The 135,577-nt window shown below is 34.4% G+C and overlaps 19 protein-coding genes, 2 long non-coding RNA genes and 2 pseudogenes across 34 annotated transcripts; 11 read left to right on the forward strand and 12 right to left on the reverse strand.

Moving 5' to 3' along the window:
- Positions 1-797: 797 nt before the first annotated feature.
- Positions 798-3,806, forward strand: LOC147949241 (uncharacterized). The gene is made up of 4 exons (XM_087470690.1): positions 798-1,519; positions 1,857-1,910; positions 1,946-2,456; positions 3,639-3,806. The coding sequence occupies exons 1-4, from the start codon at positions 798-800 to the stop codon at positions 3,804-3,806; spliced, it is 1,455 nt and encodes a 484-aa protein (XP_087326816.1).
- Positions 3,807-11,439: 7,633 nt separating this feature from the next.
- Positions 11,440-15,043, reverse strand: LOC104734591 (calmodulin-binding protein 60 B). The gene is made up of 9 exons (XM_087490356.1): positions 14,777-15,043; positions 14,400-14,541; positions 14,208-14,283; positions 14,047-14,105; positions 13,461-13,963; positions 13,211-13,371; positions 12,915-13,118; positions 12,592-12,820; positions 11,440-12,499 (listed from the first exon to the last, which is right to left on the reverse strand). Exons 2-9 carry the CDS (start codon positions 14,492-14,494, stop codon positions 11,847-11,849), a joined length of 1,980 nt encoding a protein of 659 aa, XP_087346482.1. The 5' UTR covers positions 14,495-14,541; positions 14,777-15,043; the 3' UTR covers positions 11,440-11,846.
- Positions 15,044-15,127: 84 nt separating this feature from the next.
- Positions 15,128-19,559, reverse strand: LOC104734606 (bifunctional dethiobiotin synthetase/7,8-diamino-pelargonic acid aminotransferase, mitochondrial). 3 transcript variants are annotated; one of them, XR_015583715.1, is made up of 15 exons: positions 18,771-19,525; positions 18,515-18,685; positions 18,161-18,422; positions 17,937-18,017; positions 17,675-17,795; positions 17,464-17,600; positions 17,162-17,256; positions 16,997-17,076; positions 16,726-16,838; positions 16,494-16,640; positions 16,232-16,365; positions 15,999-16,130; positions 15,770-15,901; positions 15,545-15,657; positions 15,128-15,461 (listed from the first exon to the last, which is right to left on the reverse strand). XR_015583715.1 is itself a non-coding variant. In XM_087490353.1 (14 exons), exons 4-14 carry the CDS (start codon positions 17,981-17,983, stop codon positions 15,287-15,289), a joined length of 1,356 nt encoding a protein of 451 aa, XP_087346479.1. In that variant the 5' UTR covers positions 17,984-18,017; positions 18,161-18,422; positions 18,515-18,685; positions 18,771-19,559; the 3' UTR covers positions 15,128-15,286. The 3 variants fall into 3 exon arrangements, 2 of the variants coding, with proteins under 2 accessions (XP_087346479.1, XP_010452517.1); XM_087490353.1 differs by lacking the exon at positions 16,997-17,076 and having other exon boundaries at positions 17,675-17,805; positions 18,771-19,559; XM_010454215.3 differs by lacking the exon at positions 16,997-17,076.
- Positions 19,560-20,824: 1,265 nt separating this feature from the next.
- LOC104734615 (RAF-like serine/threonine-protein kinase 24) lies at positions 20,825-25,902 on the forward strand. The gene is made up of 9 exons (XM_010454228.2): positions 20,825-21,361; positions 21,457-23,870; positions 23,952-24,056; positions 24,143-24,295; positions 24,390-24,553; positions 24,642-24,789; positions 24,878-25,000; positions 25,098-25,185; positions 25,285-25,902. The coding sequence occupies exons 2-9, from the start codon at positions 21,675-21,677 to the stop codon at positions 25,449-25,451; spliced, it is 3,144 nt and encodes a 1,047-aa protein (XP_010452530.2). The 5' UTR covers positions 20,825-21,361; positions 21,457-21,674; the 3' UTR covers positions 25,452-25,902.
- Positions 25,903-30,242: 4,340 nt separating this feature from the next.
- On the forward strand, positions 30,243-32,176 carry LOC104734626 (transcription factor MYB36-like). 2 transcript variants are annotated; one of them, XM_010454239.3, is made up of 3 exons: positions 30,243-30,513; positions 30,712-30,841; positions 31,232-32,176. In XM_010454239.3, the coding sequence occupies exons 1-3, from the start codon at positions 30,378-30,380 to the stop codon at positions 31,977-31,979; spliced, it is 1,014 nt and encodes a 337-aa protein (XP_010452541.1). In that variant the 5' UTR covers positions 30,243-30,377; the 3' UTR covers positions 31,980-32,176. The 2 variants fall into 2 exon arrangements, with proteins under 2 accessions (XP_010452541.1, XP_087346491.1); XM_087490365.1 differs by having other exon boundaries at positions 30,288-30,513; positions 30,712-31,147.
- Positions 32,177-33,302: 1,126 nt separating this feature from the next.
- LOC104734633 (pathogenesis-related protein 1-like) lies at positions 33,303-34,362 on the forward strand. The gene is made up of 2 exons (XM_010454252.3): positions 33,303-33,589; positions 33,709-34,362. Exons 1-2 carry the CDS (start codon positions 33,337-33,339, stop codon positions 34,071-34,073), a joined length of 618 nt encoding a protein of 205 aa, XP_010452554.1. The 5' UTR covers positions 33,303-33,336; the 3' UTR covers positions 34,074-34,362.
- Positions 34,363-39,702: 5,340 nt separating this feature from the next.
- Positions 39,703-42,475, reverse strand: LOC104734644 (CBL-interacting serine/threonine-protein kinase 21). 3 transcript variants are annotated; one of them, XM_010454263.3, is made up of 10 exons: positions 41,836-42,475; positions 41,578-41,754; positions 41,396-41,467; positions 41,244-41,297; positions 40,939-41,154; positions 40,754-40,843; positions 40,553-40,663; positions 40,334-40,453; positions 40,085-40,219; positions 39,703-39,979 (listed from the first exon to the last, which is right to left on the reverse strand). In XM_010454263.3, exons 1-10 carry the CDS (start codon positions 42,064-42,066, stop codon positions 39,935-39,937), a joined length of 1,251 nt encoding a protein of 416 aa, XP_010452565.1. In that variant the 5' UTR covers positions 42,067-42,475; the 3' UTR covers positions 39,703-39,934. The 3 variants fall into 3 exon arrangements, with proteins under 3 accessions (XP_010452565.1, XP_087346500.1, XP_087346499.1); XM_087490374.1 differs by having other exon boundaries at positions 41,440-41,467; positions 41,836-42,394; XM_087490373.1 differs by lacking the exon at positions 41,396-41,467 and having other exon boundaries at positions 41,836-42,354.
- Positions 42,476-43,261: 786 nt separating this feature from the next.
- On the forward strand, positions 43,262-44,284 carry LOC104756209 (uncharacterized). Its single transcript, XM_087490377.1, has one exon. The coding sequence runs from the start codon at positions 43,451-43,453 to the stop codon at positions 44,132-44,134; it is 684 nt and encodes a 227-aa protein (XP_087346503.1). The 5' UTR covers positions 43,262-43,450; the 3' UTR covers positions 44,135-44,284.
- A 396-nt stretch (positions 44,285-44,680) lies between these two features.
- Positions 44,681-48,666, forward strand: LOC104756218 (small ribosomal subunit protein uS11x-like; annotated as a pseudogene). The gene is made up of 5 exons (XR_015569276.1): positions 44,681-44,752; positions 47,549-47,667; positions 47,774-47,819; positions 48,203-48,288; positions 48,372-48,666. The product of XR_015569276.1 is annotated as a small ribosomal subunit protein uS11x-like (transcript).
- A 2,683-nt stretch (positions 48,667-51,349) lies between these two features.
- On the forward strand, positions 51,350-54,803 carry LOC104734680 (xylose isomerase). 2 transcript variants are annotated; one of them, XM_010454310.3, is made up of 13 exons: positions 51,350-51,747; positions 51,861-51,965; positions 52,116-52,190; positions 52,296-52,425; positions 52,515-52,606; positions 52,840-52,893; positions 53,111-53,396; positions 53,475-53,708; positions 53,797-53,867; positions 53,972-54,012; positions 54,103-54,202; positions 54,295-54,444; positions 54,544-54,803. In XM_010454310.3, exons 1-13 carry the CDS (start codon positions 51,688-51,690, stop codon positions 54,577-54,579), a joined length of 1,434 nt encoding a protein of 477 aa, XP_010452612.2. In that variant the 5' UTR covers positions 51,350-51,687; the 3' UTR covers positions 54,580-54,803. The 2 variants fall into 2 exon arrangements, 1 of the variants encoding a protein (XP_010452612.2); XR_015583755.1 differs by having other exon boundaries at positions 51,479-51,747; positions 54,103-54,206; positions 54,298-54,444.
- A 73-nt stretch (positions 54,804-54,876) lies between these two features.
- Positions 54,877-56,755, forward strand: LOC104734653 (pentatricopeptide repeat-containing protein At5g62370). 4 transcript variants are annotated; one of them, XM_010454298.3, is made up of 3 exons: positions 54,877-55,579; positions 55,950-56,035; positions 56,365-56,755. In XM_010454298.3, exons 1-3 carry the CDS (start codon positions 54,877-54,879, stop codon positions 56,617-56,619), a joined length of 1,044 nt encoding a protein of 347 aa, XP_010452600.3. In that variant the 3' UTR covers positions 56,620-56,755. The 4 variants fall into 4 exon arrangements, with proteins under 4 accessions (XP_010452600.3, XP_010452578.3, XP_010452586.3 ...); XM_010454276.3 differs by having other exon boundaries at positions 54,877-56,035; XM_010454284.3 differs by having other exon boundaries at positions 54,877-56,035; positions 56,388-56,755.
- Positions 56,756-63,689: 6,934 nt separating this feature from the next.
- LOC104734704 (zinc finger protein CONSTANS-LIKE 5) lies at positions 63,690-65,388 on the forward strand. Its single transcript, XM_087490265.1, has one exon. The coding sequence runs from the start codon at positions 63,967-63,969 to the stop codon at positions 65,098-65,100; it is 1,134 nt and encodes a 377-aa protein (XP_087346391.1). The 5' UTR covers positions 63,690-63,966; the 3' UTR covers positions 65,101-65,388.
- A 1,054-nt stretch (positions 65,389-66,442) lies between these two features.
- LOC147949242 (uncharacterized) lies at positions 66,443-67,517 on the reverse strand. The gene is made up of 2 exons (XR_015574420.1): positions 67,316-67,517; positions 66,443-66,753 (listed from the first exon to the last, which is right to left on the reverse strand). It is a non-coding gene; the product is annotated as an uncharacterized LOC147949242 (long non-coding RNA).
- A 1,774-nt stretch (positions 67,518-69,291) lies between these two features.
- LOC104734713 (putative receptor-like serine/threonine-protein kinase At5g57670) lies at positions 69,292-72,504 on the reverse strand. Its single transcript, XM_010454349.3, has 10 exons — positions 72,178-72,504; positions 71,963-72,081; positions 71,571-71,689; positions 71,352-71,473; positions 70,949-71,254; positions 70,617-70,871; positions 70,361-70,518; positions 70,050-70,265; positions 69,748-69,897; positions 69,292-69,607 (listed from the first exon to the last, which is right to left on the reverse strand). The coding sequence occupies exons 1-10, from the start codon at positions 72,320-72,322 to the stop codon at positions 69,455-69,457; spliced, it is 1,743 nt and encodes a 580-aa protein (XP_010452651.1). The 5' UTR covers positions 72,323-72,504; the 3' UTR covers positions 69,292-69,454.
- Positions 72,505-73,730: 1,226 nt separating this feature from the next.
- LOC104756234 (endoglucanase 14-like) lies at positions 73,731-76,463 on the reverse strand (annotated as a pseudogene). The gene is made up of 4 exons (XR_015574421.1): positions 75,877-76,463; positions 75,126-75,766; positions 74,758-75,039; positions 73,731-74,623 (listed from the first exon to the last, which is right to left on the reverse strand). The product of XR_015574421.1 is annotated as an endoglucanase 14-like (transcript).
- Positions 76,464-78,867: 2,404 nt separating this feature from the next.
- On the reverse strand, positions 78,868-81,016 carry LOC104734723 (endoglucanase 15-like). Its single transcript, XM_010454360.2, has 4 exons — positions 80,756-81,016; positions 79,999-80,652; positions 79,636-79,917; positions 78,868-79,372 (listed from the first exon to the last, which is right to left on the reverse strand). Exons 1-4 carry the CDS (start codon positions 80,981-80,983, stop codon positions 79,055-79,057), a joined length of 1,482 nt encoding a protein of 493 aa, XP_010452662.2. The 5' UTR covers positions 80,984-81,016; the 3' UTR covers positions 78,868-79,054.
- Positions 81,017-83,969: 2,953 nt separating this feature from the next.
- LOC104734732 (protein GLUTAMINE DUMPER 3) lies at positions 83,970-86,175 on the reverse strand. Its single transcript, XM_010454372.2, has one exon. It carries the CDS (start codon positions 84,847-84,849, stop codon positions 84,403-84,405), a length of 447 nt encoding a protein of 148 aa, XP_010452674.1. The 5' UTR covers positions 84,850-86,175; the 3' UTR covers positions 83,970-84,402.
- A 9,527-nt stretch (positions 86,176-95,702) lies between these two features.
- LOC104734743 (diacylglycerol kinase 4-like) lies at positions 95,703-98,824 on the reverse strand. Its single transcript, XM_010454383.3, has 11 exons — positions 98,221-98,824; positions 98,017-98,139; positions 97,794-97,931; positions 97,606-97,691; positions 97,439-97,529; positions 97,187-97,345; positions 97,023-97,093; positions 96,865-96,942; positions 96,676-96,763; positions 96,469-96,585; positions 95,703-95,993 (listed from the first exon to the last, which is right to left on the reverse strand). Exons 1-11 carry the CDS (start codon positions 98,569-98,571, stop codon positions 95,835-95,837), a joined length of 1,461 nt encoding a protein of 486 aa, XP_010452685.1. The 5' UTR covers positions 98,572-98,824; the 3' UTR covers positions 95,703-95,834.
- A 488-nt stretch (positions 98,825-99,312) lies between these two features.
- Positions 99,313-101,813, forward strand: LOC104734751 (uncharacterized). Of its 2 annotated transcripts, none has more exons than XM_010454395.3 (9): positions 99,313-99,427; positions 99,946-100,035; positions 100,133-100,219; positions 100,299-100,426; positions 100,520-100,616; positions 100,706-100,783; positions 100,864-101,089; positions 101,171-101,394; positions 101,503-101,813. In XM_010454395.3, the coding sequence occupies exons 2-9, from the start codon at positions 99,946-99,948 to the stop codon at positions 101,563-101,565; spliced, it is 993 nt and encodes a 330-aa protein (XP_010452697.2). In that variant the 5' UTR covers positions 99,313-99,427; the 3' UTR covers positions 101,566-101,813. The 2 variants fall into 2 exon arrangements, with proteins under 2 accessions (XP_010452697.2, XP_087346535.1); XM_087490409.1 differs by lacking the exon at positions 99,313-99,427 and adding an exon at positions 99,430-99,533.
- A 7,790-nt stretch (positions 101,814-109,603) lies between these two features.
- LOC104734766 (protein SUPPRESSOR OF MAX2 1) lies at positions 109,604-113,833 on the forward strand. The gene is made up of 4 exons (XM_010454413.3): positions 109,604-111,447; positions 111,546-111,759; positions 111,859-112,158; positions 112,256-113,833. The coding sequence occupies exons 1-4, from the start codon at positions 110,270-110,272 to the stop codon at positions 113,537-113,539; spliced, it is 2,976 nt and encodes a 991-aa protein (XP_010452715.1). The 5' UTR covers positions 109,604-110,269; the 3' UTR covers positions 113,540-113,833.
- A 2,670-nt stretch (positions 113,834-116,503) lies between these two features.
- LOC104734778 (B3 domain-containing protein At5g57720-like) lies at positions 116,504-118,390 on the reverse strand. Its single transcript, XM_010454423.3, has 4 exons — positions 118,293-118,390; positions 117,277-117,790; positions 117,071-117,189; positions 116,504-116,963 (listed from the first exon to the last, which is right to left on the reverse strand). The coding sequence occupies exons 1-4, from the start codon at positions 118,368-118,370 to the stop codon at positions 116,724-116,726; spliced, it is 951 nt and encodes a 316-aa protein (XP_010452725.1). The 5' UTR covers positions 118,371-118,390; the 3' UTR covers positions 116,504-116,723.
- A 4,827-nt stretch (positions 118,391-123,217) lies between these two features.
- Positions 123,218-126,653, reverse strand: LOC104734789 (E3 ubiquitin-protein ligase XBAT32). Of its 2 annotated transcripts, none has more exons than XM_010454434.3 (10): positions 125,638-126,653; positions 125,471-125,530; positions 125,309-125,380; positions 125,014-125,180; positions 124,772-124,932; positions 124,597-124,655; positions 124,469-124,515; positions 124,222-124,371; positions 124,038-124,129; positions 123,218-123,958 (listed from the first exon to the last, which is right to left on the reverse strand). In XM_010454434.3, exons 1-10 carry the CDS (start codon positions 125,830-125,832, stop codon positions 123,435-123,437), a joined length of 1,527 nt encoding a protein of 508 aa, XP_010452736.2. In that variant the 5' UTR covers positions 125,833-126,653; the 3' UTR covers positions 123,218-123,434. The 2 variants fall into 2 exon arrangements, with proteins under 2 accessions (XP_010452736.2, XP_087346543.1); XM_087490417.1 differs by having other exon boundaries at positions 125,014-125,103; positions 125,638-126,176.
- Positions 126,654-127,046: 393 nt separating this feature from the next.
- LOC104734797 (uncharacterized) lies at positions 127,047-128,626 on the reverse strand. The gene is made up of 2 exons (XR_759387.3): positions 127,970-128,626; positions 127,047-127,814 (listed from the first exon to the last, which is right to left on the reverse strand). It is a non-coding gene; the product is annotated as an uncharacterized LOC104734797 (long non-coding RNA).
- Positions 128,627-135,577: the final 6,951 nt, after the last annotated feature.

Below are 135,577 nucleotides of genomic sequence, written 5' to 3' on the forward strand. Positions count from 1 at the left end.
TTTTTTCAATATGTAAAAGAAAAACATTAAGAACCGAATCAAGGACTACGCCTGTACGATTTAGCAGAAGCCTCATCATCACACTTACACTCTTACATCACATTTAACTCTACTTGGAATTTTAACTCTACTTTCATTTTCCCACTTCCCATTATTTTATTTTCCAAAAGAGAGTTCATGGCATGGGTGATGGGTCTAAACTCTAAATAGAATTCTAAAATTTGGAACAATTTTTATTACCAAAAGATGATTGAGTTACATACATCCACGGATTTTGAAGTTCTATAGTATATACACACAAACGATTGAGTTACATACAACAAATTTTTGTTGCTTACCAAACGATTGAGTTACATGCAACAAATTTGTTGATCTTTCACTGGATATATCTTGTGCATCACAATATCAGACTAATATCATACTTTGATCACAATCGGATTTTGAAGTTCTATGTATATATATATTGTGGTCCACTAAATATATCCACTGAAAGATCAGCAGAAAGTTGATTTTTTTTTTTATTTATACTAATTGTAATAATACTTTAGCATATATATATATATATATATATATATATATATATATATATATATATATGCATTGATATATCCCAGAAAGGAGGCATAGGGACATACTTGGGTCTCCCTGAAAAGATTCATGGGTCAAAAGCCGAGGTCTTTGCGTTTGTTAGGGATAGATTACATAAACGAGTCAATCCATGGCCTTCAAAATTCCTCTCGAAAGGAGGGAAAGAAATTCTTATTAAGTCTCCAGCACAAGCCCTTCCGACAGATGTAATGTTGTATTTTCTATTGCCTAAAGCAATATGTTCTAAGCTAACTAGTGCGATCGCAGATTTCTGGTGGAGTAATAAGGCGGATAGTAGAGGTATACATTGGATATCTTGGGACCAATTATGCTCTCAACTTTCTGATGGAGGCCTAGGATTCAAAGCCTTAGAAGAATTTAATCTCGCATTATTGGCGAAGCAACTATGGAGACTATTAAGATTTCCTGATTCTCTTCTTAGTCGGGTCCTTAAAGGAAGGTACTTTAAGTACAACAGTCCTTTAGAGATAACAGTATCCAACCGTCCATCATATGGATGGAGGAGTTTACTTGCTGCTAAAGATGTTTTGAAGTATGGGATTCGGAAAATTATAGGTTCGGGGTTTGGTACTTACCTTTGGACTGATCCGTGGATACCCGATTCCCTTGCACACCCTCAGAAAGGACTTTCAGATGTTCGAGATCCTTTGATCTGTGTTAACACCTTGATTGACTTCGAGACAAAACAATGGAAATTGGATCATCTCCGAGAACTCTTCCCCCCAGAAGAAATTACCCTCATTTTAGGGTTAAAACCGAGTCGTATTGCATCGAATGATAGATATTGTTGGACTATGACTAAGTCCGGAAACTATTCCGTGAAGTCTGGTTACGAGGCCGCGAGAATCATTTCTCGTCTTGCTTGTGAACTCCCTTTTCAGGGGCCTAGTGTTACGGCACTAAAAGCACAAGCTTGAAAATTAAAAACTACACGAAAGTTGAAACATTTTGTGTGGCAATGTATTGCTGGGTGCTTGGCGACAAGCCAAAAACTACACTATCGCCATATTGGCAGAGACAAAGGATGTTCTAGATGTGGAGCGGACGAAGAAACCATCAATCATGTGATCTTCGAATGCCCCCCCAGCTAGACAAGTATGGGCTTTGTCGAATATCCCTGCATCCCCTATGTTGTTCCCATCATCGTCAATATACAATAATATTGATTATTTATATTGGCGGGATAAGGACGTGGGAGCGAGCGAGGAGAGTTTAAGAGTTTTTCCATTGATTATGTGGTATATTTGGAAGGCGCGAAATAAAAAAGTCTTTGACAATATCTCAGAACCACCACAAGAGACTCTTAGCAGGGACAGAGCCCACAATATTTCTTCCTCTTGGATATGGCTATTCAAGAGGAAAAAGCATGGAGGCGAGCAAATAGGAGAGAAGATCCCTTAGCAGGGACAGAGCCCACAGTGGAGATTATGCCTATTCCATCTGATGTTCTTGTTTGCTTTATTGACGGGTCTTGGCATGTGTCAGATTCAAGAAGTAGGCACGGTTGGATTGTATATTCTGGAGGGAGAATGATACATTTAGGATTGAAGGGCTCGCAGAGAATTCTTTCCCCTCTTCATGCCGAGTTGGAGACTCTTTTATGGGCGATGAAGTGCTTATTGGCGATTCCGTTGACGAGTATCCTCATTATGACAGATTGTTCGGACCTTCTTGCTATGACTTCAAACCCAGAGGCATGGCCTGCATTGGCAGTAGAGCTGAAAGATTTTATGTATTACAGGAATTTATTTTCCTCACTGGTTATTAGATATATCTCTCGTAGTGGTAATACTCCCGCTGATCATCTTGCGAAGTGTGCAAGAGGTTGCGGATTCTGTTTTTCCCATGTAAGTTTGACGGTTCCTCACTGGTTCTCTCTAGAAAAGAGTTCTCAACCGTAAACTAGTATATGGAGTTTAGACGACAAAATATATATATATATATATATATATTGATATTGTTTAAGTATATTATGTATATTTTTTTGATAAAAGAACAGAATCAAAGACTGCTACTGCTCGTCTGCTTCCAACATCATTTACAACTGACACTTGCAGCTGTGATGTAGAAAGCGAAAGAGTAGTATCCATCACATCCCCACATTAATTCTCCTTATTTGTCATTATCTTTGCATAATGCATACACAAATGATACAACATTAAATTTGGAATCTTATTTTTCAAAACAGACATAATAGATCATGCATTAATCCATGTATATGATTTTTCTTTGCATGTCTATATTATTTGGATGATCAACCCAATCAAAAATTCTCGTTTCATATTTGTTAAAGACTGATTTTTTAAATATCTATCGGACGATTCAATCAAGTTATTCGTCTAGAATTTAGAAACGGTGTTTATGTCAATTGGTTAGTGCATATGAAATTCTATTTATATACACTTTGGTTTATTTTTGATTTAATTCTAGTGTATCCGTTTTTTTAGTCAGTTGATGGTCCAAACTCAATCCCAAAATCCTTATAGCCCTACTCAAAATTGTCGTTCTAACTACGATTAAGCATTCAACATGCGCTTGGCATTACTGGCCCTGATTTTGAAACTAAGGCCCATATAATGTTCAATCGTGACCACATTGACTGATGTAGTTTGGTGCGAAAAAGGAAGGTGTCGAAGTTGCCTCTGCCACAAGGAAAACCCTAATTTACTAAATCATGATATCATTAGTGAAGGTAAGTTGGTTTCAAAAGTTTCTGTATATGTGATCTTCACATCTCAAACAGTGGCTAGTTTGTTTAGTAAAAATGGAAACTTTACCAAGACAAAAGCCGTATGTGGTGGTGTCCCTTTTATAAGAGAGAAGATGGAGAAGGGGAGAGTTAAGGCATCATAAGCAACTACTAGGGTTCTTTTGGGATCTCCAAACACAACAATGGCTCTGTTTCTCAGCCGAATCTCCTCCAAGCTAATATGTAAGATAACACAACACTCATCTCTCTCCCCATATCATATCGTTTCTTGATTGATTCTGCTTTTGAATTTTGACTCTGTTTGTGTGGAAATTAGCAGGCTTGCAAGGTCAGGAAAACTTCTCGCTTCTTCTCATCACTGCGCGAGTCTCCGTACTTGCTTCTGAGTAGTGTGAAGGTGGGAGAGCCTTCTGAGAGTGGCAAAACCGTGAAGCACAAGTTATTTGATCCAAGGACGGGGAGAACGGTGAAGAGCAGCGAGATGTAATCTACTTAAATTTGTTCAACTCACAATCGCCGTTCAAATATTTAACTTTAGTTTACTGATTTTTGTGGACATGTAATCACTTTTTTTTTTCTTTCTCAAATTTCATAAAGAGTTAGTAAAGTTTCAATTCAAAGAATAGCCACAAAGAGCAACCTTATCTCATAGTCTCCTTACAAGAAACAAAAATTAACTAAATCAAAACATTACCTTCACTATGGCCTGATGATGATCATTTTTATCATTTCTTAAATATTTTAGACATTTTCTTAATTACTTTGATTATTTTAAAAAAATTTGTTTGGATATAAACTCACTCGCCATTTTCTTAAATCCTAAATCATTATATCATAATGTTTTTTTAACCTTTTTTTTTTTGATTAAAGAGGTGTTACCATTCTATTAAATAGAGAGTAACATACAAGACAAGGATTGTTTAAGGTACAACATAGGGTAAGATAAATAGATAGGAGCATTCGATGTGAAAAGCTTAAGAGCTATGAACCACATGTTAGGAAGCAGCATGAAATCTGTGAGGTCAAGGCAAATCGATGCAGACTCCATGAACAAGTCAAAAGAGTAGAAAGCCATTGTCTTGAATCTTCAAAGACTTGGCGGAGATGAGAATGGCAAAGCTGTGTTGCCAAAGGGTCGAGCCAGGGAGCTGAGGCTCTGATAACCGGTTACTACAGAGGTAGTTGTTGGTCCAAGGTTGATGAAATAGGATTTGACGAGGTTGTGGTAACCACTCCTCCTTGGAGTGAGGGTCATAATGCCACTAATCTTCAAGTTTCTATGAGGGGGCTTCATAAAGTAGATGATTTGCAGTTTAGAGAGCTTTGCAATCAGGCGAGATGGATAAAGGAGGCTGGTGAAGGCGAGGTAACCCCAACATTGTAAATGTGGGATCACAATGCCAAGTTTCATCAAGCAGTCTCCCTCAAAGAGAGCATCCCTAGGAGATCCGACAAGAACGGTTTTCAAATAACTCTTATACCATTCTAACAATGATGGTGGCTTAAGGATCAAAAGCAGTCTTCGAACTAGTGATACCACTGAGCAAATCAAGCGTTGATTAGGGAGGGAGAGAGTGGAGTTAAGACCAAACTTGGATTCACACTGAACTCGACACAAAGGGTTTTCAAGCAAATTATAAGAAGCCAATATTCTGCTATCGAGGGAATCTCGTCTTGACCAAGCAGATAACACCGGGACTAAACAATTTGAACTTGATATAAAGCGATTATAAACGGATCGAGGAAGGTTCCAGTGTAGGGATGAATCATAGTCTAAGGAGAGTAGACTATCTACCAGGGTTCCAAAGTAAGATTGGAGAGCAAACCTGGGCCAAAGAGATAGCGAAGTTGGAACAGAGCAAGCCGGGGTTATGATGTTCTTTGTCAAGATCTTCAAAGGCTCCGGTGTCAACACAGAGCTCCCGTCCAGCTGCCGCCAAGTAAAACACTTGGAGGGAGGATATAACTCCAAGGATAGGTGAGATGTTAAGATTGACTGTGGAAAAAACCAGATCGAGAGATAATCACCAAGAGAACCAGGGCATTCGGGGGGTTGAGGTGTGAACTCAGGCAGTTGGGTACTTAGACGAGCAGCCTCACTGAGAGAGGAGGACGGAAGCGGAGGAACGATGGAAGGTGGATGAAGCTGATGCAAAATCGAAGTTGAGATCTGGACTCTCAAGAGGACTCCGGTGAAGAAAAACAAAGACACGGACGAGAATTGCAGACAGAAGTAGTAAAGGAGCAGAGAGATTGGGAGATCCCGATGCCGGCGAGCTGGGACTCTACCGGCGTTGGAGAAAGGTGAGTAGAGTGGCGCCTTGATTATCGTGCCTGAGAGAGAATTAGGGTGAACCTAGAATTTGTTTATTTAAAGTACACCAAATATTGCTGAAACTGATAGATTCAAAATAATGTTTTTTTAACCTTAAGCTTTAGATTTTCTGTAATAATTGTATCTTTCCCTGATTTCTAGAATGTCCTTACTTAAGGAAACAATTTAGGCCAAAATCCATCCATTTAGTTCGTAAAATATCTGCCGATTAAAATAAGAGAATAATTAATTTCTATGAAGAGAAACTGTAAAGATGAGAACAACATTAATCTTATAAAGTTGTACGATTCGGGAAAATCTCCGATTTCTAATTCTGAACAGATATGATATAACTCGCGATGTTGAACAGATGATCGATCATCGATGCTGATATGATATCATAATACTACTCATATAGCTTACGTACGTGTCTTTTAAACGCACATATCCACTTTCCAGGCCTAACTATCATACAGGTTACGTTACACAATTACCAATCGCATTTTCAAATGTGATAAGTACTCTTGGAAACTAAGAAGAGTGCAACGAATACTAATAATAGTGTGATATATATTGCGATCAACAACTATAAATGAGTGAAAAACGTTCAATATAAAACTGAAACATATTTTAAAATTTTGATTTTTACTAGTGCTTGACATTTTAACGTTTTTATATAGGAAAAATAGTACTACAAGAACCAAAAAATCTGCTACTGCTCGTCTGCTCCATCATCATTACTTACACTGACCATCCTTACAACCGACGTCATTACTGTAAATTAATATATTGAGTTTTTTTTTGCATGCGATGTCAATGTCAATAAAATAAAATCGTTGCATGCACTAATGATATACTCCAAAATAATTAATTCTCATGCACAAAAATTAATTCCCCTACCCATACTTTTATTTTCCAAAAGAAGTGGATCGAAATGTGGATTACAATTATTTATGGATCTCTCATCTGTGAGTCTGTGGACTGGAGGAATCTGGTGCGTATGTAAATTTCTTACAGTCTAATAAATACGTTTAGGACATTCGACAAATAATATTACTACTTTAATTTGTTTACACACGCCAACTTAAATGAGAGTAACGTTAACGACATTGATTTTAATTATAAGTACGCGGTGAATTATAACAAGTTCTACGCTATTTTGAAGATGTTGTTAATTAGTCTAATAGATATTGCCACTATTATAAGTATATTCTTTGTAATCCACATTTATATTATCCAATTTACCAAGATGTCAATGTGAATTATTTTGTACACTAATATCTCTATTGATATCCATATTCTGATATTCATAGTTCACATTACATTGATATCCATATATAGTGGCAGTAATCCACATTGACATCTTGGTAAGTTGATATGGATAGGATATCAATAATCCACATTAGGTACAATAATATCTCTATTGTCATTGGTATCTTTTTCAAGTTTCAATACGTTTGTGTAAGTCCAGAGTCCAGAGTCCTGTGATGCATACTCACATCATCAATTTTTTTTTTAGTCAAAGTCGTCTGTTTATGCATGCAAATTTGAAATATGCTATTATAACCATACGTATGGTATACCATTGGGTTCTTGTATGTAGAGGTTGAAACTTTAGAGGACTTCCATCATTAGTTTTTGTCATAAAATGCTAGATGCATGTTTCCAAAAGGGTTTTGTGCAAAAAAAACCCTTCAAATAATTTTTTTTTGCAACTTTACCCTCCAACTCAGGAAAATGCAGATCAATAACACCAAATCAAAAGTCACCCGCAATATAACCCTCGAACGTGTATAGATTTTGTAAACTGTGTATGTCTGTATATGAGTCTTAAAACTACGTCGTTTCTATATTTTAAAAATAAGGAAAAGGGTTGCAACTGAGATTCGAACCCAAGACCCCCACGACTGGCCCATACACTAACAACCACTATGCTGCGTCAACTTTTATTTAGCTACCAGACCAACATATATATATCTCATCGCCCCTGCGTAAACTAGCTGAATTGGAACACGAATCGGCGCTGTCACGGCGTTGAAACCCCTCCTCCCTCATCTCATTTGGATCTGGAGAAACCACACCATCGGAAGCAAAGATCGTCCCTGCTGCCACCGCCAATTCCGTTAGCATCATTCGCGTGAGGAAACTCGAAACAGAGGAAAACTCTTGGTTAGGTGAGGAAGAGCAGGATTCTCAGATCCATAAGCTCCGTCACCATTAAAAGAGGAGAATCCACCGGTGGCTGACATTTGGAGAAATTATCGTAGCCAAAGCTACCGTGCTCGGACGGAGAAGGGGTTTGAGCAACGAAATCTCCGTCATCAGAGGTTTTATATGTTTTTTGGTCCGCTTCTTCTGGAATGTTGTTGCAGCTTAGTGGTTGTTCATGTTTTAATTTGTTATGAAGGTCTACGGTTCGAATCTCAGTTGCAACCCTTTTCTTTAATTTTAAAATATAGAAACGACGTAGTTTTAAGACTCATATACAGACATACACAGTTTACAAAATCTATACACGTTCGAGGGTGTTATATTGCGGATGACTTTTGATTTGGTGGTATTGACCTGCATTTTCCTGAGTTGGAGGGTAAAGTTGTAAAAAAAAATTATTTGGAGGGTTTTTTTGCATAAAACCCTTTCCAAAAAGTGCATAATCTATTTAACACAAATTAAATGGAACAGACTGAAGAAATTTGAAAACTTGGAGTATACATTCTTAAGAAAAAAAGATTGTTAAGATAGTGATATTTCTCCCAAAGTAGTTAGAGGGCATTAACTACATTCATGCCACTAACTCACTAAGCATTAGTTACTTCAGGTTTGTATCCATATTTTGTTATGTGTTACCATTTTCCTTCTAAGGAATTCTTTTATGCTATCAGGTCTCTTAAAGTCCATAACCTTTTTATGAGATAAAAAGGTAAAATAGTTAAAAAGTAAAAAAAAAAAAAAAACAAACAAAAAAAAGGTAATAAAAATGTATCAATTTTTGTAACAAAACAAAAAAAAATCCACAAAAATATTACATTGATATGTGTGTGTGAATTGACATTGACTACAAATATCTACCAAAGTTTTATCACCAAACGAAATTAGTTACTACTACATCGATCTTCCAGACATACCAATCGGAATTTGAAATTTGATAATTAGGATTGTGATTCCTATCAATTAGACATCAAATTGGTTTTTTCATGTATTAAAACATTCTCTAATCACCTTTTCATCTTCTTTGTTTAGTAGTTCTATGCTAATAGGATGTCGATACCAAAATTCAAAAAAATTGAAACGTATATGAGTAATGTGTCTCTACCTAATTAAACCCATGACTCGAGTCTATGGATGACTAGGCCACGATGAGAGGTTTGATATTGGTTAAATACTCCATTCGATGCTTTTTAGCGGGACCTTTGTCAGAAGATATGAAGTAGAACAGAAACAAAATTCGCACTATGAAAAAAAGATGATGATCATCAGCTCGAGAGAGAAGATGAGATTTAGATATGGGAAATTTATAAAAACAGGCATAAAAACAGGAAATTTATAAAAACAGGCATTATGGAGTGAGATTCGGAATTAGGCATTTGAACAGTGAAAGGCACAACAATACACAAAAACATCACTATGTCTGACTACTTTGCCCTTATGCATAATGAACAAGAATTTGAATTTCTTGTACGGTTGTACTGATCGACGCGATGTGATGACATGAGAAGCGTCTGAGAAGAGAAGCAACAGATGACGTTTATAACATTTTTTTGTTTTTGTTCATCAAAATTTTTAATGAAATACATAATGTGTTTTCTGTCCACACCAACACTAATATTTGTTTTATAAGTGAACTATGTATCTTATTAGTAATATGGTCAATAAATAAATTAGAATTTGGTTTTTTTAGGAAACTAACTGAAACAAACCACTACATCAACATCCAGTTAGCTATAGACTCACAAATAAAACACTACTCATTTTTTGTATTGAAATGATGAAGTCCATATATCCAGATGATTGGTCCACGTCCATATTTCCATGATAACTGGCTGAACATATCTTTAGAAACTAGCTGAAACAAAACAGATTATACGAGAAAGAAGCAGATGAAGGAAGTAAACACCTTCCCATGAAAGTGAAATTAATAAATTGCCTTTAGAAGACGTTGAAGAGAGTTCAACATTTGTTTCACCTACAAAAATTCAGATCAGCATAGTATACTAAGAGACTATAACACTTTTGAAACCAGAACATCCTCATAATGTTAGTTATAACTAAGTTGGCAACTATTCCATGTACCATAATACCATATGTTGGAGATATCTAAATTTTCTGTCCATCTAGACTAAGATGGTTCAATGAACCCAAAGGAAATCAATATAACAATACGGTGGTGTTCATAACTATACCCTAAAACCAAGAGGGATGAATGAACCCAAGGGGAAAAAATTTAACTACGATGTGATTATCAAAACTATACCCTAAAGCCAAGGCAGATGACTAAACCCAAGTGAAACCAAGTTAATTTTGCTGTGGTAATCAAAACTATACCCTAAAGCCAATGCAGACAAATGAGAACCCAAAGAGAAACAAATTAAACTCGCAGTGATTATATGTGCATTGTCAAATATTATTTCCTTACCTTTTAACAAATAATTGAATTTCTTAGCGATTGTTGAAACTGAAACGAATGAGAAAGATAGTTGAAAGTCACACACAGAAAAATGTTCAGAAAATTGCACAAAACAAAAAAAAAAGTAATTACGAAATTTGAGTTTGGTGATTCAAAGCAAACGAGAAGAGGATAAAAACATATATATACTGCTCCATGGAATTCCATGGTCATACCAAAATCAGGGCACAACATTGGCATATTTATCGATTCGAATCTCCACTCTGACATACTTCTTATTTTTCATTGAATCTCGCCCAGATTGGCACAGCAATCTACCATAGCAAACAGAGCCATAAAATAAACATATCAACATAAGTCGTTATCATTGTTCGCCTTAAGGCTAGACGACCGTGGGAGTAAAGACCGCGACGACTGTATATTGAATTCGGTGGCCTTAGTTTCCATGATTTCTCCGTCGCCACTGCAACAAGCGCAACCACACTCAATCGACACATATTCCTAATTGTTGCCATGATAGTAGGAATACGAAACCAAAGCGTTGTGGAGTCAGACTGATTGATTTTGGTAGAGAGCAAAAGAATTGAGTTTGCTGTCACGAACAGTAAACCCTTTTCCTCAATTTTAAAACTGCAATCTGCCCATAGAAAGAGATCGACAATAACATTAACAAGACGAGGGTAGAAGAGTCATTTGCAAGTTTTGAATGCCTAAAGTCGAAGACTATTTCGTGAATGCCTAATTCAGAGGGGCAATGGGCTTTTGATGCCTAAATTTTAATTAACTCTTTAGATATTGATTATTGTTTCTATTAAATATAAACGAAGCTATATAATGAAATCTTACAAACAATTACTTATAGTCTATCTAATAATAAACGGGATTTTCTCCAAACCAAACTCTGATGTGTAAAGCACACTATCTAGTATCTTACTAACGTTTAATCCAACAAGTAACGGCTGGTATGGACCGTATGGTAATCACAAAAAGATGATACAGATAAATATCAAATGTATTTACGATGACTTCAAAGATTCCAAGAGGCTTCCTCATGGTGGTACCTTCGAATTCAAAATGTCTTAGCCTAGTTAATTTGTTTCATTTAATGATGGGTAATTAGTATCATTACAAACAGCAGATAGTCTAGGTACGAACCATAAAGTCTAGGTACGATAATGGAACTCTCAGAACACAACCGAATATATAAGTAATAATCAAGGAAACATTACACTGAAGTTTCGTGGAACACAAGCCTTACATCAGATAGCAACTCAGAGTATCAAATCATAGGACCAGCAGACATAAATTCTACTTGTTGAATCATTTTATCTAAGACTGTAGAATCAGTTCTTACGAATGCTATGAGTCATCAATCACGCGTATTAAAAGTCTCCTGCTTCATAAAACACAAATCCCACTGAATCTAACTGTACACTTCCTTTTATACAATACCTGAGGCACTTCACCTCCATTCTCGCTGCCTCACCTTGTGGCCCTTAAGCTTCAGCTTCCATTTGGTAAACACTGTTTTGAGTCAATTCAGAGTTGTTACCATAATGAAGGTATGACCATGATGAAGAAAGACCACACTATTCGCCATCTTCATCATCATCATCAAGCTCTACAATCTGTGCTCGCCTCTCAGCAGCTTTCCTCCTGATGAAGAACCCCCATCTCATTGCTGCTTTTATCTTAAGCCATCCAACAACAGCTCTCCCTGATCGACCACGGTCTTCATCATAACCTTGCATAGGCGTGTGTAGAAACGATGGGAAAGTATATCCATCTTCTGGCAAGTGTGTTGCAGAGCCATTGCCTCCCCCTCCCATGCTGAACAGACGGAGGAACTGTTGCATGTCTTCGCTCTCTAGCATTTCATGGCTTCTGAGTCGGATCTCTTCCTCTGAGAAGAAATCTTCTGGACCTACTCTCTCGCGTGAGTTTGACCAATCTTCTAAATGATTCAGATTTGCCTGGTGAACAGAAGCAGAGTTGATGTTTTGGTATCCGTTTGTGGATGACTGTGGAGGACCAAGAGCAAGGCCATTCATGTTTTGACTGTTTATGGTGCTTTGAGTTTGATGTAAGTTTCCAAGGAGCTGGTCTTGTGTTGTACTGCACGACGCAACATCAAACTGTGCTCGTGGGTTACTGCACGAAGCAATATCAAACTGTGCTCGTGGGTTGGAGTTCAAAAGCTGGGGCTGCGAATGATATCTTGTTGCCAGAGACTGATCATACCCTGTGGATTGATCAAATATAAACAAACGTATAAGATTTAGTAATTTACTCATAATACAAATTATTCAAGAGATTTGATTGCAATATACAAACCTCCAATAGCAAAATCTGAAAGCACTGGAGACTGATTAGCCGGCATTGAAGATGAATGGCCTGTCATCTGGATTGGATGGTCAAGGGCAGCAGTAGAGTAATTCGCCAAATCAGTTTGAGTAATACTCAACCTGTTAGGCTGCTTCAAGTCTAACAGAGATTTTCCACCATACTCTATGACTTGGGTCCAGTTTTCATATGCTTTCTTCACCAGCCCCTCAACATAAACCTTTAAGCACAGAAGTGAAAGACAAAACCAAATTTGATAAGTCTCTTCTATAAGGTAAAGAATGGTGTTATAAGTAAAGCAACATGCAGCAAACCTTTTGGCTGTCAGTAAGTGATTCAGCAGAAAAGTATTGATCACCAGAAATGAGGCCACTTAGCTCATAGATATTATTGAACAAAACACCAATATTCCTTGAATCCTCAGCATAGTAGATATAAAGCTTGCTGCTCTGGACACACGTCTTTGCGTGCTCTACTAATGCATCCCACATTTTGTTTGACATGCCACTTCCAAGAATCTAGACAAAAACAAACGGATAAAGATAGAAATTAGCCATGGTGTTAAATTCTAATTAACATCTCTTTTAAAAGCAACATAATAAGCACTTACAGTACGTAATTTTCCAGAATCTATGACCATTACTCTCAGAAAATCTTCTACAGTATCAATCCCTTCTGCATTAAGCTTTTTATGGAATGCACCATCCTTGCCGATCTTCTCCAATCTCCACACCTCATCAGCCAGAGCAGGTGGATAATGCTTCTTGTACACTGCACATAAAAGAAACAAGCATCAAACTAAAAGACGTCACACACCAAATGGTACAGTGAGAAAAGAGGTTGAGGTTCCAAGACCATACATTCACCCCTGTGGTCCTTAACAATAAAAGCTTCCGTCTTGGCCTCACGGATACGCATACCATCACAATACCCAGAAACAACCCTTAAACCAAGTCTAAACTTACGACTACGAATCCAACTCGAGTTATCTGTGAAAACTAGCTCTCCCAAAGTTCCAACCCCTTCCTTGAGAGTGACATACACATCTCCAGTAAGCAACGGTCTCTTTCCAGCACGCTCTTTAACAACATGGCTTTCGAATTCTTCTTGTGTCCAGTCTTCATCATCTTCACTGTTGAAGTCACCTTCAAGCACAACAACTTGAAGTTTAGCTGAAGCCTCTGGACCATATACCACAGCACGTCCAGTGTTTGCATCAATCAAAACGACATGGATTGCAGCACCTTGCTCTCCTTCTACTTTCCCTCCAGTGAATAAAGGGAGAGATAGTCTAGATTTGAAGTGTAACCGTAATTTCCGGCCATCTGGACCTTCGATTCGCTTTGGAGAAGAAGATCCAGAACTGCAATGTAATAACAAACCTGTTTAGCTAACGTTGAAGAGCGTATTACAATGTCAAGAGCTACTAAATACTTTTGATTTTACCTTCCAGTAAGCCTAGCAGGGCCTAGTTTCGCCAAAGCACGTTCCACTTCCTCGCTAACCTACTCAGCAACAATCCCACATTAAGGCTTCATCCTAAAGTAAGAGTAACAAGAAGAAGCAGCAGGCAAAGACTGAAGCTGAAAAAGAGAAAGAGAACTTACAACTCGGCGGAGAATAGGTTCCAAAGAAGAGCAAAGCTTCTGCAAACTGTCTACTTTGAGAGCCTCTACAATCACACTGGGATGAACAAGAAATAAACCACAAAGTCAGAAACTTTTTCAGTTGTATAAGAAGTACGAGGAGGAGGAGGAGGAGGAGGAGGAGGAGGAGGAGGAAGGATAAGGAATTAATACCTAGCAAGAGCAGGGCGTTTACGCTCAGGCTGATCATCATCGTTGTTCCCATCCAAAATCCTCTTGGCTCTATTCATATTATTACCTCTATCCATAAATCTATTTCTGCATTCTCCCCCAAAAAAACCCTAATTTACTAGATCTGCAAATCACAACAATTTAAAAATCTCAAACAGCACACAAAAAGTCCATATAAATTAAAAAACCCATAAAACATCGACGAGAATGACCCAAGGCTGCTACTACTACTTAACCAACCAAAAAACCCTAAATCAAGTAACCAAATCTGAAAACCAAAACGCACGTCGGAGACTACAGAAGACTTTCCGGTGACCAATTGAAGAACCAAATCAAAGACTAAAGAGACAAGTACGTACCTAAATATCGGAGACAACGAAATCACCGGCGAATTAAAAGAACAACAACCGGCGTTGGATTGGAACAATGATTAAGTAGTGAACACAAGTGGATTTTTTTTTGAAGATTAGTTTTTCAGACCGAACAGTCTCCTGTTTTGAGTCTTCGCAATTTTGTCTTTTTTTGTTTTGGTTTTGGGTTAATCGGGTCAACTATGGCGACTCATTCGAGCTCTTTACTTTACCAGTGCTTCTTTAGTAGAGATTTAATCTAATACGGTAAGGTTTACGTTTTCTTATGATGTGGTCTGCCACCATTGTCGTTAACGGCTTTGGGAAGGGCCCACTATGAAGTAGTAGAGGTCGTTAGTCTTTGTCCAATGAATCTCAGCCGTTGAATTCCATGTAAGCAACTTTTCGTTTTTACATCACCAAAAAGGAATATTTATTTTTAGTAATTTCCACAAAAAAACCGATAGATCTCGTTACAAGACGACAACAAATGAAGGGTAGTTTTGGTTTTTTTTTTTTTCATCTTCTGTTGAAGTCTCCGAGCCTTTTGTAGAGCTTAGTGAGTAAACGGCGGCAGATTTCAGGCGAAGTGCAAGGACCACACATGAGATAGATGACGTTGCCGAGAGGGCGAGTGAAGATTCCGTCTTCTCTGAGCATCTCTAGTAGAGACTTCGCATACAACGAAGCATACCTGATACACAGCAGACAACGTTACCAACGATTTTGTGTAATGATGATGATAAACCAGACTGTCGATTTGAGAAACTTATTTACCCGGAATTGGAAGCATCTGCTTTTAGTTCTAGAGCGAATAAGGTTCCTAATACAACCACCCTTTGAACCGCTGAGTGATATGATATTTGTTGCACTAGTTCTTCATCCCACAGCTGCAAAATTTATATACGGATTGATTGTTATCAATAGTAATACCTGATTTGCTACCTATCTGGACTGGCTTATACTATAAAAGACTAAGAGCGTATTTAGTGTTCCTAATACCTCTCTTAAGGTTCTTTCTGAAGTGATGTTATGGTTAGTTTCTGGATCTTTGAACCACTGGATAGCTTTGGCAGCTGTTGCGCAACCCATGGCATGAGCCGAGTATGAGTGACCATGAAGCAATGCTTTGAGCTACAGTTAGTCAGAAAAATTAGATGGCTTCAAGCGAAATCAGAAATGCATGAAGACGGTTTTGATAACAAGGAAGAGGATACTACTTTTGTTTTACCTTAGAATCTCCAGAGAATGAATCAAATACAGCATCTGTGGCAAGAGTGACAGCCAAAGGAACCATTCCAGCAGTCAACAATTTGGCGAAACATGCTATGTCCGGTGTGCAACCGAGAAGTTCAGTAGTAGTCTTGGTAAAATCATAGTAATTTGTTAGCAGAATGTAAATGGAATGTAGCAACACAGAGAGATATATAAAAGATGGCATGAAATCAAAGCACAGTTGGCTACCTCTACTCCAAGACGCCAGAATCCTGTGAACACTTCATCGAAAATGACTGGAATTTTTCTATTCCGGCACTCATTGACTAGAACTCTTTGGAAAAGCGGATCAACCATGTGCATTCCCCCAGCACCATGAATTACTGCAGATAAAATCGCAACCTTTATAGAAGAGTAGTTTGCATCTAGCAATCTCGAAAGAGAGACCAATGAAGCTAAATCTTTGATTGTAAGGAAGTTATATAGGTACATTATTTGAAGTCATACTGACCTGGTTCTATTATCAGTGCTCCGACATGGGTAGATTGCCTAACTCCAGAATACTCTTGTAAATGCTTCGATACATGGGCCGAATATATTGTTGCAAGAATTGATGTGTCTCTGCTCTTGTCAAAAATCTCATCACGGGTGGTGAAGGCTGTAAGAGTTTGGGAATACTAAATCATACAACTAAAGGAAATGTATTGGAGTACAGCAGATAGAGAGGAAAGAATGCTATATACTTCCATATTCTTCTGGGGGGATTTCAGAAAAACTTCCAGGAAGGGAGAGATTCCAGGCTCCGTTGGAGAGAAAGACAGTAGGAGGATCCAGAAACAGGCCTCTTCCAGTGTACCTACAATGCAAATATATCAACGAACAAGCTGAGAATAACATGATATAGAATGGCTTGCTCAATACAATTTGGGTCCGTAAGATGTGAAAAAGGTGAATTTTTGCAGGTGCTGATATCTAGATGTAATCATGATCATATCTAAGGGATAACAACTCTACCTAAGCAACATTAAGGGCTGGTTGCTAAGCAGTTAGATCCCTCCCACATTGGTGCAGGAGATGCATATGATCCAAGAATGCTTAATTCAGAAGATGAATGTTGAGAACAAAAATTCAAAGAAATGGGCAAGTGAGAATCATGACAAACAATAGAAATTTCCCTACCACGGTTGCTGGAGAAAGCCTGTATAAGGTGATGCTGCTTGTGCTTCCATAGCTCCTAAAGTATCCCCATGGTAAGAGCCCCGAAGAGCTAGAACCTAAGATAGAACACATCAAATTTTCACATTAAAATCTGTAAGACATATGACAAAACAGCATAAGTGAAGATAATCTTGCATATGAACTGCCAGGAGAAGGGTAACACTTGCGTCTTAGAAAGCAGCAAAAGTGAACAACAAATGTTCTAACAGGTACAATAAAATGTCTATAGCTAAGCTAGTTGAACATTAACAAGATGATTGTACCTTAACCTCTATATGCTTTTCCTCTTCTGTAGCCTCGCAAAAATCATGATCAACACAAAACTTACGAAATGCCATCTTCAAGGCAATTTCGATTGCTGTAGATCCATTATCCGAGAAGTATACTCGAGAAGCCCAGCCTGCATGCATAAACTAATTAGCCATCCCCCAATGTTTGAAAATAGAAACAATGTGACAGAGCAAGTTTAGATACCTTTCCCCACTCCCTCTAATAAGAGCTCAGCGCATTTCAAGGCAGGTTCATATACATTCTCAGGGAACATAACATGCCCGAACCTAGCAGCAGTGTAACCCATTTCTCTAGCAAGCTCAGCCTGAAACAGCCTAAACCAAGTTCAAAATAAACTTCAGAAGATTCATCACAAAAAGAGATAAAGCATCAAAATGTTATGACGTAACAATGCACACGAAAATGATATATGTCATAAAACTGAGAAATAATGGGCACAGATGACCTGGAAAGCAGGATCTGGCCCCTGTGTCCACCAGCTTGCACAAGCATCAAATTGTTGGGTAAGAGAACTGGTCTCAGAAGCCTAAAATGATGACAGAAAAGGTTACATTAGTTACAGCAAGTTCTAGATGGAGATAGCGGAAACCATATTGCTTATGACTGTACTAACCACACCAGAAAAAGATGCGGACATGTTAAAAAGGATAAGGATTTTGTCATACAAACCTTGTATATTGAAAAGTTTTCACCACATCTGGAGTCTATAACCGTCACACCTTCTTCATGCACAAGTCTATGCTGAGTAAACGGCCACCAGAAAACTTCGCCTGCTTGCTTGGCCATGCCGTTCAATCTTTCTAATCTCGCCAAATAAGTTAATACCATTCTCTCTTTTAAATCTTTAAACACAGAATCAGATTCGAGAAACCATTCAATAAGATCATCTGAAGGGTCCTTAGGAATAGGCGGAAGCACAAGCACCGGTACCCTACCAACCAAAAACGTTCAAACAAGAATAAGAAAAGTAAAAACTATAAAAGCTTCTAATGAAAGAACTTACAAAGCCACACAGAAAATTACTTATTTCTTAGATATGACGTTAATGGAACTTCATTAACAAGGCCATGATCTTCAAAAACAACAGCAGCAATATCATATCCACGAAGTTTTAAACTCTCGTAAGCTGCAATAGTCCCTGAGATACCACCGAGCCGACCATCTCCAACTAGAATTCCAGGTAACCTAAAAGGCCTAATTACAGGGATTACAATACACACAACCATAAGTAACAGATAAATCAAATTCAATCTCCTGAAGAGTAGAAGATAAGTGTTACCTGTAGAGATCGCACTGAAGAGTTCCCGATGGTCCAGGACTAGCAACTCCACCGGCAGTCTCCACCAGACATAGTAAATCCGATTTCTCGCTTCCCATTTCTTCCGTCAAACACTTTTCAATCATCCGTAGCACGAGGGAGTCATCAACCGTCGCGTTTTCCCTCTCCGAAGCTAAATGCGGAGAGATAGCTGCCTCCCAAGCAAACAACGTCTTGCACGAAAGTTCCGGCGCACCGGTGACCATCTTCTCCTCCCGGAAATTCAAATCACACATCCCATTATTACTGGGTTCAACATTCGATCGCATAGACTCTGCGGCGGGGAGTGAAGAACGGAGAACGGAGTTGGAGATAGAAATAGGGATTCGGCGACGGAGGGAGAGTGAATCGAGCTTGGAGTAGACGAAACGAGAATCGGAATCGGAAGGGAAACCAGTCTGTATAGGTTTCAAATAGAGGAGTTTCGCGGCGGAAGAAGAAGGTTGTTGGAGGAGGAAAGAGGCGGCGATGCCTGTAGAGACGAGGGTTTTGCCTAGAGAAGTGTTGGCTGCCCAAATTAAGTAGGTAGGGTGATTGAGAGGTAGATGAAAAGAGTGAGGAGGAGGGGGAGAAATAGCGGTGGAGTTGAATCTGATACGGTGGCGTAAGTGCCGGAGACGGTGGCGGAGGAGAGTGGTGGTTACGGATAACATTGTTGGTGGGTGAGGGGATAGCGAAGTGGCGGAGAGTGCTAGTGTTTTTTGAATGAGTCGTTGTGGTTTGGAGGGTATATTTGGTTTTTACTATTTTATCTTGTGGATCACCTAATTGGCAGAAACTTATATTCGTGGGCTAGAAGGCCCATATTTTTAAATGCGATTACATTTGTACGTTTTAAGCAATGTTTACAAATTGTATTAAAATATTTCTTCATTTTGAAAAAAAAAAAGATAAATATTAGTAGCATTTTGTAATGAACAAATATAAAAAAATTGGTCGAATCTGCAATTTTTATTGATAAGGAAGAGAGTTTTAATATTTGTACAAGTAACAACGTTTAAAGTCGTAAATGTTAATATTTGAGTTTTTTAGATGCATATAAAAGTGTAAACCTACAAAAAAAAGTAGTTGAAACCTAGCTAGTAAATTCCAGACTCAAGCACTCAGTTTACGTACCGCTATTTATTTAGCTATGCCTGATATGGCTCTATTCACATTGCCAACATCAAAAAAATGGTTTGTCTTGCTATTTAAGTATTTAGCGTATGATATGAAACGTCAGTTTAGAAAGAAAAAAAAAACTGTATTATTATAACAATGTTGTTTTCTTCATTGATGAGAAATTATGAATTTATGATCAATGCTGTCTGTACATAATAATTCCGGCATACAGTACTCTGTTTGAAAGAGTCTCTTGTAGTCCCTACACTTTTATGATCCCCATTCCCATAGTAAAGGAAACCAAATCAGATTCTGTTTTAAAATTTTGAGCTTCTAGGACACAATTTCACCATGAATGTCAAAACATTTTGTCTCAAGTTATTGTAGTATTGTTATTTGCTTAATATGATAGAGTTTACATTAAGTTTATTTATGTGTAAGTAAGATTAACTAAAAAATAAAAAAATGGATGGTGGTGATGTAATAGTGAAGGAATCGGGCACACACACATAAATTCCTGCGAATAATATTGATTGGAAGATGCTTTGGGAAATGTGCCAACTGTCACTATATGATTGGAGAACACGTGACGCAGAACCGCTACGTGTCGCGTGAAACTCCAGACCAGAAGCTGAGTGAGAGCGCGTGTGTGTTAACTAAAAATGTGACCACCTTTATTGACGCCATAAATGTCACCACTTCTCATATTTATATCAACATTTTTAAAAAAAAATTGATTTTAAAACGTTAAAATATTAATTAATGAATGTAATAATGGCTGATTAAGGTTTTAGAAAGAAAAAAAATGAAATGAAGGTGAAGAACACGCGCAGTGGCGGTGGGCACACACAAGGAATCTGCGGACGAGGAAAGAAGCATATGCCTCAAAGCCTCCGAACCAATATCAATACGCCATGCCCCTGGGAGATAAATTAAAATAAAAATTAAAATAAAATAAAAATTTAACGAAATAAATAGTGAAAAGGCGCCACGTGGATAGCTACCTGGCGATACAGAAACAGCATCGCATCTTCTAGTTCTTCTTCTTCCTTCTCTCTCTCTCTCTCTCTCTAACCCAGAAAAACACACAACAACAAATTTTAAAAAATAAAGAAATAAAAGATTGTATTTTTTTTTTAACTTTGGCCATCGTCGTCTCGTCATCATCATCATCAAAATCAAAACCAAGAAACCTCTGTCGTCGCCGCTCTTTCTCTATTATTCCCTTCCTCCCATCTAAATCGAAATCTCTCTTTTCTAAATTTCCCACTCTTAAATCTTTTTCTGGGTTTTCTCATTATTATTTCCCGATTCAGATTTCGTTCCCATTCATACCCAATAAAAAGATCAAGAGTGTACAATCGGGAGGTTCCTAACGTGATTTTGTTATAAATTACGCATTTTTAAATCGAGGGTTTCTAAAAATTCGTCTTCTTTCTCCGAGATTTTAGGTAATTAATTGAAAAGTATGGATCTTTCTGAGTATGTATGTAATTCTTCTTTGGATTTGATTTGTTTACGCATGTCTGTGTTTTGAATTGTCCAGATAAAAGTGCTGATGCTTTGTGAGGATTCGTCCGCAACCTTGTAAATGGATAATCATTTCAACTGTTATCATCAGCGAACCACTTCCAAGTTCTTTTGTCATCGTGGTTTTGAGATTTGGTACTATACGGATTTCAATTCCCTCGTGCAGTAAGCGAGCTTCGTGATTCAAAGATTAATAATTATAGTGATCAGATTGTGAGGAGGAGGTTCGCTGTTATGGATTCAGCTTCTGTGAACTCATCTTCTGTCACTAGTCCAGTCTCTAGCTTAAACGATGAGCCCCATCGTGTTAAGTTTCTGTGTAGCTTCTTAGGAAGTATATTGCCTCGTCCTCAGGACGCGAAACTGAGGTACGTAGGTGGAGAGACGAGGATCGTCAGTGTGAATAGAGATATTAGGTATGAGGACTTGATGATCAAGATGAGAGAGCTTTATGATGGTGCAGCTGTGTTGAAATACCAGCAGCCTGATGAGGATCTCGATGCTTTGGTCTCTGTGGTGAACGATGATGATGTTACGAATATGATGGAGGAGTATGATAAGTTAGGTTCCGGAGATGGGTTCACTAGGCTTAGGATCTTTCTGTTTTCGTCTCCTGAACAGGATGGTTCTTCTTCCCATTATGTTGAACGTGATGATCAGAGGGAATCTGAGAGGAGATATGTTGATGCTCTTAATAATTTGATGGAAGGTACAGACTTTAGGAAGCTGCAGCAACATCCTGATTCGCCTCGTTTCAATCAGCCTGATGATTTTTCGATGATGTTGAACCAGCTGAGTATTGAGACTGGCGGTGGTAGCCAGAGGGGTAACGAGATACCTATTGCGCAGTATAGTAATCTTCATCAGCTTAGGATTCCTCGTGTGGGTTCAGGGCAGATGCTTGCAACGAGGTATGGTGAAGTAGAAGGTACATGGAGTCCTTACTATTCTCCTCGGCACCATGGACATCATGATCCCAGAAATTTTCAGGAGTTTCCATCTTCGCCTTCTTCTGCTCGTTATCGAATGCCATATGGGGAAATTCCTGATAAGGGTTTTGATAGAATGCCTGAAGAGTATGTGAGGCCATCGCAAGCAAGTTATCATCCTTTATATGAGCACCAGCCTCAAATTCCTGACAGTGTGGTGTGGGTACCAGCTGGAGCAATGCCACCTGAGAGTAAAGGAGGTTTTCCTGGGAATGTTCTTCACGGTGGTCCAGGTGGCTATGAAGGTGGTAATGTATGCGAGAACTGTCGTGTACCGTATCATAGGAACCATCAGCTTTTGGAGCAGCCTAATATAGGCAACAACGGATTTCCACCGGCTCATTGTGCACAGTGTCCACCAAACAGGGAAAGTTTCCTGCTTAACACTGACCAAAAACCTACTCATCACGGAGCTTATCCAAATGAGACTTTCGGACATGAAAGAGGATGGATGGTTCAACCGCAGGTGAATCCTAATACTCCAAGGTTTGAGGAAGGAAGGCCACATATTTCTAATGTTGGAAGACCAAACGATCATTACACTCCGGATGGTCCTGGGATGAATTATCCTCTTGATAAACCACTTGGTGGCATTCACCTGAATACGGCCAACCCTTCTGCTGAGGAACGTGGGTTTCATTATGGGAATAATCTCTATCCTCCAGGACCTGAAAGTATCCACTCAGCAGGTCATAGCCATATGCACCCTCAGCAAAATATTTGGCAGAACATTTCAAATCCTATAGCTGGTCCTCCAGCCTTGCCCATGCAAGTCAATGGCACAGCCAATCAGACTGTTATCAGGAATTCAATAGAAAATACTCCTAGGTTTTCTATTGGAGTGGAGAATCAAAATGTTGTAGTTGGTTCTCCGCAAAGGGTTTCTGGCTTTGATGGAATGTCCTCCCCTGGCCAGCCTTACCACTCTAATCCCCATTTGCAAGATAAAGTCTTCCCGTTAGACCCAAATTGGGTGCCATCTGAGAACCCGACTGTACGTAACGAATATCTACAAGTGCGTGAGCCTTTGACTGGGCCATTATCACAGACAAACCTCAATACTGCACCAGTTGTGCAGACACCAGTTATGCAGACACCAGAGTGTGTTGAAGTTGTGAGGCCGGTGGAAAGCAAGTTTGCTGAGGGAGGTGAACAATTTAACTATGTTAATAGTTGTGTTTCAAACGGTGTTCCATCTCTAGATAAGCCTCAACCCTTAGCTGAACGAAAGAAAGATATGGGGAATCTGGAACAAGTTAGTCCTTCTGCTACTACTCCTGAAGGGGCAGAGCTATCAGTTGAGCGTTTGAGTTTCTTGCCTGAGTTAATTGAATCTGTGAAGAAGGCGGCACTTGAAGGAGCTGCTGAGGTTAAAGCTCATCCAGAAGAAGCCAAAGATCAAGTGATGCCAGAGTTGGTGGAAAACGAACCAGAGCATATGGTGAGTATTCTAATAAATGAACCTGTTATGAATTCCCTTTCATTTCTGACTTACCTTTTGCAACAACTTTTTGTTTTTCAGAATGCTCAAGACGAAACTGAGATAGATTCTGATAGCGATAACTCAAACAATTTCAAGATTGAACAAACAAAGGCTGAGGCTGAAGCTCGATCCAGGGGACTACAGGTTTTTATGCTTAAACCCGTCTTATAGAATTCCGAAACCGAACAAACTTCTAGTCATTTTGACTTTGTTATATTTTTTTCATCTAGAGTATAAGAAACGATGATCTAGAGGAGATTAGAGAGTTAGGCCATGGAACATATGGATCTGTTTACCATGGAAAATGGAAAGGCTCAGATGTTGCAATTAAGAGAATAAAAGCCAGCTGCTTTGCAGGCAAACCTTCTGAAAGGGAACGTTTGGTAAAATTTATTTCCTTTGTTATCAATTGAATTTAACATCTTCATCAACGTTTAAGTCTAGTATAAGTCTCTTACTGCTTTTCTGCTGTTGCAGATAGAAGATTTTTGGAAAGAAGCCCTGTTATTGAGCTCATTGCATCACCCAAACGTTGTGTCGTTCTATGGAATAGTTCGTGATGGTCCTGATGGTTCTCTAGCAACTGTGGCAGAGTTCATGGTTAACGGATCTTTGAAACAGTTCTTGCAGAAGAAGGATAGGTAAAAAAGATTCACATATTCATATGCATTATATACTATTTTCCTAGAGGATTCAAATATCTGACATCACATTGGTTGACTCCTTCAGAACTATTGATCGTCGTAAAAGACTCATCATAGCCATGGATACTGCATTTGGGATGGAGTATCTGCACGGAAAGAACATAGTTCATTTCGATTTGAAGTGTGAGAATCTTCTTGTGAACATGAGAGATCCTCAGCGTCCTATATGCAAGGTTACGTTTTTGCTCATCTGGTCTCCCATATAACAAAGAATATAAGCTTATATGTTTCTCACAAATTTTGTCTTTTCTTTTATTCCAGATTGGTGATTTGGGGTTATCAAAGGTGAAACAGAAGACTCTAGTATCAGGAGGTGTTCGTGGGACTTTACCGTGGATGGCACCTGAGCTATTGAGTGGGAAAAGCAACATGGTCTCTGAAAAGGTAACTAAATTTCTTATAGAAGTTTGCAGCTTTTGTTCATTCTGTTAATTGGATCGAATCTCATAGTCAGCTAACCAAGCCTGTGTCTTTTGAATAGATCGATGTTTACTCGTTTGGGATTGTAATGTGGGAATTGCTCACTGGTGAAGAACCTTACGCAGACATGCACTGTGCTTCCATAATTGGTAACTACACCTTTCTTTTACTTATCTTTTAGAAACGTATACTTGTGAATGATAAGAGTTATGAAACTAAGACATGTAGATTGGTGTTTTTGGTTACAGGAGGTATAGTGAATAACGCATTGCGCCCTAAAATCCCACAGTGGTGTGATCCAGAGTGGAAGGGATTGATGGAAAGTTGCTGGGGGTCTGAGCCAACAGAGAGACCATCCTTTGCTGAAATATCACAGAAGCTCAGGAATATGGCTGCTGCTATGAATTTGAAATAAATAAATATATACATAAGCTAAAAAAAAAAAAAAGAATAAAGATGATGATGATGAAGAAGAAGAAGAAGATGGTGATGGTGCCATGGTTCTTGAAGATTTAAAGGCTTCTATTTACTTTGGGTTTTTATAAAAAAGTATAGTTAGCCTATTTTTTGGTTACCACTTGTTTTTGCGGTTGGAACGCCCAAACTAGCGTTGTGGGAGAAAGTAAAATGGTGTTTTATTGGTATATAGATTTTATGTTTTTAATTAGAGGATTTTGGTTTGGAACCTTTTTTGATCGAGCAATGTATTGGTTGCACTTGAGATGATCATTGAGGTCTGTCCCTCGTTCATTTTTTTTTTTTTGGGGTTTATTAATTTGGTGTTTGTATATAAGATTTGTGGTTAAGAACGGTACACATTAGATTATTCTTTATTTATTTTTATCAACTTAATTTGTTTCTTAAAATTAATTCTTGCTGCGTGAGTATTCCATGTAAAGATTTTGGACCAGTTGTTTCGTGTTTGATAGATTACTCTGTTTTATATGCATGCTTGTTATTTAAATTTTACGTGTACAAGGATATGAAGAAAAAAAATCCTTAAAGTGAAAAATTCTTACTTTTTTATATTTCTTGCCATGATCTTTAGTAGTATCATTATCAAGAAAATGCCAGGTTTTAAGATTGTGTGGCTTTTATCATTTATAACTGCAAATATAGATAAGATGAATTAAACTCTTTGTGGTATAAAAGATCAGGACAGACAACTCAAGCAGCGACATATAACATAACAGTTGATCTTTTTGAAATTTTAAATCTGTAATTTGCAATATTTCATAGTCTATAATATAACTCGGATCCTATTATAGTAAAACACTTTGGACCTAGAATGTTTCCAATCTTTCGTGGCCAATAAACAAAACTTGTGGTCAGAGAAGCTCCGTAAAACGGCGTCGTCTAGTCACAAAAATCCCAAGATTCGAACAAACCCAACTCAGAGAATTAGACCAAGAAAATTAGTGTTAATATAGAGATGAGGTTAGGTAATGGGATTAAAGGGTCGTCCAAAGACAAGTTAGAGAGATGGCAACAAAATGTGACAGGACTGCTGCAATCTTCTTCTAAAGACAAGCTATATCTCTCTCTCTAAATAGTTAGTACGTACCTATTAGGTTTGACTTTAAATAAATCTTTTGTTTGATTCTTAATTAAAATTATTTAAATTTTTAATTATAATAAAAAATTAGTATATTCTTATCTATGAACAGAAAAGTCAGCCCCCTCACAAGTACAAAAGATCTTCTTTAATTTTCTTGTCATTAAAAAAATTAGCAAGTGAAGTAGGAGAAAAACTAAAGCATGACATTATCAACTCCGATGTCGTATCTTCCTTGTAAACAGAACATCCTTCTAACCAATTACCAAATTAATTTGTTATAAGAGAATTATTACAAAATGTTGTGTTAATCATTGGACCCATGAACTTCATAAATAAATGTCCAGTTATGATCGGAAAACATTATCTATTAACAAAAGGAACTTTATTTGTAGTTTTTGTTAAGAACTTAAGACTAAACACGTATTAGTAGGTGATGTATGTATACCATTTAATTAACACTGATAATTTTGGTTCTAGTGTAGTATAAGCTTGAGTATATCATACTTAATGGTTGAATTTTAAAAATACGTCGTATTAGTAGTAATTTAAGTGTAAGGTCAAGATACGTGACACCATCAAATAAACCAATGTCTTGTCCTCTACAAACACATAATATGGTATTGACATTGTTTTGTTTAATTATGCCCTCGTCTTAAGTCTTCAATGCAACACCTAACACGCGCTAATGACATTTCCTTCATATGGTCAAACTCACACGTACATACACCCACACGTGTTGTATACATATTTTATTTTTTCTTAGAATGAAAATTATTTGAACCAATATAAGAGAGTATGATTCAATATATCATATGAAATATCTAATACATAAAAACTTAATCATATGAAATACAATCATTTTAATTTTACCGTCTCATTTGCAAAGGAAATTGTGTACGGTAATGGGTTAGTCAACCCAAAAGTGACGTGATGAGGAGTGACACTTTTCCTTTGGTTAGTTTTTGGTTGGTAAAAAGAAAACATTGTTTATAATATAAATTTGGCATACTCAATCTTGTCTTGAATTTGTTGGGAAAAAATAACAAATCTTTGAAAAACATGAAAAATAAAAGGGCTAATCACAAAAGAAAAAGCAGGAATTATTAAGTGAAAATATTTTAAAATTATTTCTTAATACATTTTTAATTCATTTAACTTTAATTTTGGTTAGGATTTAATATTTATATACAATTCACCACATTAACTATATTAATGGCGAGTATATATATAACTCAAATTTGTGATTTTAATATTAATTAGCAATATTAATATATTTAGAGGTGTTTTCTTATTAATATTTTGTATGTTATTTCATGGCTTATAATTAGTTCTAACATGTTGATATCAACCATAATATTATTGAAAGTGTACACATAGATATACACATTTAGTAGTGTTTTCATCCAAATAACAAAAAGAGAGTACAATGATTTTGTAGAAAACCTTGGGGATACATAAAGAATATTAGCTGTGAAATTAATTAAAAGTAAACAACCTCTAAGCTAATACGCACCTATCTAAGCTTATCCTCTTATGACATAGAAAAAGAAAAAATAAGATCACACACCTATGTATACAATATACAAATATTTAACCACTAACCAGCTCGATTATAATCTCTTAAAGATTGGGATTTGTCAAATGCATCGATTCTAGGGTTTTGAAAAAGGACAACAAGAAACATTTGCGTTGCTTTTATTTTAAAGCTCTGAATTTCCTGGTGTCTTCAATTTTTTATTATATTATTCTAAAGAATATATTATACTTATATTATGCCCAAAAAAATATTTTATTATATTGTAGGGTTATTAATTTATACAGAATATTAGTTGCTCCTTTTTGAAATTTTGATGGTTTCCTCTTGTTATTTTGTTACCTAGTTGTGGTTCCTTATCTCACTTGATTATTTAACTAACTAATTAAAAAGTGTTTAGTTAAAATATATATTATATTTTATTATATACACATTAAGTTTTTGTAACGACATATTTGTGATAAACCAAGGTCAATTAGTGTAAGTTGTCTGGTTGTTCAGATCAATTATTGTATTAAAGCTTCTCCTTTTATATTAAAATACAGTACTTCCATGCACCAATCAATTTCCACAATTAGGCATTAAAAAGTCCTCGAAACTGATATTTGCTTAAGAAAAACAAAGGTAATATAACAAAATGGTATATATATATATATATAAGGTTTTAGAAAACAAATTTTAATTTGAAATACGGCCAATCCTATAAAATTACCCAAGATCAAAATAGTTGTCGCTTAGATCATATTATTGATACAAACTTACGTACTTTAAGACGTAACTCTTGCAAGTTTGGAAAGCCAAGGTAATTTTAAAACTAATGATTGTTGACCTGATTCATGCAAAGCCATTTGTTATAGATTTACGACCATTACCTTGAGTAGACGATTAATACACAGTTCTAAATATTTACAGATATATAATATTTTTATCATATATTCCTATTCAAATTTCTTCGAAGTTGAAATTGCATCCACTGCGCGTAGACTATAAGATCAAATATCTATAGACTACATTTGTGTATATATATATATATATATATTATGTAAAAGAGTCTATAAGTCAAAGAACCAAGAGTTTCTAGAACACACACATTAAAAAACGGCCTCGACATGGAAATTGATGCTTACTTTGAGATGAAAGTCAAACTTATTTTACGAAGGACTCATATATGTATGGAATATTGTCTTCTCGATATCGACATTTTTCCTTACGGCACACGCATTTTTCATATATATATCATCGATTAATTTCTTAGAAGCTTCTTCTTCTTGTAACTAAGTGCACTTTCTATAGTTTTGGACTTGATGTCTGAACAAATCCGTTCTTTTATGGTTCTCGACTATATGTTTCGATTGATATAAAAGTATGGAAATACTAAAAATTATATGGAACATATAATAGTAAAGTCATTATTAGTTTAAGTAATGGTAGCTCAGTGTTCATAATATTGTTAATATAATGTTATTATATACTAGTATTAGATGAAGTTTCTTTCTTTGGCCATTATACATTTATGCAATTTCCAAAAACTAACAGGGTTTTTACACAAAATTTCTGTCATAGTTGAGAAAGTCTAAAGGTTAAGAAAGTCAGAATTGTATACCTTTTTGCCTGTTCAATAGAAATTCACTTATTCAGAAAAATTAACCTTCTATAAATTTCAGCAAATTATCCAAATTCAAGAAATGCATCAGAATTCAGAAATTAAAACAACTGATGACATTTGATTGGCTATAGAGAGAACATTTCAACCCAAGTCACGACAAATCGATATGATGTTTTGTTCCTGCCCTTTAATTTGACCTATATTAATCATCTAAAATCTATAAAGTGATAATGCGATTGGACAAATTTTTCACGCAAGTGTTTCTTTACGTTAATGATTATTAAAACTAAGACAGCTCTTTACCTTTTCAAAATGAATAATATAATATAATTAAAAGTTTAGAAAACTAATCCAAAATGCAGAAAAAGCAAAATCCTAGTTAGAAAAATATACTATTAGGGTTGAAGTTGAATTATAAGAAAGACACTAAAACGCGGAGAGGAAGACATTATTTTTTTAATAATTAATTTTTCAGTTATAATAATCATCAACTAATATCCCTCTTTTTCTCGTCTTTATAAATCATCTCTTCTAAGCATTAGATCATTTCATCATCACATCAATCATATCAACAATTGGAAGAAGAAGAAGAAAGGACAACAACAACGACAAGATCAAGAAAAGACAAAAGATTTGTAAGAAAATGGGAAGAGCTCCATGCTGCGACAAGGCAAACGTGAAGAAAGGACCATGGTCGCCGGAAGAAGATGTGAAGCTCAAGGATTACATCGACAAATATGGCACTGGTGGCAACTGGATCGCACTGCCTCAGAAGATTGGTAAAACACAGTTCTACTTTTGTTTTAATTCTAATCTCAAAGCTAATTTCTATTAGTATCTTATAATTTATGATTCAGATTCTTTCTGATTTTCACATGGTTTATCAAAAGATGCATGTAAACCCGTCTCTTGATTTTTGATTTAGATTGATTAGATCAAGTTTTGTTCTGATTTTGAGATTTGTGTAAATTATATAGGTTTGAAGAGATGTGGTAAGAGTTGCAGACTGAGATGGCTTAATTACTTAAGACCAAACATCAAACATGGTGGTTTTTCTGAGGAAGAAGACAGTATCATCTTGAGTCTCTACATTAGCATTGGGAGCCGGTCAGTGATCTATTTCTCTTGATCTCTCTTACTAATAAGTTAATTAATTTAATTAACACCTCTTAATAATATATAATACTTTTCTCGTTCAGAATTAGAGGTAATTATTCCTATTGAAATTTAACTTGAAATTCTTGTCTTTTTACCTTTTGTCTATGAATCTTATGCGCTGAAACACATGCAAGCCCATGTTTCTTCAAGCTATGGTATCTCTCATAGAATTTAGGGTTTATATTGTCTCTTTCTTCTTGTTTTGGTGTCTTTGTAAGAACCTCTATACATTTATACCTATGAAACGTGAACTTGGTTAGTGATTTCTAATATATGGTTTTTCTAATAAACGTTCTTTTAATTTTAATTTTAATCTTGATGTGATATATATATATGCAGGTGGTCCATAATTGCAGCTCAGCTTCCTGGAAGGACTGACAACGATATCAAGAATTATTGGAACACAAAGCTGAAGAAGAAACTTCTTGGAAGACAGAAGCAAATGAATCGTCAAGACTCAATATCCGATTCTACTGAAAACAATGTCAGCAACAACAACAATAAGAGTACTCCTCAGAATCTTAGCAATTCAGCACTCGAGAGGCTCCAGCTTCACATGCAGCTTCAGAATCTACAGAACCCTTTCTCTAGTTTCTACAACAACCCTATCTTGTGGCCCAAGCTTCATCCATTGCTGCAGAGTACTACTACAGCTACACCTAATCAAAACTCTAAGCTTGCATCTCAAGAAAGCTTCCACCCCTTAGGATTTAACATTGATCACCACAACAGCAATATCAAGCTAGCTGAGATCAACAATGGAGTCTCTCCTCTCTATTCGGAGAACGTAGAGCAACCCCTAAACCCCGCTCAAGAGTTTCAACCTAGTTTCGGTTTTTCGCAGGACCTTCGATTAGATAATCATAACATGGACCTTATGAACAGAGGTCATTCAAAAGAATTGTTTCAAGTGGGGAACGAGTTTGAGCTAACGACGAATGGTTCGAGTTGGTGGTCAGAGGAAGTGGAGCTAGAGAGGAAACCGACGTCGTCGAGTTCTTGGGGATCAGCTTCTGTTCTTGATCAGACGACTGAAGGAATGGTTATGCTTCAAGATTATGCTCAGATGAGCTACCACAGTGTTTAATCATTTATATCATGAATATATATGTGTAACTTATATATAGGGTTGGATTATTTGTTTAAAATATGTATTATTTCGGTCATAAGCTTATAGCAATGTGGAGGGTGCATGAAGGGGGATGTTTTCATAATTTCTATTAAATGTAACGAGTTGTGGATAATAATAATGTAAATCGTTAATTCTACTTGCTTTTCATTTTATATATATTCTGGAGTGAGATATATTTCTACTATGAAACAGTTACTTACATGTATTCATAAATAAATTCTGTGAAAAACCTTTATACAGAATTTTTTTAAAATGATCATTTGTAACACAATAGGCTAATACCCTAGCTTATATTAATAACGGTATAATTTTACCGATTTCAGGATTCCAAAATTTACAAAAGTGTGGGTTGTATAAGTTTCTGATTGACCTTGAGCTTATTTCACTTCCAAAGGCCCATTAAAAGATGCGACTCGTTGAGAGTGACGTAGCATGACGTTGACAAGCAAGCAAAGAAAACTAAAAAAAAATCCCTCAACTAGAAAGTAAAATACTTTAGATTGACCATAAAAGTATGAACTAATGTGACGTTCAATTTTGTAAAACCATTACATAAAATGTCCATTGAGGGGACATTTATAGGCCGGCTAGATTTTTTTTTTTATTCAGTAATCTCGTATCTATTATCCGATAGTTGCTGATTAATATATTTAGATATATGTAAAAACTAATACTATAACTTGATCAATTCTATCCGCATATAAGTTAATCATGGACGATCACCTTTTCCTTGTGTTGTGCCACTTGAAGAAACCAATTAGAATATCATTCAACGCATGCAATTGATAGATAAAGAGAAATTTTAGAGATTTTAATTTAACTCCATCACAACTTCTTTTATATTTTTAAGACTTTTTATATGCATGAGATGACAAAGATTTTTCCAATACTAATAAATTTCTCAGTTCTATTCTGCAAAGAATAAAACATAATTCTGAATTTAACGTGTATCGAATATATAGTTTTTGTTATAACCATTTTGAATAACTAAGATAAGTGATTGTTTGACAAGAAAAAAAGAAGAGATCACATGTTCATAGAGTTATTCAAGAAATTAACATACATGTATAAGACAAAATTTCTATTAAAATCCCAATTGACATATTAATTAACCATAAAATCCATTTAACCGAAGGGAAACATAAAAGAGTGGTAACCATAATCGAACATGGAAGCCACATTGTAGTTGACATTCTCTAAAGGTCCAAATTCATTAATTAATTTCATCAATTCATAACTTATAAATAATCATTCACCAAGGCCATTTCTCTTCACCACCCACAAAACCATTTTTCATAGTCACACCACAAAGATGGCGACCAGTTCATCAATGACCCTAGTCATTGTCTTCACAATTTCCCTTCTCTTGGTCGCTTTCCAAGAAGTCCATGCAGACTATTACCGACCGAGGCCACCAGTTACCCCTACCCCTTATGTCCCTAAGCCATGGCTCCCAGTTCCGAGTCCCAAGCCTGTTTACCGGCCTCCTACTTACCCAAGACTACCCGCTGGCTCAATCGCTAGATTGTTTCTTGACCCACATAACGCTCTTCGGTCCAGACTAGGTATTTATTTGTCATAAATATTGTTACAATTAGTTGAGGGATCCGGATTCAAATTTTTTAAAAATATTGTATAATGTTGTTGTTAATGATTTGGTGAAATGAATCTCATTCCCTATCAGGTGTGTCTCCATTGATTTGGGACAGCAAGCTAGCTAGCTACGCGACATGGTGGGCTAACCAAAGGCGTTACGACTGCTCAATGACTCACTCGACGGGACCATACGGTGAGAACCTGTTTTGGGGAAGTGGCTCGGACTGGACACCAACTTTTGCGGTGCAGTCATGGGTCGTTGAAGGAAGGTCTTACGACCACAACAGCAACTCGTGCGGCGGAAGTGGAATGTGTGGTCACTACACTCAGATGGTGTGGCGTGACACCAAAAGGCTTGGGTGCGCGCGTGTGGTGTGTGAGAATGGTGCAGGAGTTTTCATCACTTGTAACTACGACCCACCGGGTAACTACGTTGGAGAGAAGCCTTACTAAAAAGGACAAGAAGCACTTTCAAAAAAGGGGTTTCTTTGTACTTGATTTCATTTAATTTCTTAATATTTTCAATTTCCAATATCTTCGTAAACCGAAATGTCGGACAGATATCTAATTTGTATGGGTACTCATCGTTATGTTGTTTTAAAAAATTGTTCTGGTGGTACGTCGCATTTTGGTAAGTTGTGTTTTGGTATTTGGTTCACAGTTGTTATGTTTGTGTGTTGCCAAGTTCTTTTGTGTTAAAAAACGTTCATCATACATAATACACTACAAGAAAATACATCCATTTACGACCACGGTATTGGTAGGAAATTGGTCAGAAATAGCCTATTCCAACGACTTTCCGACCAACTAAATCGTTGGAATTCTCTGGTCGAAAACCAACATTTGGGGTGACCATATGTACATCTTACAAACTGTTCATTACATTTATGAATATGACTTTGTTGTTGGAGATACTAACAATATGACTTTGTTTTAATCTTTGAAATCGATGATCATAAAAACTACCATTAGTTATATTCATTCTTTATATGATTGACTAACCCAAATTAAAAATATATTTTTAAATGAGACATTTTTTTCTTGTATTGTTCTAACCCCTAAATGAATCGTTTTAATCGTTTCTATTCTTATGTCATTATATATAATGTCGTTGGGCTTCAATTCCTCCAGACATACATTGTTTCATGCAATGATTGTTTCTTTTATTAGTCTCAAAACGTCTCTCTTCTTCTTACTCATCTCTCAGAAACAAAACAAGAACAAACACATTTGATCTTCTTCTTCAGCTGTGTATAGAATCATTGCGTTCTTGAAAACTTCGGGACTATTGGGTTTCGAAGAAGAGGGAAATGCCTAATCTAGGAATCCGCCCCGCATATTACTACTGTTATTAGCAATAAATTACTGAAAATTAAATAAATCACAATTACATGGAGATTTTGGAAGCCAACGTAGGGTTTAGTCCAAATATCGGAAGATGACTAATGGATGAAGTCATGTCGTTTACCGCTCAGCATATTAATATATTATTGTTCTCTCTCGACCAACTACCAACTCACGAATTCTTTTAGTGATAGTGATTAGCCAATAAGAGAATGTATATTTTACTTTGGTTAAGTTTAATCTCTTCTCTTGTATAGTTTGGTTAGCATAGTGGTTTAGTTTCACTGGTATTTAACCTTAATTTGTATCTCACTTTACATTTGAATGAAGAAATTATCTTTTCCCATATTATGTTTCATCTCTCTCAATCTTGTTCATGGGAAAGTTGATACACATAGAGTGGTGTCATGAATAAGGAAAACATAGTTACTCACTTAACGTGGCATCACTCGATCTCTCATCCCCTAACTGCCCTTCGCTTAGGTTGTTGTGTTGTGAGAGGTCTCTCTCTCTCTTCTCCTCGGATTCTCCGAGAATGGGAACTCCGCATTGCACAATGATCTAACTTCATATAACTTTGATGTTGTGATTATAATATTATCCAGTTCTAGAAAGAACCTATCGTTTACTTGGACCCGACTACGTGACCTTTCTTGTCATGAAAGCAATTCGGATCCGGTCTCTAAATGTTTTGAATTTTCGATAATGTAACGAGAAAAGCGACATCTATAAAACCCACTCTTTTATTGATATAATTCTAGTCATATATAGGTACCAGACTCAAAAATAAACCCTCTGATTGACTTAGAGGTATCCTTTTGAGTATGTTTTATGGGGTCACACAACTCACAGTTTCCAACTCAAGTCTGATAATGAGTGGATTCATTATATCTTTTATGGTTTTAGTGGTACGTCGTCGTATTTTGGTGTTTGATTCACAGTCGTGATGTGTTTTGAGTGTTCCCAGTTTAGTTTAAAAACATTCGATCATACAAATATAATATGGGGTGAGTGACCATGTGGTGCACCATGTCTTAACATATGAATATGCTTATCCATGACTTCGTTGTTGGAGTATGTTCGTTACAGCAACATTTTTATTTGCTAATGAGAAGTAAATAATCTTGATTACGTACTGAAAGTACCATAAACAATGTAATCAAGATTATTTACTTCTCAATTCATGTGGTATAGAATTTATTAATGTTTAGAGTTTTTGAAAATTCAAGTGTGCCCATGACATTAAAAGTACACTTATCATTTTTAGAGTAAAACATCTAACAAAAAAAACAAGGGGAAATTGGAAACTCTGTATGTTCATTGTTTTTTTTCCTTATTCAAACTCTATGGGCATTCATACCCATGTGCCAATGCCTGCGATGCAAGACCTGCGAGATCTACCCTGCTGATGGTTTTCCCGGAGCTAAGAGCAAAAAATGCAAAGAAGTTGAGAGGAACTTCTTTGCGATGTTCAAGAAGGACGGAGAGAAGGAGAATCTTATTATATAAATGTTATTATATATTCATCTGCCAAAATTATTATATAAATCTTAGTTTTCAAAGTTAGTAATTCATATAATCGCGACACGTATCAAGTATATCGATAATATTTTGATATCTGTGAATAAATTTTATTTAATAATTATAAGAAAATTAAAAAATCATAAAAATAAAAAGATTACAATTAATATTTTTGAAAAGTATATAAAACCAAAAATAATCTATTATATCATTAATTCTAATAGGAAATTTATCTATTAAATTACTAATTTCAATAGCAAAATATGTGCAATTAATAAGGAAAATATATGCAATTTAATAGCAAAATATGTGCAATTAATAAGGAAAATATATGCAATTTAATTGCTATTATTATTTAGTATAATCATATAGTAATAAAATTTATACAGAAAGTGATTAAAGTATAAAAATATTTAATGTGTTAAAATTAGTGATTAACATAATATTAAAAGAATAAGAAATTAATGTAATTATTTTAAAATATTTCAATCGATGAATTATTTGATAGATTATTCAATATTATGTTATTATATAAACATTGGTTTTCAGAGTCAGAGGTAAATTAACATAAGAGAAATTAAAAAGATGCAAGAAACGGAACTTGTTTTGTTAATTGGGTTTCCAAATTGTTTTGAAGTGTTACTATGTCAAACCGGAATTAATTTCATGAAGACCGAACTCTTCATCTTTTGTACCAATATGTAATTTCGTCCGATTAAGCATAATAATTGGATAGACCGGAGATACAGAAGACGACGAAGAAGAAGATCATCATCAAACCCAAACCGTTCCTAGCTAGGTTCACTTTCGTACTCTCCGTGGCTATATTTTATTATTGTTAAAGTATGAATTTTGTGTTTTACAGTGCAACTTTCCTATTTTTGCCATCTGAAACCATTGTTTTGCTTGTAAAGTTGTTTTTTTTTTGTGCTAATAATTTCTTGGACAATTCTTGGGTTCATGGGTGAACCTTTCTTATTTACCCTCTCTGAATTAAGGAAACAAATTATTAATTAAAGAAACAAAATCTGTATATAATTCAATTTTAATTAAAAACTATATTTTAATTATAAACATTATATTATAGTTTTTAATTATAACATCTAAATCCAAGTTACATTTTTATAAATCCAAACCAAAATATAATTGTGTAATTTAAGCCCTAACCATTTTTTATAAACCTAAATTGAAATACAATTTTGTTTAATTGTAAAATCTAAACTCTAACCACTCTTTTATAAACCCAAACCGATATATAATTTTCTTTAATTGTAAAATCTAAACTCTAACCACTATTTATAAACCCAAACCGACATATAAATTTTTTTGATTGTAAAATCTAAACCCTAAACTCTAACCACTCTTTTGTAAACCCAAACCGACATATAAATTATAAAATCTAAACTCTAAACCCTAACCATTCTTTTGTAAATCCAAACCGACATATAATTTCGTTTAATTATAAAATCTAAACCCTAACCACTCTTTTGTAAACCCAAACCAACATATAATTTTGTTTAATTATAAAATCTAAACCCTAATCACTATTTTATAAACCCAAACCGACATATAATTTTGTTTAATTGTAAAATCTAAATCCTAATCACTATTTTGTAAACTCAAATCGACATATAATTTTGTTTAATTGTAAAAACTACACTCTAATCATTCCTTTATAAACCAAACCGACATAATTTCCTTATTAAAAAATCTACAGAATTTGTTTCCTTAATTAGTTTTGTCTTTTTATTTTAATTTTGATTTACAGTAAAACCTCTATAAATTAATAATGTTGGGACCAAGACATTTTATTAATTTATCTATAAATTAATAATTATTATTTTATAATGTAAATTAATAATTATTAATTTATAGGTATATTTTTAATTGTTTAATTTTTAAAAAATTAAATTGAGACAATTGTTGCATAATAAGATTAAAATTTTGGATGTTGTAAATTTTATGGTATTAGAATTGAATTTGAAATAATTAAAAAATATTATTGACAATGAATTACAAATATTATAGACATATTCACTTATACAAACGACATAAATATTCAAATATATGAATAAGAATATCAATAATCATATTTTAATAGTCTATCAAACTATCAAAATGTAATGATGCATATTTAGAAAGTGAAAACTTTAAAAAGTTTTAGCTGTTTTATGAAATGTTATAGAATATTTTATATCATTATAGTTTGAAGATACAACAAAACAATTATTTTATAGATATGAGGTTTAAGAGAAACATAATTTACTATATCAGCATATATATATTTACATGATTATTAATTTATGATATTATTGGGACCATATTTTACATGAGGATTTCAAAAAAAATATTATTTTATTATCTTATCGAATTTTATTATTTTTTACACTGTCCCGACTTGGGACTAGCAAAATTTATTAATTTATAGTGTTTATTAATTTATAAAGTATTAATTTATAGAGGTTTTACTGTACTTTATAAATATGATATGATATGGCGTTTTGTTGTATTTTGATTGGTTAATTAAGAGGGGGTGAATAAAAGAGGTTCACCTCTCTAAGGGTGAACTCAATAATTTTTCTAATTTCTTAGGGGGTGTATTGAAACCATAATTTTGGAAGATTTGATAGGATTTAGAAAATTTGGAATTTTGAAAGATTTTAGGGAAGTTGATATGATTTATTGTAAAATTCTTTCAAATCCCACATAAAACCATGAGATTTGAATTTCTCTATTTTTAACTAAACAAATCTCACATAAATCCTCCAGAATCTCAAAAATCATTAAAATCCAAATTCACAAACTATTTTGAATAACAGTGGATTTTAAAGTAGATTTTTAAATCATCAATTCAATAACAGTGAATTTTAATAGACTTTTTAAAATACATGATTGAATAATATAGGATTTGTAAGTTTCACACAAATCATTTAAAATGTCAAGTTGAATACACCCCTGCACATTTCCATGTGCACGTCACGTCTTCTCATCATTTTCGTTTGTAATTCATTGGCTAGATACGGTAGCAGTTTTATCGGTTTATCTTTTGTTAATCCAGTTTGGGAGAGAGAGAGTTACCAATGAACCAAGCTCATGCATGTATTTGAGAGTGATTGCAACGAAGATATGAAGAAGAGTGTGGAAACCATAAACTATATTGGTCCATATTTTCTAAGTCAACGAACGAACACTCACACATGTCTATCAATCTACTGAGTTTTGTGGAAAATAAACTTGTTCCGCTTTATATATCTGTTCTTTAATCGACTTTGTTATGTAACAATTTGCTTACAAAACACTCCATCATTTTAAAACCCTTTGGATCACCAAGACCAAAACATCCATTATTCTTTGGACTACTTGTCACTAAAACAACCTCGAATCTGAAAAGATATGCTTTCTTTGCCTCCTCTGTTCTTCATTTTTACTTGAGTATCTCTATGCCTCTCTTAGCTTACTTCCGCTGTAAGTAAGCTCGATAAGCTCTGGCAAAACTGTCAAGTTACGAAAGCCAATCTCATATCATTAAATGACTCTATAAAGGTAATTTTTTTCTACTATATAATTTGGATGAGTTTAGTAACTTTTTCTCAGTTTACCTCCATGTATAGTCTTAACTCGCCTGCAGCTTTTGATATTTCTATAACACAATTGGTTGGAGTCACCTCTATCACCTCTGCTGATAATAAGTCATAAGAAGATCTTGATCTTATCTCTTTTGGCTGAATCTTAACCTGGTAATTGAACAACAACAACAACAAAAACAAAGATGCATTTGTAAGATCTTTAACTTGACTTGATGATGATCTGTAGAAGAATCTGCAATAACTAACTTATACTTTATATACCTTGAAGTGCTTTATTCTTTCAACTGATAAGCTAACATCAGTTGCCGCAGCTTCGATCTTCTTAATTGTTTCTTGTGCTGTGTTCTTGGACCCAATTCTTGTTTTATATCTCTTATCATCCTGAAGACATAACAATAAAGAAAGCTTCAATCTTTAACTCTCTTTGTTAAATGAGCTTAAAGATACAGGCAAAAAAAAATAGTTTTAAAAGTCTCTTACATTTTCTTCAAAGAGACCTGACAAATCTAGATCACTAGACATTGCTATTATCTGAAAAGCATTTATGAAATTTGAAGACGCCGTTGCTGCATTTATCTCCGCCACATTTTCCTGCAAGATTCCAATTCAGATAAGTCGATACAACTTTTGACTAAAAAGCTATTAACATTTTCAGACATCTAGCTGGTGAATCAAACTTGCCTTGATTGAGTCTAGGACTTGATGATAAGCTGGTGCATAACCAATCTTGAACCAAGAATCTTGAATGATTATCTCAGCTAATGTTATACGCTGCATCAAAATGTTTTCATCACTCAGTTTGGGATTCAAACAATGACAATGATGAAAAAAGTGTAACATGCAGATTCTTTCTTATTATAATATACCCTTAGAGGATTTGGGTCAAGAATGTTAAAGATTAGCCTCTTCTGCTCTCCAGTGAATCCAGGTGGGAACGTGTAGTCTGCTCTGAGTATCTTCTTATACAAAATCGGAAGCGTATGATCATCAAACGGTGGATAACCAGCAAGCAACTCAAATAGAATCACTCCACAAGACCATACATCTACTGCTGCTCCTGAGTAGCCTTTGTTCATAATCAACTGTTTAATTCATTAACAAAATCAGCTTCTGCAGATACATACAGAGATTTTGAAAACATAACGAGAAGTAATTATATTGTTAATGTTACCTCTGGTGCTATATAACATGGAGAGCCACAAGCTGTAGAGAGCATATCCCCTGACTGTTAATTACACAAATTCAAAAATGTTATTAAGCATTTGATTGTTTCAAAACCCAAAATATTTGTTTTTTTATATGATTAGAATTAGAAAGTGTTACTTTAGGAACTGCACTTAATCCAAAGTCAGAAACTTTGAGATTACCCTTTGAATCTAATAACAAGTTTTGTGGCTGCAATAAATAACGCAAAACCAAAATCAGATTACTAGCCACAATATCAATTAGAGAAAAACAGAGAAAACAGAGTGTTTATAATCCCAAAGTTAAAAAAGGTTTGTTACCTTAAGATCTCTGTGATAAACTCCTCTGTTATGACAGTAATCAACAGCATCAATCAACTGTTGGAAAAGCTTTCTAGCATCCGATTCTTTCATCTTTTGTCTATCAAGTCTGTCTGAAAGCTGACCACCTGCAACGTGTTCCATTACAATACAGATCTTTGTCTTGGTTCCAATCACCTGAAGTTTTTAAAAAAAATTGTACTCAGATTCAAAGAACAAGAATTAATTGAGGAAGACAGAGAAGAAGATAACACAAACCTCGTGTATCTGTACGATGTTGGGATGATTAAGAAGCTTCATGGTTCGTATCTCTCGCTTGACTTGAGACTCTAAACCTTTTTGAATAACAAGAGCCTTGTCTATGATTTTGACAGCTACGTAAGTACCATTGGTCGTGTCGTAACCAAGTTTCACTTTTGCAAAATTCCCTTCCCCGATTGTTCTTCCTATCTCATACTTACCGATCTTCTTCGTCCCAAACAAACCCATCCTCACAGACAGACACCACAACAGAGTCAGAGAGAGAGAAGAAAGAAAGATGGTTTACGGAATTTTGAAGGGTCGAGTTAAAATGGTTATTACAGGGGGGACTCAACTAATTAAAGAATTTGATTCTCTTGTCTTGTTGGGGGATCAAGAAATTGACTTTTAGATGATATAGACCGGTTGGAGTGATCAATCAAAAAGAGAGAAGATATTATTAGTAAGATTGGGTGTGTGTGCTGTATTTGACCGATTGGTTTCGTGTTTGAGTGACTCGTAGCTCGTGAGTCCCGTGGGGTTAAGAATGTGTCAATCAATCTTCTTTTAGGTACGTAATCTTCTCAACAACTAATAAGTTTAGTGCATATAAACAACGATTTTTGTGTGGATACATTTCACATTTCTCTAGTTGGTTAGTTACGTGGATTGGGTTGGCATTATTGCTTTTATTCATTCCACCTTAAATTTAGAAAATGAAAAAAAAACAAAAAATTTAGGATAATTGTTTCTTTCACTGGCTAAAAGATATCTTTTCATTTTTTTTTTTTTTGACAATATCCTTTAAAATTATTATTTTTTCATCGATTTTTCACATATTGCCCATAAAATATCTTTTTTTTAGTGTTTTTATCTTCTTCTTTTTTTTGAGTCACCAAAAGTGTTTTAATCCTTACCGTTCAAAACAAAACTATCATCCCAAACACGCCATTTTTTTTAGAAAAGTTTTTGTCGGTTTTTAACTTTTTTCCATTTTTTTGTGAGGATATTTTGTATAAAGTGCCAAGTGGGGATTTTACTTTGGCTCTATTCATTTCGAAAATAAACATTTGTAAGTAAAAAAAAAGTACAAATCCTCAAGATATTTTACTCTTCCAATGATTTGTAAGATCTGAGCTTCAAGATATTTATTTTTTCGATTTTTCTACATATTTTTTAAAATAAATAAATATTACTTCTTTTTTTAACAAGAAATATATATATTAGTAGGTTTCATAAAACACACAAAAATTTCAATGGTCCTATCGGCCTATTTATAAAAATACAACGGCCCACTATATCGGCCTTTTTATAAGCGTTGGGCTGAAAGACCACAAAAAATGGTTGATTATATTTAAGTTGTCTTTCTTACCAAAAGTGGAGTCAACATTGCCTTATCAACAAGAAATAAATAACCCTAAAAAGGGAATCAAATCCATGACCAATACACTGAATATAGGAAAAGAGGAGATTAGTGCCATATTGAGATTTTTTATCTGTGATATATTCTTTTTTTTTCTTTTAAATGTCAAACATCTGTCATATACTTAGAGGAGAAAATAAAGAGTAAAGGCATCACCAGAGTTGACGTGAGCAAGAAAATTCAGTAGCTAAAAGTCTAAACCTTTCATCTATGGGAGGTGTCAATTCTGTGGCCGCGGAAGTTAAAACCGAGGATCATCCGCCGTCGACGTATCAGAGAGATGGGGAGAAAGATTCAAGAACTCTAACTGAAGGTCAGATTCAGACAGATGGGGAGCAAACTAAAACCCTAGTTGAAGAGGAACAAGGAGGTGGGGAGGAAGAATCAAAAACCCTAATTGAAGATTTGAATGTAACAGAGGAAGGGGAAGAGGAAGAGGAAGAGGAAGAGGGAGAGTGTGTGTTGTGCAGTTACATAAAGGGAGGTGAGTGCAAGGATGCGTTCATAGAACTGGAGAGATGTTGGAAGGAAGCACAGAAGAATGATGAAGACGAAAGAAGTAAATGTAAAGAGGCGAGACTCATGTTCAAGGCTTGTAAGAATGATAACCCTGTTTACTATGAGCCCATTCTTGCTCTTGAAGCTAGAGATATGGCTAAGATGTTGAGCGCGTTGTTGAACGCTGAAAGGGAGGCTATTCTCGCTGGTGATGCTGCAGTCATTGAGAGGACGTTAAGCGGGCTGCAACAAGACGATGCTGAGCCTATTACCGTTCTGCCTGCTGAAGCTGCAGCCATTGGGAAGGCGTTTAGTGAGTTGGAAGCTGGAAAGAAGAAGGAGAAGGATGCAGAGGGATCCAAGGGAAACGAGAGTGATCATCAGAATCAGAATTAGGATATTCCGATTTTTTTTGTTTGTCTAAACCCTTAATTTTGTTTAAGGTTGTCTTCTTAGTTCTTACTACAACATTGAGTTATGCTAATGATGGATCTGTTATAGTCACCTTCTTCTGCAAAAAAAAAAAAAGACTAGTTAATTGGTTAATCATTGTAGTAAAACTTTTGTTCAACGTTTGTTTATGCATATCTTATAGGAGAACTGGAGAAGCTGAACATTTGTTGATTGATGCCATTTTTGTTCTCAAACTAAACTAAAGAAATCAGAAAACTAGACATGTTCAGTTTCTTTAGCGGAATCAGAAAACTTGAGTTGCTTTTAAAATTAGCCTATGCCTTAAGAGTCATGTAAGACTAGTGGGAGCTGTTGAGTAGTTGTTAATTAGAGAATAGTTTTTAGTCTATTCTCTGTATAAGTTGCTTGTGTAATGTTGTATGGTCGTGTAAGAAAACAATGAAAGAAATTTATGTTGTGTTAACTCCCTCTGAAGCTTTACTGCAATTTTTCTCAAATCTGAACACTAAACTGAAAGAAAACAGAGGAATGATAGAAGAAACAACAATATTAGATAAATTATGCAAGAAATTTGCCTTTGAAGTTTGTACAGCTCTCACTGTGAGTGACTTTGTGGGTTTTTGTGTAACGCAGTGAGAGCTGACTTTGAGTTCTTGAAGAAACTTTGATTTGTTTGGTGGTGTTTCCATGACGGAGACATAGCACCTGTTGAGGTAATAACTGCAGCTTCTGGTTCACTTACTATATATTTGCATTACATTGTGCGATTGAAACTGCAGATATGAGCACATCAATAACAGAACTGAGTCAAAAACCAAAGACAGATATTGACTATATGAGCACATCAACTTCAATAATATGTTTCTCAAATCAAATAACCACAGAACAGAACTCTATCATCCATGTCTACAGATAGGTTTTCACCAATACACAACAAAAATACAAGACTACATGTACACTAGCTGTGAAATTGTGATAATAGATTTGATATGAGATTTGTGTATACAGATGATCATTGGCTCTATTGACTACACTCAGTTCTCCAGAGAGTTCAAAATGTCATCAGAAAATAGAATTCTCTATAACCTTTACCTAGTGTGATTTGTTGGATTAGCCCTTCTCTTCCGGTTTCATAAAGCATTTGTTGCAACAGCAGAACCATAGATATTATGGAATACATAAATATCTTCAACGAAGAATCGAGTTCATCATTACAAAACATCATATTACTTATTTAGATTTAATTTTTTTTGTTCCTGTGTTAACAGTATCAAGATCCATCTTACTCGCCTGCATAACCTCAAACAAACAGTTCCAATGCCTTATCTAGTTTCCTATCATTGCAGAAACCATCCAGCAAACTGCCACAAGTTACGACATCAGGGGACACACCATGAGAAATCATCTCCTGGAAAAGGCCTTGAACAGCATTAAGATCCCCCACTAACATCGGCTTTATTGCTTTGTGTTAAAGACCGTATATGATATTTGGTCCTTGGACCTTGTAATAATTCTTGTACAGCTTGCTGTTTCTTTTGGTACTTAATTGATTACTTTCTTTTGCTCTTGTTGGCCTAATGTTGACTTGTTCTGTAAGCTATTTAGGAATCTAACAAAAACTTGAATGAAGTTAGTTCAACTAAGATACCGTTAAATGGGCCAGGGCCATTAAATTTGTTCAAAGCAGCGCCATCAATGATAGATTGATGAGATTAAGAACACAAAGGTGTTTAGCAAGAATTAATATTATTAAAATGTTAAAACTTATGTTCTTTTAGGCCATCTTTATCCGCCCAACTACGAGGGTGTTCTAAGGCCTTTTTAAAAAGAAAATATTGTAATAGTGGACTTTTTTTTTTTTTTCACAAATGTGTTGTTTTTTATTAGAAAAGCCAACTTTGACAAGCCTAAATAACTTACAAACGAAAGTTCAAAGTCTAAAAGCCTAAAAACTAAAAGCCCAAATAAGAAAACCCTAGACTGAAGGAAAAGCCAAATACAGCACAGAGTACACGTGACAAGAAGGAAACGATTTGGATGACACGTGTGAAGTCGAAGAAGAGAGAGTCTCGAACACCGGCGGATTATTGTTACGCCGGAAAGCTTTAACTCCGGCCAGATTCGCCGGGAAGTTGCTATAGATCTCAAGCGTCGCCCAGAGAAATAAAGGCGAGATTCCAATTGAGCTTTGATGAGAATATGACTCCACTTGATGCAAATTTTCTTAATCTTCATCTTCAATCAAGCTTTTAATCTTCAAGGAACTTTTGCTAGGATTAATCCATCGAGCATGACTTTATTAAGCAAACAAAAGAAACACAAAAAATCAAACCAACCCAAACGATTCATCAAGCTTCGACAGTGAGAAAGACAAACAATTGCTCTGATTTCATCAAAATCACACCAAAGACACCAAATGAAACTTCAATCCGCATCTAAAAATTTGATCTTTAAAATGAAAAAACCTCAATAAGCTCAAAGATCAAATTAACTCTTTAGAAGAAAGGAGGATTGAAGAATTACAAATCTAGATCAAAGGAATGAAAAAGAGAAATCAAATTCAAGCAAAGCAAACCCAAAGCAAATTAGAATCGAACGAGATCAAAAAGTAAAAACTAAAGCCGAAACAATTCTGGGAACAAAGCTAGCAAGAACCGCCGCTGCTAGAGAAAGCCAGCCACCATCGGAAAACCAAAAGCCGGACATGGTTGCATAGAAAGCCAACGCATGCTGGAGTCAAAAGCCGGACATCGTTGCATAGAAAGCCAACGCATGCCGGAGCCAAAATCCACCCACCATGACTAAGAAAGCCATCGCCGGAAGATAAGATCACACAAGAACTTTCTCTCTCTAAAAGATTGAGAGAGCTAAGAGAGAGAAAGTTCCATTTTGTAATAGTGGACTTAGAACTGGTTTATAGTTCTTATTCTAGATCAGTTTTTGGGTTTGTTCTTGTGTGACGTGGCATTGTCTCATTGGAAACAATATTTTTTTTTGCAACGGAGAAAACTTTTCATTTCTCATTTTGTTCGATATCGTGACAAACTCCTAGTGAAATGATAGAAATTTGTCCCAAAATTCAGTTGCAAATGGAGGAGAATGATTTAATTTTTGGTGATCTCCGACTGTTCGAACCGTTACTCATCACCACCGACGGCGGATCTCAACGGCGGCTCTGGTTCAGGTAATCGTGACTCGTCTCCTTCGGATGGCGAATTGTTTTTTTTTTTCTGGATTATCGTTGATCTGGATTCTTTTCATCGATGGATGGTGATTTGATTTAAAAACTTTGTACATCATCATCTGCTGATTTGATTTTGGATCTTGTATTGAATTATCGATTTGAGAGTATAATAATGCTAATTTGTTGTGTGTGTGTGTGTGGGAATATTGTAGTCGAAGAGAAAGACAAAAGAGCCAAAGGTGGAGAATGTGACACTAGGACCAACTGTTCGTGAAGGAGAATATGTCTTCGGAGTTGTTCACATTTTGCTTCTGTCAACGACACTTTCATTGTTAGTGGCTTTGCTTCTTCTGTGTCCTTTTTTTTTAATTCTCTGAGCAAAACCAAAATCTCCATATATATATGTTGCTGAGAGTTTTGTATATCTGCAATTGTAGCACGTGACTGATTTGTCTGGACGGGAAACACTTGTTCGCATCACTGGTAATCATCTATTGCAACTCTCCCTCCTCCTGAATCCTTTGGTAGTTTTAAGAACATACTGAGATGATCCTTTTGTTAACTAAGATGCTGTTGTGTATATTTATTGTTATGAACCTTTGTAGTCCATTGTGAGTGAAATGAGTTTATTTAAGCTCTGCCCTTTTTACAAATTGTTTTGTTTATGACTGCACAAGTGGCTCCGCTAATATAACCAAGTTAGATACGGTAGTTTCTGGTATTATGGTCATATCTCTTTGCTGTCAGTTGCAGTCCCAGTATTTGTTCTTTTGAGGAATCCGTATTTTTATCTGTGGGGAAAATTGCATTGTTCTTGAATACACAATTGGCTGCTAATGTTGGTGTTTTAATTTTGAATCCTATAGGTGGAATGAAGGTGAAAGCCGACAGGGACGAGTCCTCACCTTATGCAGCTATGCTTGCTGCACAAGATGTCGCTCAGCGATGCAAGGTACAAGCCAATAAAATGCATTACCAAGCTAAGCCTTTTTGTAAATGTGTAAGCAGTTTGTTAAATATATTTTTGCAACACAGGAACTCGGAATTACTGCCATACATGTGAAGCTTCGTGCCACTGGTGGTAACAAGACCAAGACCCCCGGTCCTGGTGCTCAGTCTGCTCTAAGAGCCCTTGCCCGTTCTGGCATGAAAATTGGTCACATTGGTAAAATTATCAATCTTCATCTACAAATTGTTTTGTAGCTTATGATACAAAACAAATTTCCTAGTTTTAGCTCTTTATGTAACTTCAATATTCATGTATCAAATGTACAATAAAAATTGATTATTATATTATTAAATCTTATGATCTTACATTATTTTCACAATATTTATACTCTAAGAACACCCAAAACTCTTTTATATACACAAAAGATTTCCTAAACTAACATAATATAAAAGTAAATAATATATTTAGATAAATGTAAATATTCCTAAACTATATTTTCTAGATTCTTCTCGATCTTCATAATTTACATATTTTTGGGTTTGTCATCTCGACCGTCGATCTCGGTCGATGTGGATTCACCATCTCCCAATAATCAACAAATCGTATTAAACCCTAGTTTCGTTTCTTCTCCTCCAAAAAAGGCGATGTATCGGTATCTTCTCTACGAATCTTCTTCAGGCTATGCCATCTTCGAGGAGCACGGACTAGATGAGATCGGACAGAACACTGAGGCCGTTCGGACCTCCGTCTCTGAGCCTATTACCATTCTGCCTGCTGAAGCTGCAGCCATTGGGAAGGCGTTTAACGAGTTGGAAGCTGGAAAGGAGAAGGAGAAGGATGCAGAGAAATCCAAAGGAAACGAGAGTGATCATCATATTCAAAATTAGTTAAGCTTTTTATAGTTTGCGTAAACCCTCGATTTTTTTTAATTAAGGTTGTTGTCTTCTTTAGTTCTTACTACCACATTGGGTTATGTATGCTAGTTTGATTGCATCTGTTATATTTTGTTATAGTCGCCTTCTTCTGCAAAATCCTTAACAGTAACATTGTTTGTTCAGTGCATATCTTATAACTTTCTTTCTAAGTAACCGAAACTTGTAAGAGATCAAATCCCAACCACCCGCAGCCACCCTAAGAGCTCCACGAGGCAGAGGCTTGTTTTGATCAGAGAGGAAGCGGGAACATGATGGGAGGAGGTATTCTATCTGAATCAGAGGTTCCGTGTGACGAATTATCAATGTGATCAACAGAATCAGCATTAGGATATTCCGATTTTTTTTGTTTGTCTAATCCCTTAATTGTCTTTTTAGTTCTTACTACAACATTGAGTTATGCTAATGATGCATCTGTTAAATTTTGTTATAGTCACCTTCATCTACAAAAAAAAAAGACTTGTTAATCGGTTAATCGTTTTTGTTTATGCATATCTTATAGGAGAAACTGAACATTTGTTGATTGATGTCATTTTGGTTCTCAAACTAAACTAAAGAAATCAGAATACTAGTCATGTTTAGTTTCTTTAGTCTAATGAGGTTGTTGGAGTGGTTAAGTTGCTTTTATATTTGCTTGTAAAAGTAGTCTATGCCTGAAGAGTCATGTAAGACTAGTGGGAGTTGTTGAGTAGTTGTTAATTAGAGAATAGTTTAGTCTATTCTCTGTATAAGTTGCTTGTGTTAATGTTGTATGATGAAAGAACTTTATGTTGCGTTTAACTCTCTCTGAAGCTTTACTGCAATTTTTCTCAAATCTGAACACTAAACTGAAACAAAACAGAATTTTGCACACCATCATAATTTCTTGACACCAAGAGTAATTTTTAAAGGTGGCTTGTGTTATATATGCATCAGTTATGAAGCAAAGACTGATTGAAGAAATTAAACCCTCCTACAACTTTTAACTTAACAGAGATGTTAATGTGATTTGATGCGGAGGTAGCTGTACACGTTTGTCTCAGGGTTATCACAAGGAGTTGTTGATATGAGACTAGTTTAAAGGTTACCTGTAGTGTTTGAAATCTGCGGGTGATGGGTCTGTATTTGAACAGAAGGATTGGACAAGGTTATGTTCAAGTTCTGGTTTGTTGAAACAGGTTGTTGTAAAGGTAATCTCAGGTTTTAAGTGGTTATTAACGAGCTAATGAGATTGTCTGCAAGGTTCAAATCAAAAGGGTTTCAGGTTATGAAGCAAAGTAGATTCAGTTTCTGCATTTGACTCAAGAAGGTACTCTTTTAATCGGCAGGCTGTGTAGTTTGACCATCTTGTTCTCAGGTGGAGATTGTTGAAATGAGAACAACATGCTCAAGTAAACAAGGTAAACAGGGATGTTAACTCTTGTTAAGTTAAACATCTAAGGGAACCACAAAGAGGAGCGTGAGAGAGAAACACAATGTAGAGAGATGTAAGCAAGTAGTGAGAGATAGCCATTAAAAGTGTACACCATCATAATTACTCGTTTCTCTATATATTGGAGTTACTATGAGTGACTTTGTGGGTTTTTGTGTTCTAACTTTTGAGTTCTTGAAGAAACTTGGAGTTGATTGGTGGTGTTTTCATGACAAAGACATAGCACCTGATTTGATAATAAAAAAAATACAGAGAGCAACTTCTGATGTAAAAAGGCTTCAATGAGCCCAAATTTGAACGGTCCTTTTTTTTTAGTTTCCACCCACTAATGCAATTAAATCTAAATGTATTTATCTTTTTTGCCAGCTTTCAATATTGCATTTAATGTGCTCAGTTGTTGCTTCACGGACACAGTGATATGTGTTACTATATTTATATTACTCATTTTCACGGGTGAGAGAGATGAGATCATTCTTAGGTTAAGATCCTTGTACTGAGTTGTACATTAGATAACAGTATTCGTAAATTTTTCATTTGTGGAACTAATAATAGAAAACTCAACAAAATAATATTTAATTTGGACACAAAAATTATATTTGTCTTCATATAGCTCACAAAAGTGTTAACACTTATCTATAGTTTTGGTCCTAAATATAGAAAATAGGATCATGGCTGAGTCAGAAACGTGATATACGCTATAACGTTGTTTCCGGATAAAAGAATGAACGGACGATTTGCTTTTAACTCACCGATAATATCACAACAACCGTCGATTTTGTGTTTATGCTAAGGGGTAAAATCGTAATAACAAAACAAACAAACAAACAAACCAAACCAAACCAGTGCTTACGTCACATCATTATCTGTCTGACTAGTTCCTTAATCTTATTAGTCATCGTCACTCACTATATATCTTTGCGATTTTATCCAAGTTCTAAAGCTGGGTTTTTTTTAGTTTTTTAGTTTCTTCTCACCTGCGATCGTGTGATTTCGATTTGTATTGTAAGAAACTGGGTTTTTTGGGTTTTCTAAATCATCGTTTAAGTTTTGATAGAAACTATGAAGAAAGTTGAGTTTTTTATGCTCCTTCTCTGCTTAATCGGAGCGTCGTTTCTAGTGGTAAGACTTGATTCATAATCAAAAAGCTTGATTCTTTTTATTTTCTTACGATCATTGGAACGTAATCTGATATTAAAGTTTTGATCTTTATTGTTGTGTGTGTGTGTGTGAAGAGTGCTGATCCACCAACTTGTCCTGCGGATTTGGATGGGAAGTGTAGTGATTCTGATGATTGGCAAGGAGACTTCTTTCCTGAAATCCCTAATATTAAGTATGAGGTAACTTACGCAATCATACACTCACTAAAGTTGTGAGATTTATCTGTAAAAAACTATTGATTCGATTTGGAAATTTTTTTAGTGTGGATGTGTTTGCATGTGTAGATGAATAATGAATTGATTGTTTTATGATTTTTTTTTTAATTTCAGGGACCTTCGACTAAGAACCCACTTGCTTACAGGTGGTATAACGCTGAAGAAGAGATTCTTGGGAAGAAGATGAAGGTAAATTTTGTGTTCTTATGGATTTTGACGAAATGGATGAGATGTGTTTTTTTAATGATGTTTGTTTGTTTGTTTGTTTGTTTGTTCTCTTGAATATGTGAACAGGATTGGTTTAGGTTCAGTGTTGCGTTTTGGCATACATTCCGTGGTACTGGAGGTGATCCATTTGGTGCGGCGACTAAGTATTGGCCTTGGGAAGATGGTACTAACTCTGTCTCTATGGCTAAGAGAAGAAGTAAGTCAAGAATTGTGTTTTTTGTTAATGTTGTTTCTCTTTAATTGGGAGTTGCTGTGAGTGACTTTGTGGGTTTTTGTGTAATGCAGTGAGAGCTAACTTTGAGTTCTTGAAGAAACTTGGAGTTGATTGGTGGTGTTTCCATGACAGAGACATTGCACCTGATGGCAGTACACTTGAGGTAATAACTCCAGCTTCTGGTTCACTTATACTATATTTGCATTACATTGTGTGATTGAAACCACAGTTGGATTTATTGCTTTGTGTTAAAGACCGTATAATATTTGGTCCTTGGACCTTGTAATTCTTTTGCAGCTTGCTGTTTCTTTTGGTACTTAATTGATTACTTTGTTTTGCTCTTGTTGGCCTAATGTTGACTTGTTCTGTAACCTATTTATACTCATTGATCTGCAGGAATCTAACAAAAACTTGGATGAAGTTATCGAACTCGCCAAAGAACTCCAAAAGGTGAATTCATTTGGTTAACATTCCACTTCTTGTTACGCATTAGATTTTGGAAGATACCTTTAGTAGTTATATAACCTTGGTCCCAGGCTCATGTATGCCATTATAGATTTTGGAAGATACAATTGGAACTCTTATAATTCATAAAACACTATCTTCTTGCTACAATACCTTAGTTTGCTGTGCTAAGAAAAAGGTTTGTCTTCCTCTCCAAATGCAGGGAAGCAAGATCCGGCCATTGTGGGGTACAGCTCAGCTTTTCTTGCATCCTCGTTACATGCACGGAGGAGCAACCAGCTCTGAGGTTGGAGTATATGCTTACGCTGCTGCTCAAGTGAAGAAGGCAATGGAGGTGACACATTACTTGGGCGGTGAAAACTACGTTTTCTGGGGTGGCCGTGAAGGTTATCAGACGCTCTTGAACACTGACATGGGAAAAGAGCTTGATCATCTAGCCAGGTTCTTTGAAGCTGCTGTTGCTTACAAGAAGAAGATTGGATTCAAAGGTTAGTCTTCTTCTACTTCTTCTTGTTCTTTCATCAGTCGTATGTGACTTATTGCAATATAATCTTATTTTTCATCAGGTACGCTTTTAATCGAGCCCAAGCCTCAAGAACCCACCAAGCACCAGTATGACTGGGATGCTGCAACTGCTGCCAACTTCCTAAGGAAATACGGTCTTGTTAATGAGTTCAAACTCAACATTGAGTGTAACCATGCCACGCTTTCTGGTCACACCTGTCATCATGAGCTTGAAACTGCAAGACTCAATGGTTTACTTGGGAACATTGATGCAAACACTGGCGATGCTCAAACTGGTAAATTTCAAATTTCAGCTCTTTTGAATATTATTGTCTCTTATCTGGATTTGGATGATTGAACAATGTTTTCACCTTGTCTCAACAGGATGGGATACAGATCAGTTTCTTACAGATGTTGGAGAAGCAACCATGGTTATGATGAGTGTCATCAAAAATGTATGTTATATAAAAACTCGCTATTTTGGGGAATTTCATTGTAGTTTTTGAATGGACGGTCATAATAGCTTATGTTGTTCATGTGTGGTCTCAATATGAAATAGGGTGGGATTGCACCTGGAGGCTTCAACTTCGACGCCAAACTGTAAGAGCGTTTCTTGATTCCCAAAGTTTTTGCTGTTTCATACAAACTTAAACCGAGAAAGAAGCTTATAATACTTGTTTGATTAAACAGGCGAAGAGAGAGTACAGATGTTGAAGACTTGTTCATTGCTCATATTAGTGGAATGGATACAATGGCTCGTGGACTGAGAAACGCAGTGAAAATCTTGGAGGTTAGTGAAGAGACTTGTATAGATAAGTTTCTTATAAAGTTTCAAAGAGTGTTGCTTCATCGATTAACTTGATGTGTGTGATTGGTATAAAGGAGGGAAGTCTAAACGAATTGGTACGCAAGAGATATGCAAGTTGGGACTCTGAGCTTGGGAAGCAAATAGAAGAAGGGAAAGCTGATTTCGAGTATCTTGAGAAGAAGGCTAAAGAGTTCGGAGAACCGAAGGTTTCTTCTGCTAAACAGGTACACGTTTCTTACTACAACAAAACATAATATTCTGGTTTTGTTTCGTTAACACACACACAAAACTCATAACGAGATCTTTTGCAACAAAAACCACAGGAACTTGCTGAGATGATCTTCCAGTCAGCTATGTAGGAAGAAGAAGAAGAAGAAGAAGAAGAGACTAAAGAAGGCTTTCTATGTTTATTAAAAGGATCGTCTTCTTACTTTCTTAGTTCTCTCCTAATCTTTGAGAGGTCTGAAAACCAAAAATGAAAAATAAGAATGATTAGAGAGGTTGTTTCAGTTGACGTACTGTGTACTATGCTTTCTCACACTCTTAGTTCCAATTGAATAAGAACAACTGTTTTAAGGCCTTACTTGAATTCGATTAAGGTTTATGTGAGAAAAACCAAAGCCTGGTCAGTTCCAGTCTTTTGTTGCTGTGTTTTTATGTATCTTCCTTCATATTGGGTGTACTTTCTCCTAAGACCATCTTTACTGGAGGATTCTCTCCCAGTTACTCTTATTTTTGGGGTCAAAAAAAAATTAAAAAACCCAATATTCAGTCCATTAAGCGGAGAAACGTTACCCAGGAAGGAATTGAGCAACGGCATAAGCAACGATACGTGGCATGTTTTGGTTAGTTGTCGGTTCAATTTAAAAAAAAAAAAAAATTGCCATTTTCTTTTCTTTCTTTTGCTATCTTCTCTCTCGACGGAATCCCTAAAACTCATAGTGATTCACTTCAGCAGAATCCAATTCAGCAGTTCCAGGTTGATGTTAAAGGCCAAGGCTTTATGTTATCGTTTAGTGAAATCCAGAAAAGCTACTTCTTGTGCTCTTCCCTCTGAACCATCTCCCTCCACTTCAGTAGCCGCCGTCTCCGCCGTTTCCGGTGACCACCGGTCTCGATGTTTGTCTTTGATAGTCAAACTTGGTGGGAGAGGTCTTGCAAACTCTGCTCGGGAAGTGATTAGCCGTGTTATCGATGGTTCTTCTTCTATTTCAGAGGCGGCTTTAGTTGTTGATTTCGCGGGCAACAATGGAATAGAACTCGATCCGTGTTGCTGCGGCGCATTGATAAGGAAGCTGACGGAGATGGGTCAGCCTGGATTGGCTGAAACTTTCTACAACGAACGTGTGATTGGAAATGGTATGGTTCCTGATTCGTCGGTTTTAGATTCAATGGTGTTTTGTCTAGTTAAGCTAAGGAGGTTCGATGAAGCTAGAGCTCATTTAGATAGCAGTATAGCTTCTGGTTATGTTCCTAGTAGAGATGCTTCTAGTTTAGTAATTGATGAGCTTTGTAATCAAGATCGATTTCTCGTGGGGTTTCATTGCTTTGAACAAGTGAAAAAGGGAGGCAGTGGTTTATGGCTTTGGTGTTGTAAGAGATTGTTTAAGGGGTTGTGCGATCATGGACACTTGGATGAAGCAGTTGGGATGTTAGATACTCTGTGTGAGATGACGAGAATGCCTCTACCTATTAATCTATATAAGTCTCTCTTTTACGGGTTTTGTAGAAGAAGAATTGCTGAAGCTTTTGCTAGTCCTCACAGGAGGAAGTTGTGAGTACTGGTACTCAAGGAGGTGGCCAAGAGACTACGGCGTAAGCTCTCTCTCTCTCTCTCTCTCTTATACTATTTGGCATTTGGTTCTCTTAACTCTGAAGTAGTTGAATTTGCAAGTACAAGTATTCAATTGCTATAATCATGATTGAGTCAGTAACAATGCAACCTTGAATGGTATGTTTATAGGTGGGTTGCTAAAGCTTTAAGTTTGTTGAAACTTGTACTTTTGAGGAAAGTTGTACCATTCAATTCTAGGGATCCTATGTGAAGTTTTTGTTCAGAACTCAATTGAAATTGGCATTGATTGTTCTTTGTTGGTCTTGTAGAGGAATAATATTATCTGGCTTTTTGAAACTCTTTTTTGCAGGTGCTTTGTCTGGATCATCGTAGCTATATGAAACACGATTGTCCAAAAGGAAACAGAGGAGATGTCACTGTGGTTATTTGTCCGTTTTGTGCTACAGCAGTTCGGTTAAACCCTGACAAAGTTCCAAACTTGGTACGCGCCCCCCTATGGATGATCAGGGAAGGATTGGTTTTTACCAGGGAAGAAAGAGGAGAGATTAGTCACGAAGAAGAAGCATCCAAAGTTAAGGATATGCCATTCTTTGTGTTTGTTTAGATTCCCACGATAACATCCAAATTATTATTTAAGAGATTGAGCAATCTTCTTTGGGTTCTCTAGTAAATGAATGATTTTGTAAAAATATTCTTAGGATTGCTTTACTTATATTAATATTAATTATATGATTAATTAATTTGAGAGTAACTTAGGAGAGGTTCTCCACTAATGATGCTCTCCTTAAGTTTTAATGAAAATCATCAGTTTGACCCCAAAAAAAAATTTGGAAAAATATATAGAAACGTGTAGAGAGTATTATCTTACTTGATATCTGTAATGGGTTGCTATGAAATTGTTGTGATAACTTTGTTAATTGCTTACAATAATCGAGTCTTTTTTGTCGTCACATGTATTATTATGGGTTCGATGTTTCTAGAAAATTTCCTTATTTGTTATTGACGAATTAATTTATTAATTTATTATATATATGAAGAAAGGTCGGCAAAAAGTAGTAAGTCTTTTCTTTTGTCTAATTGAGGCCGAAAGTAGTAAGTCTCGTGAAAAGCTGATACATCTTATGACAATTGCTTAATTGATAGATAAATAATGATACTGATAAGTGATAATAATTTATATATCCTATAACTTTTACTATGTTTTCATTTTAAGTGACTGTGTTTTAGACTAATACGTTTGGTAAATAGTGAAATAGCATATCATTTGAAAGGGATTTAAAGCAGGGATACCTATGTGTATATGTCCATCTCATGTATAAATGATACAGACATATTCATAGCAGTTTGCACAAAAAGAAAAAAGAAAAAAAGACATATTCATAGGCTCATAGCAGTGAAGTTTTTGCATAGCTTCTTCATTTTCTAGAAAACAATAGTTACCATTACTTAGTTATTGTTTGTTTCATAAAAAGTGTTTTTAATTATAAAATTTATAGTTCAAGTTTTTCAATAATAATTTAGAAAAATTATGTAAGAATCTTAGTATTAACATAATGACAAATAACATAAAGATACTTGTTAATTAAGAAACGAAATGAATGTTATTTATAGGTTTCCACCTAATAATAGTGAATATGAATATGATATTACATTCTGTCATTTTCAGCAGCGTTCATACACTCTCACGCTCACCTAACACAGCGTACAACTTGATGTATACAACTTGATGTATCTTTTCATTTTCGTCATGTGACTAAAATATTTATACATTTTGCTTTGACGGCAAAGCTCTCAGCAATCTCCTATTTATTTCATTATATATTAATTTACTTTTTCTACCTTTTCTTGTTATCCATTATCACATTCGAACCCTACATTATGACCAAAATCAACATTAATAGAAAGTAAACCATATTAAACTATAAAGATGTTAATAATTCTCCAATAGGAAATACATAAACGAAGCGTCTAGAGTTATACTGAGTATCCGTCAAAACCATTCAAATGTTATTTTACTACTTTAGATTTTCACATTTCATTTTGGTCATGATCTATATATCTTGTTAATATTTTATCGCTGACGCCAATACGATGGAGGACGACATAGTTTAATAAGAATAAAATAAATTAGTTGAAATTTGAAAATGAATATATTACTCGTTAATGCGTTTTCGGAACAATTATCATTTTGATAACTATACTAATAATAGTCTAATACCACGACCCTCTAAGTATCACACGTGTTACCCCAAATCAGCGGATGCGTACACGTATTTGATTTTTGCTAGACTGGCAAAGATCAGATAACTTCACTTTCCTTTGAGGGAAAGTATTGCCTTTTAGAATTATTGCTTCGTTTATCTCATAATAGCAAGTTAAAGTCTTAAACAATGCATCGATCGTGATGTGAATGATTAGGTCAACGTTCAATGTACAGTGTCTGGCTGTCTGCATTTCGATCGTGGCTTAACAAAATAACTAGATGATAAGTGTAAACTAACTACGTCTTGTGATCCATGTCTGTTACACCAATGCGACGATAATATTTTTTGAATTATGTTATACTTATACAGTATATATTTGTTTTAGGAGCTAGCTATTAAGCTTATAGCCTTGTAGGTCAACGTATATTTTAGGAGATGTTAAGCTTGTAGCCTTGTTATCGTTGGTCACCTACAATTGTAGGATAATCAAAATATTGAATAGTATTTGTCAAGAGTCAAGACGTGACATATATATATACTAATACGTAAAGATATATGAAAAATGTTATTAATGCGCAATTGAAAAATTGCATTCAAAGTGTTCCTACACAAAATGTCTTTGATCCTTTTTTGTTTTTACATCCACGATTATATAGAATTCGCTTTTACTTTTTATAATAATTGAGCGTATGGACCGCGCCGCGGATAAAATTTATTTTGGCCGGACCACGTTACAGTCAAAAGTTCGAAACTAACAAATCATTCATAGCAAAATGGGCATAAAAAAAGAAGATTGAAAAAGACATCAATATACGTTCTTCGTCGATCCATTTCGGCAGTTCACTGTCTCATATCACGTGGCATGCTCATCATATTGTCATATCTCTTGAAACTGATACTAATTTGTTAAGACTTACGTACATACAATTAATTATTCTAGAGAAACAGGGCATCATTTTTCCTTTGGGATATACACTGTTTATTTTATACATTTTGAAAATGGCATTATCATGGATGTATAGAAAACGTTTCTGATTTACATAACATTTACAACACGTTAGTCGTTAACATTACTAGTTCCAAAGAATTACTTAGTTTTGTCAGTTAAACTTGTGTTTGTATGTTACTATAACTTAAGTATAGGCCTGGGCATTCGGGTACCCGTTCGGGTTCGGTTCGGGTATTTCGGGTTTTTGGGTTTTCGGGTTTAGAGATATAGGACCCGTTCGGGTATTTCTAGACTTCGAGTTCGGATCGGATTCGGTTCGGATATTTCGGGTTCGGATTCGGATTACCCGAAGTTCATAAAACTCAAAATTTTAGTATCTAATTTAATTTAAAATATTCAATAATACGTAATATATCTAAAAATTTAGAGTATTTTCTACCCAAATTTACTAATAAACAGTTTAAATACTTTAAATTATCGAAAATATCTAACAATCTGAATATTTTGATCACTTATATTATTAAAATTATAAATATTACTAATATATTACTACTATATATTAATAATATTGGTATATTCGGATACCCGTTTGGATTTCGGTTCGGATCGGGTTCGGATTCGGATTTTCGGATTTAGAGATTTAGAACCCGTTCGGATATTTTACAATTTCGGATATGGATTCGGATCGGGTTTTTTAAATCGGGTTCGGTTCGGATATGGATTCGGATCGGACTCTCAAATAGAAACGCATTCTAAACGGACAGCAGAGGGAAACAAAGTATAGACTAAAAATTTAAATGAGGTCAAAAAATGTTTATAACAATCTAGAAAAAAAATTCAACCACACTTCTTATTTATCATAAATATAAATAACAAATTATATTCCCGGTAGAGAACATATGTATTCCCATTGTAATTTCCTTTAAGAAGTTATAAATGTCCATAATTTAAAAACGTAAGAAAAAATAAAAGGATCGAAAAATTAAAATCAAACCCCACTAAACCAAATAACTCATACAATGAAGTCCTAAATTAATGATTAAGAAGGTAACGAGCATAACTCATAACGACGTCAATATCAAAGGTCCAATTAAACTAAAAAGTGGCAGCTCGACATTAATATTTTTAACACACACAAACGTAACTGCAACAAATGTCGATTCTATAAAGGACGGAAGAAAAATAGTAGAAAAATATACTCTACAACTTCCAAAAAATGCAACAAAACACACTCTACTCACTTGACGTATTACAAAACGACGTGCTCGGAGATATAATCTCAAGAGCTTCTTGGATTTCACGAAAAATGGTCAGGCATATTATGCTAGCATCACCAGACCTTGCAAAGGCAGCCCAAAATCATCGAGTTTACAAAAATATCAACCTAAGACCACTAGCAGCAATAAGCAAGTACCAAGATCTAATGGTAAAATGCATTGCAAGTGGAAATGTGGAGGCACACTATATCAAAGGAATCCAGGAGTATTTTCACAACAACAACACAAAAGAAGAGTTGGAACACTTGAAAAAGGCAGTAGAAGGTAATTATGCAAACAGTATTTATCTTTACGGGATTGTGAAGTTATGCAGGGGTGACACTAAGGAAGGCCAACTGTGGCTGGATAAACTAGGCTGGAAAGAAAACAAAGCAAAGGGTGATCAATGTTGGAAAATAACAAGAAGTCCTTACACAAAATCAATGTGCAAAAACTACAACGCTACTTCACTACATTGAGAGAAGTTCAACCAACAATCATCTGTAGCCTCACTGACATAGAAAATAGGATCCCTCATTGCTACTACTACAAACAGATGATCAAATTTTTCTTCTTCTTTTAGCTAAACGATCGACAATATGATTTATGAATGTTATCATCCTTTAATGATGACCTATATTTCCAATGTAAGAGTTCTTTACAAGTTCTTTTATTCAAATATTATGTTGATGTGTCCAATCTCAAACAATTGAAAATACAACAAAAAAGGAAACAACTTATGAAAATCAATAGCGCAGCATGCCAACATAAGTCACAGATATTACGAACAACTATGAACACGAGGATAAAGATATTAGCAAAATGGTGTTTACCTATAAGATATAAAATTGTTATGCACGAAGAACAACTTCAAAGGAAAATACAGCAAACAAAAACAAGGTCGCAAAAGTACAAAGGGAAGACCGATCAAAACAGGGGAATTAGGAAAAAAAACAGGATGAAGGTAACGAAACTAAAACAGAGTAAACCTAATTTGGCACATGTTGAGACATCTATCACCAAACTAAAAAAAAAGGTAAGAGATGCAGACACTAGCAAACCACAAAAGAGACGCTTAAAAAAGATTAGTAAATGCAATCGAGCCAAAACCAAGGCTCCCAAAAAGTAGCAAAAAACAGCAGAACCAGTAGTATTTCAGAATCAGTATATACGCAACAGAAATCCACAAAAAACGAAAAATTTCAAAAAGAGCAAATAAGAAAACCGAGTAAATCCAGCCAAATACTGAGATGGTCCTAATGAAACTCAAATTACAACAAGCTTCTTAAAAGAGTCGATTACTTAATTAGAGAATGAAAGGTACACATGGGAGAACCAATTAGCACAGACGGTCAACGAACTAACCAGGAGAGCACCAATTATCCACCACCAATGCGAAGCCAAGACGAAACCTTCCCAAAGGCGCCAACAAAATTAAATTTTTCTGTATCGACACAATGAATGCTTCAAAACGAAGAACGCCCATCAAAATAAGATTTACAAGCTTACTACTATCCTTTTGATTGACATATTGATACACATCATTCCATCCAACAACCAATATACAACAAAGAAGAAAAAACACAACTACAAGACACAGGCTATTTCCCAAAAGGACAAATACATCCTCAAATCAATATAACCCAATCTAGACCCAAAACACCACTACTTTTAAAGGCCTAAACGGATATTTGGACCCAATCAATGTAAGAAAAAAAATATATATATATATATAAACACCCAAATGTAAGTAAATTAAAAACCTTATAAAAAATTACTAACTTACAAACTTTGTAACACAATCACAAAAAAAAAAAAAATTGACAAACATTATCACACATTTCATTTAATACATATTTTTTAAAAAACAAGGAACTACAACCACATATAGAAACATACAAAAAAAAAGCAATCAAACGGATAACAGGTAAAAAAAACAATTACATCTAGAAATCAACTTATACATTATAATCTACAAATATGCAATTTAAATAACTGAAAAACAAAACCAAATTTTAAATTAAACAATACTAATGTAAAATAAAAATGTAAAGCTACACAGTAGATTGTACTTAATGAAAAAAAAAAAAGGAAACAAGAAAGCCAAAATGACCTCTATCTTTTTTGTTTGTCAAAAAAAAAGAAGCCAAAATGACCATTTTTCAAAAAAGAAAAACACCCAAAAAATAGCAACCAAGATATAAAGAGAAAATAACAATAAAGAAAAAATAACAAACACTTTATAAATATCCACCAAAAAACACATATCACACCCTAATCAAACTTTGTGCACTAAGCACGGGCCAAATACTAGACAATGACAAAATAAAAAATAATAATAAATTAATCAGAACTATCAATTACAACAAAACAATAACTTTAAGTACATAATGTTAATTCTCATCATAATTATTTTAAAAAACATTAAAAAAAACACAGAAGATGATCTCAAATTTTGAAAAGTAAAAAGCATACTAAATTATACTTACTGCAAAACCTATTTTTTTAAAAGAGTATCCAACAAACAACATAATTACCCAAATCAAATACAAAACAGATATAAAGATAAATTTACATAACCAAAAAATAATACACACAAAAAAAATTCGAAATATACCTTCATTTAACTTCCACGCTACGCGCGGATCAATTGCTAGTAACTATATAAGTAAAAGCAAATAAGAAATAAGAGAAGAATCTTTAACAATCTTAATACCTGAATCTCGGGAATGATCATTAATAACTATATAAGTTTTATATGAAATATAAACAAATTGGGATGAAGATAACCAATGCTATATAATTACATGAAAACACGACATATATATGTGTTTAGTAACATAGTTAGCCATATTACAAGTAAAAGCCTTTTGAATTGTTATTTGTCAAAATCATTTATCCGATACATTTGTAACGTAACATGCAACTAGTTAAGTTTTTATGTTTTTAAGGTTTACGGTTATACTTATTTTTTTACATATAATTGAAAACAAAACACTATCAGACAAATTTTTTTGTTTCTTTTCATCTACTCTTAACAAAAGATAACTAAACCAATCAATAACAACAGATAAATTTCATAACAATTTTTGGGTTAATTAACAAAAAAAAAAAAAGATTCTCCGACATAAAAATAAACAAATTACGATACTCAGATTCCAGCCTAATTAATTTATATATTTAGCTGGTTTCTTGTCAGCCTAATTTTATTTTCTACGTAACCATATATATATCTCCATCACAAAGGAAATTATAAAAAAAAAAAAAAAACAATTATTAATAAGTAAATAAAAACAAAACCCATACCGTAACTCGATTTTATTTTATGTGGACGTAATATATCCACGTGTCACATAATAATTCGATAAAACAAACTGAGTCTTCTCTGTCCGACTGGGCATGACAGATCATCTTAAGCAAATCAAATACCCAACTCTCACACATTCTCAAGCTTTCAGTTTTCCCAAACTTCAAAGAAAGAGAGAGAGAAACAGAGAGAGTTTTGTGAATTCAAGAAGAAGAAGAAAAAAAAGAGTTAGTTAATGGGATTCAGCTTAGAGAGCATCAAATCAATCTCCGGCGGTTGGGGCGCGGCGGCGCGTTCCTGTGACGCTTGTAAATCAGTAACCGCCGCCGTCTTCTGCCGAGTTGACACAGCTTTCCTCTGCATAACATGCGACACGAGAATCCACTCCTTCACCCGCCACGAGCGCGTGTGGGTTTGCGAAGTCTGCGAACAAGCTCCCGCCGCCGTCACTTGCAAAGCCGACGCCGCAGCTCTCTGCGTCACCTGTGACTCCGATATCCACTCTGCTAACCCACTCGCTAGCCGTCACGAACGTGTCCCTGTAGAGTCTTTCTTCGACTCAGCCGTCGCAAAAATCTCTCCTTCTTCCACTTTTGGCATCCTCGGGTCTTCCACCACCGTCGACTTAACCGGCTCTGTTCCGGTTATGAACGATGATCTCGGTTTATGTCCCTGGCTGCTTCCTAACGACTTCAACGAACCGGCTAAGATCGAAATCGGAACTGAAAACATGAAAGGTTCCGACTTTATGTTCTCTGACTTCGACCGTCTCATTGATTTCGAGTTCCCGAACTCGTTGAGTCATCATCATCATCAGCAACCGTCCGGTGGAGATAGTCTTGTTCCGGTACAGACCAAAACAGAGCCGCTTCCGTTAACTAACATCAATGATCATTGCTTCGATATAGACTTCTGCAGATCAAAGCTCTCTTCTTTCACTTACCCAACTCAATCATTGAGCTACGGTGTAGTCCCTGCTGATCAAAGCTCTCTGCTTTCGACTTCTTCACTCGAATACGGTGTAGTCCCTGACGGAAACAACACCAACAACAACTCTGTTTCTGAGATCTCTATCCCGTTTAACCGGAGCACGATCACTACTTCCTCGACGGCGGCGACTACGACTACTGGTGGTGATCAGACGAGCTCTATGGATAGGGAAGCTAGGGTTTTGAGGTACAGAGAGAAGAGAAAGAACAGGAAGTTTGAGAAGACGATTCGTTACGCTTCGAGAAAAGCTTATGCAGAGTCAAGGCCAAGGATCAAAGGTAGGTTTGCTAAAAGAACAGAGACTGAGAACGACGACGTTTTCTTCAGTCATGTTTATGCTTCAGCCGCCGCACAGTACGGTGTCGTACCAACGTTCTGATTCAAAAAAAAGTCTACGGTGGAGATAAAATAATCAACATCAAAACTCTCATCTTCCACCGTTCGATTTACTGGGAGATGTATAATAAGTATAGTGAGTCTTACCGTAGACAAATAATCTTATCCTCTTTTACCCGTTTACTTTTTTTTACGCGCTCTCTCACTGCCACTATAAGGCTGTAACTTTTTTTTTCTTTTCTTCTTTGATATATATTATGTATGCTTATTTTTTCTTTAGAAATGTTATAAAAAATCATATAATTTGGTAAGGATAATTTCGATTGGCTAATGTTGTCTTGTCGCTAAAATATCTTGAAAGATAAAATACCAAATCATATAATTTGGTAATTCTAATTATAAGAAATCATATAATTTGGTAATTATAATTTCTATTGGCTGAGGTTGTCTTGTCGCTTAAATATCTTGAAAGATTAGGTGGAGTTTGGCTTGTTAATTGTTTTAGTGGCATAAAAACACAAACTATGATATTTATTAATATAGAGAATTATGGGAGATTTTTAGGTCACAGTACAACAACTTGCACAAGTGTTTGTTTTCATAAAACAAAAATAATTATCTTTGATTAATCTAATCCATGTATTTTTGTCTCCCATGCACGAGAAGCACTTGTAAGAGATCAGAAATGTGATATTTTTAAAAAATCTTTCAAACTATAAATTAGGTGGTTAATATGATTTGTAAATCGTTTTCTTTTTTCCGAACATACCATTGATATTGATTCATGAAGGTAGTTTATGATCGAAAATATTTGGAACTTTCGCAAGAGTAAGTGAAAACAGTTGCTTTTTACGGGAATAGATCGATCGGAGGAAAAAGAAGGAAAGATTGCAATTAATGGGTTTTGTCCGAGACTTCATAAAACTTTGCCTTTTGGGTTTCTGTACAGCCAATCTGTTTAATCTTTATCTCGATCTCTCTCACCTTTATGTAAGAACGTGATTATTATCGTCAGATAAAGGTCAAAGTCAATTTGAACTGTGATATGTTTGTCGTTAGTGATCGGTGATTTTATTGGTATGATCACTATCTGCGTATTATATACAATTAAGAATATTGATTCTAACATGCCAATAGCCATTTAGACAAACAATCTCGGACCTAAGTTAAGATTCATTTAAGGAGGCTAAAAAAGTTAGAGCGGGAGTTTTTATTTATTTTCTTCATTAAAGATGTTTACATAATTATATTGATCTACCATAATTAAAAATTTAATATCATAGTACGAAAAAACATCAATAAACGTTTTAAGTTTATTTTTTGTTTACTGGTCTTGTATACGTATGATATAAGAAAAATTATGAATTTGCGGAGTATATACAAAATGCTTCTAAACTCATGTACTCTCTTCCAATTTCATGCGAGCTCTGTAATCCTTTAATTGTTACCAAGCTACTTTTTATGAAATGTATATAAAATTATTTTATACATACTAACATACACTTCACATTGATACCAAAAAAAAATTATAAATATAACCCATTACGCAAGAGGGAGTACTTTGGATTGCGATATTTTTAGTTGAGTGAGACTTCTACCGTCCAAGTGGGTTCGGACACCTTGATGCAAGGGGCAGATTAGGCAGGATATTTTGTTGCAAGGTAAGCTTGAGATTTGCAAATAGTGGCTACGAGTGCTTTGGGGCCACATATATACAATCATAATAACGTTAATAATAGCGCATTAAAGCAAAGTTTTGACAATACATAGAACTAAAGTTTGATTTATTTTAAACAAAGAAAAACAAAAAATTAAAAGTTCGATGTTGAGTGTCACGAATGAATTGGATTAGTGTGGTCGATTTCCCCTAATTAACATTGGATTAAGCTCGTTTGGTAAATTCAACCAAACTTATTGTCTATTATGTACTAATTATATGATTAAGGAGTAGTCTCTTTTCTAATAAATGATTTTTAGTCTTTCTTTATTCAAAATTTCTTTTATGAATACATTTACAAGTTTGCATGATAACGCGTATAATTCGTGTGTGAATCTATATATATATTCCATTGAACGTTATACTAAAATCGAGACGAGTCAGAGAGTAACACCGCATGAAAAATATTAGTAGAGGGGATGACATGACATCTACATAATAAACACGTAGTATTTTCATCATCTTTTAAGAGCGTTACAAATTAAACCTTGGATTTAAACTTGTAATGCTGTGACCAAAAAGAATTAAATAAGAATAGTACCGGTGATTAGTGACACAAAACTCTATACGGCGAAATGCTTATACTTCATAACTTTATCGTCATGGACTCGTGAGATTTTGGAAACCCTTTTTTTTTGTCAAACAAAGCAATCTTTAAATCGTGTACACTCCCACAAAAAGAGGTAACAGAGAGGCACAGTGTCACATTTAAAGGGAAAAAAAAAACTTGTTAACAGTTGAACCAATAAATTGGGAAGAAAGAAGAAGAAATGATTATTATTAAATGGCTCCATGAAAGAGGGACCTGCGTGGCCCAAAGTGGGTCCGACATAGACTGGACTCGAACAGGAGACAAGTGGAGGGTCCGACCACACCCTAACCACGTGCATCGCCGGCCCAAGGACTGTTCTTCGTGGTCCACTTCTGCACCCTTAATCCATATCTTAACAGTTCCGGCCATCTCCCACTAGATAGATTAATATCAGTGCAAAACATAACAAAAATACTACAAGAATTAACATACAAAACATGGCTTAAGTTTAATTAATAACAAAATCAACACTCTTTGTTTTTTTCTTAGCTTCAACGCTAAAATATTTGAATTAGTCTCAATTGATGTATTGATTTTTCCTGTATTTAATATGCTATTATGAATTTCCCACGACAAAACTGTCACCATTTAGATACATACTATTGCTTTCTTATTTTTCTTTCTTTCGGGTTGAATTATATGTTATTACAAATTCTACCAAAAACTGTCACCATTTAGATCCATCCATACTATTGCTTTCTTTTCTTATTGGATTAAAGTTCTACTGCTTTTTTTTGTTTTCTTTCTTTCTATGAATTATACGATTACGACAAAGTCATGCATCTTATTCTATCTATATACACACAACGGACACACGCATAACATGGGATACAGTGATCTTTTTACTTAATCTAGAAGAAAGATGTTGAGATTCGTTTTGGCTAACTCTGTTAATTGATTTTATTTATAAGTACTCTTAATTAGTAAAACTTGGAACCATGACTGTTATATATATGCTTTAGCTTTGTGTTATAAAAATCATGTGCTTCCTACTATATTAATTGAGAAGTACAAATATGAAACAAACCGTGTAAAAAATTACATTCAATTGCTATTAGAAAACTTAATTAAAATTAATAAATTAATTAAATAAATATAATCAATTTAAAAAACGAAAATTGAAGATACTTTAAATAAAATAAATTGTAAAAAAGTAACAAAAAATCTTTTATAATCAAAACTAATCTGTATTAGAAAAAAAATTTACAATTAAGATTTTAAAAATCTAATCAAACAAAATCTACAACTACAAATTTTATCCTACTATATTAATTGAGAAGTACAAATATGAAACTAACCTTAAAATATGTAAAAATTACATTCAATTGCCATTAAAAACCTTAATTAAGATTAATTAATTAAATAAATATGAATAATAAAAAATGAAAATCAGGGACACATCAAATAAAATAAATTGTAAAAAAGTAAAAAAAATCTATCCGAATCAAAATTAATTCATACTTAAAAAATTAACAGGTAACATTTTAAAAACCAAACCGAATAAAATATACAGCTATAAATTTTATCAAAAAAATATTCCACCACAGGTTAAAATTATTACAAACAAAAAAAAGAAGCCACATAAAATAACAATGAATATTGGTTTCAAAGAGACATTTTAGAACTTTTACTAGCTATAATTAGTTGCTCTTTTTTATATGTTAGTAAGAATTGTATTTAGTTGACAAAAGTTTAAACAATTTTATTTATTACATATAACTTTTTTATTGACAGGTTTTTAATAAACAATTTTAAAATACAAAAATTATAATATAAGCAAACTAAATTTTTAATCACAAATTATTATAAATAACATTATAATAAAATAAAGTATTACAAAGTTTTATTAAAAAAATGTTCAGCCCGACCGCGGGTTAGTATCTAGTTGTATCTTTAAACGAAAAACAAACTAAAACGGTCGTTAATTTGGTTAAAACCATGATATAAGTAACTTATTTCTATTTGTTGTGATTTTGATACATAATGGATGAAACGTTAAAGATCTCCTAGGATACAAAAGAATTTTAATAAACACAAAAATCTATATAAAAGAAATCAGTAGATATATATTAGATATAAACAAAAATATCAAAATGAAGAATCCAAAGGAAGATCATATCCGAAAATCATAGAATACTCATCCCACTCATCATTATCACCATCGTCATTAGTCATATCCTTAGGCATTCTCCAGCTCTTTGCAATCTCAGCCTCATTCCCATTTGTTAGCAACTCCAATACCTTTACTCAAAACTTCACAAAATTAATATTCCACACGAATTCGGTTATTGGACATCATGGTTCTAAATTTTAAGATTGGTATATATTGAATATGTAACCAACCTGAAATTCAAAAAAAAAAAAAAGAATATGTAACCAACCTGAGTCATGGTTGGTCGTAATATCGGCGACTGTTGAACACAATGCGAAGCTGTAAGGACAAGCCTGTTCATCTGTTGATCATCGTACTTATCTTGCAATTTTGGATCAACCAAGTCTCTTGTGTTACCTGTCTCCAACGCCGGTTTCGCCTGTTCATTAACGATTCAATGTTAGGACTTACATATATATCTGAAATAAGAAGAATCTAAAAACCTCAACTAGGAAGCCTCTATGCCAACTAGAGGGCACTATATCGTGTCAAAAAAGGCACACAAGTAGGTATGACTAGAATTTATTGTACCCATAAGAGAATGTGCTTCTGAGAGGGATTAACCGGTCTTCGTCCGGTTATGATCTCTAGAAGGAGAATGCCAAACGCGTAGATGTCGGTTTTCTCGTCTACGGTTCCTTGCATTAAGGACTCTGGTGCTAGATAACCGAAGGTTCCTTCAACCGGTATAACCGCATGGTGAGTCCATTTGTTAGGTAACCATCTCGCCAATCCAAAATCGGTTATCTGTATATACCACAATAAAAAAAAACAAATCAAATTGTCACACATTTATGATGGATAGACCGGATATGAGATCCTTTCATGGCAAGAAAGCTCACCTGCGGTTCGTAATCGGGTCCAAGTAAGACATTGGAAGATTTGATATCGCGGTGAATGATCCGGTGGTTGCAGCGTTTGTGAAGATAATGAAGCCCTCGAGCAACTCCAACCGCAATTTTGTACCGTATAGGCCAATCTAGCGATCCGTTTTCCTTCTCTGTTTTGATTTTTTTTGGCAGTATAAATTACAAAACTAATCCATTGTTTGTAACTAAATAGTGTTTTGAGAAAGTAATCTGAGGTTAATTAATTTACCGTGCAATGCAGAGTACAAGGTTCCATTCTCGGAGAACCTGAAGACAAGGTAGAGACCTCTCTCAACACAACAACCTAAGAGAAGAGCAGTGTTGGGATGAGAGACATGACTGATGATGCCGAGTTCTGTAAGAAACTCTTTCTCTTTGTTCATGTCACCACTCTCCTTTGTTAATCTCTTCACTGCTATTCTTCTTCCATCCCATAAATCTCCTCTGTACACTTCAGAGTAGCCTCCTATGCCTACTATGTTCTCTGTAATTTAATTTAAAAACTTAGATTAAATTATTCAATATTACTGTCTTGGGTTAATCCAAAGTTTTAATTTTTACCTTGATGAAAATCATTAGTGGCTTTAGAGATCTCGTTGTAAGTGAAGCATTGCATTAGAGGTTTAGGTTTAGGGTTGTTCTTAGTCTCGCTTCCTCTCCATTTTCTTAGAGGAGAGTTCATGATAAGAGAAGATATGAATCTGTAGGGAGACATTGGCTTATGTTTTGGTTTCTCTGAAGGCGAAGTGAAGCTAGAAGAGACCATTGAACCGTTGAAACTTGAAGCATCATCGCCGGATGAGCTAAGCGAATCTCTTGATAAAGCGTTTAGTACACTGCGTGGTGAATACTTCTCACTCTTTATGTCTTAAGAAAAAAACATATTTGTTAGTCTTTGTTGCATGAATCCGCTAACCAAATTTTAGAACCAAACTTGATGAAATATTAATATGATCTAGCTAACCTCGAGAAATAGAAGATTCGGAGTAACAGTCTTTATGCGGTTTTCTTTGATTTCCGACTAAGATAACAGAGCAACTTGATGGTGCAAAGTCGGAAACATATCTTGTGATGTCATTCCATATCCTAAATCATGGAAAACACACAAACGAGTTTTTATTACAAGGATTAGGAATTGGATTATGGATTTTGTAAACCGGATCGGGAAATTTCCGGTTTATACCTGAATTCGTGAGGGGTTGGTCGGGAAAGGAAAAGATAGTGCGCAGAAATAGACTTGACTTCATCTACGAGTCCTCTTCCGATGTTTGAGCTAAACCCTACCTTGGCTTCCAAATTCACCTAGTCAATGTGGTTATTGTAACTTTTCAGGAAATTATTACCAATATTATAATAACGGTATTAATATTATGGGAGGATTCGTAATTAAGAAATAAGTATATGTTAGTTTTGTGTGTGTTATTATAGTGTTTTCCTCTGCTTCGACGCATATAGTCCAGAGAATTTGTGCGTGTGGCGTCGGTTTCTAATTGAAAAAGCTCTAAAATTTCCGGTTTAGTCCGGTTTAAAATTTGTCGTGCGTCAATTTTTCCAAGGAAGTAGTAGTATTAGTACCTGGTTGTGGCAGCAAGTGTAAGCAAACTCTGCAAGCATGGAGATAACATGAGCTTTGGCACGCCGAATTTGAGTTCTTTTCTTCTTCTTCATCGGCAACTTTCTCGGTTCTTCACCAGCTACATGCAGCAACAATTATAGTTTACCAATTAGTCAAATGATCAATTGCCGTAGAGAGAAAAAAAAAACAGAGAAATTTAGGTTTAGAGATTAACCAAGAAGATGAAGAGCAACAATGGTGTCATTCGGTTTAGCAAGAACATTGATGGCCCAAGATAGAACATTTTGGCTCTCGTCACGGTCCAAAGAGATCGCCACAAGGATCTTGTTGCTACTTCCTTCTTCTGTAAGAGATATCATTTGTATTGACCCTTTATTAGGTTTGTTTCACTCTAATCAAGGTCGGAAATTTTTGAGAACACAATGATTCTATACACTTGAACAAGACGATATGTGTTTTTGTTTTTGTTTTTTTTTTAAGTGATGAGTAAGAAGAAGAGAGACGTTTCGAGACTAATAAAGAGTGTGGAAAAGGGATGATCATTGCATGAGATACTCATTAGCTATGTGTATGAGTCTTGACGAAGAAGCATAAACCACAATACGCTCAATGGCATTATAATCGAGTTATCTTTAAATTATTTTAATTATTAGTCAAGAATCGCAAGTTAAAATTAAGATTTGAAGATCAATTTGGAGTTAAGTATTTATGATATGCTTGTCTTTAGTTCTGAGTTCAAATTTTAAGCTCATGAATGTGTTTGTTATGATAATGATCAGTTGTTATTTTTTTGCTAATAAGTCAAGATATTGAAAGATGTATGAAAACATAAGAACGGTTAACTAATTCAGTAATTTGATACAATTCTTAATAGTTAGAACAATCAACAAATGTTCATTTTTAATATATATTTTGTTTGAGTTAGTCACTGAGCTTATGAATTTTTGCTCATTATTAGCAATAACTATACCTAGGTTGTTGGAGATCAAATGCTAATCAAAAGCTAAACAAACATATGCATTAAAAACATTATATATAAAAATAAATAAAAGAATATAATAATTATGGAGACAATGATGAGATTTGAAGTGAATGTGTGGTTGGGTGATTTCTGGTCTAAGCAAAGGCCACAGGGACAAAAGGATGTGTTCTTGTTGTTGTGGTCTCATCTCATGTCCTTGATTTTGTCTTCCTCTCAAAGCCATTGTTGCTCTTTGGCCTCTACTTTTTTTTTTTTTTTTTTATTGTATCTACTTATCTTATTTATCAATCATATATAAAATGATTAAGATGTTAGTAAGATCAATCATTTCAAACATAAGTAGCAGAAAAATAATATGAAATGAAAAATTGTTTTCAAAGGGTTGGTAGAAGGGAGTGTGAGCCATGAATGGCTATCCAAAAGAGGGAACATATATATTTAACTTTTTACAATGAATAAGACTTTGAGAAGACATTAAGTACACAATAACAAAAGTAATTAGAGGGTAACAATACAAATGGACCAAAAGGTGCTATCAACAAACAAGACGTTGAAACATATAATTACATGTGCAATTATGCACCCAAGATTACTTGGCTTTGTTTGTCTTATACTACACAACACTAACCTCCGTACACATCACACACGTGCAATTGATATCTCAAACTTGGGGATCTTAATTAAGCCAGCAATGAAAAATTGATATAAGACATTTTTTTTTTTATAAACCATATATTTTTACATTAAAAAGGTTCCCCTGTATAAAAAATTATATTTTCTTATCTCATATGATTTTAGAAATTACATGGACGAAATAAACACTCCCTGACAACAAATATTATAAGATATTCCCTTTAAATTTTGTATCAGCTCATGGTTGTTCAATAGTTGCAATATTGAAAATTTAAAGACCAAGGTGCAAGTTCACCCACTATATTTGTAACCATAATTAGCCGGTATAAATGAATTAAAAATAGAAATATCTTCCAATTTCTATCACAAGTTTTGAAGAGTCTGAGTTTTGTTTGTGAAATTAGTAAAGTAAAGTAATCATTATAGCCTTAATAATATAATGTTAATTAATACTCCTTCCGTTTCAAAATATAAGATATTTTAGAGAAATCTTTTGTTTCATAATATAAGATGTTTTCAAATTTTAATGCAACTTTTAGATTAGTTTAGTATTTTATATTATGCAGTATTGTTTCTGAATGGTTGAACTTGTTAAAAGTAAAATTTCTTAATCTGCGTGTTTTAATTAAAACATACTATATTTTAAAACGGAAGAAGTATGTTTTATTTGCAAGCCTAAATACGAGGTCTAAAAACGATATTACTTACAGAACAGAGAGAGGTAAGATCAAGCAACGGCGGCCAAGACACCAACAAGTGGAGCAGCGGTGACTGGTGCAGGTTCAGCCTCCTGATAATCAGTCCTATCATCTCCGTAAACATTGTTATCGTTGGGTCCTCCTACGACTGCTCCGACTAAAACGTTAGGGTTTGGTGCAGGATTGTGAAACCATGCATCAAACCCTTGAGTGCACGCCACAGGTGTTTGGTCCATGGTGATCAATATAATTGAGGCTGCTCTATGATGAGGTCTTTCGGGATAATTGGTCCCAAATCCAACCATGTAGCTCATATTCTTAGGGTTCGACCCAAGTATATAATCTATCTATATGATATTTTCATTGACATAAGATATTAGTAAATAATATAAGAATAAATAGGTAAATATATATATGAAAAAAATCTTGATATCATTTCAAGAAAATGTCTTATGGTTGGTACTATATTAGGTTGAACTACCTGAGAACGAGCGAGGTTGAGAAGATCAGAAGCTTCAAGAGCGCCATTAGGACAATGGATGGAGGCTTTTGCGTCTTCAAGATATTTAGAATAGGCATAGAGGACGAAGGAAGCGGCAGCGGTGTATTGGAGGTTGTTCCACGGCAAGAACCAGAGCAAACCACCCGGGGTTTTCTTAACGTTATTGGAACCTTTTTGAGTACAGTTGCAGATAAACTGTTTCGCCATACTCTTGAACTCTGCGATCTTTCCATTGCTCTCTACTTTACATTCAAATGCAAGCTGCATTTGCACAACTTTGTGTTATGATTGTTTCTTGTTACATAAGTTACTGATGTGTTTTCTTTAGTATAATAGTGATAACTTACCTTGGCGACCAAGACTTGTGCACCCACAAACTTATCGTCCCACGCGAAAACAGTCCTCGGACCTCTGCTACCAGATGCTTGTGTTAGATAATCGAGGTAAGTCTGGTCGTTGGTGGCATGGTGGAGCCAAGCTGCAGCCCAAAACAACTCATCTTCGTATCCACTGCTCGCGTAGAAGCCACCCGCATTAGAAAAGGAGTTTTGGTAAACGCCAGGGTGAACCTTAGCGAATTGAAATAAATCTTTTGCATGACCAATGAGTATATTGGCATAAACTTCATCAGATGGTGCAAAGGCTACAGAAGCGGCAGCCATTGATGCAGCTGTCTCACCTGCTAGGTCAGCTCCTGGATGTTGAGCATCAATGCGATATGAAGGACGCGGAGTGGTCATATCCAGCACCCGTGGTCAGGGTATCCCTCACCCACTTGTCCATAAAGAACATCAAACTCGGGATGGGCTTTGATGAGATAGTCAGTAGCCCATTTGAGAGCCGCAAGGACGTTTTCGTACTCTTGATGAACCTTAAGCTGCGACGCCATCTCTATACTGCTCCAAGCTAACATTGTTGTCGTGAACGCCATCGGAAATCCAAACTTCATGTTGTCTCTGGCATCATAATACCCTCCGGTGAGATCAACCTATGATTTTTCACAATTAGCAAATATCATACTGAAATCTAACAAATATACATTACAAAAAAAAAATGAAAATATTTGGGACAAAGCTTAGGATTTGGGTTCTAAATTACATGAACATCAGAACCTTCTCTAAGTGCAGAATCTCTTCTCCAAGCAACTCTTTGGTTCGGTGGTAATTTTCCAGAGCGTTGAGCTTCGAAATACAGAAGACTCTTCGTGAGAGCTTCTCCATAATCTGTAGAGACAGCTCCACGAGCCATCGACATAAAAAATAACACAATGCAAATACTTGTCCATAAGCATTGTGGAGATCCATTTTTTAATTGAGACATCGTTTGAAAAAAAAATTAGACGATCTCAAGACCAATTTGAACGAACAATTGATTTTACTTTGTTTCTTCTGTTTGTCATATCTATGTAGTATATATGTGTTCAACTATTTATAGAGAATCTCTATAAGATGGAATCTATGGCTAATTAAAGATCATTCACATTCGTATTTTTACAAAATAGAACAATATTTGCAAAAAAAATTGTAGCCTAAAACTTATCAAATTAGACATCTTCTCTCATATATCCTACCTAAAAGATATAGATAAGAGACCATAAGGGCATCATTAGTGGCAATTTCTATTAGGGATATTCTTAATAAAAAAATTAAAAAATAATAATAAAGAGAAACAACAGTTGAGGAACGTTTCTTCTCAGAACAATCTGAGAATCGTTTCTCTTGCCACGTGTCAACCTATTATTAGTCAATTTTTTTTAGATTTTTTATTTAAATATATAATAATATTAAAACAAAATTAATTAAAATACATTATACAAAGAAACCAGGTGGCGTTTCTCGGATGATGATGGTCTAAGGCATGTGTACTTAAATTATAGCTAGGCTATTTCTTATAATACTATACTCCTTCTAATGTTTCTATATATAATAACAATCTATACTATTAAAGTATAAGTACTTTTTTTTTTTTTGTCAAACAAGTATAAGTACTCATGAACCAACTTTTGAATTATGATTTTGTTTTGGTAATTTTTTAAATAAAAAGATTAGTAATCAATATTTATTCATACATTAGTATATCATTGAAATAAAATTCTCTAACCTTTCAAATTAAGTGGGATATGCGCAGGTTATTTAATACCCGATTAGTTGACCCGATTATTTCTTCAAATATATTTATTATGTATTAAATCAACCATAATGTTGCATAAATCTTAATCGGTTAGAATACTTAATTAAGAAAAACATATACATCAGAATTAAATAAGGAAAACTCTGTTATTAGTTTGTGATTTTGTAAAAAGTAATTTAAAATCTTAACAAATTTGAGTTATTGGATTCAGACTTTTATAAAGTCATTAAAATTTTTGTGTTATTCAATTAAAACAAAAGAATCTAGGATTGTTAATGAATTCAATTATTATGTTATTGGTTCATGATTTTAGATACTTTCTTTACAAAATAAAGTTATAGAAAATATTACAAAAATACATGGATTGTTTGGACCACTTTACAAGATTTTAGAAAACTAATCAACAAAACTCTCTAGTAATCTTTAACAATCTTTCACTTATTCACTTTTAATAATTATTGTTGAACTCTTCAAAACTCTTTATAAATTAGAATCCAATACCATCCCCTAAATATTTTAGGAAAAACAAAAAAAAACAAGAAAAAAAATTACAGTTAATATTTGTTTATATTTTTCTTCACAGTTTTAGGAACAAATAAATAAATCCAGTTTAATTTTGAAAAGCGTTTAAAATAAAAATTAAATTACTTTAAAAGGTATTTTACAATAGTAAAGTATTCATTATAGCCATAATAATATAAAGTTAATTAATATATAAGATATGTGAAATTAATAAAAATCAATTCAAAGTTATTTTAATGGATATATAAAATATATCTAAAAATCAAGTTATTTGTAAATACTCTCTAAAACATAAGATATGCAAAAATAACTTTAAAAAGATCTTATGTAGTTAATATATTTTGTAATCATAAATAAAAATAATATATATATTTATGAAAATAAATTATTTCATGGATTACATTTTTTGTTTAAAAAAAATTCTAAAAAATTCATTAAAAAAACAAAAAAGAAGCAAAGAAATTTCAATTTATATTAGTATTTCTAAATAGTAATTACCCTAAAATAAGTATTTAAAACTATAAAATTCAATAATTAAAATTGGTTGACTATATTGTATTACTATATATTTATGCAAAATTGAATATTAATAAGTAACTTTTTAATTTATTTACTATGTACAAATCTTCTATTGCAGAAGGAAATAAATTATATGTCAAAAAATGTGAGAAAAGCATAAAATTTAGTTATGTTCTTACCCAACAATTTTGGACGATAAAAATTGTCTAATAGTTAATTATTTTAAAGAGAACAGTTATGAGACATAAAAATTTTTACAGGTAGGGACAAGATGAAACAGAACGGGACAGGACAAGACGGGTTGGACGAGATGTCTTTGCCATTCTAAAATAGTTATGTGTAGGTTATATACTTGCAATAGTCCAAACTAAAATCAAATTAAAATCTGATATTTGAATTTAACACCTTTAAGCATACTCCTATCGCTTAAAAACTGCAAAAGGATCATTGTATATATGTTACTGTGCGGAAGATTAATAATGTCTAAACTATGTACTTATCTAAATATGTTTTAACATTTACCATGTAAGTAAACTAAATATACTACTTATTTACGGTTTATGCATTTTAAAATTTACATAAATTAATTACAACATGTGTCATCTTGTGTTGTAGCATGGGGAATCATCTAGTTTGAAGTTTAAAATGAAAAATTTTAATCCATGTATAGAACTTACTTTTTGGCATAAGAGGTACAATATATTTTGTATAAGATGTACATCATATGTATTGGTTTTTCATCAGTTTTAAATATTTGTTGATTAATTGAATGATGATAGCTATACAGTTGTTACAATATTATAAAAGTTGGATATCTTTGATTTTTTTTTTTTAGAAGGCGATCAACAGAGAGTTTAACAACTTCCATGAGAACCAAACTAAACACTTATAACCAGACCTTAACTGAACCGAAATCAGTAGTTTCGAAAGTTTTATTACATTAAGTTATTATTTTCTTTTGACAATACATCAAGTTATTATAACATATCAAATTTTGTTTTTCTACCCTTAGACCTAAAACGTTAGTTGCTAGAGCGTCTTAGGAAATGAAGTTCAAAGACAGTCATACATTATTAGGTAGAAACAAATAGAGATATAACTAAGGTCATGCGATAGCAGCCAAAACACCAACCAAAGGAGCAACCGTGACTGTATCAGGCTCACCGTGCTGAGGATCAGACCGGTTATCTCCATAAGCATCGTTCTCGTCCGGTCCACCTACGATTGCTCCAACCAAAACATTAGGATTCGGTTTGGGATTGTTGAACCAAGTTCCATACCCTCCTTTGCATGTCACCGGTCTATGATCCATCTTGATTGACACTATGGAGGCTCCTCTATGGTGTGGTCTTCTAGGATAATTGGTGCCGTATCCAACCATGTAGCTCATCTTCTTGGGGTTTGACCCAAGTATGTAGTCAACCTGTTACATGGACCATCTAAAATATTATTTTTTATGTTGACGTATGAAACTTTTAATTAATCCTCACGTAAAAATTATAATATCTACGAAGACATTGTTCTCTCTTGTTGGCTGTGGCCATTACGAACATCTATAAGTGCATACTGTCTCTTTTTCTTGTATATTTTGTTAAAATTAAGTTTTGAGGATTCTCAAAACTTGATTTAATTAGTCTCAAAACTTGATTTAATTTGAAAAAGAAGTAAAACGAATGCCTGCCTAACCTGGGCCCGAGCGAGGTTACGAAGCTCAGAAGCTTGAAGGACGCCACGGGGGCATCGGACCGATGTATGTGCAGCGTCAAGGTATTTTGCATAAGTGGCTAAGACGAAAGAAGCGGCGGTTGTGTATTGGAGGTTATCCCATGGCAAGAACCAGAGCAAACCTCCTCGAGTCTTCTTAATGTTGTTGGAACCCTTTTGAGCGCAATTGCAGATAAATTGCTCCGCCATACTCTTGTATTCAGCCATCTTCCCTACGTTCTTCACTTTGCCTTCCAAAACAAGCTAACATTTGCACACAAAGAAAAGTTAGTCAAGTGTCGTGCAAGTAATAAGGGGATGGTCTAGGGGATTCTCGTAACCTACCTTGGCTGCCAAGACTTGTGCTCCCAAGAACTTATTGTCCCACGAAAAAATGGAGCTCACACCTCCGCTACTAGAAGCATGTATTAAATAATCGAGGTATGTCTGTTCTCCAGTGGCCCGGTGAAGCCAAGCCGCAGCCCACAACAACTCGTCTTGATAGCCGCTGCTTGTGTAAAAGCCAGCCGCCTTAGGAATAAAGTTATGGTAGACCCCGGGGTAAGCTTTAGCGAAATTGAACAGACCTTTTGCGTGATAAATGAGTGTTTTGGCATAAACTGCATTAGACGAGGCAAAAGCCAATGAGGCTGCGGCCATCGCTGCTGCTGTCTCGCCCGCCAGATCAGCACCTGGATGTTGAGCATCAATGCGGTATGAAGTACGTGGAGTGGTCATATCCTCGGGTCTCATCCAACACGCGTGGTCCGAGGCACCATCGCCCACTTGTCCGTACAGGACATTAGGCTGAGGATGGGCATTAATGAGATAGTCGGTGGCCCACTTGAGAGCCGCGAGGGCATTTTGGTGCTCCTTGCGGGCTTTAAGCTGCGATTCCATCTCTACACTGCTCCAAGCTAGCATGGTCGTCGTGAACGCCAAAGGAAATCCAAACTTCACATTGTCTCCGGCGTCGTAATACCCTCCAGCGAGATTAACCTATTTTTATAGTTAGAAAATAATTAATTTTACTTCAAGAAATATTCATCACACAAAACATAATGAGAAAAGAAAAAGCAAAAAGATTGGGTTTTAAAATTACATGAGCATCAGCACCGTCTCTGAGTGCAGAATCTCCTCTCCAAGTAACTCTTTGGTTCGACGGCAATTTTCCAGAGCGTTGAGCTTCGAAATACAAAAGACTCTTTGTGAGAGCATCTGCATAATTTGCATTTTCAGAAACGTCTCCACGAGTAACCGATAATAATAATAACAACACAATGCTAATGCCTTTGATTTTGGTGAAACATTCTGATGATACACTAGACATGGTTGCAAACGTTTTTTTTGCATATATTCGATTGTATCCAAATATATCATATTTATACTAAATATATATATACACACATAAATTATATACTAAAAAGACATTTAATTTTCACTATATATAGTCAATGAATGGTATATATGGAAAAAAAATCCTGATCCTCTTTAGACTATATAGAGTAAGAAATTTAAACCAGGTCAAACACAACTTAACAAAAAAAAAAAAATGGTAGGAGCTTAAAAAAAAAATTTGATGAGTGCAAATGTGTTTCTTTCTCAATAATCTAATAATCAATGACGGTACCAGAAAATGTCATGATCCATGAGTGGAATTTTGGATTCTAAATAATGGAATGTATCACTTCTGGCGATCTCGATCAATTAATGTACTAAATCTTTATGGAATAGGCAACATATATAATGGAATGGTATCACTTCTGGCGATCTCGATCAATTAATGTACTAAATTAGATTTTATCCCGTGGTACACCGCGGAGCTATATTTTCAGAAAAGAAAAATATAATTTGATTAGTAGATTAACTATATATATATATATATGAGTATATGACTAATGTTTTTTTAAAATTTTTATCCCTTATATTTATACATTAATTAAAAAATTTAACCCATGTTCTAGCATTTGATTAATAATATTTAAAATTTATGAGATTTTAACCCATGTTTTATGATATTTTTAACACTTATAAATCTAAAGATTCATAATATTTTAATTTTTATAAGTTTAACATAGGAATAATCATTTTTTTGAAATGGTGTTAAAATAAAAAAAGTATATTTATTTTATTTAATAATTTAGGTAGAACTAATTAGTTTCTATAAATACATTTCGAATTTATAACAATTAAACCAAAATTTATGGCATATGCATCTCTAACAATTACTATGTATAACAATTAGTTTTTATTAAAAAAATGAATTTAATTAAATATTTAATGTGAGTGGCATTCTCTGTAAATAGTACTGAACTTCAAGATTTATTTCATAATTGTCTTCAAAAATGTATATATAGATCTTTATGGAATAGGCAACATATATAAAAGTTTCAATGAATAACCAAAATTGCACAGGGGTACTACTTAAATATCGTTGTTTTCATTGTGTCACCGTTTGAATATATTCCCTCTGTTTCAAAATATAAGATGTTTTAGAGAATTTTTTTGTTTTATAATATAATATGTTTTCAAGTATATAATATAATATAATATAATATAACTATATATCTATGCAAAATTAAATATTAATAAATAGTTTTTTAATTTACTTACTATGAACATATCTTCTATTGCATAATGAAATAAATTATATGTCAAAAAAATGTGAGAGAATCATAAAATTTAGTTATGTTCTTACCCAAAATTTTTGGACAATAAAAATTGTCTAATAGTTAATTATTTAAAAGAGAACAGTTATGGGACATAAAAAATTTTACGGGTAGAGACGAGATGAAACAGGACAGGACATGACAAGACGGGATAGGACGAGATATTTTTGCCATTCTAAAATAGTTACATGTAGGTTATATACGTTCAATAGTCCAAACAAAAACCAAACTAAAATCTGATATTGGATTTAACACCTTTAAGCATACCACTATCGCTTAAAACTGCAAAACCAGCATTGTATATACAAAGGATTAACGATATCTAAACAATATACTTATCTAAATATGTTTTAACACTTACAAGTACTTAAACCAAATATACTACTCAACACTTTTTAAAATTTCGAAATTATAGAAAACACATAAACCAAAACATTTTATACATTCAAAATATATGTAAACTAATTACAACATGTGATATCCCGTGCTACCTAGTTCCCTTTAAATTTTGTATCAGCTCATGGTTGTTCAATAGTTGCAATATTGAAAATTTAAAGACCAAGGTGCAAGTTCACCAACTATATTTGTAACCATGATTAGCCAGTCTAAATGCATTAAAAATAGGAATATCTTCCTATTTCTATCACAAGTTTTGAAGATTAGTTTGAGTTTTGTTTGTGGCTCACAATCTTCTATTATAATTTTTTTTTTTTTAAACATAGGTCATTCTAGTTTAATCAACTGTTGGATCAAAATGTTGGCCCAAAAATATGTGTGAGAGAACAAAGTGAATATAACTACAATGTCTACAATGGGCTCAAAGAAAACCTAATACTAGCCAGCATCTGTTTTCAAGACCCAATAACCAATTAGTTTTGATGCAAGGTGGATGGTTCAAAGTTCAAACACATTTTAACATTCTAACACCTAGCTCAAACATGTTTTGTATCCTTGTTTTGAGCCGAATACTTGCCGACAGCTTTATTGAATGATAGAACTAATAAAATAAAACTTTGTATTGTCTTTAGTTGGTAGTTAAACTACGCATCATCATGCAACCAAAATATAATATAGCCTCTATTTTGACGTTGTCAAATAATAATTAAAAACCTCTATTTTAGCAAGAATTTGACGGCTATTCATAGATCATTCACAATTATTGTTGGTAATCCATTTTAATCAAGTGATTTGAAAAATGCAGATGATTGTATATTTAAAGAATGCATAGCTGTAAAGGTATAGAAATTAGCAACCTAGCTAGAGATAGAAGATAAGATGGAAACGGATAAACAAAAAAAAGAAGCAAACCTAGTGCGGTTAAAAGTCATTTTCCAAACTTATACTATAAATATTCCTTTCACAAATTATGCTACAAAATGAAATTGAATAATTAAGACAATAGGGTCAGTAGATTGAAGCTAATCAACTGCTTCACCTCGCCGCATCAACTTAGAGTTAAGACTTAAGACAGACACCTATAAGAGAATTTTAAATCAGACATTCTTCTGCACGTGCATTCACACGTTGCCTTTGGTGCTCGCTTCAATTTTCTCACCTGAAGACTCTTTCATCTCCAAACTTTGTTTTTTTCTTCTTTGGTTCGGACCACTTGTCACATTTATCCTATGAAAACACATGTACTCAACCTTACCATAACAGTACAATTTTATTCATTCACATCATCACTTTCTTTTTGGTGAAACTGAAACATAATCAAGAAATATAATCACAAATCTCCCCATTCATATAGTCTAAGAAATTTACACTTTTTTTCCTTCTCATCATGACCTAGAATTGGAACAAAACTGGTGAATTACTAACTTATAACTAAAAACAAAAACCTAAGCAAAAGCTAAGATTAAAAATACACAAAACACAAATCACTTCCTAACAATCCAATCCCAATTTCTTTCCACCGTAAGGATTATTAGGTTTAATCTCATCATGTAGAGTTCTGACCCGACCCGACTACCCGATGCAACCGGGTCAGATGCTTCAAACAGTTCTTCAAGAAACTGTTTCACAATAGAAGATCGATCCTCTGTTTTTTGTCTCATCACTTCCCTCTGTTTTTTTTTTCTCAATGTGTCGCCGTACCGTTACTTTCACTACTCTGCCGCACCACCTGATCACTACCCTTCACGTCATCATCTACATCGTCGTCATCATTATCATCACAAGTACAAGTTTTTTCCGCCGGCGTAGCCAGGTAAGTTGGTTTAACATCACCAGCCATAATCACCAAGAACTTCTCCGGCAAAGCTACTACAGGCTTCACGGCCATCTTTTCAGGTTTCGCATCTCCGGCCTCGAGATCTCTCTGGTCTTCCTCGCCGTCAAGGTAACCGGAGAGACGCCAATAAGAGCAAGCGAGGATTAGAAGAGCAAAAGCTATAAGACCAAGCATGGCAGCTAAACCACCAAAGAGATATGGAACAGGTGAATGCCACGGTGAGTGAGGTCCTCCCATGGTGGTTCTGTTTCCGTCGACGTTTTCTCTCGGAGGGTAGTATTGTCTTCCTTCCATTTTTTGCTAACAAAGAGATAGAGAGAAAAAGATAAAGGTGGCTTTGTTTGTGAATAGAGAAAATATAAATTTTGGTGTGAGGAGGAAGATGAGTGAGGAAGGGTTTTATAGAAGAGAATAAGCGAATTAACGTTGTGGATTGTGTGTGACGTATAAATTTTATTTTTAAAATATTTTGCGTATGAGATTTGTTTTAGTAAATTCATGGAATTTTTTTTATTATTATTTTATATACTTTTGTTTTGTAGAGTAAGTTTATAGAAAAAGGCAATATGAATTCAGTTTTCGTTTATCCAATTATCATCAATGATTATATGGAGTCGTGACGTGAGTGCATAACTTATGTTCTGTCTTATTTTTGCCGTTTGCTAAAGTAATTGAGGTGGTGTATCTAAAAGGACTAACCAATACATATGTTGTAAAAATAAAATAAAACTTTTAGCAGTTTTTTTCCTCATATAAATTTCAAATACACTTTTAACATAAACCTTGAGATCACAAGTTTTTTGTTTTGTTTGATTTTAGGTTAAATCTATTTCAAAAACTGAAGATAATTTTCATGTGTGTGTGTTATGTAGTGTTTTGAGAATAAGTTTACATGCATAGATGAGGTTATATGTTACATCGTATACATATAGGCTATAGCGAGACGTGTAATGATGAGTTTGCGCTGGTTAGGTACTGGTGAATGGTTGGGACCCAAGCACATTTTAATGTGGTCTGTTTCTTAATCAGTATTCCATGCTACTTTTAAGCTTAATCAGTGGATAATTTCAAAAAAATATCTCCGATTCAATCATACTTCGAGGATAAACGAAGGGATTATAATATTAGTAATCATTTATTGTAACATTTAAACACTGTTTTAGATAATTTAACTAACCATTCACATAGTGTCGAATCCACTCGAATTAAATATGGTATGACTTTATGAAAATATCTACTTAGCTAGTGGTTATAGAGTCTTCATTAGCGACAGCTTAAGCAGCTTAAAGATAAAGATTAACACATCTACTCATTTACTATTTCTTTCTCTGATTTGAGTTGAGAAGTATAACCTAATGATTGATGATGATAGATAAAGAAACACTCTGAAGAAGAGAGAAGGTTTAAAGAGGCAATGTAATAATTAAGGGGAATGAGATAAGGACAAGAGACTGACCAAAAACGGTTCCGTTAAAGCCGCTAGATTTTAGGTGAGCGATGCAAACGTGAAGGGATAGCCGGAAACGTAATAACCGTTAACGCCAAACAAGTAAAGTGAACGTTACCTAAAACAACTCAAAATACATGTTTTCTTGTAATGTTCTTATTTCGAGTTCCAGTATATATATATCAATAACCGACATTATTGCAGCTCCATTATATTGATTTTATATCTCTATCTACCAGTGAAACCTAGCGATGTGTGTACGTTTTATCATAAATCACGTGAACACATAAATCTTTCGAGAATTGGAAATATAATATTGTTAGTAAAAAAACAAAAAAGAAGCAGAAGGTAGCCCACCCACCACCATGAAATGCTTTTCAACAAGTGACTAACGATTTTATGATGTATAATGTACTATGCAGCGAAATCATCACTCTAACAAGAACATACCAAATTGTGCGTTTTAAAATTATTTTGATGTAAAGATTAGAAGAATACAAAAATGTATACATATTAAAAAAAAGGAAAAGTGGAAAACCCCAATGAAAAAAGCTGAAAACAACATACCAAACCATATCCCTGTTGAGGCCTCAATTATCTCATGAATGCTAAAGATTATGCATATATTGTTTTTTTGTGCAGAAAAATAATAATTGAAAATATATATCAAAATGAATGACTCACTATATGAGATAAACTGCAAGGGTGAAGGGTCCCATGCTTCGCACAGTCTATATGGATCAAAGTTTATTTGGTCAAGTTCCTATCAATTGCTTTTTCTCGATTAGTCAAACACATTGAGAAAACGATTACAACAAATCAATGAGAACAACACACAACTCACTCTTTATGATTTTCATACTTTTTCATTAGTTTGTTTCACTTGTTAAAAAGATAGCGTTTAAACTTTAAGGCTACGAGTTTTAAGACATCAGATCTATAAAATACTTTCGAATTTTTTTTCTTATATTTGAAACCAATTTAAAAACAACTATATTCGTGCTTTAGTATTGTTCATAATCAAACCTCTATATTATCATAATAGTCTAAATTTTTTTTTTAATAATCAAATCGTCCAAAATAAATCATTAAAATATTTCTCTAATAATTATTTTCGATAGTGTACTTTTAAAATATTGTTTTAGGTCATTCGCAGAATTCACTTCCCTCGAATAACCGAAACCATGTGAACAACAATAAACATTTGATCCTCCAAACTCAACCATGTGAACAACATATAAGCATTAGATCCTCCAAACTCGATCAATCTCTAGGTTAGCTTTTTTGGTCTTAACTTGCGAAAATCTACAAGCTACTCACTGTATATTATTTTCTAGCATTGTTTTCTTGTTCTAAATCCATCTTCTATATATTTTGGTAGAAATTTTTTGCATTTCGGTAAAATATGTGGTATATATATTTTTTTCGTTTTGCATTTTCTTACGTTTTAAGATTAGTTTCGGCGCTGGTCCAAAATCTCACACTTATATAAGATAAAACTAAAAGGTAAGGCAAAATATTAATCTTCTCGAGGTCTGCCGGCAATGACAGAATATATGAGGAATATTTGTAGTGTTTGTTCTTGTCGTCTAGGTAAATTTCGTACTGTTCGTATGAATAAAAAGACATATTTGAATAAAAATAATTGATAACAAAGGGGTCCATTCCTCAGCGTCAGCTTCCACTCAGAGGTACACGTCAAGAACAAACGATCATTCCATCATTTCCAATCACTTACGTTTTTTTTTTTTTTTCTATTCCAATCACATACGTTACGTCCTCATTTCCACATTTTTATTCTTTTCATTTTATTTTATCGCTAATGACACAACAAACATAATACTTTTTAATAAGTCCACTAATATTGTGTTACTAATGTTCTACGATTTTATAATTGAATAAAGTTAAGGGAACATTTCTGTTGTACCCACGATCTGCCATCTCGGACAATAGGTGAGTGGGTCTAGGCCGGGTTCGTCTACTGGGCCAAGAGCGAATTAGTTATCGGCCCATCAAGCCCAGAGAAAGGAAGAGAGCGCGGAGATGCTTCGTGCTGGCCAGTTCGCAGTTCGGTCCCGGTCAAAGATTCCCGTATTCAAGATGATTAATTAGACCGCGCAAATCGCGTCCTATTAATGGTGCATTAATTTAGTAATAAATTGGTCGGTATAAATATGTAAGGGGGGTGTCAGTTGTAAGGGATCGGATATTTTTTTCAGCAATAGCAATACAAATTCTAATTCTCAAATTCTCTCAATTCAGTTCGGAACTGTTTTACGGCGATAAGCTCCTCCACAATTTAAATCACTTCGGAAAGAGAAGCTCATTCTCAGTTCTCACAATTTCTATATTACAAAACTCATAAAAAGCTTCCAAAGCAAACTATGTTCTGACAAAGATTCCAACCAAATCCCACTCTTTCCATTAATCTATTGGTTTTATATATACATGTGGATTCTCTAAATTATAAAAACCTACAGATTTGGATCCGATGTGTATACCATCCCATATTAAATTACCAGTAGTTAGGAACAATATTATATATATATATATATATATATATATATATAATTAAACAAGAATATTTCTATATATAAATAAATATACCGAAAGAATTGTGTGGTCCGTATCAAATCCCTAATTTGAGTTAAGTATGTGTTCGCCTATTAATGTTGCTTATGCGTGAATCTATATGGAGTTCAACCATTGATAGACAGACACGTTTGAAGTGTTGACAATTAAAAAAAAAAAAATTCGAATATACGAGAGTTTCTAATCAAATTAATGCTCGTAACAATATCTTAAGTACGATCATTATAATACATATATGTTTCGGATGAAAAGAGTTCATATTCCCTCTTTCCCGGTGTTTTTTGTTTTTGTTGTTGGTGGAAAAATGCTACATCGTAGAGATTAGACTATTAGAGGTTTTGCACACAAAAAAAAAAAAAAAGACTATTAGAGGTAAATAAACTAAATTTTAAAAATGTAAACAACAAAAAAAGTGGTACTGCTCGCAAGGAAAGAAGAGAAGATATGTCCTAAAATTAGCATATATTTCTATCAAGTAACAAAATCTATTATCGTGCATGGTGTGAAACTTCCTATCAGATTATATATATTGGTTTAATGTCTTGGTTTAGTCTTTACTCTGGTTTATGATTAAATCATGGTTATTTCAGAGAGTATTTAAGGATCAATCCTGTATCATTGAATCTTTAATGAAGCATTTTATAAGAAAAGTTTGTTACATCTGAAATGGTATCAGAGCTTTTCCTCAATCACGCTTCATTCATCTTCTTCTGCAAACTTTTTTTCTCTTTGTTTTCCGATTGATTCTCTCAGATCTTTCGCGTTTCTCATTCTCTGTTTGATTCTCTTCAATTTGATAGCTCAATCTCTTGATTAGGTTACAAATTTTTTTTTCCGATCGTGTTCTCTAGCTCCGATTCTACTTTCCGATGACGAATCCAGCTGCTACGAGTTCAGATCCTTATGAGAATCCGCTTTTTCTACACGCCGCTGACAATTCTGGTGTGAATCTCGTTCTCGACAAGCTCGTCGGTGAATCTAACTATCATACTTGGCGTCGCTCTATCGTCAAAGCTCTTAACTCGAAGAACAAAGTTGGATTCATTGATGGATCTATCATCAAACCTCCATCCACACATTCTGATTATGGATCTTGGACTCGCTGCAATGACATGGTATGTACTTGGATTACGAACTCAGTCTCTAAGGAAATAGGATCTGGAACAGTTTACTTTGATGATGCGCATCTGTTATGGTTGAATCTAGAAGGGAGATTTAGGCAAAATAATTTGTCTAAGGTCTATAGTGTACAAGATCAACTCGATCGGTTACATCAAGGTTCTTTAGATCTCAGTGCCTATTATACAAAGCTTACTACTCTATGGGAAGAGCTAAAAATTTTTGAAGAATTACCTTCCTGTACTTGTGGAGGCTGCACTTGTGGTTGTAATGACAAATGGATCCAGTTATATGAACGACGCAACATCGTCAGGTTTCTAATGCGCTTAAGCGAGTCTTTTACTCAAGCTCGACGACAAATCCTTATGATGGATCCACTTCCAGAGTTCACCAAGATTTTCAACTTCATAGTTCAAGATGAACAACAGCGAAGCTTAACTGTTACATTGCCTCCAGAGTCTCCTGTCTTCCAAGCCTCAGTGAGTTATCAAAAGCCTAAAGGTCATCAACAAGGACGACCTCGTCCTCTGTGCACTCACTGTGGTTTGCTTGGTCACACTATTGCGCGATGTTATAAACTTCACGGATATCCTCCTGGATACAGAACTTCGCCAAATTCTGGACAGAACGCAGAGAAGCCTAAAGGAAGTTACACATCACCGAATGGAGTTCATATGGTGTATTCTCAACCTTCAGACCAGATGATATTCACTCCATCTCCAGAATCTATTCCCCAGGCTCAAAATCAAATTCCACAGAACCAGTTTCTTCCATACATCAATAACACGCCTTATTCTAATGGTCAATCTTCTGCTGGAACTGGTAATGGAGTCTCATACATTCCTGCTGGGAACACTTCTTCTGGTAATGTCAACATATCTGCTCCGTCGGTTAATCACCCTATTAATATGGTGCACTCTGGAAGAAACTTTGTAACTGGCGATAGCTCTCATGGTGGTGAACAAATTACTCAGTTGGTTGCTCAATTGAACAGACAGCTTCAAGGTTCTCCGTATCAAGTCATACGTTCAACTCCTGCTTCACAACATCACGGTTCTATTTCAGCTCAAGGTACCACACTCGTACCTTCTCACTATATTTCTGCTTTTAAACCAGATTTTCATGTTCCTCAAACAATCTGGATTCTTGATACTGGAGCTAGCTGTCATATCTGTTGTGACCTTAGTATGTTCACTGATATCTACCGAGTTGATCACACTAATATCACCCTCCCAAACAACATCACGATTCCCATTCACACAGCTGGAACAGTAAAACTTAGTGACAGGCTTATTCTTCATCCTGTTTTTTATGTTCCTTCATTTCATTTGAATCTCATTAGTGTTAGTTCATTAACAAAATCAAATAAAAACTTATCTGTGCATTTTTATCATGATTCTTGTTTCATTCAGGATCATATTCAGGAGTGGATGATTGGTAAAGGGGATCAATACAATGATCTTTATCTCTTACACCATCAACACCTCCCTGAAACATCTCATCATGTTGCATTTGTTGCTGTTTCTCCTGAGCTTTGGCATCAGCGTCTTGGTCATCCCTCTATGTCAAGGGTTCAGTTCATGTCTTCAAATTTAAATCTTCCTCAGAAACTTTCAGAATTTCATTGTAAAATTTGTCATATGTCAAAACAAAAACATTTATCTTTTCCTTCTAATAATAAAAAAATTTCTGAGGAACCTTTTGCTCTAATACACATAGATGTTTGGGGTCCTTTTCATATCACTTCTGTTAAAGGTTTTCGATATTTCCTTACTATTGTTGATGATTGCACTCGCTTCACTTGGGTTTATTTTTTACATTTAAAAAGCGATGTATCAAAAATATTTCCTGATTTTCTCAAACTTGTTGAGAATCAATATGGTTACAAAGTTAAAAGCATAAGGTCTGATAATGCACCAGAACTACAGTTTAAAGAATTACTTGCAAAACATGGCATTTTTCATTATCATTCTTGTGCATACACCCCTCAACAGAACTCTGTTGTGGAAAGAAAGCATCAACATCTTTTAAATGTCGCAAGATCTCTATATTTTCAATCGAATATTCCTCTAGCTTACTGGCCTGAATGTGTCTCTACTGCTGCTTTCTTGATTAATCGAACACCAACACCAGTTTTAAAAGATAAAACTCCTTTTGAAATTTTGAATTCAAATCTTCCAGATTACATTTTTTTAAGAGTTTTTGGTTGTCTTTGCTATGCATCTACACATTCGCATGATAGGCATAAATTCACAGAAAGAGCTAGAGCATGTGCATTCCTTGGATATGAACCTGGTTTTAAAGGATATAAAGTCTTAGATCTTGAATCAAACAATTTAACTATCACTCGTAATGTTGTATTTCATGAGAACATATTTCCATTCATTGATAACTCCATATCACCCAGTATTACTTTTTTTAATGATTTAGTGGCATCTGATTCTGAAACACAAAATAGTAATAGTTTTTACATATATGATGATTTCGTGTTTCATTACCTGAAGTTAGACTTGTCACTGAGTCACAACCTGTTCTAGTGCACACACCATCACAACCCTCTACCTCGCAAAACACTAGCAATGATCAAACTCGTGATGATATGGTTAACACACTAAGGCCTCGCAGAGAGACACATGCTCCTAGCTATCTTTCACAGTACCATTGCTCTTATGTTACAACAGAGCCTTCTTCCTCTTCTTCTTCTTCTTTAAATGGTATTGCTCATCCTCTCTCTGCTCATTTGTCCTACGATAAACTCTCTCCTGAGTATCGTCTGTTCTGTTTTGCCATTATTGCTGAAAAAGAACCAACCTCTTTTAAAGAGGCAGTGCTGTTGCAACATTGGCTTGATGCGATGAACATGGAATTGGATGCTCTTGTGAGTACATCAACTTGGGAAATTTGTTCTCTGCCAGATGGTAAACACGCCATTGGTTGTAAATGGGTATATAAAATCAAATACAAGTCAGACGGCTCAATTGAACGCTATAAAGCTCGTCTAGTGGCTAAGGGTTACACACAACAAGAAGGTGTCGACTATATTGATACTTTTAGCCCTGTGGCTAAACTTACAACAGTTCGTCTCATCTTAGCTTTAGCTGCAATTCACAATTGGAGCATCAATCAGATGGACGTAACTAATGCCTTCCTTCATGGAGGTCTAGAAGAAGAGATCTATATGACATTGCCACAGGGATATGTTCCAAGAAAGGGGGAGTGCTTACCAGCGAAACCTGTTTGCAGACTCATTAAATCCCTATACGGTCTCAAACAGGCGTCCAAACAATGGTTTCATAAATTTTCAGGTGTTCTTCTCGATCATGGCTTCACTCAGTCACTATTTGATCCCACCTTGTTTGTGAAATCATATTCTGGAATCTTCCTTGCATTACTGGTTTATGTGGATGACATATTATTGGTGAGCAACAAGGATTCTGCAGTTTCAGATGTCAAGTTATTCCTGGCATAAGCATTCAAACTCAAAGATTTAGGCCAAACGTGTTATTTTTTAGGTTTGGAGATTGCCAGAGCTGCTGCAGGTATTTCAATTTCTCAGCGAAAATATACACTTGAGCTCCTTGAAGAATTTGGCCTACTAGGTTGCAGACCTCAACCAACCCCTATGGAACTAAATTTGAAGCTTAGTACTGAAGCTGGAGAAATATTGTCTGATGCTTCCTATTACAGACGGTTCATTGGTAAACTGGTTTATCTGACAGTTACAAGACCAGATATTTGTTTTGCTGTAAACAAGTTAAGTCAGTATCTTCAAACACCTCGGAAGCCTCACCTGGATGCTGCTTATCGTATTCTTGCATATTTGAAGAATGATCCAGGACAAGGCTTGTTTTACTCGGCCAACTCTACTCTATCACTTCGTGCTTTTGCAGACGCAAATTGGGGAAACTGTCCAGAAACGAGCAGATCCATCTCTGGCATTTGTGTTTTTCTAGGCGACTCATTAATATCATGGAGATCAAAGAAGCAAGATGTCGTCAGTCAAAGCTCTGCTGAAGCTGAATATCGAAGCATGGCCAAAGCTACTTGTGAATTGCTATGGATAAACTCACTACTTGAAGATCTACAGGTTCGTCTGATTGATCCTATTGTGATGTACTGTGATAATGAAGCTGCACTACATATTGCGAAAAACTCTGTTTTCCATGAACGCACCAAACACATTGAACGTGACTGTCATGTGGTTCGGGAAAGAGTCGCTTCTGGTTTTATGAAGGTACTTCACATAGGCACAGAACATCAACTTGCAGACATGCTCACAAAGGCGCTAACTGAGAAGCAATTCCTTTATCTATTGTCCAAGATGGGACTACATCACCTGTACTTGCCATCTTGAGGGGGAGCATCAGATTATATATATTGGTTTAATGTCTTGGTTTAGTCTTTATTCTGGTTTATGATTAAACCATGGTTATTTCAGAGAGTATTTAAGGATCAGTCATGTATCATTGAATCTTTAATGAAGCATTTTATAAAAAAAAGTTTGTTACATCTGAAACTTCCTTTAGTAATTTTTGATAAAAATGAAAAAGTATGTTCTTCTTTTGAGAAATGGAAGTACAATTATTATAGGAGACATGAATAATACGATTATTTTCTTACAATAAAGGGTAGTCCCACGTCTTAATAATTTGATTTCAATCTTTTTGGAACAACATAATTTTGACCCCCACATGTATACATAGAACAGCACTACTTCCCAAATTCCCTATTGGCTATTTCCAATCTTTTAACATACTACATAATATAATAAGAAATTATTGTAATTTTTTTTCTGTTAATCGTTTACTTAAGCAACAATGTAGTTTTTTTAATCGCCAAACAATATAATTATAATTTTCTATACACAATATTAAAGCTTCCGGGAAACTATATAAAAAGTGGAACAAGGAATCTAAAAGAGAAAAGGATAAAACAAAAAATTATTGAAAAGAGAGTCAAATAAAAAAAGGGAACTCGATATAAAGCTAAGTTTATGTCTGGGTTCTCGCTTTTTAATTAGTAATTTCGTTTAAATTTACAAAATTTATGTCGTCATTTTCTTTATACGAAAACTGTTTTGAGATTTAATCAGCGTAAAGAAACCGAAAGCGTTAACTATATAGCAAATTCCCTGATTGAAAATCTTAACATCTTTATTATTAGTTTGGTTTGGTCCCATCGAAGCTCACTTTAACATTTTTTTATTTAAATCTTCGTTACTGTTTTGTAATAGGCTAATTATATAGATCGAAAGTTTTATTTTTCTCGAAAATCCATTATGGAATCACTATTTGTGCCGATGTACATATATATAAGCTATGGTGTTGTAGCGTACATGATAATTAACTTGCAACTCATACTTATATTTTCATTTTACGTCGTAAACCATATGAAGTGAAGCATCAATACACCAACTCATAGGATTATATATATCGACTCCTATACAAACCAATAAGAGTTATATCCAATCAACTAATCTAAAGTTTTAGTAGGTTTTTGGTAGTTGAAATGTAATTCCTATATTATTTTTGGTGTCAATATTTTGTTTTTTTGTTCATAAAAATGTAGTTTGCTTTATTTTCATCTTTGAGTCGAGATTTGCATGACAATCAAGCAGAAAGTAAAAGACAAAAGTAGATTAATGAGAATGATTACAAAATAAATAAATAGTTTGATTCAAATTAGTTAGCTCTTTCTGTTTGTTTCTTATATAAACTACTAATTTATTACTGGTTAATTTGCTTAGATCATTCAGTTTTGAAACTTACCCCTTATACATATAGTGGATTTGGTACTAAAAGTCTAAAAGACAGAGAGAAATTGCAAGTGGTTCGTACGTACAAAATACTATCAGTACTTTTTGAAAGTTATAACTCAATCAGCCCAATTATATATGTTCTTCTATGAGTGTCCGTCTACTCATCCTCCACTCCAAAATCCTAGTTACTTCTTGTCTGAAACCAACTTTGCCATTTTGGTCGCCTTAGAATTGTAGATAAGTATATACTTTTTTTTTTCATTTAATTTTGTGGAAATTGGTTATTCACAATTACATTGTTGACAAAATAATATAATAAGAAGAGGTCAATTTAATGTAACAAGGTCAAGATGGTTAATATAGTCAATCTCCTTTGACAACCAAAGACTGGTGAGGGACTCTCTTGATGTCAACAAAGGTAGAGTAGTCTCTGGTCATAGGTTGCTTCCATGGCTCTCCATCCATTTGCATAAACGCATCTTTCCATTCTCCTCCTCTTATCTCTAGCCGTATCGCAGCCGCCTGTACGTAAAACCCCATTCGTTTGTGTATGGTCAAACCGTCAAAGGCAACAAATATTTGAATTTAATGAACTTCTCCTAAACAAAATGAATAAATCTAGACGTTTAAACTAGTCACATTCTCATCCCCATTTTCAAACGAGATTTTTAATTAAAAAGACATCCATATATGAGAAGGAATTTGGGAATATTTAAGTCAAAACACTTTTTTTTTGTCGACCGCTACTTGTGATGGGATATTATATCCTATGACCTATTCGGTCTTGCAAATTGACAGGACCGCTAAAGACTAGTTCATAATAAGCTATAATTAAAAAAGACGACCTAAAGTCTAGTTTTTGCGGCCCACACAACGGTTAGTAGATAGATAACATGTTTGGTGGATCTGATCTGACCCTGATTGTGTTTATGATCTAAGACAACCGGTATGGTTCTGATAGATCAGATTGCTAGTTAGAAACTTAGAATTGAAGTACCTGTGCAATGTGCTTGGCAGAGATGAGTTCAACCATAACGAAGGAAGCATGCCATCCTTGCTTTAACCCAAAGATCTCAAGCAACCCATCATCGGCTGATGCTTCCACAAAGCCTCTCTGTTACGTACACCTCAAGAAAGCGTTGAGAAGAATATCCAAACAATAAGAAGAACTAATTAGTGAGAGAAGAAACAGGCTGGTGTTTACCTTGTCGAGATAATCTTGTTTGAGATGTCCCCAAGGGTTTCTTCCACTTCCATAGCTATGTAGATTCAATGCAACAACTGCTCTTATACTGTCCCAAAAACCAAAAAAACCGCACATGTTTACTTCGAAACAAAATTGATTAGGTCGTTTGTCTTATTTGTTGTGTCCTTGTTTCAATTCTGTTGATACCTTTTGGGAACTGGTACTTTCTCCCACTCGGATGAGTCCATCTTTTTTATATGCAATGTCATAATGTTCTTGAGACCCCTACACCCCCCAAAAATTACAAACCGATTTAGATCACAATTTGAGGTTGTAACATATGTTGTCTTGGTATTAGTATAAACCTTAAACCGGGGTCGTTTATGCAGTGCGTGAGGAACCAACCCTGAGAGCAACCATATCCCGAATATATAATCTGCAATAACAAAACATTAGCTTCTTTCTTGATAAAAACAAAAAAAATGTTTTGAGAAAACTATCAAGCTCTCTCAAGAGATTTTGGTATTACCTTATTGGCGATAGGGCCATTCGCAAGGTAAGGCTTTTCATTGCGCAAATGGTGAAAACCGTAAGCCACTTGAGCATCCATTCCTATACTAAAGTAATTATAGAAAACTCCTTCATAGCCGTTCGTCGATGGATGCATCTCTCCCTCTATCTCCAAACTCTGAAACATAAAGATTAACTAAATTAACAACCCAAAGACTAATTTATTATCACAAAGGAGCTTTCGTTTTGTGTATTTAATGAAAATCAAAACCTGGTGGTCAATGTAACATTCTTGTGTAGACTTTAAAGAATAAGGAGGATCCACAATTTCACCATAAGGCATTGTAATCAAAATATTCCAACTGCATCAAATATTTTCAACATCAAGAACAGAGCGATGGTTCATATCACGCTTTCTCGATCAGTACTAAATTTTACCTATCTAGACGGCTTATGGGAGCAACACTTGCCCTATGAAGAGTACGTTTTATCGCAGACTTCCACGCAAATGGGAACGAACCTCCCTGAAAACATCAACATTATAAACCCTAATTACAACAGAGCTTTTCATAAGATTTATATTAGGTAACGTTTAAAGACAGTAACTTTGTTATACTTTTACTCACCCATCCAAAGCTTCTGGAGAGATCGTTTCCGGTTCCTAGTGGCATAATAGAAACGGGAGGAACAGGTTGCCGGTTTTGTACATTAAGTTCACCTAGACAACCTAGAACCCAACCAACGGTTCCATCTCCACCTGCAACCTGTAATGAGTGATCAAACCAGTGGCAATAAAAACAAACATATTCTAAAAAAATTTGGATTAAAGATTTAAAAAAGAGTACGTACCACAATTCTCATCTTTTCACGAATATCTTTAGCACATTCGTCTCCTCGAGAAGCAAATGCCTCTAAGCAACCCAATCCATATCGAATAAACTCGTTAGGCTTCACTTCCGTTAAATCAAACACCTGCAAGAAAAAGTTCACAATCTTTGTGTACAAAAACATCTTTGTGTACGTAAGATTGAATAATTAAGAATTGTGTAAAACCTGTTCTTCGCCGATAAGATTTTGGAGACGTTCTTTAATGATAGGACCTTGACGACCACCACTTTTAGGGTTAACGAAGACCATGAGAGGAACTTCAGGGGTGAGATCATCTAACGGTTGTGGTGCTACGGAGGAGGAAGCGGCGGCTGAAGGGGAATCGTCTTTACGGAGGATACAATCGAGGATAGCGAGGCGGAGATATTTAGGAAGCATAACTCTATGACGAAGCTCTTCTTTAGAGACTCTTATGCTCGCGAGATTTACCAATAATGAGACTTTCAATGAATCCAGAGATGAATGTCTCGGAATCATCCTCGCCGTTAAATCTCCGATCACCGGCGGTGAGTCCATCTCTCTCTCTCTCGGTCTCCCAAAGAAAAAAAAAAAGATTGAAACTTTTTTTAAAACCAACAATCAAAAATATGAAATTTTGAAATACACAACAAGATTGAGATTTCTGGGTTTTTTTGTGTGAAATTATAATAAAGCTTTGAATCTTTGTTTGCTTTTTGATCAAAAGAAGAAGAAGATTGAAACAGAGGATTTGTTCTGTTTGTTCTGTTTCGACCGTTGAGCTTTTTTTCAGGACATATATTATTACACTACAATTCCTACTAAAATATGTTGTTATTTATATTGGGCCTATTGGGCTTGTACAAGTTGTTAAGATTTGCTTCCGAGAGTATTGTCAACATGTTGTGAGGAGCTTCCACCTTCTGATGATGATAGGCTTTGACAAAGACTATCCTCCCAAAGCCATGAATGAGGAGTTTTCAGTAAAAGGTATTTGACTTGATGCAGGCTCTGCCAAGACAACATTGTAAACCTCTCCAATGCAAACTTCTAATCATAGCAACCGTCAACTCTTCTTTGATGTTTTTTTTTGAGAGTATAATCAAAATTGGAATCTACAGGATTTTGCACTGTCCACAGGCACAGAAGAATGTCCACTAACAACATCTTATGAAGTACTCTAAAGAACAAACAACTTAAAACTGTGCCCGCGAGACTTTTTTAATTATGGTTAGGTCTGTTCACAAGGGGTATTCTATTGGGCTGGGCCTTTCATATTTTAGTAAGGCCCATTTTGTTTTATCATGGTCTTAATCACAGGGAGTACTTGTATCTCGTTGACCAACCAAAAAGTCTCGTTTTTTTTTTCTTTCCCCCGAGACATTTTTCTGAAAGATTGAGACTTTTTTTGAAGGTAAGCTCAAACTTGTCTTCATTGTCTCTATGTTTGTTAATTTTAGTTTCTTGAATTATCAAAAGGTTGGGGTTCTTAGGGCATTGCAAACCTTTGAAGTGTAGAGGTCTCCTTAGAAACTTGTAACTTGGATTGCGTTGACTATTTTTTTTTGTTTTTTTGTTTTTTTTTTCTGGGAATCGGATTCGGGGAAATTTGAAATCTTTATTTCTAGCTGATGATGTATTTGATAAGAACAACAATGCCATAGTTTAGTCTAGCTAGTAGCTACAACTGTTTCATGTGTGTGATGTGATGTCATATCTGAGATCGATTTCAATGGAGTTTTAACAAGACACTAGAGCAAATCTTTTTGGTTGATAGTTAATTTATAAAATTCAAGTTAATTTGTCTGGAAGTAAGTAAGAAAAAAGTTGATTTTTTTGGCCTTAACTCATCTGTGGTTGTGCAAAAGTTTTGTATTTTTTGAGTGAGTGAGTGAGTTAATGCTGATATGTTCTCCGTGATGAGATTCTTAGATGTCAGATTTCCAAGTGTTGCTAGAGACATTCACATATCCTGCTGATTCAGCTCCCTTTAAGAGTTGTCATGCCTCTACCATCGTTGAGGTTTTTTCCTTGCTTCGAATCTTTTTATAGTTTTAGTGATTGATGGTTTGAGTCCCAGAGTTTCAGCTGTTTTTGTATACCTTTTTTTGTGAAAAAGGTTGATAAAGATCATTTTTTGACTGCGTATTTTGGTGGAACCACGGAAGGAGCACCTGATGTTAAAATCTGGTTGCAGCATTTCAAGGTAGAGTTGATAGATAAGATAGACTTCTCTAGCTATGTCATTCAGAGTGTTGGAATCATAATGATGTGTGATTACTCAGGATGGTCAATGGGATTCACCTGTTATGGTTGATAAAGAGCCAGGAGTTCCAATGTGGAACCCTGTCTTGTTCAAACTTCCTTCTCAAGAGCTCTTATTGTTCTACAAAATCGGCCAGGAGGTTCAAAAGTATGGTGTCCGTCCTCTCAATTAAACGAGTATATTACTCTTTTGTTCTGTTACATTTCTCTGATCTGTTTAGTGCTTTGGTGAAATGCTCAGATGGAGCGGTTGGATGAAACGATCTTATGATAAAGGTAGAACCTGGAGTGCAAGAGAACAGCTTCCTCCCGGGATTCTCGGACCAATTAAAAACAAGGTCCTTGTTGCATTGCACAGACTAGATTACTCGATAAAGATTAAACCTTTTTGTATTGGTTAGAAACTTGAGCTTTCTTTCTTCTCCAGCCTATTTTGCTTGAAGATGGGACTCTTCTTTGTGGATCATCTGTTGAAAGTTGGAATTCTTGGGGAGCGTGGATGGAGGTTCTTTAAAACTATATGGTTTGATTTCTGTATTAGTAGAGTCTGCTACAATGGTTTTACATTGATATGTGTTGGTACAGGTCACTTCAGACGCTGGTAGATCATGGAGAAAGCAAGGGCCAATATACATCCAAGGCAAGAGTCTTAGCGTGATCCAACCTGTTCCATACCAAACCGCAGCGGGAAAATTAAGGGTTTTACTTAGATCCTTCACTGGCATTGACAGAATCTGTATCTCAGAGTCTTCAGATGGTGGTGAGAACTGGAGTTTTGCAGTACCAACTGTTCTCCCAAACCCAAATTCAGGTTTCTTGAAACTGAAACAAAACATATTTTATAAATAGTCTTCGCTTTAACGTGATTTTATTAATGAGAATATTGATATAGGTATCGATGGAGTCAAGCTAAAAGATGGTAGGCTAGTGCTTGCTTACAACACAGACTCAAGAGGTATACTCAAAGTAGGAGTTTCTTTAGACGATGGTGACTCTTGGACCGATGTTTTAACGTTGGAGGACTCTCCGGGAATGGAGTTTTCGTATCCGGCGGTTATACAAGCTGATGACGGGAATGTACACATCACCTATACATATAACAGGACACAGATTAAGGTATTTTAGTCAAGACATTTAAAATGTGGATTAACAAAAACTTTTGGCTTCTTTTGATGCTTTTTTTTATTAGTTCAATGAATAACTTTGAGTGGTCTCAATACGCAGCATGTTGTGCTCAAGACTGCGACATATATCGATTCGAAGCCATACCGACATGGTGAAGCATGAGGAAGACACGTGGGTTTGGGTTTGTACGAACCACAACATTAAATTAATTCAGCAAATTTGAGGTCGACTTTGTTTTTGTTTTGTGTGAACCACTGATGATGTGAAGTGTGACTTTCCTCTTACGGAAGAACAAAGAAATGTTCTCTTTCTTGACTTGTAAGTTATGGATTGATCGATTCCATCTTGAGTTTGTAAAGTTGGTACTACTAGTTGATGAATATTATTATTATTGAAGGAGATATTAAAAATTATGTAGTGATCATATAAGTTAGAGATTTACTTTATCATACGTATATATCGTGGATTTGTTTTGCGAAAAAAGATTCGATCATTAATGGATTTTTATGTAAGAATTATTTAAATAATTGTAGACTATGGTCCAAAACTAATAATGAAAGGAAATACTTCGTTGTCGGTATAGTTGAGTTGTGTATTAAATTTGGTTGTGACTTAACAAAAAAAAATAAAGGAGAATTGGGTGTGATTGATGGATACCATTTATTTTATTTCTAAAAAGGAAAATAAGTAACATACCATGTCGTCGATTACTTATTTCCATATTCGAACATATCATTTACTATCATTTGTACCGTTAACATTATTAGTGAATAAAAAGAATTGAGAACATCATTAGAAAAATATGTCAATCTTTGGGTTTCTGCAACTGTGCAACACCACCATCCGATTCCGAACGTCATGTTTAGGAACGGTTACGATTGCATAAAAGATCATACTATAAAACATATATATTTGTATATCAATAAGATAAAACCGCCTAACTAGCCGCAAATAGAATACAGAAAATACCATGGCTTATGTATTATTACGACCAGCCCCGTAATAAATAGTAGTTTAAATACGAATGTGTCTAGACAAAAAAAAAAAAAAAAAAGGGTATGTGTGTCTAGGTACACTGCAATAGTGCAATATATAACGGCAAACCATTTTGTTATTTTTTATAACAATTTTTGTTTTGTTTCGGTTTACTTCCTTGCTAAAACATATTGTACTATAATTTATGTATGTGGTCGAGAGAAGTGTGTATTTTAATGCATGTGCCGCGTTGGGATACTTTCAGAAATACGCAAACGTATATCAATCTTTTTTTTTTGTCGCCATATCAGTCTTATTATTATTTTTACGAACAAAAAATAAGGTACCGACTAAAAGAAAATAAAGAATTGTAATACTGCAATAACACTTTTAGAGAAGTTAATGGAATGAATCCAATGTGCTACATGCCCGGCGGGAATTTCGGGAGTTGTAACCTTTTGATTGATGATCGCAGCAACACTTTTTAATTTGTCTTTGTTTACTGCAGATGATATATATATATTCATATGTTATTGCACCGTAGATAAGCCCACATGCATTGATGGCCAAAAGAACAAAAACAAAGCTATTTTATATTCAAAGTATACAAACAATCGAAAAAGTTCAGTTACATACTTTTTATATATGTATCGTTGACGTGCTTGTATATATTGTGAATGTGCCAAATACAAATAGATCAAATAATTGTATAAATTTCCAGACATGTTCCAACTCGATATAATGGGAAACAAGTGTGCAAGAGCCATGATGGGACCAATTATTTAATAAAGTATTTAGATCATGTTCTAGTCAATGTTTATAAGCTGATCTCTCGTTTCGGTTAGCTAGATATTGGTCGATAATTAAATGTCTCAAACTGTATAGAACATTTGTGCTAAATTTGATGTTAATCTCTCGATATATATATATATATATATACATAATAGAAAATGAAAAAGAATATGAATTACTGTATAATTACAAACTTAATCGATTTTTTACTTTAGATATACATATATAAATACAAAATTTTGAGTTTTTTTTTAGTTTTTGATATTTTATTTTCCAAATAAATTTGACGTTGAAAGTACATTCTCCCTTTGTAAAGATTCTATTTATACTATATATAATACTAATTTGTATGGATTTCTATTAAATTGAAAAATAAATATGGATTTTTTTTTTGTGTGGTTGCGATGGTCCCTTGGGCACTGAATAAATAATCACCTAATTTTTTGTTTCATGTAATGAATGTGCCTAAAGATAAGCATCAAGGAAGGCCATATGATCCAAATAAATCAAACACACACACTTAGCATTTATTTCTATTTTGCGTTATTATTTATTCAATACATTATCCAGCATATAGTATTATTATGAAGACACAACTGAAATGTATTTTGTTAAATGCTCTTACATTAATGCATATGAAAAGTATAGTTACTTTACATGGGTCATATACCATACGAAGTGGGAAAAAAAACTGAAGAGGGTCATAAGGGTATTTGAATTGCATTATGAAGCCGATGAGTTTTTAATTTTTTATTATGATTCGTGTTTTTACTCAAACTTTAACTTTATTATAAACTTGAAAGGACATAATCAATATGTATATTATAATGATTAAAGAAGGCGGAAATGTTCAAAGTATGGTTACTACCCAAAAAATTGGTGCAGTGGCGGCTCTATGTGTACATATACGATATGGCAATGGGAAAAATATTCCAAGTAGTATGGTGTTATGGTGGACAGAAGATAAGTAAGACTTCTTCACCACTTTATGATGCGAACAATGTTGCCTCAGTATTTGATTCCAATTGCTTCTGTTCATAGCAAGTATAGCAGCCTACCAACCAACTTCTAGAAAGTTCTTACACGCATATATAGATATAGATCATAGTTTGACCTCTATCGAACCAATCTTTATAAACGATTTATATAAGATGAGAAGACATCAAGAACACAATTTTTTTTTTTTTTTTTGACAAAACATCAAGAACACAAATATGGTTAGTTTAAATGGTGAAATGACCAAGGATATATATATGATTAGTCTGATGGTTGAATCCTCGATGTCATCAATGAATCTTTCTTGATATGCGATCTCCCATGTTGGAGTAAAAGAAATGTGATCTCATACCCCGTTAAAATAGTAATAAATGCTTCCGTTTAATCTTAGTGAAAGCTATGAGTTATGACAAGTATTTACAATAATATGGTAACAAAATCATTAGTAATGTGAAATCGTAGTAGTAAACTAATGTGAAATATATTGTTTTAATTGTATTAGTTTTAAAATAAACATTTTTTAAATTGTAGAGGACATCTAAATCTCCGCCTTATTGATTGTGATGGAAGTAGGGGATAAGGTCAATGGGAGACATGAGTTATTATAATGTGAAAGCCTTAATTTCACTTAAAGGAAAGAAACCAATATTCATCTTTTTTTGCTTGATTTTTTTCTTTTTAATGTTTATTTTTTAAAATTGGCATATTATGAGGAGTATCCCTTTCCCATTTTCTAAGCCACCAGAATAGTAACGAACAGAAGAAAAACAAAATTAACATTTTAGAGCGAAGTCAAATGTTAAGTTTGTTTACCTCTAACTCCAACTATTTATCTTTAAAGTACGATCTCGTTAGTATCTAACACCAAGGCCAAATGGATCGAATGAAATTATAAATCGATGGTTAACATTTAAATGTTCAATACAACCTATGTGTTTGAGTTAATTTCAATGTTTTATAATAAAAATAACTTGTAAAACTTATCAACTTGTCTTACATATGTGCGTATTAATTTGTTTCCTCTATTTGTTTTGACCTGTAAGTTCACTTTAAAAAAACAAATTGACCATGTATTATATTATTTTTGACTATATGTTTTTGTGACAATTAAAATTTTAAAATTTAAGAAAGATTTACACAAACAAAGGTAGCTATATTATCACTAATTTTTTCATTTATATATTTATACTGTATACTTTTCGCAGTTCCTGCATATATCCATCTATAATTTATATATCAATAAATTTCGAGTATTGCAGGAATATTTTCAACATCCGACGTCATACCGGTTCATAATTTTTATTCATGTTAATAATAATGAACAATATAATTAGAGTTTCCGACGTCCGGATAATTGACTTGCTTGATAGATTAAAATAATAAGAGAGAGAGAGAGAGAAAGAGTTGGGTATGAGAAGTGAAAAGAACACTTTTGTTTTGAGTGATTGGTTGTGTTGGGTAAAAGCTTGACCTAGAAGATGACACGATGGTGCTCAAAATGTGTAAACAAATTTCACACAAGTGCATGTGTAACTAAAGCAGTTAAAAATCATTAGTATAAAACAAGGAAAAATGATTAAATCTTTATGTTTCTTCTTTACTTTATTTTCCTTTCTCATCATTTCATTCTTCCATTCATCTATCATTCAGACTTTGTGAGAAAGCGAGAAAGTCTAAGTAAAAGCTTTCATCTTTTTGATCAAATCCATCATCTTTACTTTCTCAATGCGCACCGACAACGTTTTTGACTTCAAATACAAAAGTAGAACTCGTGTGTGAAAAGCAAGATTCTTTCTTTCTTTCTGATATAATGTTTATATTACACACACATGTATATCTAGTTTGTAATCATAATATCCAGATATTGCTTCCGAAAGAATCATATACGCATAAATTAAACAACATGTTTCTTTTCTAATTCCAAAAGATACATACACAAAAAAAAAAAACCCTATGTTATTATGGAGTAATTTAATTATAAACATGATCAATGCCACTTAACATGTCTCATGCTGTCATGCAATAAAATATATGCACACGTATGGAAATTCCATAAAATTAGAAAACCTTTTTTTCAAAGTTGTAGCGTGCATAAAAGGTTTGTTTGACTTTGTTTCTTGTTTAAAGAAATGAAATTGGAAACAAAAAGCCTTTTTCACATCGTAATGAACCGAGAACGATAAAGTAAAACTTATAATTTGATGCTAATAATTAGGAAAAAAGGTGATTGTCGAAGAAGCAATATCACGCGTTGGCCTTTTTCACCCGCACCACCAATCTCATCTTCACTTCTTTTCATAACGATTAAAATACTTTTAACATACTAGTTTACGAGATAAGAATCACCAGAATCATTGCATCTTGGTGTAGCTGATGCATTTTTTCTTTTCTTTCATAAAAGTATGTTTTTTTACAATGTTTTTACGTATATGTAAAAAAATATGACTGAACTGAACAGTTACATACTAATAAATATGTTAAGTCTATAAGGTTAATCTAATTTTTAACATTTTGATATAGAAAAGATTTCAAAACTTTCGAGATAACAATATATAAATAAATAAGTAGTTATGTCGAGGAGAAGAAAATGCGTAAAGGGAAAGGGAAGAGAGAGCATGCGTTGCCAAAAGGGGACATCATAATTTTCGTGGCCTTTTAAGGTATTTTATTAATTAATTATCCCATTAATTAAAGTGTTTCTTGATTAATTTATTAGCTTACCGAAAAGTAGATTTATTTTTCTATTATTATTAACAAATGCTCACCAAAAGTAGTAATTTTTTATTATTAGTAACGTAACTCCGTAAGATATCAAAAAGTAGTACTAATACATGTACACAATATAAATCAAAACTATCAAGTGTAGTATGATAAAATTAATATTGTTATACAGAGTAAATATAATATTGATATCGACGTGTACTTTTAGCTTAGCAGACGATCATTTGATTTGAGTGAATCTCACATATTACGTATACGACTATTTTAATTTACTTATGTCAACCACGTATAATACGACTTTAGTTTAGGGTAACAACAGAGAAGCTCACATCTAAAAGGTAGAAGAAACACGTTTATTATTGAACACACACATCTAAAAGCCAACATTACGAAATTCTACATTATATACTCGAATTATATAGAGCGATTAAAACAAATCTTTAGATTTTGTGGAAAACCCAAGAAATGAGGTTTAAGCATGGAAATAAAAGCTAGTAATAATAAAAACATAGTTAGAACTTAGTAGTAATTAGTAAATAGTCTTATTGTTTTTTCTTTTCTTTTCGACGGATAGAAGAAAGTAATACTAGTTTTAAGCTTTTACTCGAAAGAAAATAATGAGAGTCACGACAGCTTTTTATTTTTATTGAGCACACGAGAAAACATAGATAATCATATAGTTACTTTACTATCTCGCATCCTAACCAAGATAATCATATACTCTTTTTGTCTCACAAAGATTGATGTTTTGGGATATTTTTTTGTCCCACAAAGATTGATGTTTTGTAGATTTTAAGAAGTAATCATTGAAAATATTTAAATTTTTGAATTGCTATTGGTTTATTTTTTCTCTCTCTACCAAAAAGTAATTATAAATTAATTTACAAATAAAAACTAAAATTTTTCTTAAAATGTGTGAAAATGTCAAAACATCAATCTTTGTGAGACAGAGGGAGTAAATACATAGGAAACAAATTAAGGGAACCTTTTTAAAAGATACAAATGCACTGAGTTGAGCAGATATATCTTTCTTTTGCTATAATGTCTAACTTATTCCAAAATAAAAAACATTTATCGCAAAAACCATAAACTAACCATCCATTTTAATGTCATCAAATTGCATAAACATTTAATCACAAGATATAAATCTTAATCCTAAATTCTTAATTCCTAACTACCATTTTATATCTTGATCACATACTTTGTACCGTTTGACAGTTCATACATCATCGTCAAACTTTATCTAGACTTTTTTTCGCCGTACGGCATCAAATGCTGGCTCGAAGGCTAGGTTGCAAGAAGTGAAAGGAAAAAAAAAAGAGAAGAAAAACCTTCAAAACGTGTTATCTCGGCAAATCAAAAGTTACAGTATATGCTGACTCTGTTAAATTACCTCATCAAAATTCAAAACCAGTTTTTTCCGTTCTACATACTTTTGAACAAAGTAAAGGTAGTCAACGCTTAGTTAAAACTTAAAAGTGTTGATAGATATAGCCAATATAAACCAACTTAAAGTTTTATATGATGACTCGAGTAAACGCATATAATATCACGTCTACTATTAAAACGCGTTATTGACTTTAATTTTGTATCTTTTTTATAACGACACTTTATTTTTGTTTGATGTCCTTACAAAATAGTACTAACTGCAGATCCAAAAACTTTCTATACAATACAAAGTATCTACCCTTATAAATTATAGTCCTCCTATGAATTATGCCATCTTTGTTGTTTTCTACTAATCGAAACGATTCTAAACCAAAAGACCACACATACTTTTCCAAAACCTATTAAAAACCATATCCTTTCCCATTTAAAACGTCTTGATATTATATTTATTTACATACTTCCCACATACGAAGTGTTCTTTAAAGTGTGTAAACCATATGTGATATATCACGTGAATTGAATTGCCATGGACATCTCATGACATGAACACAGGTACCTGCTTTAGACTCATGTAAAAAATACAGGTTTCCTTCTTATTTACGTTTGAATTTTGTTTCTAATAGTAGTAGTACATATCACGAAGAAAATGTTGAATTCTAAAAAAAGTTGACATTTAACAAGAAAAGTGGGTTAAAGACTTAAAGCCATGCTTCGAGATACGACTTTCATTTTTATTCAGTTTGATTAGACAACTTTATCTTTTTTCGTCTCACAAATTTGTTTGTTAATGACTTTTTTCAAACAACAAAAGTGGACATAAAATGTTATAATTAGAATCTCTTATATATAAACTGGCAAGATATAATAAATAATACAGTATATAGAGTGGAACTAGAATAAACAACGGTTGTAGAGTTAAGTCAAAAATCTAAACTAATCTAATGAAAATGAAAAAGTTACTTTTTCAATATATAAACGAATTTAATGCTTAAACCTTTTTAAATTCTTAAAAACAAAGCTATGCCTAGCTAGACTCACAATTACATTTTACAGACCGATCCAATGACTATAATAGCTCTAATAAAGATTTTTTTTTTTGGTAATTGTCACAATTAAAGAAAAATCAGTCTCCCGTAAAGTATTCGAAAATTAATGGTACTATAATACTTTGTTTAGCTTAGCTATGTATGTAGCTTGTACTCCAGACCAAACCTGTACTAGTAGTTCTTCTGATGGCTCAAACTTAAAAAAACTTAACCGCTAATAAATGAAACAAAAATCAATAGTAAAAAAAGTTCAATATAAACACACATCCATAGTTATTATTACTGTTACTTACATTTATTATAACTCTCATAAAATGTAAAGATGCAGAGATACGCGTAACAGTCCCTTTTTACAATTAAAAAGAGCAAAAGCAAGAGAGAGAGAGAGAAGTATCATTCACTTCTTCTACTACTCTCACCTTTTCTCTTTGAATTTTTTTCTTCACTCTGCAACTTTCTTTCCCCCACAAACACCTTTCTATATTTACTTTTTTATTTTTATCTTCAATTTAAATTTAATATTTTCTAAAAAGCCATTTTTTGTGATCCATTTGATATCCCAATTTGTCTACTACTTCTCCCAATAATAATAATAATAATTTTTAAATCAGGAAAAAAAAAGACTAGACCTTTTTTTTTCCTCATTGTCTTATAAAACCAATCTAAAAGCCTTTTCATTTTTTTGTTGGCCGGTGGGATATTCTTTAAATCAGTTCTAGCCAAATCCCTATTCATTCCATTTTTATAATCCTCCCCCGATCGGCAAAACAACTTCAGTTTCACAAAACTTGTCTGAATAATTGAGAGAGAACACCCAACTTCAAAAGATTCAATTTTTTCTCATTACTCTTATTAAAAGATTCGATTTTTATACACATTTTTTTAATCCCCACATATAATTGAAGAAAGAGAGAGAAAGAGAGATAGAGCACACAAAAAGTGGAGATATGAGAGCTGGTTTAAGTACGATTCAACAGACTCTGACGCCGGAGGCTGCCACCGTTTTAAACCAATCTATCTCCGAAGCGGCGCGTCGTAACCACGGCCAAACCACTCCTCTCCACGTCGCTACAACTCTTTTAGCTTCCCCTGCTGGCTTTCTCCGACGAGCTTGTATCCGATCTCACCCCAATTCTTCTCACCCTTTACAGTGCAGAGCCTTAGAGCTCTGTTTCAGCGTCGCCTTAGAGCGTCTCCCTACAGCTACAGCCACTCCTCCTAATAATAATGATCCACCCATCTCAAACGCGCTTATGGCGGCGCTTAAACGAGCTCAAGCTCATCAACGCCGCGGGTGTCCTGAACAGCAGCAGCAGCCTTTGTTGGCTGTTAAAGTCGAGCTTGAACAGCTCATCATCTCGATTTTGGATGATCCGAGTGTGAGTCGGGTTATGAGAGAAGCTAGCTTCTCTAGTCCGGCGGTTAAAGCTACAATTGAACAGTCGTTGAACAATTCTACTCCGACTCCGGTTCCTTCTGTCGGGTTGAATTTTAGACCCGGTGGAGGAGGAGGTGGAGCTCCGATAACCCGGAATTCTTATCTTAACCCACGGTTACAGCAGAGCGCTGCTACGTCGGCGGTTGTTAATAAGAACGATGACGTGGACCGGGTTATGGATATATTGGGTCGGGCGAAGAAGAAAAACCCGGTTTTGGTTGGGGATTCGGAGCCGGGTCGGGTGATTCGTGAGATCTTTAAGAAAATTGAAGTCGGAGAAGTTGGGAATTTAGCGGTGAAGAACTCAGAGGTGGTTCATTTAGAAGAGATCAGTTCGGATAAGGCTTTGAGAATTAGGGAGTTAGATGGGTTGCTTGAGACTCGTTTAAAGAACTCTGATCCTGGCGGTGGTGGTGTGATTCTCGATCTTGGAGACTTGAAATGGCTTGTGGAGCAGCCGAGCTCAACGCAACCGCCGGTTACGGTTGCGGTGGAGGTTGGGAGGACTGCGGTGGCGGAGCTAAGGAGGCTTTTGGAGAAGTTTGAAGGAAGACTTTGGTTTATTGGAACAGCTACGTGTGAGACTTATCTAAGGTGTCAAGTTTATCATCCTTCAATGGAAACTGATTGGGATCTTCAAGCTGTGTCTGCTGCAGCTAAAGCTCCGGTCTCTGGTGTTTTCCCGAGGTGGGTTTTGTTAAAGTTTTGATTTTGGTTAAGAAAAATCTCAGCTTTTTTTTTCTTTGTGAATTTTTCTCAGTGTGAGTGATGTTTTTTTGATTCAGGCTTGCGAATAATTTGGAATCATTCACGCCGTTGAAGAGCTTTGTGCCTGCGAATAGAACATTGAAGTGTTGTCCACAGTGTTTGCAGAGTTACGAGCGAGAACTCGCTGAGATTGATTCAGTGTCTTCTCCAGAGGTTGTTAAATCAGAGGTAGCTCAGCAGAAACAGTTGCCACAGTGGCTGTTGAAAGCTAAACCAGTTGATCGTTTACCGGTGAGTTCTTGTTTTCTGAATCTTCTCTTTGACAATAGCAATGAGCTTTACGATTACAGTTCATAGTTTGATCAGGTTTTGAATTTGGTTTTGTTGCAGCAAGCAAAGATTGAAGAAGTGCAGAAGAAATGGAATGATGCTTGTGTGCGTCTTCATCCTAGCTTTCATAACAAGAACGAGAGGATTGTTCCGATTCCGGTTCCTATAACGTTGTCGACAAGCTCTTATGGTCCTAATATGCTTCTTCGTCAGCCGTTACAGCCTAAGTTACATCCCAATAGAGAGTTGCGTGAGAGGGTGCAGTTGAAACCTATGAGCTCTTTGGTGACTGAGCAGGCTAAGAAGAAGAGTCCTCCTGGGAGCCCGGTTCAGACAGATCTTGTTCTTGGACGAGCAGAGGTATGTCGATTTGAATATTCCTTATACTCTGATGGAAGTGTTTGTGGATCGAAATTACAAAACCTGACGTTGAATACTTGCGTTTTGCGTATTTCAGGATTCAGAGAAAGCTGGAGATGTGCAAGTGAGAGATTTTCTCGGCTGCATATCTTCTGAATCAGTGCAGAACAACAATAAGATCAGTGTTTTGCCTAAGGAGAATCTTGGGAATTCGTTAGACATTGATTTATTCAAGAAGCTCTTGAAAGGAATGACCGAGAAAGTGTGGTGGCAGAACGATGCAGCAGCTGCGGTGGCTGCAACAGTTAGTCAATGCAAGCTAGGGAACGGGAAACGACGTGGTGTTTTATCGAAGGGAGATGTCTGGTTACTGTTTTCAGGACCTGATAGAGTTGGGAAGAGGAAAATGGCGTCGTCTCTGTCTTCCCTTGTGTACGGGACGAATCCAACTATGATTCAGCTCGGCTCGAGACAGGATGCTGGAGATGGAAACCCTAGTTTCCGTGGCAAAACCGCGTTGGATAAGATTGCGGAAACTGTGAAGAGGAGTCCGTTTTCTGTTATCTTGCTTGAAGATATTGACGAGGCGGATATGTTGGTGCGTGGTAGCATAAAACAGGCTATGGATAGAGGCAGGATTCGTGACTCGCACGGCCGTGAGATCAGTTTAGGTAACGTGATCTTTGTTATGACAGCGAGCTGGCATTTCGCATCAGAGACGAAAACGTCGTTCCTAGACAATGAAGCAAAGCTAAGGGACTTGGCGAGTGAAAGCTGGCGTTTGAGGTTGTGCATGCGGGAGAAGTTTGGGAAACGACGAGCGAGTTGGTTGTGTAACGACGAGGAGAGGGTGACGAAACCGAAGAAAGAACATGGTTCGGGTTTATCTTTCGATTTGAACCAAGCTGCTGATACGGATGATGGTTCTCATAATACAAGCGATCTAACAACAGATAATGATCAAGAAGAGCAAGGCTTTAGTGGGAAACTGTCGCTGCAGTGCGTTCCATTTGCGTTCCATGATTTGGTCAGCCGTGTAGACGATGCGGTAGCATTTCGAGCGGTTGATTTCGGAGCTGTGAGACGGAGAATCACAGAAACATTATCTGAGAGATTCGCTACAACCGTGGGCGAATCATTATCGATAGAAGTCGAAGACGAGGCGCTTCAGAGAATCTTGAGCGGAGTGTGGTTAGGCCATACAGAGCTAGAGGAATGGATCGAAAAGGCGATTGTTCCGGTCCTGAGCCAGCTCAAGGCTAGAGTGTCGTCTTCTGGTACTTACGGTGACCGTACAGTAGCTCGGCTGGAGCTAGATGAAGATTCTAGTGAACGTAACAACGGTGATTTACTGCCGACAAGTATTACATTGGCAGTATAAATGAGTTTTTGCTGTTGCATTGGACTGTGAAAGGACAGGGATGTAAATATGTCTCAACTGGTTTTGGCGGGTGGGAAAAAGGGGAACAGTTAGGGGTAAAAACAGTAAAAAAAAGAAAGAAAGAAAGAAAGGTGTTTATAGTTCTTTTTTGTTTTTTTACTCCACAGTCTTAGTTTTGTTTTATCTTATGTTTATGTACGGTAAAAGGGAGGGGTGATTTATGTAGCAATTATAGATATATTTATTTGATAGATAAATAATGCAAGATTAATAAAGTTTAAAAGTATTTATTTTTTTTTCTTTCTCAGTTACAAAATTAATCTAAAGAAGTAGTAAAAGATAGATACGTGAAACAATTGCATTTTCATTAGTCGTCGTTTATGTCAAGGGGACCATTTGAATTTCTCGATTTAAGAAGTATGTAAAAAACTGTAATTGCTTAGATTATTCTTGCATCTCTACCTATACAAAACGGAAAAATGTAAGAGAAAAAAGACAAAAAATGGAAAGAAAAAGGCAAAGAAAAAGTTTCCAAAAACAGAAAGATAACACACTTGAAAAGTTGAAAAAGATACCAAACTATATACTACTATTAAATTAAAAACAAAGTTTTTGGTTCACTGAATGGTGAACATTGCATGTGTGTCGTCATTTAATTATATACTATATATATCTTCAATTATTATTGTTGCATTTTTGACCTTTTCCTCAAAAACTCTTTTTCTCTTTTTTGTTAATTCTAATAAATTAATGGGAATATGCAGTAGATAGCATAAAAATCAGACTTAACTAAGAAACTACCACATTTACTACTGTAGATGTCAAGAGGGAGTGATGTAATTACCTTGTTGGCCTTCCGTAGGTGAGTACCCTATAGGGACATTTACTATAGGGAGCTATCATTAGTTTTTTGAATTACAGATTTTGTATAACTAAAGAGATGGGATAATTCACTAACGCAATAATTTACGACCACATATTTATTCGGTGTTAACAGTAAACCTGTGTCCTCTCTCTTCCATGGCAATTATTACAATTATGCTCATTATCATCTACGTTCATTTTTTTCTTTTTAAATCCTCACCATCACCAAATACATAAGCAAACGACATTGTTTTGAAGTTTGGTAAACCTAACATTTGGGCCAAAAGAACTGTTCTCTCCTTCACCCACCGTATATGCATCATCTCCGACCAAAATCATACTGCTAATGAGTTATTGTAACACACGCTATCCTTTTATCTTTCACGTTGTTTTTATTTAAACTGTGCTATGTTTGTAAAACCATATGATTTTTAAAAAAATGATTGTTATTTAAACCAAGTTTTTGGTAAGAGTTACCATGCAATCCCTCATCACTACTTTGAGTCTTCCACCACCATTGCTTCCACCGAAACCACCATCACTGCTTCATTTGAATCTTCCACCACCAACAATACATGTCTACGAAAAAAGCCTCCAAATGAACGTGTACTTTGCTTCCATACGTGTCTTATAGAAAATATGATGTGATGCAATGCACCGTTTCTATATCTCCGTCGTCGATACACTGCCCGTTACAGAGGCGCCTTTAGTAGATGGATCACGCATAGTCGAGGTGAACTAAAAACATTGATATGCATCCCTCACAAAAGAAAACATGCTTTCGAGAGAAATAGCATGGAACTAATGACGTTACAAACGTACATCGGGGTTTTTGAAAAAAACATGATATATAGTGATATTGCCAGAACCCACTAACTAACCAACATGAGTTTTCCTAATATTACAAATCCATCATTGCCTACTGTTGTAATTGTCCCCTACATAGTCCACCCTGTTGTCGGTTTTGTAAATTACCCGTGTATTTGTTGAGGGCAATTTTGTCAACTTCATCGTACGGAAAGTGGTAGTTACCAAAGATCTTTGACGTTGTGGTATTTCCTTTATTTGTAGGTAAAATTGTGCTATCCACTAATAAAACCCTAAATTAATACTCGCTAGTAGTATTAAATTAATACTTTATCCTTTAGACCTTACCTGTTACAACTACAAAAAGGTATGACGCAAAAAAGTCTCAGAGATTTTATATACTTTTTTATTAAAATATAGTATGATCTAACGTACATATATATGGTTGTTAATTGTTTGTTTGCGTCGAGATAAAGGTGAAAAAGACTGTTGTATTGTGATTAGTACTACTTTAATTATTAGAGTGGTTAGATAATCATAATACTACTAAACAGAACCTTTTTCCTTATTCTGCTGTCTCCTCCTTTTTTTTTTTTGTTTGTCTCCTCCTTTTGATTTACTTTTTAGTCTAAAATTGACTTTGACCGAATACAAATTTATTAGATTGTACAATTTAAACTTTGATCGATTAGGGTAGATTTGGATTTATCGAATGCATGAGATTGTTGAGATTATTAAATATTGTATGCTCAATAAATGTTGAGAGAGATGGCAACTTGTAAGAAAATGTGGAGGATTGGCTATTTAATTTAAATTGACGTGTTTGATTTGGACAACTCAACTTCTTGTATAGAAGAAGAGTAAGGTGTCTTCTAGTTCAAACCACTTGTACAGTTACACTTGGGGATAATCCAAGGGCACCAATCTTATATTTTTTTTTTTAAAAGAATTGATAAGATTTGGTAATATTGATGTACAAAATACATAAGATGGTGAAACTATTTATACATGTTAACATAAATTTCACTTTATTACCAACTTTGTTGCCTGCAACTCATGGGTTCAAATCCAAAGGCATAATTGAGGAAAAAGCTAACCATTAAATTATGGAAAAATGGGCCTGGAGATAGCCCAACAAATAAACCAAGGAGGAGTTTGTAAATTTATGTTTAAGTGTAGACTAGAGAGTGTCATCTTATTTGGCAACCTTACTCTATTTCGAAATGAAGTTTAGTTTGGAGTCAATTGTAATAAGATCTGTTTCTAAATTATCTTTGAATCGTCTGGAGTCAAAGACCATAACCATCAGTTCTATTAAACGTGCAACATAACTTTAAAATTAAAAGACCATAACCATCAGTTCTATTAAACATGCAACACAACTTCAAAAGCTAACTATAAATCCGAGAGATAAAAGAACAAGATCACAAGTTCACAACTTCAACAAGAGCCTAGAGAGGCTAGAGACAAACGTTTTCATCATGTCCATAAAACGATAATTAAACTTCACTTCTCAGTTCTTCACGAAGTGCACTTTGACGGTGCGAACAACACCTCCTTCACGCAGAATCTCACATATGATTATGTCTCCCGGCTTTGTTTTGTTCCTGTTGTACATTTCGTCCCACTTGTGTACCACAACACGATCTTTCCATTTCCCAACCTTTCTCTTTAACAACCCGAAATTATCGACGAGATTGATTGTGTTCCCAAACTTCAAGTTATAGTCTTTTATTGCTTGCATAGAAATTACCTACGATCAACCAAACATTAAACAAATCTCATTATAATTAGTAAGTAGATAGTTAAATGTTGTCACACAAGAAAGATCTTAAAAGAGTACTCAAATAAAGCTTTTACCAAGACACGCCTTGAACACGATGAAGTTGAAATGAAGAACGGGTTTTTGGGATTTTCAAGATACGTTTGCACCTTAACAGAATCATCAATGGAATCAGCACGTTTCTTTCTCACCCTTACTGCTCAAGATCACTCAAAAAAAAATGTATTGTTAGAATCAATACATTTTGATGAAAAAGAAAAAATGTTAGACAAGTTTGCTTTACCTTTCTTGGAACAGCTTCCACTAGCTTTGTTAACTACACAAGTCGCTGTATCTTCATCATCATCATCACCATCATCATCATCTTCATCATCTTCATCATCATCTTCATTATCACCATTAATATCGTCGCTGCTTCCCAGAGAAAGAGAAACGATCGAGTTCTCATGGCTATCTCCTTCTTCCATATGATGGTCACGGCCATCACCATCACCAACTGTCTCATCCTCATCATCTGATATTTCTTGTATCTTGATGGGACAGCTTGGCTCCAGAGGAAGGCCATCCCGGTGGATGCGAACCCAAAAGCTCCGAGAACCATCATAAGTGAACAAGAGGAAGTCTCTGTCAATGAGACCATTGTCTCTAACAAACTTTTCCCATCCTTCTTGGAAACTAATAGTCTCCTCTTGGCTTATCGTCCATCTGACAGTCCAAAAGTTTCCTTCGGCCCTTTTGAGAACAGCGAGCTGAGGAAGAGGGTTTGGATAGTACTGTTTGTAGCCTCTTGGGATTACCTACAAAAAGACAGTAACATATAGGTAGGTGAAACATTCCACTAAGTGACAACGAGACATCAAGAACAGAGGAATCAGATTTGGAGTTGAACATAGCAAAACCCTAAGAGATCAGGAACAAGACGAAACCCTAGGAAACAGGACCAGACATTAAGAAATCAAGAACAGAACCAAACTCTAATAGTCAGAAACAGATGAATCCAGGAAGATCTAGTCTAGAGTACATGAATCAAACTAACAGTTAGATAAAACAGAGGATTCAAACTAAAAAGCCAAGCAGAAACAGAGCTGAGAGACAGAGTAAAGGAATAAAAATGTCAAGTTGTACAGTTTTTTGTTGTCATTTTAACTTCTACTAACACGTAGCATGAACACAAACTACATAAACAAACCATTCAAGCGTAATCTTATATATATCATTCTACAACCTAGCAAGACATGTGATTTGGAGAAGATAAACAGAGAGAGAGAGAGAGAGAGAGAAGGAGATGGTGTAACTTACCAAACGTTGAGAATGTTCATGGGAGTTGAAGATCTTGAGGAAATCTGGAAATGGAGGAAACCCAGTTTCTAACGCCATCTTCTTTTGTCTTTTGCTTTGAGTCTGAATTCTACAATTGAAGAAGCTGTGTGGAGTTATATAGAACCTCTTCAACATGTATTAAGTGTGTGAGAGAGTCTTTTGAGTGTGTGAGTGTGTGGGGAAAAGGGCCATTTCATACCTGTACATTCCCCAAAAGTGCGAATTTCTTCCTGTACAATTATGTAGTGCTAATTTAGACATGTACTCTAATAAAATTCAAAATCCATACCTGTACTTTTAAAATTGAGCCAATTTCATAGTCCACGTTCACGGATTTAAGTCAACCGTTAGAGATGCTGAGTCAGATTCCACGAATGTAATGACGTGTCATCGAGTTCCTGAAACGACGTCGTTTTGTTTATGTTATCTCGCACAAAATTTTGAAAAAACCACACTCCCATGACTTGAACCCACATTCTCTCACATGTTTTACTAAGGACATAACCAGTTGATCCCACAACTATATTCAAAAGTATGAGACAAATTTATTTATATAAACCTAACCAATATCTAAGTCCCAATAAAATAAAATGTTGTCGTTTTGAATTGGGAAAAAATTAAAAATTCTAGGGTTCTTCTTCTTTCTTCTTCTCTTGAAATTAGAATCTCCAGTTTCCTTTTCATAGTGATTCTCTTTAAAATTATTTGTAATCAATCATAGCATCCACTGATTTTATAAGCAAATCATGTTATGAAGCACTAAAATGCGTAATCGTTGACCCATGAGTTTGTGACCATTGACCACTTCGCATCAATTAATGAAAAAAAAAAAATTGTTTTGTGGATCTCAAAAATCTCGTCAGCTCATACTTGTTCTTCAAGGAGTTGAGGTGTTGTTGTTTAAACGAAGCCATTGATTTTAACGAAATACAGTTTTTATCTTTTCCTGCTGCGCGACGTCATAGAGAGAGAGAGTCATAGATCTATCATCTATATATCTCCAGAATAAGAAGAAGAAGATGAGTCATACACTGGAGATTTCTAATTTCGATAGAAGGAGAAGAAGAAGAACCTTAGGATTATTAATTTCCCCCAATTCAAAACGACAACATTTTATTTTATTGGGACTTAGATAGTGGTTAGGTTTATATAAATAAATTTGTATCATACTTTCGAATATGGTTGTGGGATCAATTGGTTATGTCCTTAGTAAAACATGTGAGAGAATGTGGGTTCGAGCCACGGGAGTGAGGTTTTTCCAAATTTTTGTGCGAGATAACATAGCAAAACGACGTCGTTTTAGGAACTCGATGGCACGTCATTACACCCGTGGAATCTAAGTCAGCATCTCTAACGGTTGACTTAAATCCGTTAACATAAACCATGAAATTGGCTCAGTTTTAAAAGTACATGTATAAATTTTGAATTTTATTAGGGTACATGTCTAAATTAGCACTACATAATTGTATAGGAAGGAATTCACACTTTTGGAGAGTGTACAGGTATGAAATGGCCCTTTTCCCTGAGTGTGTGTATACCATACCATCTCAATTCAATTAGTCAAAGTCGTAAGCAAATGGTTTGATACGTCATTTGAAGAGACACCTAGCAGTAGAATCGGCAATAAACGGATACATTTTCAGAGAGCTCTGAAAAGCTTTTGTACTAGAGAGTAGAGACTCCCAAAATAGACATTTTATGCGTAAAAGCAATGCCATAACAAAATACACTCATTAAACAAATATGGGCCTATATGGGCCGATATTAGCTCCAATAAGTAGAACAAGAGGCTTAATATGGGTGAAAACTTAAAAAGTGTTGTAACAACATGTTATCAACTCATGTGTCCTTTACTCTGTACCCAAGGACGATGGAATAACAAGAATGTAACACTAAGAACATCGAGCGAGATACATGTTCGAATCTTCAATAAAAAAAAATCAAAACATGTATAGTTGTTACAATTCAAATTGCACTAACTACTAAATTGATGCATGCAAAATTATCCAACTCACAGTCACAGAATCTGAAGATACTTCTAAATCTAACACCATGTAAGCGCTTTCGTCCGAGATGAATAATAATTGTCCGTCGACACATCTTCCGCTATGTGGAGAGTGGAGAGACTGATCTCATCTCACTGCTCTACTTTTTAAATGGGCTTTTATATGTTGGGCTCAATGTAATGAAAAGAGTTCGCAATTCAAAAACGACCGTGATTTTTTATATTTCTTTAGGTGTGGGAGTGTGTGAAACAGTAATACCTTGAGTTTTTTTTTCTGAAAATAAAAAACAGAGTTGACAAAAGTAACTAATATATTTTCGGCACCAATTGGAAAAATAGGAGTATCAAAGTCGTCATGTCCCACTTTCTATATTGGTATAAGAGATTCTTTGACTTGGACAATCTGAACGTTGAAGAAATTGGTAATAAATAAGCCATGCATGTAACATTTTTTCTTCAATTTCAAAAACTTTACTTTTGTTTTTCCCTGTAACTGAAAATAGTTAAAAAGATTACTATAACAGTATTAATAACCCCATCAGAGAAAGAGACAGAAGCTTGACAATGTATTGTCACATCCCAAAGTTTTGTGATGATTACACCTATTTATACATTTTGCAGCTTTTTGTATTCTTCTCCTCTTCTTACATATAAAACGCCATTTAATACTTCCATCAAACTGAATTTTTACTGTAAATTACTCTCACCCGTCCTTCACATTTGTTTTTATTTTTATAAATTACTCATTGTAGTTGGAGGAAGGTGAGCTCTTCTTTCTATTGGTTACTAAATTTATTACACGAGAGAGGCTATAGTTAAAGCACATAACAAAAACCCAATGAAACTCCTGTCTAGCTCTTTATTTAAAAATGTGTATAGCTTTGCGGTTTTAGGTTTTGAGTTTTTCCACTTCTCTCTAACTTAGCTTATTAATTTCTGAAAATGGGTAACCATGATTTTCTTAAAACTGATACGTAAAACGAGGACATGAATCTTTAAATGTAAGAAAAGAAGGAGAGAGCTAAATTGATTCCACCACAGACTTCGTAACGCAGACGGTAAAAAACGTGACAGAGAGACCAACTGTCTCAGCGTAAAAGTAAAACCGAAGCAAATCTGAATAGGAAAAACGAACCAATCGTCACCCAGAATTTGTAGTACAAATTAGAGAGGTAATTAATATACATGATTTTTTTTTACCTAAAACATAGTCTTTAGCAGTGTTCTAAAACGCGCTATACGGTTGCTACGCGGTGGATAAACGCCTAGCGCCTAGCCGTATATGCGGGTACCTAAGCGGAATGTAGGCGAATTATATATTTTAGATATATGAATATATATTTATATAAAAATAATATATATATATATATATATAGGATGAAAAGTTATACACTTTAATTTTAGAAAACATAAAACAAAAATATAGTATCAAATATTATATTCAATAAACTCTTATTTATCAAAATAGTTTAGAATCTATAATAATCTCACATTTTAAACAAAAAAAACATAATCGATTCAAAAACTTGTAAAATTGACAAAATGTAAGTTTATATTTACTTTGGAACCAAATTAAATTTCATAAGTTTAGACTTTAGAGGCTAATTATAATATTTATTAGAAACAAAAATATTATTTAAAAAAATATTTAATTACAGTATTTTTTATTATTTTAGTCAACATACCGTCTAGAATCCGTACAGGCGTCCGCGTAGACCGCATAATATCCGCCTAAACGCTATTAGGCGTCCGAATTATTTAAAACCGCCTAAATTACCGCATAACTAAAATTCGAGACGCTCGGTCACCGTATAGCGTATAACCGCCGCTTAGGCATCCGCGTAGGCCGCATTTTAGAACACTGGTCTTTAGTCTTTACTAGTGTTTCAAATTGTTTACTGCTTATCAACTCGAAATTCGTTTAACGTGTAATTTCAGCTATCATTTTGTATGGGGCAGTCTCTCGCATTTTGTTGTGATTTTTTATGATAAAAATATTCAGATTCTCTGACTATTTGATGGAATAAATAATACTACTAGACTTTTCAATGTAACGTGTATAAGTAGATTAAATAAAGCTTTGTATGTTCTTGCATTTTGTGTCTTTTGTACTACAATCTTTTTGGCAAATGTTATAAATATTTAATTATTAATGTTAGTTTTGTAATTTGTTTTGTGATTCCTCTTGCTTCGGTTCATGTTTTTTATTTATTTCATAATACTGGTCTAGCTTTCCATTTATTAGTTGCATCCTCTTATTTCCCTATATAAACACAAAACTTCACCTGCCCCTCTCACATCATCACTTCAGAGCAAAAGCATCATATCATTCCTCTTCTTCTTGATTCATCATGCTCATGATCATCATCATCATGACATTTATGATTATAGTGATGATCGTTTCTCTCTTTCAACTTTGTCTGGTTTCTCCATTACATCATGGATGTACTTTCGAACGTGTGAGTATCTCACGGAGAAGAAGATTTCTTGGACATTAGTGTTCCATTGGCATTATCCTCGCTGAGCTTTTTTTTTTTTTTTCTTTTTTCTTAACAAACAAAAACTATTTTTGTTTTTACTGAGTCATCAATAGGAAAAATACTTCTATATTTTAGAAGATTTTTTTTCTTGACCTTGCAAGGCTTATTAGTCTTGTATTCTTCTTTTGTTTTCTTTTATCTTCTCTTCATTTTTGTCTTTTATTTTTGGTTGTTTTGTTCTTTCTATTCCTCCTGAGCTTTATGTAAATTCCTTATCAATGTTAACTTCTCAATTTCTTCTAAGTTGCTTTCAAACGTCTATATAAGTAAATGTAATCTTTATGCATCTCTAAAGTGTTTCATAAGTTATTCAGGTGATACCTTGAACGAAGTTAATGTTCATGAGCAAGAAATACACATTCACAAATGATATTTTTTACATATATACACACACACACCATTTCAATGTAATGGCAGCGCCAAATTAATTATATTATTACAACACTTTGAATTATCACAAAATGAATAATTTAACACTTTCACAGAATCAATTAGCATTTTTTTTTTTAATCCCAAAAAAATTGGGAACAAAAATATATAAGAAGGTAAAAAAAAAAACGACAATTGCGTTTTGAGTTAGCAAGCACTTCCACCAGTTGTAACACAATGGTTGAATGCAGAGAACCAAGAACGTTTTCCTTCAACCTGCGACGTTGATCGCCTGAACCGTAAACTGGATCTTGAATATGATCCATCCATTAACCGGCTTTGCGGTTCATCCACGTCTGAGCCCCCGAGGCAGAGTCTCGGAGGAAACCGGTTGCAGCTAAGGGACCGAAACGATGATGATCTAACGGATTGTGGAATTCGAGTACCGGTTCCTGACACAACTGGTCTACAGCTGTAGTGAGGGTTAGTGAGGAGAGCTGTGTCTAAGACATCGGAGGAGCAAGTGCAGAAGGACAATGAGATGCTTGTTCTTGATGATGTTGTTGTTGTTGTTATGCTTGTTGTATGAGGAAGTTTGGTAAATGATACAATGCCGTTGCGACAGAGAGGACACGGGACTGAACCTGGTGTGGCTTGTGATGTCTTTGACGATGTTAATTTTGTGGTGCTTAGGTATAATGCACAGTTTGTGCAGAACTCATGAGCACATCCTGTTAATGTCACACACAACAATCAATTCAAATGTTCTAAGAAAGAACAAATTTTGGTATTGAGAAATCGTTACATTACCATCTGCGGATACTGTGCATTTTCTTTCTAAGCAAACGACACAAGGGTCACGACATGGAGTGTTACAATCATTTTCTCGCCAGCCACATTCTCTGAAATCCACAAACGGAGAAACACCAATCAGTCTCAAAGAATCTTGCATTCATATAGAATGTTTCAGTTAGGTGAAAGGGTTTTTACGTACTGAGCAATCTTGACAATGCTCATTAGAGGAAGGCAGAGGAAAGGAGAGGGGACGTTTGGTGGATGGCTTTGTGGTTGCTCTGTAGTTGGGTTCAGGATTTCTTCCAGCCAGTTGCGGTGCCATGAGCGAGCAACCATCAATGGAGTCCATCTAAAACCAAAAAACACCAAACGAATAAACACATTGCGGTTTATATCAAACTGTTGGATTGGATATTGCAGGCAGAGAAATAGAGAGAAGAACAAACCCGTTGGAGTTCATAGCAGCTAAACAGGCACCCTTATCGATCAAAAGCTGTGAAACCAAATGCCAGATGAATTCATAACTGATCTAAATGAAACATAGCCTTGTCTGATTAAGCATGTGTATATATACCTGGCAACATTGCGTGTTTCCACCACATGAAGCATAATGAAGAGCTGTACTCCCAGCACCTACAATGTAACACCAAAGAGCCAAAGCGTAAAACAAACTACAGAATTAAGTCTGTCACTTAAAGAATCTCTACATTCATTATCAAAGTTAATCAATTGGGGGATATGATAATAACCTATAAGATCTATTGTGGTTCCATCTTCGACAGTGACCTCAGCAACTGAAGCTCCCAAATCCAAGAGCAACTGCACCGTCTCTATGTGTCCGTTCAAAGCTGCCACATGAAGAGGTGTGATTCCACCATCTGCTGCTCTGTTGATCACTTCGTGAAGAACACTGCAAAATACATCCAAAGAACATAAATCACATGTAACTAAACCACTAGCTAGTTCTTTACAAAAAATATCACTATTTGACCTTGAATCAAAACCAGCAATTGAGGATTTCTTATTCTTCAACAAGCTCCAGCAATTGGGAAGACTTGGTATATAGTCCGAAAGCAAGATCCTGATACATCGAGGGTGACCATTAAGAGCAGCAAGATGTAGAGCAGTACCGCCATTTAAGTAATCTGATCTGTGAATCTAAAAACCCCAACAATCAAGAAACACAAATCATTGTCCCAATACCTGACATACTTTGTTATCACAATCAGTTAGACAAAGAAAAGAACATCACAATATAAAAAAAAAAGTTGATAAAGAATCCTTACATTAGCACCAAAAAGAATCAGAATCAAAACAACCTCCCAATGACCATGTTGACAAGCTTGCATCAAAGCCGTCTGTTTCCAAAATTCTCTTATATTCAGATTACTTAAAAATCAATCTAACAACAATGTACAAAACCAAAAAAGACAACAGCTTTATTATACCTGTCCACGATAGTTCCGGAGATTAATATCAACTCCTGATTCCACCAACAGAGAAACTATCTGAAAGATCAAGATCATCACCATAAAAGTCAGAAACTTTAAGAATCTCTAAATCGTTAAAAGTATTGATCTTTATAAAGAAGGCTAAGGAATTGGGGTGGGGGAACCTCGTGGTGGCCTTGAGCAGCAGAGTAATGAAGAGGAGAGTTACGAACGCCAAAAGTGGAGTAACGAGCGAGTCTTGGGTTGTAATCTAAAAGAGCTTTGGCTTCCTGTAAATCGCCGTCTCTGGCCGCTGATACTAAGCGTTCGCCGGACGCAGAACAACCGAATGAGTTCCCGACGAGGCTCAGGAACCTCATCGTTTTACGATACAAAACTGTAATTTTGATCCGACCCGATTAACAACAACAACCCCCTAATAAGCAACCACCACCATGATCGAAATCAACAAAAAAAAAAACAATCTTTGCAAAATTGAATTTTAATTCGAATGATTGCAAAAAGAAAAGATTTGATTTTTTTTTTCTGATTTTGGTTGTTGGGGGTTCTTTAATTCTCTTATGTACAGATCATCATCATCATCATCATCATAATGATCCCGCTTTTAAGAAAGAAGAAGCTTTTAAAAATTTACCAAAAAAGAAAAAACAAAAGCTCAAAACTTTAAAAGAATTGACCAAAAATTAAATGGAAAAGATCATCCAGAAAACTTCTTTGAAAAATGGTAATCTATAAGACAAAAAAAAAAAAGGGAAATGTTCAAAAAGATGATTTAAAAAAAAAAAACAACAAATTGGTGATTACTTTAACCCAAAAAAGGAAAAAAAATTGATCTTTCTATTTTATTTTGTGTGTGTGTGTGTGTGTGATGGTGACCCTAATTAATTGACTTTAATTAATAATTTTAACCAGAAGAAGAACAAAAGAGAGACAAGATCAAGAGAGGAGAACGTTGTGGCCAGAGGTTTTATAATAAAACTAATCTCCGGATTTCGCGCGTTTTGTTTTAACCAAAAATTCTCATAATTTTTCTCTCACAATGGAAAAGAGAAAAAAGACATTCTTCATCACCGTAAGGGCATGTTTATAGGGAGATCAGTTTAGGGTGTTCTTAAAGTATAAATATTGTAAAAATAATGTAAGATCAGTAGTTAAGAACTTTTGTTAAAATGTTAGTTATTGGGAGAACATGTGTAAGATCTTAAGATTTAATAATCTATTTTTAAACATCATACAATTATAATAATTTAGAAAATAACATTTTGATTGCAAACTCTAAAAACTTTTACTAAAATTCAAAATACAATAACAAATTTTTATTGAAAAGAAAAAAAAACATTTTAAATAATTTTTTATTTATTTAATTTTAAAATGTCAAAATTTGTTAACTTATATGGGGTAATCATTGGTGTTCTTTCTTGATTCTTTCCATTTCGTTAATTATTAGTAGTAAGTTTTATTTTTTCAAAGCATAATTATTAGAGTTGATTCTAAACAAAATGATGTTACTCTTCACCTAATTATTTATTGTTAATTGTCTTCGTTTTGATTATTGGTAGTAGTAATCATAAGCTTTTGTAAATGTTGCAGGTGTTCTGAGTTCCATTCATCATGGGGAAGTCTACAAAGTGGTTAAAGAATGTATTCCCGACCTTTCTCATTGGGGAAGTCTACAAAGTTGTAAAATGTTGCAGGTGTTTTGATGCTAATGTTTTTCGTAGTCCCGACCTTTCTCATTGGACTCCTAATCATCTTGATTCTGCAACAAGAAGAGGTTTATTGCATCAACCAAATTCTCCGTGCCAACTCAAATCATTTCTTGCTCTGATCGGCTTTCATATCGTTTCGTGTTTCTCTCCGCAGATCAAATTCTTAAGCAACTTCCTGTACATCAAGAAACGTTGGTTCGTTCTCATCTTGTTCAGATATTGGTGACTCCGAACCTAACCGAAACTTCTCAAGCCAGTGCTTTTTCTTGTCCAAGCCTGTTCATCCTATACTGCATCCATCTGATGATGCTAGGGATATAACGTCTGATTCTCCGGATGCCTGCAGTTGGAGCAGCGGGACCACTAGCAGCATTGATTTTGTGGATGTTGCAGAGCCAGTTCTTGATTGGGATCATAATTCTACCAAAGCACAGAGAGTACCTTCAAGTACATTTAACTGGACATTTGATAAACTCAGTTCCTGATGTATCAACACAAAACGGAAGCTCAATCTGATCACTGATTATAACAGGAACACAATGTCAGCTTCAACCGAGTTCTTCACTCTGATTATCTTCGGGAACACAACAATCTTAGACAAAATCAACCTTATCCAAATTTGTTTCTGCAACCTTATCCAAATCATTCCACACCATAGGAGCAGCATCAGTGGCATACAAATAAAGACTAAATCAATAAAAGCAACCAAACGAACTCATGTCACCTTATAATTTCACAATTCCAGATATCTACGAAATGAGTATACCGAAACTTTTTGAGAACTAACCATGGAAAGAGGAAGGTGCTCGATGGAGTCGGTACGGCGATTCAAGGAGCTTCTCTGTGCTAGTGGAGCAAGAAATCGAATCTTCTTATCAGAGAGAGGCCAAAGCCCTGGAATTAACCAAAGGAGCGAGTAAGACTAAAAAGCTGTGTTGATGAAGAAGAAACAAAGAAGAGAAGAGGAAAGCATCGCCGGAGATAGAGAGATGGAGATGGCGACGGCTGTGGTTAACGATGCGATGGCGTATCTCCGGCGAATTGAGACAAAAGCATCGCCGGAATGGAACTACACACTCCATCTTCTTCTATCGGAATAAAAGTTCGATGGCGCTGTGCCGGAACGAGGAAACGAGGAGACGACGGTGATGAGAACACAAATCTCTCCCGTTTCGCCTTGTCGAGGTTTGCGAGAGAAGAAGAAAAAATTATGTTCCAAGGAAATGAAAAATAAACCGAAACTTTCTATCATGGTGACACGTCACCTTTAGATCAGTGGAAGAACTGATCTTATTCAAGATCAATTGGGCTGATCTTATGGGTACTGTTCAATTAATTTTAATTTTAAAAGCCCCAAGATCAGCCATCTGATCCAGCGATAACCATGGCCTAAGAAAAGCTTACCCCTTTTTTTCCAAATAATTTCATTATTATCATCAAAAGTAACATGACATTAATGACAACAAGTCTATATAATATATTTAAGTGTGGGAGGAGCATGTGGGTCGTGTCCATGTCATGGGTATAATTGCATTTAGCTAACCATGACATTAATATCCCTTTTAATTTTTTATTAATAAATAAATAAAACTCAACCAGTGAGTGATGAATTTGGTTTAAAGATTCACTTACGATCCAAAGACAAAGCCAGTTTGATTATAATAAAATCCCAAAGAGTTTTACGAGTCATTGCATCCATCAAGGGACTATAAATAAATAGAGTATCTTCACAAAGATATATCATTAATTTAAATAGAATTGCTTTGAGTCATATATCTCGGATTAGAAGTCTAGTTCAAGAAGAAACAAGTGCTAACATGGGATTTCTTTTTCTTCTTCTTATAACTCGAAATGTTACAATGGAGGTCTGTTTTCAATCATTACTCATATATAGAATAGTATTCATTAGTACTTTATCCGTATGTGCGTCAAATAAACCTAAACAATAATTCAGAAGAAAAACATGAAATTATATATATAGTGAAAACTGCCGATGTTTATGCAATATTAGGGTCCAATTATAGTATTATATATGATTGATGACGTTAATGAAATATTATCTTATAGAAAACTTTAAATTACTATCAAAGAAAAAATTAAATTTCAGATACACAATTTTTAAAAATATAAAAATCAGTTGTGTTTTAAAATCAAATCTGATAAAAAATCATGAATTTAACTCGACGTCCAGGCGAGGCGGATAAAACTGGTGACCTCACATATCCTAACTATTTCTTTGACCACCAGAAATACAAAATAATTTTATAATCATATATTTATCTCATTTTTCATATTTAATTGATCGTTATCACCTATGTTTTCGTGTTTTTTATTTAATGTTTGTTTATTCTTCATATTATTTCTTGTCATTTTCATTGTCAAATTTTTTAGTAATTGTCAACGTTACTTTTACCGCCCGGTTGTTCTTCGTTATACTCTTCTTCTTGTTCTTCCTCATTAACATCTTCATATTATTTCACTGAAAAACCTATTTTTAGACTACCATACAACTTGTTAACCCATCAAACTCCAAAACAAAAATCATTTCTTTTCTTATAAAAAGCATAGTCAACACATTCACCCAATTATTGATAATTTCATCCATATATTTATTCGATTTTAGATCAACACGTACTGAAACCAAAATCCTTATTTGCAGAGAAAGTAATATGAACACATGTATAGTTAAAACAATATTTGTGCTTTTCGTCGATCCTTCTTCTTTAAACTCAAATAACATCAAATCAAGGTCTTGCGACATCATTCAATCTTTCTTAGACTTAAAAAAAAAAAAATTTACTGCAAAAGTATCAAATCATCTGTAAAGTCATACACAAAAACATGTTTTATATGTCATAAGAGATATAAAACACAAACGAAGATAAGTAAGATATTAAAAAATTTGATATATAATATTTAGTAATTTTAAACTTATAAATTTTTAATAGAGATTAAATATTTAAAATTATTTCAAACTTTAAATGTAGTTTAAATATTTGTAACATTTTATTATTTTAGATTTAATTAAATATTAATGACACTTTAACTTCTTATAGACTTTAAATAGTTATAATATCTTAACTTTTTTATGGAGGTATTTATAATATTCCTAAACATTCTATAATAAATATTTAAACCTTTAAAATTTTTAATTCGCTAAAATAAATCAAATAAAACTTTTAAATTTGGAAACCCGATAAATAAGCATAAATCAAGCAAACCTGATAAAATTATAGTTAGAAATATATTAGTTCTATTTATAATGGTTCTCAGCCATTGTCTAAAATTTTCTTGCCGATGTGCGACGTTGTACATATTTTTTTTATTTCTATAGATTTTACTTTTTTTCTAAAAAATCTTAATAATATAGATTGCTACTATATTTCCAAAAATGTTATTAGTGAAATATCTAATTCTTATTGGGTTTTTTAAATCCTATATGAACACTTTTAGGAGTTTATAGCTTTAACTTTTTATTAGTATAGATATAATATCTTAAAATTTCTATGGAGATTAAGTAATTGTAATATTTTAAAACATTCTATGAAGTTTAAATATTTTTAATATTTAAACCTTTAAAAGTTTCAGTATTTATATCTTGTTTTAAACTATTAAAATTTTAAATTAAAATAATTAAGAACTTTTAAAAGTTTTAATATTTATAATATATAAACTTTTAAAAATTTTAAATATTATATTTTTTTTTTGAAACTATTCAAAGTTTTAATTTGATCAACTAAAGACCGGATCAAACCGAATAAAACTTTTAAAGTTGGACACCTCATAAATCAAGCTTTTTTGCTTATTCGTTGTTGAAAACATATTAATCTTATTTATACTGGTTCTGAACCATTGTCTAAAACTTTTCTAGCCGATGTGGGATATTGTACATAGTTATTTTATTTCCATAAATTTAAAATTTTCCATTTTCTTAAAAATTCTAGAAATTTAAAAAATGTTAATGAATGACATGTCAAATCATGATATGTTGTTTAAAATAATTCTTAATATATAAAATTCTGGAGATTTTAGAAAATGTTAATTAGTAACATGTCTTATCACTATTGGTTGTTTTAAATCCTAGGTGGACAGTCTTAGGAGCTTATAGCTTCTACTTTTTATTAGTATATATGTTTCAAAATTTGCCTACTTTTATCTTGCTAGAAAACAACCCTCAAACTAGACTTGTACATAGATACAATTTTTGGTATTGTCCGAATATATAGGGATAAATCTGTTCTTTTAAAATGTTTACGATTGTTATATAGCATATAATATATATATATATATATATATATATATATATATTCAAAATTAATTTGGCAAGTATATTCGAGATGTCAAAAACATATCTTCAAAAAGATATATGAAAAAATATATTAAATAGAGTATCTTCACAAAGATATATATATAATTAATTATATATAAAATACGTAATATAGAGGTGATATGACAAATTTGTTTAAAGAAAAAAAAGAAGTATTAAAAATATGTTAATGGTACTTGAGAAAAAAAAAAAAACTATATTTCGTATATGAAAAGGCACAGTAGCTAGCATAAAGCCCAGAATACTAGTCGGTGGTAGAGGTATAATGGGAAATAAAGCAGAGGAAGATGGATCCGTTGGCAAAATCGTTTAAGCGCATTGTTTCTTCAACGTCAAGCAAATCTTGAATCTATCTCTTCCAGATTGGGAAATCGAGAGCCCCAAAGCGATTCGTCTGCCATAGAACACCATCACCATGACCATGACAGATTTGATGGAATTCTGCAGTGTGTTGGATCTCTTGATGGTACGACGACGACGACGACTTCTCTGCGGTACGGTTGATTATACCGGCCATAGACAAAAAACGTTGTAATTGCTATCTCAACCAATCTAATGACTTGAATCTAGCAAAAAAATTGGTACAACAAATGTACATGGCTTACTCATGGGGTAGATTGACACTAGAGATGCGACGGTTATGGGTAATATTAAACTATGGTTTAAAATGAACGATTTTGGGCCATATTAGACTATGGTTTAGATTGGATAATGGTACAACATGAGATAGATTTAGATTAGAGATGCGACGATTTTATGCCATATTAAACTATCTTATTATATAAAGTTGGGTTTTGAAAGTTAGCCATTAACAAGATTTTGACATGTGTCAAGTTATCAGTCTTAGATTTTGACATGTGTAAAAGTGGATATTTAATAAGAGGAATTTGATTACAACAAAAATAAAATATTTTGTTTTTTAAAATATTAATAGTGTAAAAAGATAATTATCAAAAACTACAGAATTTATAAAAAAATACAAAGTTTTTTTTAAAAAAATTATAAGGAGATTATATATATATATATATATATATATTTCATAAAATTCGAAATTATAATATTATTTATTTATTTTTAATTTTAATTTATTAATTCTACAAAAAAAATATAGAAAAAGGGATTGAAGAAAATATACAGTTAATTATTAATCCTAAATTTTGTAAATACTCACTTCTATATAAACATAAATCGTCTTATATTTAAATAATTTACTAAAAAACACTGCTTTCAATTTTGTTTAATTGGGAATTTTTTTTAATGGGAAGGTAAATTTTTCTTATTTTTTTAAACCAAAATTTTCTCATACTTTCTCCTTTTTCAGTTGGAAATAGGTAAGATTAATATGTTGACCTACAAAAAATATTAATAATTTAATGTATGCATCTTCGTTTCCTAATACTGTATTTTAAAATTTATCGTAATATTTTTAGATTGTATTATTTAATTTATATTTTTATCTTTGAATTATTAGGGATTCGTATATTACCATGCTTATAACTTTCTATTGTTTCTTTAATTATGCCAAATTATTTTTCTTCTAATTTCTCAAACTTTTTTTTTTTGCAAACATAATTGTTATCATTATTCATTCAATCCTGAGATAACGAGTAGAACCTCATCAACCTAATGGATGGATAAAATAGGCTAATCAAACATAAGCTTACAACAAACATAGATAAATAGGTTGGAAAAACATAAATCATTGTTGATAGATCCATAGGAGCTCAAAGACTCTGACACCCTGTTTGTGGAAATGTTTAAAAGAAAAGAATTGACCATATATGTCACCAAAATGCACTTATTTTTTCGGTCAAGGGTCCTGAGAGAACTTCATGATGGTTGACCTTCCTGGAAGTGATTGTCGGAACTTTGCGAGTGAGGACAAAACACAGGAAAAAATCATTGTTGATTTGTAGGGTCAGTAAACAATTTTTTTAAAGCCTCCTATACGTAACAAACTGGCCATCGAATATAGGTGGGTCCACAGAGAATATATGTAGGACCCACTTAGGAAGGTTGTCCCATGGACTGAGAGTGGACATGAGCTCACTAAGAAAGGTGGCGGTTGAGGCATTACAGAGACAAACGCTACATCATGGTGTATCAAAGGCACTTCCACGAATACATTGAGAAATTTAACATTAGTTACTATCAAAAGATTTTGTGACGTTAGAAAATTTTTTTTACCTTCATTGGTTGTCGGAGCAAACCATTTTGAGAAAACAAAAAGACGTGAACATTTTCTCTTCACACAGGAAGAGGGCAGAGTCGAGGTTCTCTCTATGGTGAAGAAGGTTGGACATAAGGTTAGCTTCCCAAGGGAGGAAGGCGGAGCCAATGTTCTCTCCATGGTGAAGGTTGGACACAAGGTTATCTCCCCAAGGAAGAAGGTGGAGGAGGTTGGACACAAGGTTATCTTCCCAAATGAAGAAGGCGGAACCAAAGTTCTCTCCATGGAGGAGGAGGTTGGACGCAAGGTTCTCTCCATAAGAGATGAGGGTGAAGCCGAGGTTTTCTCCATGGTGGTCATACATTATTGTGATGATACATCATTGTTTAGAATATTATATAATATATATTTAGATTTTGACATGTGTAAAAGTGGATATTTAATAAGAGGAATTTGATTACAACAAAAATAAAATATTTTGTTTTTTAAAATATTAATAATGTACAAAGATAATTATCAAAAACTACAGAATTTATAAAAAATACAAAGTTTTTTTTAAAAAAATTATAAGGAGATTATATATATATATATATATATATATTTCATAAAATTTGAAATTATAATATTATTTATTTATTTTTAATTTTAATTTATTAATTCTACAAAAAAATATAGAAAAAGGGATTGAAGAAAATATACAGTTAATTATTAATCCTAAATTTTGTAAATACTCATTTCTATATAAACATAAATCGTCTTATATTTAAATAATTTATTAAAAAACACTGCTTTCAATTTTGTTTAATTGGGAATTTTTTTTTAATGGGAAGGTTAATTTTTCTTATTTTTTTAAACCAAAATTTTCTCATACTTTCTCCTTTTTCAGTTGGAAATAGGTAAGATTAATATGTTGACCTACAAAAAATATTAATAATTTAATGTATGCATCTTCGTTTCCTAATACTGTATTTTAAAATTTATCGTAATATTTTTAGATTGTATTATTTAATTTATATTTTTATCTTTGAATTATTAGGGATTCGTATATTACCATGCTTATAACTTTCTATTGTTTCTTTAATTATGCCAAATTATTTTTCTTCTAATTTCTCAAACTTTTTTTTTTTACAAACATAATTGTTACCATTATTCATTCAATCCTGAGATAACGAGTAGAACCTCATCAACCTAATGGATGGATAAAATAGGCTAATCAAACATAAGCTTACAACAAACATAGATAAATAGGTTGGAAAAACATAAATCATTGTTGATAGATCCATAGGAGCTCAAAGACTCTGACACCCTGTTTGTGGAAATGTTTAAAAGAAAAGAATTGACCATATATATCACCAAAATGCACTTATTTTTTTGGTCAAGGGTCCTGAGAGAACTTCATGATGGTTGACCTTCCTGGAAGTGATTGTCGGAACTTTGCGAGTGAGGACAAAACACAGGAAAAAATTATTGTTGATTTGTAGGGTCAGTAAACAATTTTTTAAAGCCTCCTATACGTAACAAACTGGCCATCGAATATAGGTGGGTCTACAGAGAATATATGTAGGACCCACTTAGGAAGGTTGTCCCATGGACTGAGAGTGGACATGAGCTCACTAAGAAAGGTGGCGGTTGAGGCATTACAGAGACAAACGCTACATCATGGTGTATCAAAGGCACTTCCACGAATACATTGAGAAATTTAACATTAGTTACTATCAAAAGATTTTGTGACGTTAGAAAAAGATTTTTACCTTCATTGGTTGTCGGAGCAAACCATTTTGAGAAAGCAAAAAGACGTGAACATTTTCTCTTCACACAGGAAGAGGGCAGAGTCGAGGTTCTCTCTATGGTGAAGAAGGTTGGACATAAGGTTAGCTTCCCAAGGGAGGAAGGCGGAG

The sequence above is a fragment of the Camelina sativa genome, chromosome 2 (genome assembly GCF_030686135.1).
Source record: "Camelina sativa cultivar CO46 ecotype springtype chromosome 2, ASM3068613v1".
Classification (NCBI taxonomy): Eukaryota; Viridiplantae; Streptophyta; class Magnoliopsida; order Brassicales; family Brassicaceae; genus Camelina; species Camelina sativa.

Excerpts from the sequence above, each read along its gene's own strand:
- LOC147949241 (XM_087470690.1), top strand. The coding sequence starts at position 798 with ATGTTGTATTTTCTATTGCCTAAAGCAATATGTTCTAAGCTAACTAGT. Across the intron at positions 1,520-1,856 it reads GTTACGGCACTAAAAGCACA|GAAGGCGCGAAATAAAAAAG; the intron begins AGCTTGAAAATT and ends GTGGTATATTTG. Across the intron at positions 1,911-1,945 it reads TCAGAACCACCACAAGAGAC|CTTGGATATGGCTATTCAAG; the intron begins TCTTAGCAGGGA and ends ATATTTCTTCCT.
- LOC104734591 (XM_087490356.1), bottom strand. The coding sequence starts at position 14,494 with ATGGATAGAGGTAATAATATGAATAGAGCCAAGAGGATTTTGGATGGG. Across the intron at positions 12,821-12,914 it reads CACTTACTGACAGCCAAAAG|GTTTATGTTGAGGGGCTGGT; the intron begins GTTTGCTGCATG and ends CTGTGCTTAAAG. Across the intron at positions 12,500-12,591 it reads TTCAGATTTTGCTATTGGAG|GGTATGATCAGTCTCTGGCA; the intron begins GTTTGTATATTG and ends ATCAATCCACAG.
- LOC104734606 (XM_010454215.3), bottom strand. The coding sequence starts at position 19,462 with ATGTTATCCGTAACCACCACTCTCCTCCGCCACCGTCTCCGGCACTTA. Across the intron at positions 17,601-17,674 it reads ATTAGAGGGAGTGGGGAAAG|GCTGGGCTTCTCGAGTATAC; the intron begins GTATCTAAACTT and ends TTATGCATGCAG. Across the intron at positions 16,131-16,231 it reads TCTGGCGTCTTGGAGTAGAG|ACTACTACTGAACTTCTCGG; the intron begins GTAGCCAACTGT and ends GATTTTACCAAG.
- LOC104734615 (XM_010454228.2), top strand. The coding sequence starts at position 21,675 with ATGGATTCAGCTTCTGTGAACTCATCTTCTGTCACTAGTCCAGTCTCT. Across the intron at positions 24,790-24,877 it reads CTCAGCGTCCTATATGCAAG|ATTGGTGATTTGGGGTTATC; the intron begins GTTACGTTTTTG and ends CTTTTATTCCAG. Across the intron at positions 25,186-25,284 it reads GCACTGTGCTTCCATAATTG|GAGGTATAGTGAATAACGCA; the intron begins GTAACTACACCT and ends TTTTGGTTACAG.
- LOC104734626 (XM_010454239.3), top strand. The coding sequence starts at position 30,378 with ATGGGAAGAGCTCCATGCTGCGACAAGGCAAACGTGAAGAAAGGACCA. Across the intron at positions 30,514-30,711 it reads CGCACTGCCTCAGAAGATTG|GTTTGAAGAGATGTGGTAAG; the intron begins GTAAAACACAGT and ends TAAATTATATAG. Across the intron at positions 30,842-31,231 it reads TACATTAGCATTGGGAGCCG|GTGGTCCATAATTGCAGCTC; the intron begins GTCAGTGATCTA and ends ATATATATGCAG.
- LOC104734633 (XM_010454252.3), top strand. The coding sequence starts at position 33,337 with ATGGCGACCAGTTCATCAATGACCCTAGTCATTGTCTTCACAATTTCC. Across the intron at positions 33,590-33,708 it reads CGCTCTTCGGTCCAGACTAG|GTGTGTCTCCATTGATTTGG; the intron begins GTATTTATTTGT and ends ATTCCCTATCAG.
- LOC104734644 (XM_010454263.3), bottom strand. The coding sequence starts at position 42,066 with ATGGGTTTGTTTGGGACGAAGAAGATCGGTAAGTATGAGATAGGAAGA. Across the intron at positions 41,755-41,835 it reads ACATCGTACAGATACACGAG|GTGATTGGAACCAAGACAAA; the intron begins GTTTGTGTTATC and ends TAAAAACTTCAG. Across the intron at positions 39,980-40,084 it reads AGTTAAGACTATACATGGAG|TTTTGCCAGAGCTTATCGAG; the intron begins GTAAACTGAGAA and ends GTAACTTGACAG.
- LOC104756209 (XM_087490377.1), top strand. The coding sequence starts at position 43,451 with ATGGGAGGTGTCAATTCTGTGGCCGCGGAAGTTAAAACCGAGGATCAT.
- LOC104734680 (XM_010454310.3), top strand. The coding sequence starts at position 51,688 with ATGAAGAAAGTTGAGTTTTTTATGCTCCTTCTCTGCTTAATCGGAGCG. Across the intron at positions 52,426-52,514 it reads CTCTATGGCTAAGAGAAGAA|TGAGAGCTAACTTTGAGTTC; the intron begins GTAAGTCAAGAA and ends TGTGTAATGCAG. Across the intron at positions 52,607-52,839 it reads CTGATGGCAGTACACTTGAG|GAATCTAACAAAAACTTGGA; the intron begins GTAATAACTCCA and ends ATTGATCTGCAG.
- LOC104734653 (XM_010454276.3), top strand. The coding sequence starts at position 54,877 with ATGTATCTTCCTTCATATTGGGTGTACTTTCTCCTAAGACCATCTTTA.
- LOC104734704 (XM_087490265.1), top strand. The coding sequence starts at position 63,967 with ATGGGATTCAGCTTAGAGAGCATCAAATCAATCTCCGGCGGTTGGGGC.
- LOC104734713 (XM_010454349.3), bottom strand. The coding sequence starts at position 72,322 with ATGATATCTCTTACAGAAGAAGGAAGTAGCAACAAGATCCTTGTGGCG. Across the intron at positions 71,690-71,962 it reads ACACTTGCTGCCACAACCAG|GTGAATTTGGAAGCCAAGGT; the intron begins GTACTAATACTA and ends CACATTGACTAG. Across the intron at positions 70,872-70,948 it reads CACTAATGATTTTCATCAAG|AGAACATAGTAGGCATAGGA; the intron begins GTAAAAATTAAA and ends ATTAAATTACAG.
- LOC104734723 (XM_010454360.2), bottom strand. The coding sequence starts at position 80,983 with ATGTCTAGTGTATCATCAGAATGTTTCACCAAAATCAAAGGCATTAGC. Across the intron at positions 80,653-80,755 it reads GAGACGGTGCTGATGCTCAT|GTTAATCTCGCTGGAGGGTA; the intron begins GTAATTTTAAAA and ends CTATAAAAATAG. Across the intron at positions 79,373-79,635 it reads GTAACCTCGCTCGGGCCCAG|GTTGACTACATACTTGGGTC; the intron begins GTTAGGCAGGCA and ends TCCATGTAACAG.
- LOC104734732 (XM_010454372.2), bottom strand. The coding sequence starts at position 84,849 with ATGGAAGGAAGACAATACTACCCTCCGAGAGAAAACGTCGACGGAAAC.
- LOC104734743 (XM_010454383.3), bottom strand. The coding sequence starts at position 98,571 with ATGGACTCACCGCCGGTGATCGGAGATTTAACGGCGAGGATGATTCCG. Across the intron at positions 97,692-97,793 it reads TCTCCAGAAGCTTTGGATGG|GGAGGTTCGTTCCCATTTGC; the intron begins GTGAGTAAAAGT and ends TGATGTTTTCAG. Across the intron at positions 96,943-97,022 it reads ATAAACGACCCCGGTTTAAG|GGGTCTCAAGAACATTATGA; the intron begins GTTTATACTAAT and ends TGGGGGGTGTAG.
- LOC104734751 (XM_010454395.3), top strand. The coding sequence starts at position 99,946 with ATGTCAGATTTCCAAGTGTTGCTAGAGACATTCACATATCCTGCTGAT. Across the intron at positions 100,784-100,863 it reads CTTGGGGAGCGTGGATGGAG|GTCACTTCAGACGCTGGTAG; the intron begins GTTCTTTAAAAC and ends GTGTTGGTACAG. Across the intron at positions 101,090-101,170 it reads TCTCCCAAACCCAAATTCAG|GTATCGATGGAGTCAAGCTA; the intron begins GTTTCTTGAAAC and ends ATATTGATATAG.
- LOC104734766 (XM_010454413.3), top strand. The coding sequence starts at position 110,270 with ATGAGAGCTGGTTTAAGTACGATTCAACAGACTCTGACGCCGGAGGCT. Across the intron at positions 111,448-111,545 it reads GTCTCTGGTGTTTTCCCGAG|GCTTGCGAATAATTTGGAAT; the intron begins GTGGGTTTTGTT and ends TTTTTGATTCAG. Across the intron at positions 112,159-112,255 it reads TTGTTCTTGGACGAGCAGAG|GATTCAGAGAAAGCTGGAGA; the intron begins GTATGTCGATTT and ends TGCGTATTTCAG.
- LOC104734778 (XM_010454423.3), bottom strand. The coding sequence starts at position 118,370 with ATGGCGTTAGAAACTGGGTTTCCTCCATTTCCAGATTTCCTCAAGATC. Across the intron at positions 117,791-118,292 it reads ATGAACATTCTCAACGTTTG|GTAATCCCAAGAGGCTACAA; the intron begins GTAAGTTACACC and ends GTCTTTTTGTAG. Across the intron at positions 116,964-117,070 it reads CGTGTTCAAGGCGTGTCTTG|GTAATTTCTATGCAAGCAAT; the intron begins GTAAAAGCTTTA and ends GGTTGATCGTAG.
- LOC104734789 (XM_010454434.3), bottom strand. The coding sequence starts at position 125,832 with ATGAGGTTCCTGAGCCTCGTCGGGAACTCATTCGGTTGTTCTGCGTCC. Across the intron at positions 124,656-124,771 it reads AACCACAATAGATCTTATAG|GTGCTGGGAGTACAGCTCTT; the intron begins GTTATTATCATA and ends GTTACATTGTAG. Across the intron at positions 124,130-124,221 it reads AGCATTGTCAAGATTGCTCA|AGAATGTGGCTGGCGAGAAA; the intron begins GTACGTAAAAAC and ends TGTGGATTTCAG.